The sequence below is a fragment of the Jaculus jaculus genome, chromosome 11 (genome assembly GCF_020740685.1).
Source record: "Jaculus jaculus isolate mJacJac1 chromosome 11, mJacJac1.mat.Y.cur, whole genome shotgun sequence".
Taxonomy (NCBI): Eukaryota; Metazoa; Chordata; class Mammalia; order Rodentia; family Dipodidae; genus Jaculus; species Jaculus jaculus.
In genome coordinates, this window is record NC_059112.1 from 76,442,293 (window position 1) to 76,586,471 (window position 144,179).

General features: G+C 37.4%; 1 pseudogene; it reads right to left on the bottom strand.

The window, feature by feature from the left end:
* Nucleotides 1–27,851: 27,851 nt before the first annotated feature.
* Nucleotides 27,852–89,830, bottom strand: LOC101595696 (annotated as a pseudogene).
* Nucleotides 89,831–144,179: the final 54,349 nt, after the last annotated feature.

A 144,179-nucleotide genomic window follows, 5' to 3' on the forward strand; every position in this document is an offset into this window, starting at 1 on the left:
AAAGGGCATGAGATAGCCCTCAAGGATGGGAAATGAGTAATAAAGTAAAGCACTTATTTTGTTTCTATAAATAGCCTGTACTATAAGCCTTAATAGCCCACACTGTAAGCCTTAGTAGCCTGCACCATAAGCTGTAGCAGCCTGCCTCAGACCACCAAGGTCATAGGAGACTGATACCACACTCTGCTACCCCCACCCAAGGACCTGCGCAAATGCTGACCTCCAAGGTCATAGGAGACTGATACCACACTCTGCTACTCCCACCCAAGGACCTGCGCAAATGCTGACCTCCAAGGTCATAAGAGACTGATTGGTCCACGAGGGGCTTGAACAAATTAAACTAATTGGCCTAGAAACTATGGAGTGGCACAAACTGACTGGCTCGCACCCCGCGGGCTCCTGATATTAAAAAAATGATTGGTCTAATACACAGGCTTTGTTAGAAACCCTATAAAAACTGTCCCATTCCTGCATTCGGGGCTCTGCAGTCCTCTACCCCTGAGTGGTGTACGACTGTGGGCCCCAGCGCGCTTGGAATAAAATCCTCTTGCAGTTTGCATCAAGATTGCTTCTCGTGAGTGATTTGGGGTGTTGCCATATCCGGGCAGAGCTGGGGTCCTCGTTTTGGGGGTCTTACATTTGGGGAATCGTCCATGATTTGTGACCACCCCTCACACCCGAGAACCGACTTGGAGGTGATGGGGACCCCCCCTGGAATGAATGTGTGCTGGCCAGTGTTTCTATTCTAAGTATCTGTTTTCTGGGACGTCTGAATATGTTTTCTGGGATGCGCACTTTCAGTTTTTGGTTTGAAGCCATCCTCTCGGGCTGTAAGGAACAGAGGACTGTGATCAGCAAAGTGCTAGGAGGATCACAGGCTGCCACCCTGGGGGATGCCCCAGGAGGTAAGGAGAGCCAGGGATGCCTGGTGGTCTCCTATTGTCGGTCAGAGGACCGAGTTCTGTTGTTGAGGTGGAGGGAGCCTCCGCGGCCGTCAGATCCTTTTGCCTGCTTGTGGAGGACGCGGACAGGCCGCTGATGTCTGAATCTGTTAGTCTCAGTTGTGTGCGTTGTTGTCTTTTGTGTCTTTGTTTACAGTTTTTGTCATGTGACAAACAATGATAAATGTCCTTAACTTGACTCTTGACCATTGCACTGAAGTTAAGTCTAGGGCCCATAATTTGTCAATTGAGTTTAAAAAGAGACCCTGACAAACGTTTTGTGCCTCTGAGTGGCCAAATTATAAGGTTGGATGGCCATCAGAAGGAACCTTTAATTCCAAGACTATTCTGGCTGTTAAAGATATTATTTTTCAGAATGGACCAGGCTCTCGTCCCAACCAGGAAGGATTTGATGGACAACCCCCCACCATGGGTCAGGCCGTGGTTGAATAAACCAAGCAACTCAAGCTCCAGAGTTCTGACTCTTGAAAATGCAAAAAAGCCCTCTCCTGAGGGAGCCAGACCTCCCCCTCACATCTATCCCGAGATTAAAGAGCCTCTGGCTTGGCCGGAGACTCAGCCTGCCCCTCCCCCTCCTTACCTAGTCCCGGGAGCTGAGAGAGGGCCTCTTGCCCTCCCCGAAACTCTGCCCTCTGCCCATCCCAAGCCTCCGCCCCTCGCCCTTCCCAAAACTCTGCCCTCCACCCTTCCCAAGCCTCCGCCCCCCACCCTCGCTGAGCCTCCGCTTCCTAGCTTGCCTAGGCTTCCTCCCTCCACCCCTCCCGAGCCCCTGGAAATGGGAGGGCCGGCCGCAAGGACGCGGAGCCGGAGAGATGCTACCCCGGAGGGAGCAAATGGAATTGTAACACTGCTGCTACGCGAGGTAGGTCCTCCCATGCTGGGGGGCCAACTACAACCCCTCCAATATTGGCTTTTATCCTCTGCAGATCTTTATAACTGAAAAGCTAACTACCCCCCACTTTTCAGAGGAACCCCAACGCCTCACGAGGCTGATGGAATCGCTTATGTTTTCTCATCAGCCTACTTGGGATGATTGCCAACAGCTGTTGCAGACACTCTTCACGACTGAAGAATGAGAGAAAATTTTAATAGAGGCCAAAAAAAAAAAAAAAAAACCACGTAGGATCCTAACCCTTAAAAAAAATAAATAAATAAAGACTAGGGAGGACGGGGCTCAGAGCCCTCCCTGAGCCCAAGGATTCAAGAACTCCCCAACCATCTTTGATGAAGCCCTACACAGGGACCTAACCAATTTTAGAGTTCAACACCCCCAGGTAACCCTCCTTCAATATGTTGATGACTTAGTCCTGGCAGGAGCTACCCAACAGGACTATCTAAAAAGTACAAAAGCATTACTACTGGAGCTGACTGACCTTGGTTACCGAGCCTCGACTAAGAAGGCCCAAATATGCAAAAGAGAGGTAACATATTTGGGGTACTCCTTGCAGGATAGACAAAGATGGCTGACAGAGGCACAAAAGAGGACTGTAATACAAATACTGGTTCCAACTACAGCCAGACAAGTTAAAGAGTTCCTGGGGACAGCTGGGTTCTGCAGACTATGGATCCCAGGGTTTGCAACCCTAGCAGCCCCCCTCTATCCATTAACTAAAGAGAAAGGAAAATTCACTTGGACCTCTGAACACTAGGGGGCATTTGATGCCGTCAAGAAGGCACTATTAAGTGCGCCTGCCCTAGCTCGCCCTGATGTGACTAAACCATTCACCCTTTACGTAGATGAGCATAAGGGGATAGCCCGGGGAGTCCTAACCCAATCCTTACGGCCATGGAGAAGACCCGTTGCCTACCTATCAAAGAAACTTGACCCTGTGGTTAATGGATGGCTTATATGTCTAAAAGCCATAACGGCAGTGTCCACGTTGATCAAAGATGCTGATAAACTAACTCTAGGGCAGAGCATAACTGTCTTTGCCCCCCATGCCCTGGAGAGCATTGTCTGGCAGCCCCCAGACCGATGGATGACTAACGCCCGTATGACTCACTACCAGAACCTGCTCCTCACCGACAGGATAATGTTTACCCCACCTGCCATCCTCAACCCCGCTACTCTTCTGCCTAAAGAAACTGATGAGCCAGTGACTCATGACTGTCATCAACTGCTGGTTGAAGAAACTGGGATCTGAAAGGATCTTACAGATGTCCCACTGACTGGCGGACCATTAACCTGGTTCACAGAGGGGAGCAGTTACATTGTAGAAGGTAAGAGGATGGCTGGGGCAGCGATAATAGACGGAACACAAACAGTCTGGGCCAACAGTCTGCCAGAAGGAACTTCAGCACAGAAGGCTGAGCTCATGGCCCTCACACAGGCCTTACAACTAGCTGAAGGAAAGTCTGTGACTATCTACATGGACAGCAGATACACTTTTGCTACTGCACACGTACATGGGGCCATCTACAAACAGAGAGGGCTACTTACTTCAGCAGGAAAAAAAAAATTAAAAACAAAAAATAATTCTAAGTTTGCTAGAAGCTCTACATCTACTCAAAAGACTGGCCATTGTGCATTGCCCTGGCCACCAAAAAGCCAAAGATTTTATCTCCAAAGGAAACCAGATGGCTGACCAAATGGCCAAGCAGGGTGCCCAGGGGGTCAACCTTCTGCCCATAATAGAAAAGCCAAAAAACCAAAAAAGTGAACAACAATATACCCCAGGTGACTGGCAAGAAGTTAGAAAGTAAGGCCATTTCTCTGAAACTCCAGAGGGGGCCTGTTTTACCTCAGAGGGAAAAGAGATTCTACCTCAAGCAAAGGGACTAGAATATGTTCAACAAATACACCACCTAACCCATCTGGGGGGCAAACATCTACAAAAACTGCTACAGACGTCTCCTTACCATATTCTGAGGTTGCCAGAGATAGCTGGCTCAGTAGTCAAGCATTGTGTACCTTGCCAGATGGTCAATGCTAATCCTTCAAGAATGCCTCCTGGGAAGAGGCTAAGGGGAGACAGCCCAGGTGCTCACTGGGAAATGGACTTCACTGAGGTAAAACCAGCTAAGTATGGTAATAAGTATTTACTAGTTCTTGTAGACACTTTTTCAGGATGGGTAGAGGCTTATCCTACCAAGAAAGAAACCTCAACCGTGGTGGCTAAGAAAATACTGGAAGAAATTTTCCCAAGATTTGGGATACCCAAGGTAATAGGATCAAACAATGATCCAGCCTTTGTTGCCCAGGTAAGTCAAGGTCTGACCAAAATATTGGGGATTGATTAAAAATTACATTGTACATACAGACCCCAAAGCTCAGGACAGATAGAAAGGATGAATAAAACCATTAAAGAGACCCTCACCAAATTGGCCGCAGAGACTGGCACTAATGATTGGATAGCTCTCCTACCCTTTGTGCTCTTTAGGGTCAGAAACACACCCGGACAATTTAGACTGACCCCCTATAAATTGCTATATGGGGGGGCTTCCTCCACTGGTAAAAATAACCTCTATACATAATACTGATGTGCCACTTTCCCAGCCTCTGTTATCTAGGCTCAAGGCGCTCAAGTGGGTGAGACAACGAGTGTGGAAGCGACTCCGGGAGGCTTACTCAGGAGAAGGAGACTTACAGGTACCACATCGCTTACAGGTGGGAGATTCGGTCTATGTCAGACGCCACCACGCAGGAAACCTTGAGACTCGATGAAAGGGCCCCTACCTTGTCCTACTGACCAAGGATGGTTTGAGGGATGGTTCAACAAGTCCCCCTGGATGACTACTCTGCTTTCCACCCTGATGGGACCCTTAATGGTTTTGCTCCTGATGCTTTCAGTTGGGCCTTGCATACTTCATAAGATTTTTACTTTTGTTAGAAAATGAGTAAGCATGGTCCAGATCATAATACTTAGACAACAATACAAAGGCCTTCAGGGCAAAGAAAAAAACTTACATTTAGTCCTTCCAAGTTCTAGGATTAGAACTATTAACAAGACAAAAAGTGGGAAATGAAAGGCCCAAGAATTCAGAAGCCCAGAAATACTATCACGCTCCAAAGGGAGCTTAAGCGGGCCCCTGCATACCTCAAAGTCCAGGCTTTACTCTCTGTTGAAAGCAAATAAAGAATCCCTCTCCTCATTATATCAGAGCCCGCTCCTAATATAAAACTAGGTAAAAAGGGCATGAGATAGCCCTCAAGGATGGGAAATGAGTAATAAAGTAAAGCACTTATTTGGTTTCTATAAATAGCCTGCACCATAAGCCTTAATAGCCCACACTGTAAGCCTTAGTAGCCTGCACCATAAGCTGTAGCAGCCTGCCTCAGACCACCAAGGTCATAGGAGACTGATACCACACTCTGCTACCCCCACCCAAGGACCTGTGCAAATGCTGACCTCCAAGGTCATAGGAGACTGATACCACACTCTGCTACTCCCACCCAAGGACCTGCGCAAATGCTGACCTCCAAGGTCATAGGAGACTGATACCACACTCTGCTACTCCCACCCAAGGACCTGCGCAAATGCTGACCACCAAGGTCATAAGAGACTGATTGGTCCACGAGGGGCTTGAACAAATTAAACTAATTGGCTTAGAAACTATGGAGTGGCACAAACTGACTGGCTCGCACCCCGCGGGCTCCTGATATTAAAAAAATGATTGGTCTAATACACAGGCTTTGTTAGAAACCCTATAAAAACTGTCCCATTCCTGCATTCGGGGCTCTGCAGTCCTCTACCCCTGTGTGGTGTACGACTGTGGGCCCCAGTGCGCTTGGAATAAAATCCTCTTGCAGTTTGCATCAAGATCGCTTCTCGTGAGTGATTTGGGGTGTCGCCATATCCGGGCAGAGCGTGGGGTCCTTGTTTTGGGGGTTTTACAGAACCAGCAGGCCTGGTCCTTCCCTAGGCACTACCTGAGCAGGAAGGAGCCCCGCAAAGCATGACTTCTCCCAGACTGTGAAGTCTTTGCTACTGTGAAACACATGTGGGAACAGTATACCATCCCAGATTGTAGAGGTCTCCCTGCTACTGTGAGACTCACGTGTGAATGAGACAACCTCCAAGACTGTGCAAGTCACTGCTACTGTCAGATTCCATGTGAAAAATACACCCCCAGCAAACGGTGCATGTCTTTGCTACTATGAGACTCAGCTGTGAACAGTATACTCTCCAAGACTATGCAGGTCTCTGGGAATCATGTGTTGTCTAGCTTAAAGCACCAAGCTTCATGACTAAAGGATTTCCCCTATCAATAAAACCACAATCACAGGCAGTTGAACTGGTTGTGTGTGTTGTCCCAGAAACAAGAAGGTGACTGCTACACTCTATTACCTCCATTTAACTCTCTCAAATAATTACATCAATTTATTTTCAGAACTTCAACTATCACTTCTTCCTAAAGGTCCTCTGACAAATCCTTTCATGCATTTGACTCTCTAGTATTTCACAGGCTTCTGAATAGTGTCCCTAGAGGAAAATTCACCAAGAAATGCTGATCAGATGACTATGGAGGTAAACTAATGACCCAAGACATTTAGTACAGCCAACAGATGCTGGCCAGAATAGATATCCAATTGCTTAGCGCCACAACTTAAATTTCTAAGTTGATTTGTAAGATTTTATGGTTGAGACTTATATATTTCTCCAGTACCATTATTCTATTTGAAATAGAGCCTTTTCATGGTCTAATGCACAGAAAGTGCTTGCTGAGTAATTGTTCAATGAACAAAGAATTGAAATGGATTATTTTGTTGTGAAAGCTTACATTTCATTGGTTTTACAAGTTTTTGTTTGTAGTTTGTACTCACAGATGGAGATTTTGTGGTTAGAAGGGTTTTATAGGACTATATATACTTAGAAAAAATACACTATTTTATATGTGAAATCTGCAAGACATCATATTTACATCTACATGAGACTATTATTTCTGTTTCATTCTTGGTATGTTAAGCCTGCAAATCCAGTTTCTTATATCTACCAGAAATACATTAAATGCTATCAAGGACATAAAAGGAATCCCACAAATAAATCATGAATAAGGTATACTTTATAGGGCCTTAAAACTTTAGTGTTATTTTACTTATTTTCCCTGACAAAAATAACATTTAACATTCACTAAATATCATTTTCAAGTGGCCTAGCAATCTAAACATTCTTGTATTCTTAATATTTGGGATTTTATAATCTATTCCATATTTTCAAAATATCTAATATTGTGAAGTCACTTTCAGATACCTTATCATTTCCATTTTTATAACATCTTTCTGAATAACTATGGCATGGTAAGACATATACATGCACTATATTTAAAATATAATAATGCAAATGCTTAACATGGTTGAATGAAAAGGTTATACAAGAGACAGGTTTAACTAAAATTCAAACTAATATTAAGATGTCAAGGATGTATTTTATATATCATCATAATATTCTCCTATAATAATACAATATGATGGATGCTAACAAACATTCAAATCCAAGCTTTCCTAGGAAATAGGATATTCTACTAGCACTATTCCACTTGTGTTATCAGAAATAATTTGTCACTGGTCTCCTAGGAAATTTTCTTAATATATAAATGATTAACCATTAGACATCTTAGAGATGGATATATATAATCTGAAATTCAACACAACCTTAGTTCAAATTATTTACTTTGTGCACAAAGATATTGAGGTCCAAGGAGAACAGGTGCAAACTGAGATTCACAGGCTTATTTGGCAGCTAAGGAGATTATATTATTGATTCTTCTAACATGCTTTGTATTAGCATATATAAATGTGTAAGCAATTGTACATCTCTAAGAATAGTTTAACCTAAAAGGTGGCAACACTCCTTGCATATTTCCTTCTGCTTAGGAAATGTCTAGTAGTGTGCTGTTTCCATGGCCAGCCTGATAACTTGTGCCAGGGTGATGGAGACAGACACTGACAATACTCAAAATGCACCAAAGAAGAAATCCAGAAGCTACTCACAGTTAAACACTGAAGTAGACTTCAAACACACCACAACAGGGCACTTTATGGAAAAGGACGGAGAAATATTATAAGAGCCACAGGGTGAAAGAGAATATTCAAAGGCATTGCCTCAGCCCCCCACCCCCAGCAATGTTCGCTCAGAACTCATAAGCCAGAACTCAATGGTAAGTAACAGCAATCCCAGTGAGGAAGGCCCTCAGTGGAATAGGGGCAGGGAGGAGGGAAATGAAAACTAACTCTAGAATTAGTGAAACCAAACAGCTGATGTGAAATGTTGGCATCACAAGTTAAAGTTAAAGCTAATGTGTACCTTAAATGGAGGAACAATAATTGTAAAAGTATCACGTTTCCACAGTGTCTTTTTTTAATGCAGTTGTATTCTCTGTTCCATTGTCATTTCCTTCAGAAACATTATATTCTATTGTTCTCCCATTGTGTGTGTATACAACCACATACATTTCACCCAAGATTATGTAACAGCACAACAGTTCACCTCTCTTCAATTCTGTATGATGAAGAACGAAGGTAAATTTCTATCACCTACATTAACAACTGACTAGGATCCTTCAGAAAATGAAACTGGGCATGATTAGAATTTAGGAATCTGGTCATTTTTTGCTTGTAAGCTTTTCATACTTTTACAATCAAATTTGAGTAGTTCACAAATTCTTAAAAAAAAGAAATGAAACATTGGACTAAAGTTGTTTTGTGGAAAAATTCTCAATATTGACTGCATTTGAACAGCAGCTTTATTCTTTTGAGTAGGAAAAAGGGAATTTTTTTTCCACAATAAATATTTAAATCATTCCTATATTTCATTAATTTATGAATGAAAAGTCAAGTAAGAATTCAGAGAAGTATCAAGTTCAAGTTATGATCACATATAATAATGTGACATTGACATAAGTAAAGCAACTTTCATAGTTGGCTTTGTCATTTCAATTTAAGTTTCTAAAGAGCAGAAAATATTTACCTTCTAATTATAAAACGTAAGTCCATAATTTCATGGAACATCCAGGATAAAGTTAATTTATAACCCCAGCTTCTTTCATCATTAGTGTATAAAAATCAAGGAGCAGGAACATCAAGCCAGTGGCTTGGAAATATTGACAAAATATCAAAATTGTCTTCATTTACCACAGGTTTATGTTTTTCTAACCTTTCTTTGACAAGATCTGTCATCTTGACAAACCAGTTAGCATGAATGACTTAGAACTCCCTGAACCCTACATTTACCACAGTCAGTACCCCACACTTGCAATTGTCATAGCCCATTATCATGCTTTGGATGTCATTCTCCTATCTGAAAGATATCACCTCCCTGAAGCAGAAATTCTTTGATATTTGTCTTTTGGTGTCAGCATCAAAATATGCAATCTTTGATCACTAATCTTATCCTTCATGGATCTGTAAACACATGAAAACACAGCTTTGATTGATAGATTGTTATCTGTGAGTCTGAGATTCTGACAATGACTTCTGTCATTGTTCATGTTGGATGTCATTTGGGACCGGAACCAAATGATTCTTACAGAATTTAAATGGAGACACTTGAATATTTTCAGCCACTTATGACATTTAGCAGCTTTCAAAGTTAGTTTTCACAGCAATTATTCTCTACAGACTGGCTAAATTAGTAAAATTTGAGTTCTTTATACCTCTTGCTTGTAATAAGAAGGTTCTCATAAGACACATGCATTTAAAGAACAGATAAATAGCAGTTTTGAAGATCAATTAAAATTCTAGAAACGGAGGGCCTCTATTTATCGAAGAGCTGATGTGAATTTAATAAAACTAGGTGCTTTTGATAGTTTGAATAAATGCCCCAATAGTCTCAGGAGTTTATTAAAACTTTGTGGATTTCCAGCCAATTGAGTGGTGAAGGTGTCAGTGAACAGATCGTAGAGTCTAGCACTAAGGTGTGGTGGTGGATTTGAAATTCCAATTTAAAGATATGCAAAGGGCCTAGTTCTGCCTGGAGTTCCTGAAGAATGTACTGTGTGGTATGGCTATTGGCTTGTGGTTCTCTCTCTCAATTTGTCTGGCCCTTTAAGACAGAGCCAACTTCTACCATTATGGAACTTCCCCTCGATCTGTAGGCTTCAATAAATATCCCTTCCTCCATAACTGCCTGGTCTGGAAATTCATCTCAGCAAACCTGAAGTTGTCTGCTACAGTGCTCTATGATGCCAACTTCTCCTTAAATATTGGCAAAATTGCCACTCTCTTAGAACTCTGTCATAGCAAATAAACAAATTTGAATATTTATGATAATATATGGTAATCACATAATGATTGGTAACGGTAAACTACTGAGAAATGAACTATGTATTTAGTAGGGCACAATATAACACATCAGGTTAGATCAAGATATTAGAATATTATCAATAGTTTATTTTTTACATACTAAGATTACTTACATATGTATTTTATTGTTATGCTGGAGAGTTTGAGTTAATATCTCATCAGTATGCAGGCAAAGCTAAGCCTCCTTGAGCAGAAATAAAATTAAATTAAATTAAGAAAACAAATGCAATCTAGTGGTCTTATGTAACAGAAATCCCTTCATCAATGTCAAGTGGCTTTAGCATAGTTAATTTTGTATTTATTTAATTTTATTTATTTGAAAGAGAGAAAGAGGCAGATGAAGAAAGAGAATGGGCACACCGGGGCCTTCAGCCACTGAAAAGGCACTCCCAATTCTTGCACTACCTTGTGAATCTGGCTTGCATGGGCCCTGGAAAATCATACCTGAATCCTTTGGTTTTGCAGGCAAGTGCCTTAAATGCTAAGCCGTCTCTCTAGCCTGTTAGTATATTTTTCAGTCACCTGTAAGAAATTACTGATAACAGACTATATACTTCTCCTCATCTTATCAATGTGTGGATTACTGGATACATGGAAGGAGGCATTAGAAATCAGGTGTACAAAAGTTAGGACTGTGCAGCTGCTAAGATGTTAAGTGCACTTTCTAAGGAAGCATGAGGGCCTGAGGGAGTCTGAGTTCAAATCTCTAGATCCCTCATAAGTAGGTGAGAATGACCACTCATAACCTCAGTCCCCTAGGCAAGTAAAGACCATAGAATTTTTGGAGCCTACAAGCCTCAGAAGCTGGAAAAAGAGACTCCAAATAAAAAACAAGAAGAAGCAGAATCATAAAGGAGAGGGGCACACTAAGGTCCCCCTGGCCTCTACAGGTGAGTGACCCACTGTAACCATATAAGGAAAGATCAAAAGGGTACGTACACATGCATACACCACACACACACACACACACACAGCCTATTACACACATAAGCACACACAAGCAAAATAAAAGTCAGGACTATGTCTTTTATGAAACACATCATCTGTGCAGAAGACAGGAATAGGCAAATATACTGGAGTAGAACATAGAGAACACTATGCACAGCAGTTCCCAGTGTTCACATGCCTAACAAGTGGATCTGAACCCAGGCATGCCTAAGGGATCAGTACAATTTTTATTGAAAAGGGCTTGAATGGACCAATCAAGAAATCATATTTTGCCTGAAAGCAAAAGGACATTATGAATTAAAAACTTGAATTTTAGGGCTGGAGAGATGGCTTAGCGGTTAAGCACTTGCCTGTGAAGCCTAAGGACCCCAGTTCGAGGCTCGGTTCTCCAGGTCCCACGTTAGCCAGATGCACAAGGGGGCACACGCGTCTGGAGTTCGTTTGCAGAGGCTGGAAGCCCTGGCGTGCCCATTCTCTCTCTCTCCCTCTATCTGTCTTTCTCTCTGTGTCTGTTGCTCTCAAATAAATAAATAAAAAATTTTAAAAAAAGCTTGAATTTTCAACAAGTTCCAGTGGAAATAAATTTTATTTGCAATGTAGTAAAGCAATACATGAAAGAAAAAAATGTTCTCTAGTTTAACATTCATAATCTAATTTGACTTTACTTCTAGAACCCTGGGTAATCTTTTCATTAATTAGAATATCTAGACCAAACCTTTTAGAAACCTATTTGAATTTTACACATCGTTACTGTTTGTGTATACACATATGTGTGTATATATGTTAATTTATTCTTCCTATGCTCACCTTTATGTCAAGAGATCTTGAAAGAACTACAAGATCAATAAAATTATGAATTTTTAATACAAATAAGTATTTCTCTGCAGCCACTAAAATTCACCTTCTATATTTTATTTAAAGGCTTTGTATAATATTTTCTTTCATCAATTGTGATGCATTTGGCAGAATATAACATTTATAAAATTAAATAGTAATAACAGCTACAAAAGTATATCCCCGTTATTTTGTTGATTTTAGTCTCATAAATACCATTGTAATACAAAGTCACCTTTTAATAATACACACACACACACACACACACACACACACACACATACACACAGATATATAATTTACGCAGATGTTTCACTGACTTTGTGTATAATAATTAACCCTAACTAAACAGCCAGATTCATATCCTCCAAGCATAAAAGCCAATAGAGTGAAACTATTATAACTGGCATTTAAAGAAATGCTTCATCTTCACCAGTGAAAAAGTTAAAATGGTATTAAATGAACAATAGCTTGTACATAACAAGAATATGTAACTTGAATTTCAATTATCAAGTTATTTAAATAGTTTTCATGTATACAAGGCTTGTCCTGAACTCTCCATATAGTCATTACTGTTCCTCCTGCCTTCACATCCCCAGCACTGGGACTACAGATATGTTCACCCATGCCCAGTCCATGTAATGTGGGTATCAACCCTAAGACTTATTGCATGCAAGACAAGCACTCTAATAGCTGAGCTACATGCCTATACTTGGACTATATCCCTAACATGTATGTATATTCATATATATATATATAAGATTATATATATATTATTGCATATGTGTATATATATATATAATTGCATATGTATATATTATTGTTATCATCTTCTTAGATAATCAACATTTTTTAATTGCCATATGATAGAGAAGATATGTTATCCCTAATATTTGCATACTGGGAAGAGGCTTTTACACAATCAGAGAATTCTTTCACAGGACTCATGTTGCTGCTATTTTCCAAGAAGGAGAAGTAAGTAACTGCATACTGTACTCTAAGAAAAAAGAAAACTGGCCATATTCCATGAACACTCTCTCTGGGACTGCCTACCTCTGCTGGGAGCAGCCAGCTGCTCAGTATGTCATGGAGGACTCTCCACTGGGATGTGCTCCATACCATACATGAAGCAGAATTTTTGAGTATAACTCCAAAAAAAAAATCATAAACTAGCCCCGAGGCAGAGTTCTAGCAACTTCTTGGCCTTTTCTAATCTATATGTCCATGAAGCCTGGACATGACACCATTTGTATCAGTAAACCTTTTCACTTTAAGTAATATTGGCAACATCTGCATCATATGTCACTGCACTTTACCTGATCTTATTGTTTATGAAACATGCAAATTTGTCTCCATTATTTGCTTTTATTTCGGTTTTATTAGTAGCATTCATTTTTTTTCTGTTTACACTGTCTTTCCTACCCTCCAAATACTATCAAAAAAATAACTTTCAAAATATTTGTCAAGTTTGTACCTTAAATTTTATTTCCTGAAAATAGCCTAGGAACTCCTCACCTTCCTGAACAAATTTGGTCTGATCAATTTCCAGAGCTGTTCTGTGAGTAACTAATTCTGGGCTTCATATCCTGTTGCTTCTATGTCCAACACTTAGTTGCTGGATACCATGCTACCATGATTTTAGGAGTTATCTTCCTTTTTATCCTCATTGACAATGTCTAAAGCACATATCAAGTGAAACTTTTGGATCTTTGTGGTTTTAAAATGTCTGTTTATAATGTGTGTCTGATAGTGTTATGAAAACATACTACCCTCCCTCATGATTTCAGAAAATCAAGTCACAGTTCTCTTAGAACTTCACCATTACCTGGGAGTTCTAACAGTTTACTAATACCTAATTAATTACATAAAATTTGACTTAGTGCTCTTTATCTATATATGAGCCTTTAAGCTCATATTTCATCATATTTTATTTCATTTTTCCTGCTCATTATCTATCATGTTTTATCTGAAATTCACACTTACTTGGACATCTTTTAAAATATTTACTAAATGTTGTAACTCCATATTGCACTCGCTAATCCAGCTCCTGGAATCAGCTTGTCTAGAGTGACAGACTGGCTGTTTGAATGTAAAATATTCTCCATAGTCTCAAGTGTTTATAATTAAGCTTCTTACCTAGTCCGTAGCTGGTGGAGCCTTTGAGAAGTGGAGCCTTGCTGAAGAAGGCATGTCACTTGGAGCAGACCTTAAACTTTATTGGTCCAGCCTACTGGATCTTCACAATTAGCTTGCTCTTACCATTGCTACTATATGAGGATTTAAGCCAGTTTCTATCATAGTATCTCTTCCCCTCCATTATAAAACTCCCTCAACCAATAAACTTGAAATAAATCCTCTTCTCCCATAAGCTATTTCAGTTAAGTGTTTTGCCCCGACAGTGAGGAATTAACTGCTGCAGAGGTTTATATTAGTCACTGATGTAATATTACAGGGCAGGCTCAGTGGGGGAATAACAGAATTTGGGGTATCAATGATAAGGAAGATCCTTGCTGCATTTCCTTTCTGCAAATATGGTGGACACAACATTCTTATAATAACCTGAATTTTTAGTCTTTGTTTACAACCATTTCTTAGGATAAATAATGGCCCCCAAACCTGAGAATTCAATGTTCAATACTGATAGTGTACTTTCAGAGTCTCCTCACATACATCCAGTAGGCAGTGGTGCTTCCCCTTGATGAAATCCCCATATTGTCTTAGTTACCTATTTCTGAGATGAAGTTTAGTTGAGCAAAACAAACAGGTGGAGACTTAATGTTACACTTATAAAGCAGTGGCTCTTCCCAAAAGAGTGCCAAAGGAAACATTAAGTATCATTCCTGTGGTTGCATCCTGGTCCATGCCAAAAGACACAGACTTAGGAGACCTGTGCTTTCTTCTTTCCCCATATAAGTAATGAATATCTAAGCAAAGGTATGAGTTGAAATGTATTTCAGTTACTTTTTGTTGCCAGGATAAACACCCCACAAGCATGGAAAGAAAGGATTTCTTTGCCACTTACAGATTCAAGGGCAAGCTCCATTACGGCAGAAGAAACTGACTTGCTTCCACAGATTTATAGCAGAGAGATACCACCAAACATGAACAGCCAGAGCTCAAACTTTCTTAATTCATCTAGTAGGGATATACTATCTGATTTATCTCCAGAGACACACCTCTTCCCCATCTGAGCTCCACTTTCCAAAGACTCAAGTTGCAAGCTATACCTTAATCAAAACTCTCTAATGCTACAGGGACATACTTTCACATTTAAACCACCACTCAAAGAAATGCTTCACTTTACTCTTTCCCTCCATCAGATCCAGGCTCAGAGAAATGTAATTAGCTCAGCAGTTTAGTGATAATTTGCAAGGAATTTAATATGAAAAACTAGAAAATGATTTTAATTTCAGAGGCAGATTGTTTGGTAAAATTGTTACGGTGGAGAACTCGTAATACAGTTCTTGCCCTAGACAAAGTCTTAGCTCCACAGACATGCTTGGAAAGAAATTGGACACTCATGCTTTTTAGCATTTATTTTCTGCTTTGTTAAAGCACTAACATGAGGTGTGAGTTTAGGTACAAGAAAAAAAATTGCAATTTTCAGTGAGAAATATAAAAAAAGAGAGAACATAAAGTTGTCATCTTTCTAGGTTAAAAAAATAAGCTGTCTCTAGTCCCCAAATGTTGTAAACAAGAGCAAAAAGATTTTAGTGAGAAATTCCTATAAGTTTCTCATTAAAAAGGTTACTTTGCTTATAAAAAAGCACAAGCAAAGGGTCTTTCTTCTCTAGCTAAACCTGTAATTTCTGGCAGTTGTATGGTGAATAATAACAAATAGGGCTAAAGAAATTATAAAAAGTAAAATAAAAGACAACTTAAAGCTAATGTTTAGTTGGTCATGTTGGTGCATGTCTTTAATCCCAGCACCCAAGAGGCAGAGGTATGAAGATTGCCATGAATTCAAGGCCACCCTGAGATTATGTAGTGAATTTCAGGTCAACCTGGGCTAAAGTAAGACCCTATGTAAAGCAAACAAACAAACAAAAAAATAACATGCTAATGTTTAGAGGAAGAAAACACTGAGGTTATTGGAAAGTAAAACCTTCTCAAAGCAATAAACCAGTAGATTATTTTTAAAGGACATTATTTTACCAGCAATATCAAGATGATTACTATGGTTTCTTAAATTTATTTTTTATTTTTTATTTTTATTTATTTATTTGACAGCAACAGACAGAGACAAAGAGGCAGAAAGAGTCAGAGAGAGAGAATGGGTGTGCCAGGGCCTCCAGCCACTGCAAACGAACTCCAGATGCATGTGCCCCCTTGTGCATCTGGATAATGTGGGTCCTGGGAATCGAGCCTCGAACTGAGGTCCTTAGGCTTCACAGGCAAGCACTTAACCACTAAGCCATCACTCCAGCCAGATGGTTTCTTAAGTTTTAAGTCATTATTTTGTAGCATAATTGTTAACAGCAGTTGACACATAAATGTCACCCATTGAGGGTGTAATCCCTCTCCCTACTTCCGTAATGAAGTGGGCCTTTATTACATAAGGCAATAAACATGTCATCAAACATGCAATCACCACACACACACTCACACACACACAGTGTTAAAGAGAATTGACAAGGCTATCCCTCTCAACATCAGAATCAGCTCACAGGGAAGGAAGTTTCTCAAAGTCTTCCAACATGAATTCATCCTCAGAACAAACCAGGGATGGTTGTGGATTATTTCCTCACTTTCTTCTGAAAAGGAGTACACAGCATGGCATTATATTCCTGTCAGGCATGATTTATTGGATGTGTGAGACAAATGAGTTTTTATTTGTTTGTGTGTAGCTTCAAATTTCAAAGCCCTGTGCCAAATTGTGTTGGACAAACGGTGCACTTGAGAAAAAAATTTATGTAGTTCTAAGCCACTGAGGCATTTCTGTTTTCAGAGATGATAATCTAGATTATTGTAGTCATTTTGAAACACTTATAAAATAAAATGATTCCAACCTGAATTGGGAATAGGCATGCATTCTTTTCTTTTCTCTTGCTGTGATCATTGGATTGAAGGCTATTTTCATATCCCCTTAGATGTGCTCACAAACTGCACTCTAACTGTTGGAATAAATTCATAGATGATGTGCCTCACTTTAATGATGGCTTAAAATCACCCAGGTTTTATCATCACATGATCTGTTTCACAGGCTAGGTCAGTAGAGAGGGAATGTGCAGAACAGTTAAGCTGTGAAAGACAGAAAACACACAGATGAGTTAACAAGGGCTATCTTACTTATAACAAACTTGATAATAGCTTCTCACCTATTAAGAAGATCTGTTTAAGCTCTTAGAGGTTTTAGATGGATTTACATTATCGCTTTAGTAACTATCGTTCTATTATCTCTTCGGTATCTCAGTATACTCTCTTTACATCCCAGCAACCTATATAAGAAAAAAAAAAAAGTGAAATTCCTACTTGGTATGATGTGTATCAAGATAAAATAAAAGAAGTTTTTAATTCATACCATATTAGTCTATTTGAAGTGCTCATATTTTGAAAGAGATGTATCTATTTCATGTCTTCACTCAACAGTGGAAAATATGGTAGGAATACCCACGAAGTTCTTGATTTCTCTTCTCAAAATCAAGTAATTAGGAAAAATAAAGTTACATATAATTTCTGGCCCGGATAATCTTTGAGTAGGAAACAAAAATATAATTTCTTTGATTAAGTAATGTATTTACATAGAAGTATGAGTTAGCCAATGATTACCATCACTTGATTATAGATTTTCTCAGTCACAAAAATTTTAACACCAACAATGTAAACTCAATTTTGATATTGAATAGAATTCTTGACTTCCTTTTATATAAAGATCAATAGGGAAATATAAAATAATTATCTACTTTTTTAAAACATATTTTTTGTTGTTAGCATAAATAGATTAAAGAGAAAATGGGTACACCAGGGCCTCCAGTCACTGCAGATGAACTACAGATCATTTGCCTCTTGATACATCTGGCTTTACATGGGTACTGGAGAATTGAACCTGAGTCATTATGCTTTCTAGAAAGGTGACTTGACTACTGAGAAATCTGTCCAGTCCTAGATACCTACATTTTTGAAAATTTAATATATTTATTCTAAGTGTATTACTATAAGTATCTATATGATAGAAGAGCAATTTCTTTATAGGATCAAAATATTTCATGTATAAGATTTGTGTGATCAGCAAAGGTTAAAGGGGATAAGTATTATTCATTTAGAAAGAGTTTATGACTATAGTCTTTCTTTTGGACAGACTAGTGGTAGCTTCTTGTCAGAGTCTATAGTATTGGTCTCCATGAATTCTGACTGGGTTCCCAGTTCCAACTATGGGTTCTTTTCCACTGAGCTGATCTCTTAGCAAATCAGAGAGCCATGGGTTACCCACCTAGGCTGGAAGGAAATCATTCTTCAAATGGTTAGCCAGTATAGTGCTATGTGAGCTGCTGGAGAGAAATGGCCAACAGCATTGTGAGCAAGGAGAGAAAACAGCTATATGTAGCAACCAGCCTGACAAGATGCATATGCCTCTGCAATAGTGGCACCCAGCCTAGGTGGGTAACCCATGGCTCTCTGATTTGCTAAGAGATCAGCTCAGTGGACTGTAAGGTTTGGCTTATGAGGGTGAGAAAGAGCTTTGCTTGTACTGCACTAGCAGTTTGTGTTAGAAATGAACTGGTGTGAGCAGAGGGATATGACACAGAAAAAAAAAAATCTTTGGGTGAACTGTTGCCCGTTCAGCTGCAACTGAAATATTACAACCTTTGAGACTGGGCTAGCTGACCTGTTCTGGGGCAACAGGAAGATTGTAAATTCTTTTGAAAGGGCCTGAGTGCTCAAGGAGTATCCTGTTCTTCAAAGTCTGCTTTATTACCCCCTGGATTAACAAATTGGCACCCTATTGGTATTGTGGAGTATCAGAAATTCAGGAAAGAGGGTTATCACATTTGCAACATGGTCTTGTGTTTTGGAAATGGCCATGGGCAGTGTGAAGCAGGTTTGCTGGTTGCCTGCATGGAGACCCCATGGGGTCATGGGGCCATGAGAATGAACCGTGGCTTTCAGTGGAGACCCAGTGGAAATGCCAGGACCATGAGATGGCTGCCAAGGAGAGCTGCCAGCCCTGATGAAATTTTCCAGGACTGTGAGTAGCCTAGCTGGAGGGGCAGAATTGGAATGGCAGAGACTTGTTGCTGGTTATAATTATCGGGCTTGGAGAGTTGTCACTGGCTAGAGTTGCTGGACTTGGAGCTACCAAGTTTGATGTTTGCCCTGGTTGTTTTATATCTTGTATTTTTTGACTGTTTCTTTGCTATGCCCAATTGTTGGGAGCCATGAACCAAAACTTGGCCATGTTAACAGAAACCGCCATATAGCAAGCTAAGTTTTTACTTCCTCACCTAGTACTCAACTACCAGAAACAAAGACTACAATATAGCAAGTTAACTTTCTACTTCCTCACCTGATATTCAACTATCAGAAACAATGGGATCGTACACCTGGCTAAGCACTCCCCCATCCTGCTGGTAGCTGATGGAGAAACAAAGGCATTGCAGTTTAACCAGTAACTCTGTGATCTTTGCCCTGACCATGGCCCCTTCCCCCTACAACTCCCTGCTCTGACCATGTCCTGTTCCCCCTATAACCCTATATAAACCTACGTGTAAGAATAAATACTCGAGTCCATGACAAACACCTAGCATGGTCTCCTTCTTGTATCTGTTTACCTTCTTTCACCCAGGTTAGTTTCTCCGCGAGTCCTTGTTCAACTCCCCACTGGCCGGGGCACCCAATGCCATCTTTTGCAGTGTGAATATTCATTCTATGCCATTATGGGTTTTTTGAGGTTATTTTTTGGTCTTATGGCTCAGTTAAAAGGTCTTGGACTATGGGGATGTATGAACATCATTGGAATTGATAAACACTATCAGGACTTTTAAAGTTGGATTGAATGAAGTGCATTTTACAACATGTTTGGTTATCAGTTTATAGGGGCCAGGGGCGGAATGTGGTGGTTTGATTCAGGTGTCCCCCATTAATTTAGGTGTGCTGAATGCTAGGTGCCTAGCTGATGGAGATTTGGGAATTAATGCGTCCTGGAGGGAGTGTATTGTTGGGGGTGGGTTTATGGGTGTTAAAGCCAGTTTCCCCATGCCAGTGTTTGTCACACTTTCCTGTTGCTATTGTCCACCTCATGTTGGCCAGGGGGTGATGTCCACCCTCTGCCCATGCCATTGTTTTGCCCTGTCATTGTGAAGCTTCCCCCTGAGCCTGTAAGCCAAATAAATCTCTTTCTCCCAGAAGATGCTCTTGTTTGGGTGATTTTTACTAGCAATGTGAACCGGACTGCATAGCTTCCCTCTACCCTCTTCAGGGCTCTTCTTACCAGTCAATCCCCTCCCCATACTCTTACTGAGGAATATATCTTTCAGTATGCTATACAGAAATAATTATAATATGGTACTGGTTCACTTGAGATTTAGTTTTATGTATATCTATACCTCATCCTATGCCCCTCCCCTACCATCCCATACCCTTCCCCACAAACCCTTCATCTCTATTATCTGTTCCTTGAGTTGAACCAAAATCTGTTAAAAAGGCAAGAAATGATAGTTGACTCCTTGTCAGGAGATGAACTACCCGTCACACATCAGCTAGGGTCCAGGTGAAACCACAGAGGAATTATCAAGATGAGTAAGACTGCTGCTTCCACTGCAGGCCTCACAACCTGTGCCAGGGTAGTGGAGACAGATGCCAAGGATATCCAAAATGTACCAAAGCAGAAATTCAGAAGTTTCTAAGAGCTCAGCACTAATGTAGACTTAGAGTATACCCACTAAGGCTCAGGGCATTTTTTCAGAAGAGGGGGAAGAAAGATTTTAAGAGCTACAGGGTGGGAAGGAGTATCCAGACATTGACAAACTGCTGCTCTCACACCTCATAAACACAACAATCCCACTGAGAAGGGCCCACTGTGGAATGGGGACAGGGAGTAGGGAAATGATGGTACCAACAGATTATATGTCCAAACAGTTTCTACTGAATAAAATTAATATTAATTTGTATATTGTGTCTTGGTACATATGTTAAATCTATTATTTAACAAAACACTTGAAGTTTATGCCAAATTGTTTTGGATTGCAAATATTATAAATATTAACTCTAAGGAGAAAAATGCTGTTTATATTATATTAAAGCATGCTATATAGTTTTTGCCATTATGACAACTTTTTGTTCAGTGGCATCAAACTAAAAATAAAATGACTTATTATTCTGATTAAATGTGTTGACATCTGGATATTTATGTCATGATCTGTGAAATGTGACAGAGAGTCAATACCAAGGAACATTTCCACCTTGTATGAGGACAAAAATAATATGAAATATATCAATTTAAATAAGTCAAGGTGATATCACACAGCATACAATAACAATTTTTATATCAATATGAAGAAATAAAAACAAAAAAGGCTTGCCAATGGTTGTTCATGCCTAAAATAATACACTTGTAAAAGGAATAAATGTCACATTGGTAACTGCTCAAGTCTCTGAATAAATTCCTTTTGGCCTATATTCTTTTGAGAGTAGGAAAAAAATAAAACATATGTGATTATTTTAACACATACTATTTTAATTTATTAAAACTGATGATTAAAGTATATGTCATTCCCTGATATTATATCATTAGTTTTTGCTTCTTAGTTAAATTCTTAAAGATATTTGATTTAAAATTACCTTTCCAGTTGAAAAATAAAATTTAAGAAACAATGTATATGGTTATGAATACACAGCATCATACTTCAAAATATAGAAAAATGATCTTAAATTTATTTGGAAGCAAATAAAATACTTCAGAGAGCCCAAATGTCATCAGCAAGAAACAAAATTAAAAGCCTGCTAGATATATGACAATACAGGATTTCAAGTTATAGTACAGTCTTAGCACTAAAAACATCATGATATTGACTTAAAACAGACATGTACATAAAAAGAACAGAAATAAGACATTCTAATTATTCATGTATTTTGCAGCTTCATATTAGAGACAATAACTCTACTATGCTTTCTTTTAAATTTGATATTATTGTGTTTTGAACTTCTTTCTCTATTTTTTTAACTTGGGTAAATGATATTTACGTAAACAAGATCACTCATTCTGTGTCTGCTCTTTACTAATGAGCCCATAAATTATCAGCATATTGCTATTTATTGTGTTTTTTTCTCATTAGCATTCAAGTGTGCCTTTCTAGGTTGTTGTAATCTGTCTGAAACCTCTGAAATTGACTTTACATATTATCTATGTTTCCCTTACAGCTTTTAGCATATCATTGAGAGATATTTTAACTTCTTCCTACCCATGGTATCTTTGACTATTGTACTGATGAGTAATCTTTCCCTTTATATTGTGCTTTTGCTTATCCACTCATTTGTTTTACATTTAATTACTCTCATTTCACAGACATCTTTTGTAGAATTTTTGTGACCCACACATCAAACCAGGGCTTCCAAATCAAGGTCATCATAATATAGTCTAGGACCTTGGAATGATTATTTACTCATAAATATTCAAATAAATGGAAAAATAATTGTGATGCTTAGGTTCTATTAATAGTCAACTTGATCAGATTAGGAACCCAAGACATTCTTCAAGGATGGGTCTCTGAAGTTGCTACCAGGAAGGATTGACTGAAGGAGGAAATACTTCCTCTAGGGTGAACCCTTCCCCCAGAGTAGGTGGCCCTCCTGGTATATATCAAGAAGCTCTAAGAAGATATCCCTTTCTTCTTCCTGACTCCATGTGCTACATGCTGGTGAATTCCATCTCACTGTGCTTGTTTCCTTCCTGTTCTGCTATTCCTTGTCAGCACTGGACCAAATTTCTTAAGTCTTCCAATGTGGAGTGATGTCTAGCTGCTCACCAGGAATCCTCCAGGTCTTCAGAGCTAGATTGGGGCAGCTAAGGGATCCAGCCACATGGAATGAGAAGCAACCAGGTTTCTTGACTCAGGAACCTACAGACAGCTGTGGTTGGGCTATGATAAACTTAATCCAGTAGTACTTCATTCTGTTGTTTCTGTTCCTATAGAGAATTCTGACTACTAAAAGATACCAAGAGTGGTTCTAGAGAAACAGAATGGTTAGGATGGATTTCTCTTTGGGTTTGATGTTACCTGGAGTTGGCTCTCCAACTTCAGTGCCAGTATAAATGTGCTGATAATAAGGAGAGTGTTGATAATCCCCGATGTGAGCTACTTAAAGAATTCTGTTAGATAGGTGAGTTTCATGATCTTGAGTTACTACTTGTGAGGAGCAAGGAACTTAGTGACTCTATATATAAAAGTTTTGAATGTTTGTGGAAAAGTAAGAGAAATGGGGATCCTGGTGGTTGCACCTAGAATTTCTGTATGAACTATTAATGGAAAAGCATAAGCTCAGAAAGTAAAATTCCCTGCTTAAGACCCACATTTTTTTTTATTTTTTCAATTTATTTATTTATTTTTTTATCATGGGACAATTTATTTTTTATTTATTTTTAATTAGTTTTCTATTCAGTAAATACAGGCAGTTTGGTACCATTATTAGGCTCATCTGTGACCTACCCCTTCCCCATTGGCCCCTCCTTGTTGAGGAATATGGGCTGTGCATTGTGGAGTTAACCCACAGTTACTGGTATGATAAATGTCTCTGCATATCATGACCCAACATGTGGCTCTGACATTCTTTCCAGCCCCTCTTCCGCAAAATTTCCCTGAGCCATGTTAGGTTCATTTTTGGTCTGCTTCAGTGATGAGGTATTGGAGGCCTCTGAGGCTCTGGCTATCTGATTCGGTAGGAGTTGATTTTTCTCTGTGTTGGTCTCCTTCCCCCTTGTGCTGGTATCTGGTTCATCAAGAAAACAGCACCCTTGCTCGCTTCTCCAATTTTTCTTAGTTTCAGCAGGGGCTCTTTTGAGGTATGAAGGGGTGGCTCTCTCCTTAGGATCTGCATCTATCTGAAATAGAGAAGCAGATTCTCCAACGGAAAGTAAGTTAGCACCAGGACAAATGAGATAACCTTTACTTTTTTATAGGGAGTTTAATAGGTGTAGGCCCTTTTGTAGCCCATGATTGATGGTAGCTTGATTTTGGAGAGTGGGCTTATGTTTGGATATGGTTCTGACTTGTTTCCCAATGACAGCCATGGGTCCCATACCACTGAGGGGATCAGTTAGCCAAATCAAGAGCAGTTGGTTCCCCACCATGGCTGTGTGCCACTATTGCACTTGTGTGGGCATCACAACAGGTTATTTGTTGCTAAGTAGGTTAGACCATGAGTTGCTGGGACAGATATTGGTCATTTCCCCCCTTTGCCCATGTAGCACCTTCTGGCACTAGACATGCTCACTGTCTGGGGACTGTCTCTCTCCTGGCTTTCAGCCTTGCCATTTCATTTTACGCATCAGCTACATATGGTGTCTTCAGCAATAGGGTCTTACCACTAACCTTTGGTGAAGACCCACAAATTTTTAATAAGGGTTTCTAAGTTTTCCCTGTGGAGAGTCTATTGTCTAGACAAACAGAGGGCTAGAAAACAAAACTTCAGCCCAACTGGACTACAGCCTAACCTGTTACACAAAGCCGACTTCCATGCTCAGGGTATATCAGCAGTTAATGTGAGGGCACTGAATGGGAAAAAAAAGGGGGGATCCTGAAACTTGGAATGAACATGTGTGGTAAGACCCTGATGAAGCTAGAGACATTGAACTCTCATATTTTTATGGATTTGTTTTACTTGATGAAGTAACCTCCCCACCCTTAGCAGGAGTTAGATCCTCCCCACCCCCATGCCCTAAAGTTTTGTCTGAGAATTAATCCTGCATTGAGGAAGCAGTGATTTTCCATGGTCAGCTGCTAAACAAAACCATGCAGAAGCCCCTCAGAGCCCACCCACCTTCTCATCTACACCTCTAGCAAACAAGCCCCTGAAGGTTAGAGAAAAAGTGCGGCCCATGAGGAGGTGTGATACACCTCTAGAGAACTTCAGGAGTTTTATAGGTCTATTTTAGGGACAGAAAAGCTGAGATACCATCTCTGACTCTTACACGTCTCTTCTGTAGTTCAGGTGAATTAATTCCAAGGCACTTAAGTGTTATGTTTAAAGAAAACTTGTTAATATTCAGCATGCCGAAGTGTGTGTTTTTTCCTCCTATCCATTTTGTGTGGCAAGAATAAATTAAATTTTTGCACATTATTATTTTATTTTATTTATGTATTTATTTGAGAGTGTGTGTGTGTGGGAGAGAGAGGGAAATAGGGAAAGACAACAAAAGAGAGAGAGAGAGAGAGAGAAATGGGAGAACCAGAGCCTCCAGCCACGGCAAATGAAGTCCAGACACATGCACCACCCTGTGCATCTGGCTTGCATGGGTCCTGAGGAATTAAACTGGGAACTTTTGGCTTGGTAGACAAATGCCCTAACTGCTGTGTCATTTCTCCAGCCCTTTTATACTGTGAACTAAAATTCCCAGCAAAGATCTGTATCTGCTGCACCTTCTTCCAGCAAGGCTGATAGGATTGAAAAAGTTCCTATGATCACAGAGAGATGGAATGCTGTAAGTCATAGCCAAACTACCTTGAACTACCTTTAGCCCCTTAATAGCCATTTATTGCCCACCTCTGTGTTTGAACTAACATCCTGATGATTATCAGTTGATCATGTGTGCCCTTTTTGGAATGCAAGAACACACCTCAGCTTCCGTCAACCCAAGGGCTAAGAATGTCATCAGAAAGCATCTGTGGCCCGTGGTGGAGACTTCACAACTTTGCTATAATCCAACTACCTGATGGTCAGCCAATGTATTTGAAAAGTAACTTGATTTATGACTTTCTTTTTTTCTGTAAGTATAAATGTTTCATGAAATTATTAACACGTTGGAACATGGAATTTGGGGTAACCTAAATCTGTGCTACCTGGCCGTGGAATAAGATTAAGTCTGTTACCACTTTTGAGCTGTGTCTTTTGTATTGGCAGTACATTTATTTTTTGTAGTGAAAATAATGTATTTGATTTTTGTTAATGAAATCTATTTATTTATATTTTATATAGTTTATTTATTTATTACTTAGAAGCAGAGAAGAGAGTAGGGGGAATGAGAATGAAGTGGCAGGCAGGAAAACATTTTAACCACTATGGCATCTCTCCAGCCCAGTATATCAAATTTATAACAAGCACTATCAACTTTATTTTTTAAAGCCAGTACCCTTTCATGTGGGCTTTTCGTTTATGGATGGTTGTTTTGTATTAGTGTGTCAAATTATAGCTTCAAGTTTTCTGCACTTTGATATATTATTGTGAACTTCTAATTTACTTATGTTTTTATATACATTGTTATATTTGTCATTTCTTTGCAGGCCTGAAGTCAAACAACCAATGAGCCACACTTTAACTTAAAAGCAAAACCAAAAATTTGCTAAACCATGATACTGAGAAAAATTATATGCACTTAATTATGAGCATGTGTGAGAAACAAACTTTTTAAGTTGTTCAAATGCCTTTAACAAATATTTCCCTGAAATGAACTTTCAACATTTGTATTCTTAATGTCATGTTATATATTTTTCTTCCATGAAATTAACTTTCTTTCTCAGTATACTAATTATGAAGGCTACAGCTTAAGTCTAAAATAGTTGTATGAATCATATCTAAAAATTCAATCACATAAAATTATTGGGATTTTCTAAGACTATATATGTGCCTTTTTTATAAATAAAGCACAGTTTACTTACAACAAATTATATTTAACTCAATTTTGAAATTTCTAAATATTTTCAAAGATATTTAAAATCCTACCTTGAATTTGTAGTAAATAATTCAAAAGATTTAAAGTACTTTGTATTCTTCCAACTTCATTTAAGAACTCTATCCTATTAAACTCCATTTTTTGCTGGGTGTGGTGGCATACGCCTTTAATCCCAGCATTTGGGAGGCAGAGGTGGGAGGATCGCTGTGAGTTCAGGACCCTGAGACTACATAGTGAATTCCAGGTTAGCCTGAGCTAGAGTGAGACCCTACCTCCCCAAACAAAACAAAACAAAAAAGAATATTTTTTCCCTAAAAAACCCCAAAGACTGCTCATTTTATGACTAAAATGAACAATGTGAAATAAGATAGGCATTCAGTTTTCACATCTTCAAATGTTTCATTCTCTCCATATATCCCAACATTCTTCGGCAATAAGAAAATAATATTTTAGATCTGCAAATTTAAATATTGAATGTCATTCCTTTCTGCAAACTGTATAAAGATTTCACTCACTAGCAAGCGCAAGTCCTGGCTAAGGAAAGGATTGTAGAGGACATAGTAAATTTTTAGTTGAAAACTTATTCGACTCAGCACAATAAAATCCGTGATATACACTATTAGTAAATATGGCTGGGCATTTCTATTGCGTAATACATTGAAGTCATACAAGATAAACAATAGCCTTTAAACCTTGATTTTTTGGGGGGACGGAACTTGTAACAGTTATTATACCAACCTAGATTTTATCTTGTTCATACACACACACACTATATATATATAATTAATATATTTAAAAGTAAATAATACATTTTTCCTTTGGTATCACAACAACTAGTTGACCAGTTACATTGTATTTACCAAGAAATGAATATGCAAGTATCTCTGTGGCAGATTATAGATTTTTCTTTAGGTTATGAGTCCATGGCAGTTAGCTGCTCTATGGTGAAGTGGCTTTCTTGGCAGTTTATTCAAATTCCTTCTGGTTTCTGTTGGTCCCCTTTGCCTGTCTGCCCTTGGTGCGTGGATGACACTTCTTCAGGGGACTAGGCAAGATCCCTGTCTTTATTCTCAGCGATAACTACAATTTTGTTCTTGTCTCTTTCTTGCTCCAAACTCAAAAATTCGCTGAGGGTTAACTCTTTAAACTGCTTTCTCACAATGAGAAATTCACAGCCAGCTGAAGGCTTCTTGTGTTCCTCTGTTGGCTTTTCATCTGGTTCCTAGCCTTCCAGCTCCTTGAAGCAAAAGAAACTGAGCCAAATGAGGCTCTTTCTCATGGGACAGTAGATAAGCCAGTCTTGGCCATCTGTTCTGGGGTACAGGTGCAGCTCTCTAGGAATGGCCAGTTCTTGAACAGAGATATGCAATGGTCCTTGCGATAGAGCTTTCAGGCTCAGGAAAGGCCGGAGCTCCAGTACTGGCCCAAAAGCCCAACAGGAACTTTTATAGCAGTGCATGTCCTTCTGTATCTGTTGTGATGACAATGTGATCCCTGTTCTTTAGTCCATTTATATGATGCATTACATTTATGAATTTACTTTTGTGTTAAGCCATCTCTGCTATTTGAATGAGGTCAATGATCTTTTTGATAATTCTTCAATTAATTTAGCTAGGGTTTTATTAGAATTTTTCTGCCTCTATTTTGTTCAATTGCTCTAAAATTTTGTTTTTGCCCCTGTACTATTCTAAATTTGTGACTATGATACTAGAGTATAGTATGAGGTCAGTTACTGGGATATGTCAGGCAATGTTGTTTCTGGTTAGCATGGTTTTGACTATTGGGAGCATTTGGTGTTCACATGAAGTTTAGAACATTTTTAATATGAATATTATCATTATACTTTTGATAGCGACTGAACTACATTAGTAGATTTTCATATTGAAGATATTTTCAAAATATTAATTCTGCAAATCTAGGAATGTACTAAGACTTCCCATTGTGTATTATTTCCGATGTATTTTTCCAATATTTCAAAGTTTTACTTATAGATACCTTTCATCTCCATGGCTAGGTTTATTCCTAGATATTTTGAAGCAATTATACACGGAACATTTTCCTACTTTTTTTTCAGGAAGTTCATAATTGGTACTAATTTTTGTCTGTTGATATTGTGTCACACAACTTTACTGAAAGTTTTATCAGAAATGAAAATTTCCTGGAGGAACGTGTTGGGAAACTGAAGTATAGAATCATGTCTGCAAGTAGAAATAACTTGAATTTCCCTTAATAACTTTCATCAATTTTGTTTTTCTCTTGTATCATTGACCTAGAAAGCCTGCAAACACTATATTGATTAATAATGAAATGCAAGGCCACCTTTGGTTCATTCACAAATCAACCCATGCAATATTCCTTCTTAATACACTTAAAGAAAGAACACATGCCATCATATTGATAGAGGCAGAAAACCATTCCACAAAGTTCAAAATGCCATTATGATAAAAGTCCTATGGAGGCTATGAATAGAAGGCACAAACTTTGTCATTATCAAAGCCAAATACAAACAAAACTTAAATACAACATTACACTGAAGGGAGACAAAGGAGCGCATCCTTCAATCTGTCTTATATCACCTTTTACTCATATATAAGAAATAGAATTTTTATCCTAAAACCATTACATTTATTCAGGAGATTTTTTTGTTCTCTAGTTATGCATGAAATTATTCAGTAAATCAATATTTGGAATGTTTCTGGAAATAAAACCTACAATTTAATATATTTAAAGTATGTCCTCAGGCTGGAGAGATGGTTTGGAAGTGAAAGGTGCTTGCTTGAAAACCCTAATGGCCCAGGTTGTATTATACTATACTCAGATAAAGCCAGGAACAAGAGGCACTGGTGTACACATGCTCTCTCTCTCTCTCTCTCTGTTTCAAATAAGCAAGTAAAACAAATAAATAGATAAAATATTTAAAAAGTGTCTTCATCTAAATATTTCAGTTATTTTAATACAGTAACAATGTGAATTTACTTGATATTTTCATTAATTTCAAAAATCATATAATAAAATCTTTTGCGTATTTTTACAATTATAATTTTAGATAGTAAATATATTTATATTAGCCATAAATGTGGAATTTTTTATGTCATCTAGATGAAATGGCCTGTACAATTTTGTTTTATACTAAACAGCATATAATTTTTTTATTCTTTTCAACAAAACATTTAGAGAATTTTGTTTTTAAAACTAAAGATATTTTTGCAGTGGATGAAACCAAACTCAGGTTAATATAAGAAAAAAGATAATAGATCAATTATATATTGCTTATGTTATATACTCTGCAAGATAATTGTCTAGGTAAAACTTTTATGCTGTCTACATAGTTATTTTCCATTAACCAGATTTCATTTTAGCTCTCTTACATGGCCCTTTTGAGATTTTATCTCAGCAAGAAGCTTGTAGCATCATAAGCTGAATAAACGCACATTCTTGGATCAAAACATAATTGTTCTTGATAACATAAATTAAAGAAAAGTCACTAAGTACAAATATAGAACTTGAACACAATCTCACAGAGACATTGATCTATATAAAATCTGACACTGAATCAATTGGCGGTACCTACTTTATGGATGGACAAGATTTCTTACTACTGCTTATCATATAGTATAAAATACACTTTGTTTCGTGTTAGGAAAGTGATAATGAGTTTAGATATTGTCAAGACATTGTTATGGATGGAGTTCAATACAGTTAAGTAGTCAAGCAAACTTTAATTAAGGCAGTTGCCATTGGGAAAAGATTGGATTGATGCTCTTGAGATAAATGTGAGATGGCTTTATGTCCTAGGATAAGCTAAACGATGAGTGGGAATAAAATCTTAATTGATAACTATGTTACACAAGGATCATTGTGTAACATACCTCTGTGCCTGGTCACTCTGACATTCTTTTTTTTAAAATTTTTTAATTTTTTATTTTATTTTATTTTTTTAAATTTTTATTAACATTTTCCATGAGTATAAAATATATCTCATGGTAATTCACGCCCTCCCCACCCCCACACTTTCCCATTTGAAATTCCATTCTCCAACATATTACTTCCCCATTACAATCATTGTAATTACATATATACAAAATCAAACTATTAAGTACCTCCTCCCTTCCTTTCTCTTCCCTTTATGTCCCCTTTTCAACTTACTGGCCTCTGCTACTAAGTATTTTCATTCTAACACAGAAGCCCAATCATCTGTAGCTAGGATCCACATATGAGGGAGAGCATGTGGCGCTTGGCTTTCTGTGCCTGGGTTACCTCACTTAATATATTCCATTCCAGGTCCATCCATTTTCTGCACATTTCATAACTTCATTTTTCTTTGCTGTTGAGTAGAACTCCATTGTATAAATGTGCAATGGCTAAGATTTCCAAACTATATTAAATAAAAGTGGGGACAGTGGACTCCCTTGTCTTGTTCCTGATTTTAGTGAAAAAGCTTCCAGTTTTTCCCCATTTAGTAATATGTTGGCTGTAGGCTTGTCATAAATAGCCTTTATTATATTGAGATATGTTGCTTCATCCCAGTCTCTGTAGGACTTTTATCATGAAGGGATGTTGGATTTTGTCAAATGTTTTCTCTGCATCTAATGAGATGATCATTTGATTTTTTCCTTCAACCCATTTATGTAATGTAGTACATTTATAGATTTGCGTATGTTGAACCATCCCTGCATCTCTGGGATAAAGCCTACTTGGGAAGGGTGAATGATCTTTTTGATATACTCTTGTATTCTGTTTGCCAATATTTTGTTGAGAATTTTTGCATCTATGTTCATGAGGGAGATTGGTCTGTAATTTTCTTTTTTGGTGTATCTTTGCCTGGTTTTGGTGTCAGGGTGATGCTGGCCTCATAGAAGGAGTTTGTTAGAATTCCTTCTTTTTCTATTTCCTGGAAAAGCTTAAGAAGCAATGGTGTTAGCTCTTCCTTAAAAGTCTGGTAAAACTCAGCAGTGAATCCATCTGGGCCTGGGTTTTTTTTAGTTGGGAGATTATTGATAACTGTTCAGATCTCCATGTTTGTTATAGGACTATTAAAGTGATTAATCTCATTTTGATTTAATTTAGGTAGGCCATATAGATCAAAGAAATCATCCATTTCTTTCAGATTTTCATACTTTGTGGAGTATATGCTTTTATAGTATGTCCCTATGATTTTTTGAATTACTCTGGAGTCTGTTGTGATGTTACCTTGTTCATCTCTGATTTTATTAATTTGTGTCTCTTCTCTCTTTCTTTTGGTCAGATTTGCAAAGGGTATATCAATCTTGTTTATCCTTTCAAAGAACCAACTCTTTGTTTCATTAATTCTTTGGATTGTTCTTTTTGTTTCTATTTCATTAATTTCTGCCCTAATCTTTATTATTTCTTCCCGTCTACTGATTTTTGGTTTGCCTTGTTCTTCTTTTTCCAAGGCTTTAAGGCAAAGCATTAGGTCATTTATTGTGACCTTTCTAATTTCTTAATATAGGCACTTAAGGCTATAAATTTACCTCTTAGAACTGACTTCATTATGTCCCAGAGATTTTGGTATGTTGTGTTCTCATTTTCATTTGACTCTATAAATTTTTTGATTTCCTTTTTGATTTCTTCCTTGACCCATTGATCATTTAGTAGTGTATTGTTTAGTTTCCATGATTTTGTGTATGCTCTATAGCCTTTCTTGCTACTGATTGGTAGTTTAATTCCATTGTGGTCAGATATAATGCAAGGAATTATTTCAAGTTTCCTGAATTTGTTAAGATTTGCTTTGTGTCCTAATATATGGTCTATTTTAGAGAATGTTCCATGTGCTGCTGAAAAGAATGTATATTCTGCAGCCTTTGGATGAAATGTCCTATATATACCTGTTAGGTCCATTCCTTCTATGACCTCATTTAGTCCAGATGCCTCTCTGTTTATTCTTTCCCTGGATGACCTGTCAATTGATGAGAGTGGGGTGTTAAAGTCACCCACCACTGTGTTTGGTGTTATTTGTGACCTTAGTTCTAATAGTGTTTGTTTGACGAATTTTGGAGCCCCCATGTTAGGTGCATATATGTTTAGGATTGTAATGTCCTCCTGTTGGAGTGTGCCCTTAAGCAATATAAAGTGACCTTGCTTATATTTCTTTACTAACATTGGACTAAAGTCTACCCTGTCCGATATTAGGATAGCAACCCCTGCTTGTTTTCTAGGCCCATTTGCTTGAAACACCGTCTTCCAACCTTTCACCCTAAGATAATGTCTATGCTTTGTAGAAAGGTGAGTTTCTTGGAGACAACAAATTGTAGGATCCAGCTTTTTAACCCAGTCTGCAAATATATGTCTTTTCATTGGTGCATTGAGGCCATTGATATTAAGAGATATTATTGAAAGGTGTGTATTTATGTTTGCCTTTTTTTGTGTGTGTGATTCTGGTTCTACCTGTGCTTTCTTCTGTTAACTAGTATTTGAGTATTGCTTGTTTTTTCTAGGTTCCTTATATGTGTGCTTTTCCTTTTCTTCAGCATGGAGGATTCTATCAAGTATTTTCTGTAGAGCTGGTTTTGTCTTCAAATATTCCTTTAACCAGCTTTTCTCATGGAATGTCCTTATTTCTCCTTCTATTTGAATGGATAACTTTGCAGGATAAAATAACCTTGGGTGACAGTTGTTATCTTTCAGAACTTGGAATTTATCACCCCAAGCCCTTCTGGCTTTAAAAGTTTGTGTTGAATAATCTGCTGTAATCCTGATGGGCTTTTGTAGGTAACTTGATTTTTCTCTCTAACTGCTTTCAACATTTTTTCTTTGGTGTGTGTGTTTGGAAGTTTGATTATAATATGGTGAGGAGAGGTTCTTTCCACATTTTGTCTGGCTGGGGTTCTAAAGGCTTTCTGTATGTGTATTGGCACCTCTTTCCCAATTTGGGGGAAATTTTCTTCTATGATTTTGTTGAAGACACCTACTATGTCTTTTGAGTGAAATTCTTCTCCTTCTACTATGTCCTGAAATCTAATATTTGAACTTTTCATAGTGTCCCGAATATCATGAATTTCCCACTCATACTTTTCTATAAGTTTGTCTTTCTCTTTGTTGGCCTGTATTAGATCTGCCACCTGGTCTTCTAGCTCAGATATTCTGTCCTCTCCTTCATCCATTCTACTGGTGAGATTTTCTATAGAGTTTTTGTTTTTTTTTTTTTTTTTTTTTTTTTTTTATTTCATTAACTGTGTACTTCATTGCTTGCAATTCTGACTGGTTTTTCTTTATTATTTCTATTTCCTTATTTATGTCTTGTATTGCCTTCTTTATTTCATTAAATTGGTGTTCTGCATCTTGTTTGATTCCTTTGATTTCCTCTTTAAGTTCCTCTTTGACTCCTTTGATTTGTTCTCTGACTTCTTTGAACATATTTACAATCATTCTTTTGAAATCTTTTTCAGGCCTTTCCTCTAACTCGTTCTCACTGGAGGTCATTTCTGATGCATTAATACTTTTAGGTTGATTTATATCGTCTTGCTTTTTAGTGTTTCTTGTGTTATAATGTATATATTTTTGCATCTTGGATTAAGTTAATGCTTGGATTTTCTAGCTAGCTGGGTATTCTTAGCTGTATCAATTGACTTGATGTTCTATATTTTCAGGGTAGGAGCTTAAGGTGTTAGATGTGGCTCCTAAGACTCTGAGAGTATCTACAAAGGTGCTCCTAGGGGTTGAGTTTCCCTGCTATGGGAGTATTCAAGTAGGCTGAGTGGAATAAAACACAGGTAGATTCTAAAAGTTAACTAAACACTGTACCCATTCAGTCAAAAACAGCCCCAAGTTTGTATGCCAGAGTAGTTACTATAGCAACCAGATCCTCTATCAACAAAGAGGTTAAGATTTCTGGTCTGTTGAGGGATCCCAGTCATCTTGTGACCAAGTGAGACCCTTCCCTGGTGCAAACCCAGTTACCTTGGATGATTTTGGTCTCAGGCAAGTTGCTGCCTGGGTTGTTGGGCTGCTGTTCTGATTTCTGGAGCTGGGCACTGGCCTTTCCTGTGGTGCAAACCAAGCCTGGCAACTGTGGTCCTGCAGATCAGCACCTCCACTGCTGGAACTGCTGCTGGGAAAGCTGCCTCTGCTGGGTCTGTCAATCTCAAGCTGCTGCTGGCCCCACTGCTGCTGTTGCCTTTGCTTCTGCTACTGCTGCTGTAGCCACCACTTCTGGAGCCACTGCTGTTGTGCAGCTGCTGCTGCTGGGTCTGCTATCGTTGCTGCTCCTGGGTCTGCTGCTACTGGGTCTGCCGCTGCTGCCACTCCTGGGCCTGTTGCTGCTGGGGCCGCTGGTACCGGTTCCGGAGCTGCTGATGTTGCTGCCGAAGTCTGCTCCAGTTTGGGTCCCGCTGTCGGCTCAAGTTGGTGTGGCCGGGTCCCGGGATGCTGCTCTGTTCCCCGGAGCTGGGCTCAGGCGGTGGGGGAGGGGAGGGAGCCAAGATGCTTGGTTCTCTCACTGTTCCAGCTGTTCTTCTGTCTCGCGGTCTGCTCCTCCGCTGCTCACTGCTGCTCTCCCTTCACATTTCCTGAGTTGCAGAGAGTGCCAGTGTGAGGGGAAGCTCCCACACCTGGCTTTTCCTGCGGCTGGAGCCGAGTCTGGTGGCTTTCTATTGCGCCCCGCTGCCGCCGCTGGCAGAGCTGCCGGGGCCGCTTTTGCCGGCCTGTGCGGGCTCTGGATGCTCTATAACTCTTCTACTTCTCCGCTGCTGCTTCAACTTCCTATACACCTCACTTTTTACTAAAAGTGTGTATTTTGCTGAGTTTTTTTGTTTTTTTTCCCCCCCAGGCTGCTTTGGCGTGGTACCTGCACCTCTATCTTAAGCGGAAGTTCCACTCTGACATTCTTGAGTCTTGCATCTGCTGAAAGAATGGGGAAGTTAGCTATATTTTAAGGAAAATAGTAGAGTTTATAAGTTTCATTTTCTATAGTACATGCTATTAAGAAAAGAAACATCAAAGCTTTGCAAACAGTAGGAATCTTGAATAAAGTTTTGTCTAGGTGAGAAGACTATTATCTTACATTGTTAAAAATATTTTATACTGCCTGAACAGAAGGAGATATGTCATGTACCAAGTTTTCAATGATAACTGCCTTTTATAAAAGGTAATATTACATCCAAAATTGCACAGAAAATTAAGATATCACATGAAAGATGCATGTAGTACTCTATTATTTTATCCTATATTATCACTAGATATTGGGCTTTTGTTACATTTACTTCTGTGATTAGCTCTGCCCTGGTATTGCAAGAAGAATATAGAGAAATCCTATTTCCAGTGGAATAAAAAAAGTTCTATACATCCAGTCACTTGCAATATGCAATTCTGAGTTCTTAACTTAAATGCTTCTGGTATGTTCCCTTTTGAATGTGTAGCAGCCTATGTGCTTATAAAATTCCATTGATAGTGTCTTAATCTACCTGGAGGTCATGACTGATCTGAGAGTAAAATGTTAAAAATGTAAGAGTTTTTGAATACTATTGTTTAAATCAATCTAGCCGTCCTTGGGGAGCATATAGTTGGCAAGTCTGTGTATGACAAAGGACATAAATTTGTGATGGTAACTGTGAAATTTATGAAAATTTTCTCTAGCTTGAAGATAGTATTGATTTCTTATCCTTTCATGGATCATGGCTCACTTAGGATAATTTAACTCACTTTTGAAGCAAATTCACAGCTGGAGTTCCCTCTATGAAACAGGTAACTTGGATCAACAGAATCTTCATTCCAGGGATAAAAGTGCATTTCCAGGGCAGGGCAAGATTGAGGCAGAATGATTAAAGTTTAAAGTGGAATGCCACAGTAGGTTTTAGGGAATTATTAAAAATCACTCATTTCTTAGAAAACATGGTTGTTAATTATAAAATTGTAGACATGGCTGTTAATTATAAAATGGTAGAAAGATGAGAACAAACTACTATCATTTTCAACTATCTTCTGAAAAGTCTAAATACTTGAGACATTTTTTTTTTTTCCCAGAAGGATGATTATTGGCTATGAATATCTAGGAAGAAGAGCATAATGAAATAATGGATTTGATGAGATACAAAGGCTCTGTTGTTTGACTTACTTGCAGTAGAATAACATCGTGAAGTTATTTTGTCTGGGTTTTGTCTATGACAGTAGAGTCAACCAATTCTACATATTTTAACCCAATATGTATAATTAGTTTTGATATAAGTAGCTACTTATATTGTGAGACAGAAGATTCAAGTAGTTAGGTAAGAGTATGCTTTTCTTTTTAATTGGTACCTTAATAATTTGAGCTGGTTTAGTCATGAGCACACCTACACCCCTATCAGCATTCCTGTCTTCATGCATCTGGGTGCCTTTGTCCTTCCAGTTACTGAGTGACTGTGTGTCTGATGAGAGGACTTCCTCATGAGACAGGTGGGACTTAAAAATGCCCATCAGCTTACAGCCAATTGAAGACAACTGTGTTTTATGTTCTTACAGCACATTATTTGTAAGATAAAATTATCAAAAACTACTGCCCAACTCTTCTTCTCAAATACTTCCCCTCTATCTGTAAGCAATGTAGGTGTTAAGTTCCCTTGGAAAACCTACTCATTCAGTCACAGCAGCAGCACTTCTGTTATCACAACTGCCTTCTGGACCATAAAGTTGCTTATCTCTTCATGAGATAGTTTTTCCTTCCTCTGAGAATATTATTTACTGGAAGTGGGTGAATAATTATAAAATATGAGGATTACCAAGTTTGAAACCATGAATCTTAGGTTATGTATATATGAATACCTATTATGCTGCATCTAGTTTGCCTTATAGCTCAGAAAGAATGCAGTCTGGGATCAAGAAGTTTTTGCTTCATGAAAATGTAACTTCTTAAAAACCACTGTGATGAAAAAAAAAAAATTCACAGTGATAAGAAGTTACTCTGGAAATCAAAGCCTTAAAACATTTAAAGGAAAGCCTCAGTATAATATCAATACCTGAAACTTACATAAGGAAACATTATGATGCAGTTTGAGATCAATAATTCAAACCAGACAGAGTAAAACCAGTACATGGATATGAAATTTGAGTCCATTGTGTTCACCGTTGTCTGTTTTATTAGTAAGGCAGAAGATTTGATGTCATTGGTAGACTCATCTTAATACCAGGGCTCTATTGTATGTAGTGGAATTCAATAATGACTGTGAACATTAGAACAGGTGTTGGCTTAACACTGTTACCACTTTTTTTTTTTTTTTTTTTTTTTTGTGGAGTCTCACTCTAGCCACAGGCTGACCGGGAATTCACTATGTAGTTAAAGGTTGGCCTCTCACTCATGGAGATCCTCCTACCTCTGCCTCCCAAGTGATGGGATTAAAGGCATGTACCACCAAGCCTAGCTTTCATACCACTTTTTAAAGGTATTTGCACTTGATGTCATAAGTTTATTAACTATTAGAATCAAGAGCCTAGACACAACAGATTACAGTCTTCTTGTCAAGATCTCATAAGCAAGGAATTCAATGTATTAGCCAAGATATGATTGTATGTTTAGATCTTTCTGGAAAATAATTTACTTCTTGACTTACTCAGACTTTTCAAAGATTATATCCTTGATGCTATAGGATTGAAGGATCCATGAGTGGTTAGTTTTGGGTGTTGTGTTGCAAAACAACTGGCCATTTCCCCTGGTTTCCATAGTCTGTGTTCTGTATCAATGCCTCCAGTTGAGTTAGGGATCAGGCAAAATGGATTTCCAGAGAAAGCTGGTGAGCAGGTCAGTTTTATCAAAAGCAATATAGTCACAGAACTGGTATCCCTTTACTTTTCTCATAAGCCATTTGTTTGAAGCAAGTTGTAAGTCCTGCCCAAATCAAAGGTATCAAGAAAATTAAACAAGGGAATGAATACAAGACAAAGTGGATCATTGACAACTGAGAGTTTTCATGAATAAGACTGATTGTTAAAACCAAGATTGACAAATTTCTAAATTAAAAGAAAAAATCATAAACGAGAAGGCTCTAGCTTGCTGTAAGGACAGAAAATCAAAGGAGAATTATGAATATAATTAGGGAAATTGTTAAATGAGGTAATGACTCTAAAATGAGTGTTAATTATATGAAGCAAAATGTATGCCAAGAACAGTGTATGAAAGCTAGCATTGTGACTATTATGCAAACTTGCAATATAACAGTGTTCCTGGAAAATACGCGTATTTTTAAAATAGTAAATTTCAGATATAGAGGGGTAAAAACTGAGGCTACAGACAAGGATTATAGTTTGAAGGCTCTGTTATAGAACTAATGATTTTTAATTTTAATTATAATAATTGAGGCACTGAAAATTCTCAAGCAGAATATTGTATAGGGGAAGGGGTTGCATGCATGGACAAATGTATATATATATATATATATATGTGTGTGTGTGTGTGTGTGTGTGTTTATGTATGTTTGTTCACATATATACACATTTGTGAAGGTCAGAAGAAAACCTTGAGCATTATAACTCAGTAATATGATCCACCTCTTAGAGAGACTCTCTTTGGCCTGGACTCCTTTTTTATTTTTTTTTTTTTTCTCTCTTGGTTTTTTGAGGTAGGATCTCACTCTAGCTCAGGCAGACCTGGATTTCAGTATGTAGTCCCAGGATGGTCTTGAACTCATGGTGATTCTCCTATGTCTGCCTCCCAAGTGCTGAGATTAAAGGCATGTGCCACTATGCCTGGCTTAGACTTCAACATTTAAAGTCACTAATCTTGCAGGCATCCACCTATCTCAGCGTCTTGAATGCTGGCATTATAAAAACCTCATGACCACACCCTGCTTTTTACAAGAGTTATGCAAATCATTTTAAGGTTATCACTCAAGTAAAAGGATCACTTTACTAATGTGCAATTAAAACAGACTTCATGCAGTTGTAAAAACCAAATCAAAGACAGGAAGGCAGAAACATCTTGAAAGAAAGGCATATCTTAGTTTATTCTGATGTTGCTTTTGGTAAATCACTACTGAAAAATATTATGTTCATTTATTTATCAAGAAGGTGCTGCATGGTGACTTCTATGTACATAATAACTATCTGACTTAGGTGAAGATGGGATGACACAGCACTTAAGTAATGGTAGCGAGAAGGAATGCACATTGCCACGATCTGTTTCCTAATCTGTTTTGGGCCGTTGTAAGAGTGTGTTCACACCTTGACTTGGAAAAGAAAGAGTAGACGAATAGCACTGAGCTGCTGGTGGTCTCTACTTCACTTTCAGTCACAGGCATTGCCTGAGTTAGACCAAATCCTTAGCATGAACCCTAGTGGATTTCAGTCTGCTATATCTCTTCTTTCCTTTTAAAAATTTTCTTTCTTTCCTTTTTTTTTTTTTTTTTTTGAGGCTAGATATTTCAGTTTCTTTCCCATTGCAGTGACAAAATATCTATCCAGAAGTAGCTAATGGAAGGAAAATGGTTTAATTCAGCTTACAGTTTCAAGAAGCCATTTTATCGTACTGAAGAAGGCATATCAGGCCCGACAGTAAGCCTGTTTCATCTCTCAGCAAAGTCAGGAAGCAGAGAGCAACTAAATGTGAAGCTGGGATATAATACCTCAAGGCTGGACAACAGTGATACACTTCCTCCAGCAAAACTCCAGCTACTAAAGGTTCAACAACTTTCCAGAACAGCACCACCAGCTGGGAATCAATTGTACAAATACCTATTGGGGCAGAATTGTCTATTCAAACCACCACTAAAGGCCTCATGTAGTCCAGGCTGGCTTCACTTGACATTGACAGTTTTATTTTCCTATCTCTACCTCCCAAGTGTTGAAGTTAAAGGCAAGCACCACCCTGCCTGGTTTTAGGCAGTGTTAGGTATTAAACCTAAGGTTTATGGCATGTTAAGTAGGCATGCTAGCAACTGGGTTGTATCACCAGCACAAGCCTTTCATTTTAAACTTATTTGCAAACTATAAATATGGTATCATAGTGATAATACTGCTCTCTTTTGTACATAAAGGAGACCTCTCAGGGTGACCTCAGTCAACCAAACAGTTTCCATGAGAAAGAATTATTTTTAAAATATTTTATTTATTTATTTATTTATAGGAGAGAGAGAGAGAGGAAGAGGCAGAGAGAGAGAGACAGAGAGAGAGAGAGAGACAGAGACAGAGAGACAGAGAGAGAGAGAGAGAGAGAGAGAGAGAATGGGCTCACCAGGGCCTCCAGTTAGTGCAAATGAACTCCAGACGTATGCACCCCCTTGTGTATCTGGCTTATGTGGATCCTGGGGAATCGAACCTGGGTCTTTAAACTTCACATACAAACACCTTAACCACTAAGCCATTTCTCCAGCCCAGGAAAAGTTATTTTTGATAATAGTAGAGAAGGAAGTCAAAGACATATGAATCACACAGACTTGATGCTGACTTCTAGATGTAGTGTATTACATGCAAAACAATGTGGCAGCCTTTACAGTTTTGATCCTGGCTGAAAGTAGTATAAGAAAAGAAAACAAAAAAGTATCACCATTAGGAATGATACTGTTATGAACTGCAATGAGAGTAACAATTTCTCCCCAGATCTACCTCATAAAAAACTTGCCTAGATACTTTGATTATGGATTTGGGAAATTCTGACCAGGCAAACTAGGAGAGAATGAGCTAGGGCTACTGACCTGTAGAACTGAAAATAAACGCCTAAAGGCACTACACTTCTGATAATTTGTAAAAGTTTAATGGAATTTTAATATAGTGCCTACAATCTTCCAGATATAGATGGGAAGCTGGCAGTAGTATTTTAGTACTATGCATGAGGTGATGAGATGTGGACAGAGATTAAGACGTCATTGCAATACAAGTCATCTAGGTTGAGCTCTAGATGAAGTTGCAGATGTTCAGCTTTATTGACCTATTAAAGTATAATTTTTATCATACAAAACTGAAAAAAAAAGTTTTGTACTATTTAAAGAATGCACTGTATTGGACAACTTTTAATATAAAAGTTTCTAGATGTGCATTGCCTATGCACAAATTTGGGAATTTAATTTGCACAAGTGCTGTGTCAATGTCAATGTGCTGATCAAATAAAACTATGTCTTCACTGGAAAGATAACATTTCTTATGTAATGAAGAGTCTGGCTACTTATTCAAATCCTCAGTTTTCTACAAAGGCTCTATCATTGTCTTTTTGGAAAATGTCAGGTCATGACCACAGCAAAATGAAAGAGGGCAGGAAGAAAACAGCACTCATGACTTTGAGGAAATGTGGGCAGATGTAATAATTTTTAAAATGGTCTCCAGACATGACCCTGTTTCAGTGTAATATTAAAAAATGGGTATGGAAATAGCTATCTATTGAAGCATTGGAACATTTTCAGCAAATTGGAATTGACAAAAGTTCAGCGAATGACAGAATGGAGAAAAAAAATTCTGAGTTACCAAATCAGAATTGACCCAGGAAGCTCCATCAGGAAGAAAATATTGTCAATTACACAGTTGAAACAAACAAATGGGAGAATGCGGCCTTTTTAAAGGTCAGAAAATAACAAGCAATTCCTGGCTAATTGATAGAGGAACATGAACTGGAAATGGCTTGTTGGGGAAGGAGGCAGGGAGACTCCAGATATGTGAAAATAGAGGATAAAGAAAAAATGATACCTAAAAGAAGTTTGAGGAAGCAAGAGAGTTTTAACTCAGTATGTAAGTGCCTGCAGGTGGCCGTCATATAGTACATGCAGTATGTTGTAGTCCTGTGGGTCAGCCTCATTAAGAAAAGCTGAAAAGCTACAAATCTCTATGAGCGCCTGTCGAAAATGCAAATGCAACAGTGTGGGGAGAATCTCACCTGAAAACAAACTTTGATCATAGCCACATCTAACTTTTGTTTTGAAATTTAGTACTGTGGTGGTTTGATTCAGGTGTCCCCCATAAACTTAGATGTTCTGAATGCTAGGTTCATAGCTGATAGAGATTTGGGAATTAACACCTCCTGGAGGCAGTGTATTTTTGGAGGTGGGCTTATGGCTATTATAGCCAGTGTCCCCTTGCCTATGACTGGCACAGTCTTCTGTTGCTGTTTTCCAGCAGCAAGAAACTGAATAAGTGCATGCACACACACAACTTTCAAATGTTGGCCAGGGGTGATGTCTGTCCTCTTCTCATGTCATCATTTGCCCTTTCCATTGTGGAGCTACCCCTTGAGTCTGTAAGCCAAAATAAACCTATTTTTCCCCCAAAAGCTGCTCTTGTTCCAGTAATTTCTGCCAGCAATGAGAACCTGACAGCAACAGTATACCTTAACATTTATTTTTCTAATTTTTCTTACAACACATGGTCCTCAGTGTTCAAATGAAGCATAACATATCTGATTTCATGAAAGAATATTTTCTCAGTAAGCATGTTTAAAATTTCAGAATGTTACAAGAATAAGAGTGGGGATTCCATTGAACCACAGCAGCATTTGTGGCTGTCCTCCTCAGATGTCGACTAATGTGACCTGTGGTCAGGAGTTGGGTGTGGACAGTTTAAGAAATAAATAGATCTGCATTATATGACCTTCAGTATCAAACTTCTTACAGCAAAGGAAATAGATACTTGCAAGGTAGATAGATTCTTCTTCTTCTTCTTCTTTTTTTTTTTTCCAATAAGGAGACGAGGTTGATAGATACTTATGAGAAATCCGAAGTAAAAGAGAAGATAGGGTTTCAGTTTTAAAAGAAAACTGCTGCACAAAACCATCACTGACTGTTGTTATTTAGATATTTGGCTGGCATGATTCCTGCTCTGTTAATTGAAGATTTAACAGATGGTCTTTGCTGACAATATTCTAATTCCTAAAGTTAACAAAAACACAGACAACAAGAGAAATGCCAGTTTAAGGAAAAATTAACAATGCACATAGAAATTTTCTAGTCACAAATGCCAAGAGAAGAGTATTTTTACAACAAAAAGTAACAGAAAAAATTTTTCAGTAAATTTAATTTGTTAACAGATTTTCTCAGAAAAATATGTTACATAATATAATAAACCACTGCATAATTTACCTTGACATATGATATAAAAAATTGTTATTTTTCAGTTGCGATTAAACTGTCACATTATAATGTAATAATAATTAAAACATTTAATACCCTCTGGAATGCATAGTCCTGCTTCTTTCAATTCCTTTTCAGAAGTAGCTAGTAATATAAGCTGAGAAAAACAATGCTGTAACTTGAATGTCTATGTCTACATAAACATCAACATATAGCAGAGATACTTGCACATATTTCATATATACATATGAATATATATGAATATATGGGGATGGGAGTTGGAAAGAGAGTATGAGGAAGTGATATTAAAGGGTAATAAAAGGTAATGGAATCCACATGACATGCGAGCAGAAAGGGAAAATATCTGGGGAAGAGGGTGTTGATTAGAAGACACAGAAGACATGTTGGGAGAGCTCAATGGGGGAGGGGCACATATAATAACATACATGTATGGGATGCCAAAATGAAGACTTTAACTCTGCAGCATATGTAAAAACACTTATAAAATGTTGGGAATTTTCTCTAAGATTTCACTGGAGGTTCCCATTTTAGGACTAAGTAATCTTGGTGAGGTTCCCTTTGCTTGGTGTCAGATGCATGTTAAGTGGTAGAGGTGGCATGTCTGTCAGAGCCCAGGAGTAATTGCACAGGAAGCAGTGACATGAACAGTGTTCTTACTGCTAGCCTGACAACTAGCTCCAGGACAATGGTGATAAGTACAGTGATCAATTAAAACTCATCAGCTGAAATCCAGGGGCTAAAGAGAAATCAACACTAAATCAGGCTGCCTACTGCCCTGGCTTAGCTCAGGGCACATTAGAGAAGGGGGACAAGAAAGATTTTAAGAGCTACAGAGTGAGTAGAAATAGCTTGAGGCATGGTCCCTGCGACCCCACAGGGACTGACTGAAGCTTTCATGCCCCCACAGTGAATACCAAAACCTCACTGAGGAGGGCCCCCAGGCAAGCAGGAACAGGGGTGAGGAGATAAGTGTATAACATATATATTAAAATGAAAATGTTGGTAAATGAAATGTTGACGACCAAGGGAGAAAAATTGGTGGTCAAAAGAGGCCCTTTTGCTTACTTGCTTAGCTTACTGTTATGGGTTCAGTTCCTCAGTTTCCACACATAAATCCAGAGGTAAGGCATTTCTTGCAGCAGCAGCAGCAGCAGGAGCAGCAGCAGCAGCAAGAAACTGCATAAGTGCATGCACACACACAACTTTCAAATGTTTTTTTAATTCCAGATTCTAAAAAGCAATTTATATCACAAAAATTGCATTAATTGTAGAAGTTCTGTATATTTTAAGCAAAAGGTATCACTGGCTTACAGTTAAAACAAAAATAAGAATCATAAGTGTGTTTGATATATTATAATTCTGAAATGTCAACTTATTTTAATTATCATTAAAGTAGAAAAAGTCTATGGTTGTGAATTTTTGGAATATTCATAATAAAAGCTATTAACATGTCTACCATATTGACCACTTGGAAGGAGAAAAGATATTTGTTTTATTACCATATATTTGTACGAGAATCTTATAAGACTTTTCTTTTATCTTAATTATTTTGCTAGAGGTTATGATTATATTTTGTTTAGGGTAAGGACAACTGTCCTGGTTTTTGTCTAGGTTTCCCAGATAATATTAATGCAAAGCACTTATATGAATTTGTATTAAAATTATATTTACAAATATATAATCACATATCATAATATTTATTCATAGTGTTAACAGCAAGACCTCTAGGTCAATTCTGCATGCATGCATGAACTTTTTCTAATTATCTTTTGCTACTCTGTAATTACACAGACTCTGGAAAATTCTACAACCATTTATTATTTTAATATTTTAAACATATTTGTCAGACTTTCTAGAAGTAAGCTGAATTATTTTTAAAACATTATAATACCTTATTCATCTAATGATGAAACTCCACAAACATTCTCTCCCCCAATAGTTTTATTTTTTCTAGTTATTTGAATAAAGTTATATGTATTGCATGTGAAGGGTTAATAGCCGTCCCTGAAAACTGAAGGGAATTAAAGAGTTAATAACTATTTCTAAAGCTTGTGGGCAATAAGTAAGTTTGGCACCCTTCCGTGATTGATGTACTCCCCATAGCCTAGATGGCCTTGAAGGACCAGAGACCATCTAAGTATACTCCCTTAGACATTCCAGGCTGAAGACATCGATTCTGAACAAACAGATACAATTTTCTTTTTTTTAATTGCAAATAATGGTTTATTGAAAAAGGTCATACGTAATAATTATGAATTTAATAAAATTAAAATTTCTAAGAATCAAAATCAGGAAAGATAGTATATCAGTAGAGACAAATTAGTCTTCATTTCCACAATTTCACTGATGAATTCTATATAAAATTTAAGAATTAACACTAACTTGTCGCAAATTCTTCAGTAAAAGAATTTAACAGAACGTGTCTCCATTCATTTTGAGGTCAGGGAAACACCATTGCTAAACCTAGACAAGGATATCACCAGAAAAATAAGCAAAGACACTTATTAATATAGACAAATTTGGCAATATATTAAAAATGATTAAGGAGGAAGGAAGTTTGCTCCAGAAAGCAAAGGTTTTTTTTTTTTTTTTCTTTATAAAGAATTTTTATTTATTTACTTACTAGAGAGAGAGAGAGAGAGAGAGAGAGAGAATGGACACACCAGGGTTGGTAGCCACTGCAAATGAATTCCAGATGCATGCACCATCATGAGCATCTGGCTTATGTGGGACCTGGAGAACTGAAGCAGTGTCCTTAGGCTTCACAGGAAAGTGCTGTATTTGCTGAGCCATCTCTCCAGCTCTGTGTTGTCTTTTTGATCTTTTTTATTATTATTAGTTATGTATACAGTGTGCACACAGCCATGAGTACCATCATTAGCCCTCTCCCTGTCACCCCACATGCAGATTGTGGGTGTCATATTGTGGGGGTGGCCATCAGTTTGGGGAGAGAGGCAATGATTCTCTGCATAATGACCCAACTTATAGCTCTAACAATCTTCCTGTCACCTCTTTTGTGAATTTCCCTCAGCAAAATTGGATTCATTTTAGGTCTATTTCAGTGACAAGGCCTTTGGAGTCTCTGTGTCTCTGGATATCTGATTTGATAGGAGTTTAGTATTTTCTGTGTGTATCTCCTTCACCCTTGTGGTGGTACCAGGTTCACCTTGAAAGCAGCTCTTGCTCATTATGCCATCAACTCTATGGTTTCAGCTAGTGCCCTGATGGGGTATTATAGGTGGATTCTCTCTTCAGGTTCTGTATCCATTGAAGAGGAGAAGCAAATTCTACAACAGAGAGTGAGGTCAGTGCAGGGTACATGGGTACCCATTATTATTTTAGAGAGAACTTAATAGGAGTAGGCCCTCTTTTAGCCCAATATTGGTAGGAACTTGATATTGGAGAGTGGGCTCATTTTTTGGATATGGTTCTGACTTGTTTCCCCATTCTACTTATGGGTTCCATTCCACCAAGCAGATCCATTATCCAAATCAATAGCAGTTTGTAACCCACCATGGCTATGTGCCACTATTGCACTTGTGAGAGCATCATGTCAGTTTGATTGCTGCTGAGTATCTTAGACCATGAGTTGCTTAGATAGACATTGGTCATTTTCCTCCAGTCGCTCATGTAACACCTTCTGGTAATAGACAAACTAACTATATGGTGATTGACACTTTTCCATTTTCCAGCCAGGTTGCACCATATTCCATCCCAACAGCATATGGTGTCTTTGGCAGTAAGTTCTTACCATTAATCTTTGGTGGGTCATTAAGTATTCCAACAGAATTCTGTCTTCTTTTAGAAAACATTGCAGGTCTCTCTGATCAACAGCTCATTATGGATAGTACCCACATGCTGGTACTGGGAATTATAGGTCAGTATCAAGGGAGAAGAGGGAAGAAAAATATAGGTAATATAAAAGAGAGAGAAAGAGAAACAGAAGATCGAAGATAGTCTTTATCATACAATCTCCAGACCCCTGTGAAACAGGTATTCTCTCTAATCACCTGATGAAAGTTCCGACTTTTCCACATGCCTTTCAAGATGTAGGATTTTACAGTACCATTTACATTTCCATTTCGGTCCAGTTTTTTGTCCCCACACTCCTACCCTGTCCCCCCGTCCTGCCACCCCACCATCCCTATTATCCAGTCCTTGAGATGTTTATTAGGTTTGTCAGCATCACAGGCAGATTCAGGTTAGGAGCCACAGAAGAATGAGAACTTGTGATGATTATGTTTCTGTGACTGGGTAAGTTTTCAGAGAATGATCTGTTCCAAGTTTGACCACTTTTCTTTAAATTTCATCAGGCCATTTATCCTTACTGCTGTATAGAATTCCATCATGTAGATATACCACATCTTACTTATCCAATCATCTAATGATGGACATCTGGATTGTTTCCAGCTTTTAGGTATTATGAATTGAGAAGCTATTAACATGGTTGTACAAATATCTCTGAGGTGAGGTTTGGAGCTCTAAGGGTAAATGCCCAATAAGAGAATAACTGGGTCTGTCGGTACCTCTCATTTCTTGTAGGAGTCTCCATATTTCTTTCCACAGAGGTTGTACCAGCTAACATTCCCACCAACAGTGAATGAGGGTTCCTATTTCTCCACAACCTTGCCAGCATTAGACTTTTTAATGATTGCTATCCTTACTCTGGAAAGGTGGAATTTCATTGTTGTTTTAATTTGCATTTCCCTGATGATTAGGGATGTTTAACATTTTATTAAGTGTTCGTTTGTCATTTGTATTTAATCCTCTGAGAACTTCCTGTGAAGTTCTCTGCCCAATTTTGTGAGTGGGTTGTTTGACTTTATTGTTTAGGTTTTTGAGTTCTTTGTAGATTCTAGATATTAGGCCTCTGTCTGATGTGTATCCAGCAAAAAGTTTCTCCCATTCTGTGGGAAATCTATTGCCTCTGTTTATTGTATTCTTTTCTTTGAAAAATAGTTTCACCTTCTTGAGATCCCAATGATTCAGTGATTGTTTAATTTATTGAGTTATGGGGGTTTTGTTCAGAATGTCTTCTCCCATTGCTATATCATGGAAAGTTCCTCCTATATTTTCTTCCAGTGGTAGCAGAGTTTCTGGTCTTATATTGAAGTCTTTGATCCATTTGGACTTGATTTTTGTGCATGGTAAAATGTGTGGATCAATTTCATTTTTATGAATATGGTTACCCAGTTTGTCCAGTACCATTTGTTGAAGATGCTGTCCTTTTTTCCAGTCTACATTGTTAGGGCCTTTGTCAAATATCAAGTAGCTGTAGTTAATTGACCCAAAGTCTGTGTCATTGATTCTGTTCACTTGGTCTATGCTCCTGCTTTTATGACAGGGTTTTGTGTTTTTTTTTTTTAATTAATTTATTTTTTTTAACTATAGCTTTTTAGTATAGCTTTAGATCAGGTATGGTGATGCCTTCTACAATGTTTCTTTTGCTGAGGACATACTTGGATATCTAAGGTCTTCTGCCATTCCATAGGAATTTTGAGATCATTTTTTCTGTCTTTGTGAAGAGAGATGTTGGGACTTTAATTGGTATTGCATTAAATCTATATGTATTGCTTTTAGTAACATTGTCATTCTCACAATGTTAATTCTGCCTATTCTGGAGCATGGGAGGTTTTTCCATTTTCTCAGTCCTCCTGAGGTAACTATTACCAATCCAGAGACAATAATATTTTGGGCTGTCTTGCCTTCTTTTTTTTTTAATTTAATTTATTAGTTTTATTTTCAGCAAATACAGGCAGTTTGTTGATGTAAATGGGTCATGCATTGTGGAGTTAGCCTCAGTTATTCGCATGATAAATGTCTCTGCAAATCAGGACCCAACATTCTTTCCACCCCCTATTCTGCAAAATTTCCCTGAGCCATGTTGGGTTCATTTTTGGTCTGCTTCAGTGCTGAGGTGTTGGGGGCCTCTGAGGCTCTGGCTCTCTGATTTGGAAGGAGTTGATTTTTCTCTGCATTGGTCTCCTTCCCCTTTGTGCTGATATCTGGTTCACAGGAAAACATCAGCTTGTTTTGCCAATTGTCCTTAGTTTCAGTTGGGCCCCTTTTGAGGTATGTTGGGGCAGCTCTCTCCTTAGGATCTGCATCTATCTGAAAAAGAGAAGCAGATTCTCCAATGGAGAGTAAGTTAGCATCTGGAAAATTGAGATAACACTTACTTTTTTGATAGAGAGTTTGATAGGTGTAGGCCCTCTTGTACCCCATGATTGATGGTAGCTTGATATTGTAGAGTGGGCTTGTGTTTGGGTATGGTTCTGACTTGTTTCCCGGCTCCAGCTATGGGTCTAGTACCACTGAGGGGATCAGCTAGCCAAATCAAGAGCAGTTGGTTCCTCACCATGGCTGTGTGCCACTATTGCACTTGTGTGGGCATCACATCAGGTTATTTGTTGCTAATTAGGTTAGATAATGAGTTGCTTGGACAGATCTTAGTCATTTCCCCCAGTCGCCCATGTAGCACCTTCTGGCACTAGACACACTGACTGTCTGGGGACTGACTCTCTCCTGGCTTCCAGCCATGTCATTCCATTTTAAGTGTCAGCTGCATATGGAGTCTTCAGCAATAGGGTCTTACCACTGGCCTTGGTGGGTCATCAAGTACTCTGACAGAAGTCTGTCATTGTTTTGAGAAACCTAGTAGATTTCTCTGATCAAAAGCTTATTGTGGATGGTAGGCCCAAGCTAGAAGTGGGGGTTACAGGTCAATGCCCACTAAGAAACTGAGGAAAAACATAACTAATATACAAGAGTTAGAGAGGAGAGAGATAGAGGGGAGAGGGGGGATAGGGAGGGAGGGAAGATGTAGAAGATTGAGGTTAGTCTTGATCCTACCCTCTCCAGTGTCTTGTGGTTCAGGTGTTTCCTGTAAGGGTCTAGTGAAGGTTTAGCCATTGGTCTGTCTTTTAGGAAGTAGAATTTTATGCTACCATTGCTGTTTGGGTCCAGATTACTGTTTTCCACCCTTCAATGTCCTCCCTGCCCTCCCCATCCATCATATTGTCTAGTCCATGAGGTGCTTGCTGGGTATGTAAGGTATCTTGGGTAGATTCAGGTTAGGTGTTGAGGTTGAGTGAGACTATGGGTCGATTTTTTTTCTGTGATTGGGTAAGTTCACTGAGAATGATCTGTTCCAGGTTCAACCATTTTTCTCAAATTTCATATGGAAAGGCAGAAGGCCTCGCATATCCAAACATATCCTCAGCAAAAGGAATACCTCTGGTGACATCACCATACCTGATCTAAAGCTATATTACAAAGCCATAGTAATAAAAACAGCATGGTACTGGCATAAAAACAGGAGTATAGACCAATGGAATAGACTTGAGTACCCGGATTTTGGGTCAAGCAACTATTGCTACTTGATATTCGACAAAGGCCCAAACAATATAGACTGGAAAAAAGATAGCATCTTCAACAAATGGAAAAAGACTTCCTGAACAAAACCCCAGTGGCTCAAGTTCTTAAACAGTCACTTAACCAATGGGATCATATGAAGCTGAAGAGTTTCTTTACAGACAAGCATATAATAAGTAAATCCAATAGAATACCCACAGAATGGGAGAAAATATTTGCAGGTTATCCAACTGATAGAGGCATTATCTCTAGAATTTACAAAGAACTCAAAAGTCTAAAAATAAGAGGACAAATACCCCACTCACAAAATGGGGCACAGAGTTGAACAGGCAATTCACAGAGGAAGATATACAAATGGCAAACACACACTTAAAAAAAAATGTTCATCATCCCTAATCATCAGAGAAATGCAAATTAAAACAACACCTTACCCCAATAAGGATAGCCAACATCAAAAACTCAAATGAAAATAAATGCTGGCGAGGATGTAGAGAATCAGGGACACTCATTCACTGTTGGTGGGAATGCAGGATGGTACAACCACTTTGGAAAGCAATATGGAGACTGCCTCCTGAAAAAGCTGACTATAGAAACACCAACAGACCCAGTTATACCCTTACTGGGTATCTGTCTTAGCCTTCTTAATGGCCAATGATATTATTTCTCTACATGTGACCTGACATCTATCTGTGACCAACTAAGATATCTGTTGCTATAAGTTAAAAAAAACCTTCCAGTGAGTTGTTAGCCATGGAAGTCCCTGATGCCCCCAAAATATTATAGGCTATTGCTGAGGCCCTTGGTTTCCCAGCAGGAATAGATGGTAAGACCCTATTACTGAAGATTCCACATACATGGGCTGCAAGGTCACTGAGAAATCCTGTTGGAACTTAGCTAATAACCTCCTCCATGTAGACCAGCTGACAGAAAGCTGGAAGAAACCATTCTGCATGCAGTTCAATGGAAGGAAGAGAAATCACCAGTGAAGACACTCAACAGTCGACACTGCGAGCCTTATAATTGGCCAGCCAGGCCAAATGAGCCAACAGGTGCAATAATGGCACAGCTCTTATGAAGGAAACTAACTGTCCTCTAATTGGGCTGGAGGCACACTCCAAGGGAGGCAATACGTCCCTGATACTGAAAACTTTAAACAGGGGTAGTCATGAACCCTAGGAGGTGTAATGTCTGCTGTTGTCTGGCTAAATGTATATACTATGGTTATCAAACTGCCCAGTAAGCACTTCTGTTAATGTTCATATCCTTATATTAATGCTACTCTCACTTTTGGTAGAGAATCTTCTCTTTTCAGATGGCAGTGACCTTGGGATGACTCAGAAGGTATCATGGTGATAGAAAGAAATGACTGCAGTGCTCAGTACTACAATATCTCTACCACACCTTCCAAGGCTCAGAGTCTAATGTGGAAGATGTGGCGGAAAGAATGTCAGAGCTAAAGGAAGGATAGGACTCCATACAATATGCTCCCTCCAGACACAAAATGGCCTGAATATACATGGCCTCATGGTGCCTGACACTACCTGCACGTGGCCATCATAAGAGGAAGAAAAGATCATGACATCAAAATTAAAAGAGATACTGATTGAGATGGGGAGCGGGTATGATGGAGAATGGAGTTTCAAAGGGGAAAGTGGGGGGAGGGAGGGCATTACCATGGGGTATTTTTTTATAATCATGGAAGTTGTTAATAAAAGTTTGGGGGCTGGAGAGATGGCTTACTGGTGAAGCGTTTGCCTGTGAAGCCTAAGGACCCTGGTTCGAGGCTCAATTCTCCAGGACCCACGTTAGCCAGATGCACAACGTGGCTCTTGCGTCTCAAGTTCATTTGCAGTGGCTGGAGGCCCTGGCGTGCCCATTCTCTCTCTCTCTCTCTGCCTCCTTCTCTCTGTCTCTGTGACTCTCAAATAAATTAAAAAAAATAAAATATTTTGGAAGAAAAAAAAATCTCACAACTCTACTTATTTCAAGTTAAACTCCTTTCAAGTTATCTCTGACATGTATTTTATTCCCCTGATTATAATAATCTCATCCTCTCTTTTGGTCCTTGTATACTCAGATGCCTCACTGAATTCCTCCTGGATAGAATACATGACTTCACTTCACAGAAAGTCTTTAAATTCTTCATGACCACTAAATATCAATCCCTGAACATCCAACCTCCACAGGACTGCATCTCTTGGGACACCCCCTCTCAGCTTGAAGTAGTTGGAGACAAGTCTTTTTTCCCCAGTGCTGACTCATGCAGTCCTTGCCAAAATGCCTCACTCACCCCCAGTTCTCCCCAATTATGTTATCCTTCCAGTGTCTGGAGTGAAGGGTTAATAGCCTTCCCTAGAAACTAAAGGGAACTAAAGAGTTAATAACTATCCCTAAAGCTTGTATGCAATAAAGAAGTCTGGCACCCTTTCCTGATTGATGTACTCCCCTTAGCCTAGGTGGTCTTAAAGGACCAGAGACCATCTGAGTATTCTCTCTTAGACATTCCTCGCTGAAGAAGCCTATTCTGAACAAGGACACAAACAGCTACAATTTTCTTGTCAACTGCACCTTGCCCAATCTGTTTATCTTAGAATCCTCCTTATAAGCTTACACACCAGCCTGGCTCAGTGCTTCATGATCTTTTTGTTTTCCCTGAACTGGTAAAAGTGGGGGAAAGGGTGTCTTAGTTAGCTGCATTACTCAAGTAACTGGAAAACTTGTATGAAAAACAATACTGAATTCAAAAGTCACATCCTAAGTATGTTATGTCTTTCTTTCCTTTTTAATTTTTTTTTATTAATTAGTTTTGTATTCAGCAGATACAGTCAGTTTGATACCATGATTAGGCTCATCTTTCTTTATTACTATTATTCTTAGCTATGTTCATAGTGTGCATACAGCCATGTTGGTGCCATCGTAAGCCTCCTCCCTGTCCTCCCCCTCTTCAGGGACCCGCCTTGTAATATTGTTTTTAAAACTTCATAAAAATTCATCTTTAACTACTATATATCAAACAAAATAATTTAACTTCATGTTGCAAAATAAAGTGTAATTTAAAAAAAGATTAAGTGTGCATTTATGCCTAAAACATTACTTGAATAGAGTCATTTTATTGTTAGTTCAGGTTTTTTTTTTTCCCCCATTGGGTATTACACACATCTAACCTAGTATCTATAATTAAGTTAGAAAATGAAGATGTGTTATTTATGTTTTTAAAACAAATTCAGTTTTATTCTTAATATACCAGCATCAGCCATCAAGTCACTATACCCATTAAGAAAAACTGCCTTCCTGAAAGTATACTTACTATACTGCATTTATTTTTCTTTACCTTTCTTTTCAAGATAAATGCTGTTGCTGACACTAGTTAATTACCACCCATTAACTGATTCTTTCAAATCAAATACTGTAGAAACTTTACACAGTAGAAACTCTATACAGTAATAATTGTAAAGTGATCCATGATTGGTATTTCTAAGTACTGTTATTTTGCAAGTATTCAGATCCTTTCATAGATGCTTAGGTATAAACACACAATCTCTCCCCCCCCCCTTCTCTCTCACTTAAAAATAAATCTCCATAGCATGTTTAGTGATACGGAAAGTACAAAAGTAGCAATTTAAAAGGAATACATTAAAACTTTCATTGGACTTCTTACAGTTTTCATTTAGAGAATAAGTCTCATAGAACTAATCTTAATTTTTCAGATCTCTTTTCTTCTTTCCTTTCCCCCTCCACATCCTTTCATTGTCAAGAATGTTTCATCTCTATTCCTCTACCTCTCTCAGTCAGTAAAAGATAACCTGATTAACCTTTAATCCTTTAATTACATATACTAACTTGTTTTTATATCTTTACTTATTTTAAAATATGATAAAGTAAGTATAATATGGTTAATTTGAGGCTATTAAAAAAACTAAATAATTACCTTAGGGTCTTTGCTCAGTGGTTAAAGACACTTGCTTACAAGTTTGCCTACTGGAGTTCAAATCCTCAACAGACACATAAAAACTGGCAGCAAAATGATGCATGTATCTGTTGCCCCAAGTTAAATATACCAATGGGAGGCAGAGTCAAGAAAATATGGAAGCTTGAGGGCAGCTAGAAGACGTGCTTGCAGCTGCCAAACTACAGAAGCCTGTATCTCAAGAAGGAAGGAATAGACAAAACACCTTGAGGTTGTCCTTTGACAAACTTTCTGGAAATTATCCTGCTTTTTCCTCTCATCTTGAAGTATGCTTTATGGATGGCAGATGCCTGCCACAGTTTCCAGGTTTTACCTTGGGTCTGTGGTTCCAAACTCCAGATATTAGGCTTGTGGAGCAAACACTGTATCCACTGACCTCTTCAGCCATCAAACCTATTTAATTTTTTCAAAGAAACTCTCCTAGATGCCATTCTTTGCATCATTGGGAAATATAACATTTGAGTTACTTGTTTTACTATGTTAAATGGCCTTATGACATGCTGGCTATAAGACTAACAAAAGTAAAACAAAATTTCTGTGTTCTCTGTACTTCTGATTCCCAATTCAGCAGAAGCCCACACTTCTATCCTGACAGTCAATCTAAGAGGTGTTGTTAAAAGTAGTTTATGTGGGGCTGGAGAGATGGCTTAGCGGTTAAGTGCTTGCCTGTGAAGCCTAAGGACCCTGGTTCGAGGCTCAGTTCCCCAGGTCCCATGTTAGCCAGATGCACAAGGGGGCGCACGCATCTGGAGTTCGTTTGCAGAGGCTGGAAGCCCTGGAGCGCCCATTCTCTCTCTCCCTCTATCTGTCTTTCTCTCTGTGTCTGTCACTCTCAAATAAATAAATAAATAAAATTTAAAAAAAAAAAGTAGTTTATGTGGAAAGGAAGTATCAACCCTGAAATTATTACTGGCTTAGCTCCTTAGTGACTGGAGAGCACCATTGAAAATGGAACTGCTTGCAGATGAGGAGATGGTTCATTCTATAAAATGCTTGCCTTGCCAACATGAGGACTTGAGTTCTATTACAAGCATCCACTTAAAAAATAGCATCTGTATCTAATCCTTGTGCTGAAGCAACAGAGACAGAATGCACGTAGGGGCTTTTCTGGTACACTAATCTTACCTGTTTCGTGAGCTTCAGGCCAATGACAGAATATGTTCCTGGAAGCTATAATCAAGAATGGATTATCTGTGCCCATACTTGAATAAGTACCACATGCACACAAATACATACAAACATATGCATAAAATGGAATCACATTTATTAGGATATTAGTCTTAACCAAACATAATTCATTAATCATTAAATATTTCAAACAAGCCCTGAATTATACAAGAGGGAACATGGAATAGTCTCTATGGTGATGAGCTGGTAATGCTGGAATGTCACTGAACTCCATTAGATTTTTCACCCTAAATATCACTGCCAAGAACAGAAAATAATGATGCATGCCACAGTAAATTACAGTTAAGGTTATAGAATAATACATATTTTGAAATGTCCACTATTATATCTGGCACATCATGGGAACTCAGAAAGTTTTACCTAAACTTATATGTGAGAGGCTGGAGAGATGGCTCCATGGTTAAAGGTACCTATTTGCAAAGCCTGAAGACCTGGATTTTATTCACCAGTGCTCACCTAAATCCACATGCACAAAGTGGCACATACATCTGGAGTTATTTACAGGGGAAGTGGCCCTGATGTAGCTGTCCTCTCTGTCTCTCTACTTCCCTCCTTCCCTTTCAAATAAATAAATATTTACTAAAATGAAAGACCACTTATTTTGAAACAAAAGTACATTTTTCTTGTAGAACAGGCCAGTTTGAAAGAATACTTCTCAGTTAAAAATAGAATTAGCATATGATGTAACTATACCATTTTGCTCATAACTGAAAAAGCCTATACCTATTACAGAGATCCTTGCATATCATGTTAGTTGCTGCTCTACCACTATAGCTAGGAAGTACATCCATCATACATGTTCATCAACTAATGAAAGAATAATCGTGTGGTTCATATTTACAATAAGCTAATTAAGCTGCAAAGAAAAATAAGTTAAGGAAATTGGAAGAAACTGGGTGAAATTGGAAAATACATTAACTGTGATTAGTCACGCTCAGAGATGCAAATGCTACATACTTTCTCTAATATATGGACCCTTGTTTCAAATCTCCAACCTGTGGGCACAACCGGAATGCCTGCAGAGGTTAGGAAGTTGATAGATGACTAAAAATGGAATTAGGGAATAAATGCCATATAAAAGTGGTTAGTAGGGTTATGGTTGGATTGGAAAGATTAAATAGAGATAAGGTTTCGAGATTGGTAAGACAAATGATGTGTGAAGAGAATTAACAAAAATTCAGGAGACACATAATGCCATAAGAAAGCCTATTATTTAGTAAACTTAGTAAAAAAAAATTAGAAAAAAAGTAAGATAAAGGAGATATGCTACACTGATGACTCATGCTGATCCTAATAGCCTTAGGTTAGCTAATAGTAATATTAGTCCCAGGCAGTTGTTACCTCCCATAGCTAATAGTAGTATCCATCCCAGGCAGAGTATACTTCTCAATGACTTGGTCAGAGAAGCCTTTGAGATCACCAAAACAATGAAGGCTATGACCATGGCTCCCCACCAAGCCTGAAAGAAAGTTGTCTATAGGTGGAGACATCATGCCTATTAGTACAGGTCATACAAAACAATCAAACCAGAACTGAGAAGAAGCTTTCTTTATGCTGGCTAGTTTGCATAGTGCTAGAAGATGCTGTGTAGATGCTGAAAGAAATAACTCATCAAAAATATCACCAGAGGCTGTGTGTGGTAGTGCACGCCTTTAATCCCAGCACTCGGGAGGCAGAGGTAGGAGAATCACTGTGAGTTTGAGACCACCCTGAGACTCCATAGTGAATTCCAGGAGAGCCTGAGCTAGAGTGAAACTGTACCTTGAAAAACAAAACAAAACAAAACAAAATATCACCAGAGGACTTCCAGCCAAGATGGTGACTGCCTTACTGCAACGCACATGCTCAGGAAAGAAAGGCAAGGCATTAAGGGTTCACTGGGTCTTTTAGGGGAGAGTAATCTCTAAAAGATTGCCACTGGGAGGGAATAGAGGGGGTAAAAAAGGGAACCGCTGATTCCACCAGGCCCACAATCCCCCTAAGCAGCCACAGTACCCACAGTCCCAGCTTCAGGATAGCACTACACTAACAGTAGGAAAGAGGACCCAGGCCTACATAGTCCCACTTGCCTCACTGCACAGGGGTGATTGCCTTGCTACCCCTGCCCATGCATGAACTTGGGCAAGTTCCGCCCGCTGGCCCTCTGGAGCTCAGGCCAGTGTCCTGTTGCAGACAAGCTCAGAGTGCTCCTGTATCCCATTGTTCCACCATTCAGGAGTTTAGGCTGCTTCAGTGCTTGCTGCTTCAGCATCCCTCCAAGCATGAGTTCAGGCAGCTTTGGCGCACCACTGCGTGAGAGCTCCTGTGTGCCCATGCCACACAGGAACTCAGGCTGCTTTAATATTGTGCCAAGTGAGAGCTCAGACTGCTTTGGATCCAGCCTCAGGCTGCTTCAGCTTCCAGCTGTGCTTGAGTTCAGGCTGATCCACCAAGCCACGTGTTAGCTCAAGGCCACTCAGCCCACCTGCTTGCCTACCAGTGAGCCCAGGCCAGCTCCCCCAAGAGGCTCCACTTCTCCTGACTATTGAGACCACAGTCCTGCTCTCCCTGCCCATACACTGTGATGGGCAGACCACAGTGCAAAAGAAATAACATGAAAAACAAAATGCAAGAAAATTCAGTTAGATCACACACTCATAAAATGAACCTTTCTAATCAAAACATATAAGAGACATTAGGATCAGAACATCAAAATGAAGCTATGAGAAATGCAACTCTGACCAAGCTACTAGTAGAACTTGAAGAAAAGCAACAAAGGACCAATAATTGTGTGGATGCTGCCATCACTATACTAGACTTAATAGGCAATAAAATGGAAGGAGTTCAAAGACAGTTAAGAGATATTAAGGAGAGTGAAAAAAAGGACATCAAAAATCAGCTGGTGATGCTAAATGAAGGCGTAAAGAAATGCAGGGATGAAGTACAAGAAGCATCAAGAAAATCAGAAAATGATGTGAAAATGGAGGTTGACAGAGGGATGTAAACTACCTATAGAAAAGTAGTAGAAAATGCAAACCTAATTGAACAAGTCCAAAATTCTCTAGAAGCTCTCAAGAATAGAGTCAGCCATGTGGAGGATAGAAACTCAGAAATGGAAGACAAGATGGAAGAAACAGTTTGAGAGTTCAAAAGTTTCAGTTAAGTTCAAAAATTTCTGTGAACAGAACATGAGGGAATCGTGGGATACACTTAAACATCCTAATAATCAGATCATGTGAATACCAGAAGAAGAAAAGTATTAGATCAAAGGCATGGAGAACATATTTAACAAAATAATTGAAGAAAACTTCCCCAGTCTCCCATAAATAAATAAATAAATAAATAAATAAATAAATAAATAAATGAGCCAATCAAGATACTAGAAGCTAACAGAACTCCAAACAGATTGGACCAAAGGAGAAACTCTCTAAGACATATTGTCATTAATACTCTAAACATCAACACCAAACAGAAAATCCTAAAAGCTAGGGAAAAATAGCACATCACTTTTAAAGATAACCCCATCAGAATTACTTCAGATTTCTCAGTGGAAACCCTGAAAGCCAGAAAGGCCTGGAATGAAACACAAAAAGGTCTAAGAACTATGGTTTCCAACCCAAACTACTCTACCCAGCAAAAGTTTCCCTCATAATAGGTAGCAAAAGAAAAACTTTCCATGACAAAACTGAGCTTTACCAGTATATGAACACAAAACCAAACCTACACAAAGTATTTCAGGAAATTCTCCACACAGAAGAATCAAATAATCAAACTCAAATGCCTGCAAGAAGCAGATCACAATACCCAAACTCAGAGTAGGCACAAAAAAACTACTTAAAATCCATGAAAATACCAAACCACATAAACCAACACAATGTGGCAGGGATCTAATCAAACCTCACAGTCATTACCATAAATATTAATGGCCTTAATTCAACCAAAAAGAGACACCAACTAACAGGATGTATCAGAAAATAAGACCCCTCAATCTGTTGTCTTCAAGTATCCGATCTCACCACTAAAGACAGACACCTCCTCAGGGTGAATGGGTAGAAAACAATATTCCAAGCAAATGGGAATAAGAAACCAGCAGGTGTAGCTATATTAATATCAGATAAAATAGACTTCAAACCAAAAATAATCAAAAAGACAAAGAAGGCCACTTCCTATTTATCATTCTAAGTGAATTTAAACTATCACAGAAAGAAAATTGCCACATACTCTCACTCATCTACAGCACATAACCTGAATCCACCCAAGATGCCAACATACCCAGCAAGCACCTCGAGGTCCGGACAACAGGGTGGGTGGAGTGGGAGGGGAGGTTAAGGGAGGGGATGGAAGACACAAATCTATACCCAAACATCAATGGTACCATACAATTCTACATTCTAAAAGACAGACCAAATGGTTGAACCTTCACCAGGCCCTTAGAGGGAACACCTGAGCCGCAAGACACTAGAGAGGCAATGATGAAGACTGACCTTAATCTTGTACAGCTTCTCTCTCTCTTTATATCTCTCTTCTCTCTAAATCTTTTATATTAGTTATCTTTTTCTTACTTGTATTAGTGGGTACTGACCTGTAACTCCCAGTACCAGAATGTGGCTTTTATCCACAATGAGCTTTTGATCAGAGAGATCTACAAGGTTTCCTAAAAGAAAGACAGATTTCTGTCACAGTACTTGATGACCTACCAAAGGTTAGTGGTAAGACTCTACTGCTGAAGACACTATATGAGGTTGACATGTAAAATGGAATGGCATGGCTGGAAGCTGGAAGAGAGTCAGTCCCCAGACAGTCAACACATCTAGTGCCAGAAGGCGCTACATGGGTGACTGGGGGAAAATGAGCAATATCTGTCCAAGCAACTCATGGTCTAACCTACTTAGCAGCAAATAACCTATTGTGATGCTCACACAAGTGCAATAGTGGCACACAGCCATGGTGGGAAACCAACTGCTCTTGATTTGGTTGACTGATCCCTCAGTGGAATGTGACCCATAGGTGGACCTGGAAAATAAGTCAGAACCATATTTAGACATGAGCCCACTCTCCATTATCAAGCTACCACCAATTGTGGGCTACAAGATGGCCTACACTAATTAAATTCTTTATAAAATAATAAGGGTTATCCCATTTGTCTGGTGCTAATTTACTCTCTTTTGGAGATTCTGCTTCTCTTTTTCAGATAGACACAGATTCTAAGAAGAGAAGCATCCCATCATACCTCAAAAGGGCACCAGCTGAAACTGAGAATAATGGGCAAAACAGCAAGGGCGCTACTTTCTTGGTGAACTGGGTACCAGCACAAGGGTGAAGATATACACAGAGAATAATCAACTCCTACCAAATCAGATATCCAGAGACACCGAGGCCCCCAACAACTCATCAATGAAACAGACCAAAAATGAACTCAACATGGCTCAGGGAAATTTTGTGGAAGAGGGGGTGGAAACAATGTCAGAGCCACACATTGGGTCATGATATGCAGACACATTTCTCCTACATATAATTGTGGGCTAACTCCAGAATGCATGGCCCATATACCTCGACAAGGAGGCACCAGGGGGAGCGGGTAGGACATGGACAAGCTTAACAATGGTACCATCTTGACTGTATTCACTGAGTGCAATCTAATTAATACAAAAAGAGAAGTGCATATGTTACCATAGCTGAACAGAAAATATTATTCATTATGATTTGATTCTAGAGGAATACTAAAAAACTGTCAAAATTTGTCAGAACTAAGGGATATATAGATAGACAGACAGATAGATACATACATACATAAATACATACATACATAGATAGACAGACAGGGATGTGTGTGTGTGTGTACACACACATAGAGAGAGAGATTGCATGTCAAAATGCACTTCAATGCCATTTTGATTGTTGCATTAAATATTTCACAGATTTAAATACCACAAGTACAAAGAATGATAGGCACAATATACAATGACATACTTGGATTGCATACTATATGTACAGGATGGGAAAAGAATAGAATACCTCTCTGATTATAATGAAGCCTGCTAAACATGTTTCATATTTCTAAATAAGGTTCCTCCTCAGAAGCAAGGGATGAGGTGAAACAAGATGAATGTGAAATATTTTAATCCTATAGTTATTCTAATTGATTATTTCATTCAAAAGAATGTATTTAAGGGCAATTTAATATGAAGTTGGCTATCAGGTAACCTTTTTAATGCATAAAGAAAATACTATATTATCTAATTATCTTTTAGTAAAATTTTGTAAGGATTGTTATTGCCTCCAACAATTTCTAAAACAGGATTTAACTTTATGTAAAGAGTTCACTTAAATTGACAATATAATAAATGGAATAACCTAAAACATACTACAGAAAGTCTTCTATAGACACTTGAATGAATCAATTTTGAAAAAAATAGAGGATGGCATTATGAAATTAAATAGACATTTTCTTTTTTTTTTTTTTTTTTTTTTTTTTTTTTGGTTTTTCGAGGTAGGGTCTCACTCTGGCTCAGGCTGACCTGGAATTTACTATGTAATCTCAGGGTGGCCTCGAACTCTTGGCGATCCTCCTACCTCTGCCTCCCGAGTGCTGGGATTAAAGGCGTGCGCCACCACGCCCGGCTAAATAGACATTTTCAATAGTGACTTTATATGCTGGTAATAGTATCACAGAATGTAGAAAAAATGAGCATGAAAACATAAGAATAATGTAATAAAAATCATAGGTATATTAAAAAGGATATTAAAGATATACATGAGAAAGCATTTAGAGTATTTCCAAATATGCAAAGATATGTCAATAAACAAATAGCTCCTAATTATACCAATAAATATTATACTCTGTTATTACCAGGTATTTCTTTCCTAAGCAAATGTAAATTATTTTATAATTTATTTATTTCTTATGAGTAAGAGAGAGAGAAAAAGAGAGAGGACCAAAGTGAGAAAGAGAATTGGTGCACAAGGGCCTCTATTCATTGCCATCAAATTCCAAACACATATGCCACCTTGTGTGCATGTTCGACCTTTTGCACATGTGTGACCTTGTGCTTCTGGCTTATGTGGGCTCTGGGGAGTTGAACCGGGGTCCTTAAGCTTTGTAGGCAAGTGCCTTAACTACTAAGCCATTTCTTCAGCCCAAAGGTAAGATATATAAGGTATATTCAGTAAATGCAACCATGAAAATATTTAGATCACATGTCAGTAGCTATAGATGTAAATACAAAGCATACATATGTATATATGTATTTACTTTTGTCTCAATTTCTACTGAATATTGTGGAGATAGATGTTGCAGTTTGCCTGTTAGTGTAGTCAGCGTCAAACCTGTGACAACCTTCTCTAATGCTAGTTTAACACTCTCTGATACAGATGGAAGCTTTCAATATAAATCAAGATGATATTGTCATTTAACCACCTAGATTATTATTAAGGAAAATTGTTTTGTTGTAATTATACTGAGAGTATTTATCAGAAATCTGAATGCTAATGTTGAGTGCACTGTTGTGGAAACTATGTTATAAACATAAACATGCAGTCCATATTTGAAAGAAGTGATTGGTAAGCTCCTGGTTTGGCATATATCCTGAGCAATGTTTAGTGGTAATGTGGTACCTGATGACTCTTAAACACACCTCTGAAAATAATGTGAATTGTAATATGAAGGGCTTTGCATGTGCTCTCTGAGAAAAATTACTCAGTCAGATCATGGAATAAGGCACAACTGAGCACTAATATTGGCATTCCTACTTTGACCTCTTTCAATTCATGTGTGTGTGTGTATATGTGTGTGTGTGTGTGTGTGTGTGTGTGTGACTAAAAAATAGTTCAGTAAGTCATGCATGATGCTGAGTACAAGGACTTGTACTCAACAGCACTTGAGAAGTAAAATCAGAGCAATCAGGAGTTGAAGACCATCCTAAGTGACAGCATTTTCATAGCTCACTTCTGCTATATGAAACCCTGTGCCACACAAACCATCAAGAACTTTTTGTAAAATATATTTTTGAAGAGGTCACACATGTAAACTGGAATGATTTGTCCTTGTATAAGGATTGAGAGATCTGTACTGAGGTACTTTAAAGTATCTTCCAGAAACCATCCCTACATGACCTCCATATGCTATGAGATACTTCATGGGTCACAGTTTGCACATGATAAAAATACACTCCTCTAAGAAATGGTAAAGGGAAATAACTATGATAAGTATTATTCATTTTGTCTTTTTTAAAATTCATAAACAACTGATCAAAATTGTGTCAAGGCCAGGCATGCTGGCACACGCCTTGAATCCCAGACCTTGGGAGGAAGAGGTGCAAGGATTGCTATGAGTTTGAGGCCCACGTGAGACTATATAGTGAATTCCAGGTCAGCCTGGGCTAGAGTGAGACCCTGCCTCAAAAAACAAAACAAAAAAACCCCACAAAAACAAAACACAAACAAGAACAACAAAAACTTTGTCAAAAGAGCACACCTTCATTCATTATTCAAATATTCAAATTTCACAATAATTTATGATGTATTTTTTTTTTCTTTTGGTTGAGATGTCAGAATGTGCAAGACCACTGAACCTGTAACATTTCACAAATGGTAAATATGCTTATAGAGAACTTATCCACCAAGCCCTGGTTTGCATGAATCTTACCATATTATATCCAATCCTATTACTATAATGTCATCAAAATAGTCAATCTATAGATATTCTTTTGTCAGTTGTCAGAACAAGTAAAATTTATCTGTTCTATATACCAACAGAGAACAGAAGAACCAATTCTTTCTTGTAAAAAGATTAAATATGAGTACTGAAGTCTGATATTCTTTCTTGTTGGAACTGAAAATAACACTTCTGCCAGGTGAGATCATTTTGTGGTGGAGACTTTTATCAAGACAGCATACCAAGTGAGGCAGAGCAAATACGGGATACAAGTATTTATGGAGTGTATAGTAACTCATCACCTATTGTTCTGATTCCCTTTTCTAAATGTATAATTATAATCAAATACCAGGGCATATTATGGGTTATAACAGCTGTGTATTCATTATTTCTGTACACATTTCTTTAAGCTCTACTTTTGTATCTTGAATGAAATAATCATTTGGTTGTATAGTCTCATCAGGGGCAAGAAGGGATGTTGAACAACATGCATCTTGTCTATTCCCCTAAGCATGCATAGTTATTGAAGATCTTGCAAGGTTTATTGTTCTGTTAATCCTAACTATACCTGTCCAGTTTACACTTAGGGATAATAAACAGCCATTGTCTTCCTGTGAGTTATTCTCTTTCACACACATACACACACACACACACACACACACACACACATAGTTTATGTATATGTGTATATATATATACACATATAGTTTATATATTTCTTTGTGATCATACATTGAGTGTTAATTAAGTTAAAACATTTTGAAATAAAACAATAAATTAATTTTTTAGACTGCTGAACTACAAGATTTGTTCAGAAAATAATTACAAGAATATTTAATATATCAAAAATTACACTTATATGAGATTATAGAGTCTTTTCCTGGTTAATGATATGGCAAATTAGTTGGAGGGACTTACATCCCTAGAGTTCAATTAAGCCAGATGTTTTTGTTGTGTTTAAATTACAAAGTAATTTTTCTTGAGCAACATTTAATCACATTTTTTCAAATAAACTATACTGCACTTTTCAACTTTATATATTATAAAATATTTTTTCTTTGTTATTATATTTAAGCTGAATTATTTAAAGAATAAAATGTGGTTATTGTTCTTCAAATGAAGAACAGAACAGAAAATGTGCCTCTAACTCTATTAGATACCCTAAAGCTATATTATATTTGTATAGACAAAGAAAATTTAAACTATATGTATATATGGATTTTTACATATGGAGAGAGAGAAGTAGATGCATACAGACAGGTACATAGTTGTGGAAATAGAGGTAATATAACCAGTTTTTAAAAAATATAATTGCACTGTATAGCCCTGACTGATTTCAAAGTCATGGGATCAGGCAAGGAAAGATTCTGCTACAGCCTCAGACTTTCTAACACTAGAAGGATAAACTAGGCCCAGTTCATGGATGTATTGTTAGTGCCCCTATATCACAACATGTTATTGTTTGATAATCAACCTCAGAGACACAGATCATTTAAGCTCTACTTTTGTATCTTGAATGAAATAATCATTCGGTTGTATAGTCTCATCAGGGGCAAGAAGGGATGTTGAACAACATGCATCTTGTCTATTCCCCTAAGCATGCATAGTTATTGAAGATCTTGCAAGGTTTATTGTTCTGTTAATCCTAACTATACCTGTCCTAAAATTCATATAGATACTGAGGCTTAAATGATTTAAACTGCCTTAAAGACAGCACTAGTACAGTCAAATACACACAAAAAAATCAAGAATCAGGTCTCTTCAATCTATATACACTATGCTTTTCTGAAGTTCCCTATTTTAGTTACTTACTTTCTATTATAGCTTTCCATAACGTCTGATTAAGGAATACATACATATATATATATATATATATATATATATATATATATATATATATATATATACACACACACACACACACACACATATATATGTACATATATACATAGATATATATTCATATATATCCATGGATATACATTAAAAAATATACATATATGAATATACATATATTAAGGAATATATATATATATATAAGTATGTTCTTTCAATAAAGCATAAAGCATGTGCATTTTAATGTCCAAGAATCCAATCCTTTAATGTTATTTGCTTTTATCAGCCCTGTGGGATTCTTTTGCCACTTTATTCTTTGATGTAATAAGTGCCTCAATTGCTTGTGAAATGTTACACCACATTAAAATGAGGTGTAATCAATAAATTGCCAGTTTATTCCGTATTTTTAAGACTACAAAATGAAAGGTCATGCCTTATGAGATTATAATAGCAAAAGTGTCACTGAGTGATTGCAGTGATTTGGCCATAATTAGAGTATTACTTTTACTTAAATGCAGTCTTTAACTTGGTTACTACCTGAAGTGAAATTTAGTATTGAACTCTTCTTGCTTTAAATATATAATTGGTAATACAGTTTCTTAATGAAATGTTAACTCAATGGCTTACTTTATAAATCTTCTAAATATAGCCTATTATTATACTAGACCTGAAAACATACACTTTTTAATATATGATAATGTAAAACATAGCTAATGAAATGTCCAGTCAAATTATTAACATGTTTCAACAAATATGTACCAGAGAGGGCAAATGCATGAGCACAGTGAGGGCAAGCAAAGACCTATACATCTCAATTCAATTGATCTAATAAGCTTTCTTCCCTGCATTACAACCACAATTTTACACACATATAGGTGCAAATAAAGAAAAGTTAAATTACTAGATCCATATCATGTAATGTATGAACTCATACTTATTGGAAATATTTTGTATTTATATTGAAATTGAGGGCTACTTGTTTTTTTTTTTTCTCCCAAAAGTTTAATTATTTGGTGATAAATGTACACAGCACCAAAACACAACATACTTGAATGAATTATAAAGGTTTAAACAACATAATAAAAGAGCCATATAAAGGGCACATTTAAATTTTGAAGTTTTAAAATATTTTATTTATTTGAGAGACAGTGGGGATAGAATGGGCATATCAGAGCCTCCAGCTACAGCAAATGAACTCCAGACACATACACCACCTAGTGAATCTCACATGAGAACTGGAGAGTTGAACCTGAGTCCTTATGCTTGGAAGGTTAGTACCTTAACCACTAAGCCATCTCTTCAGCCTCCAAAATTCACATTTAAATCTGACTGTCAAATAAAGCACGACATCTAAGGAGATAACTTAGCAAATACACATAATTGCTGTGCAAGCATGAGGGCCTAAGAGGGCCTAAATCCACTTTAGTTCAATTCCCCAGCATTCATGTAAATAGGTAGACATGGATATGCATGCTTATAATTGTAGTTCTAGGGGAAATAGTGAACTATAATTGTTGGGGTTCATGTAAAGGGTTGAGAGAGATGTGCCACATCAAGGAAACAAGGAAATGTGTGAACGAGTGAGAAGAAGGCACCTGGCATTCTTCTCAAGCCTCTGCACCTGGACACACTGAGCACACAATCTACATGCATTCATATACTGTAACACACAATTCATACTAAATACACTACACAAAATATAGAATAATTCCCAGTTGACCTTTTATTTAAATGTTAAACTTTAATGGAAAAATGTTAAATGTTTCAGCAATATTGAATACAGTGAACAAAAATGATGCAAATGGTAGAGCCTGGTACCTCCAACTTAACATATCCAGCTTAATACAAACAATGAACAAACTATACAGCGGCCAAAAAGGGGGAAAGTACTTAGAGGTGAGATTATATGAACTTTATGAAGTAATATTATGCAGCGCTTTATAATAAGACATTCCATATGTTTCCCATAGTCAATATGAAATCAAAGATAGTCAGAAAAAGCAACGTGAGAATCCTTTATGGCAAAATGACACAACGAAAATAAAATCAATGGTGTTATTTGAGAAATACATACTTTAGGGTGGTTGAACACATTCCTGCCTTCATCCATATATCTAGGGAGCAAGTTTACTTTCAGAAGCATTATCAAAGTTGGTAGGCACTTCTAACGTTAAAGACAATGATCATAATGTGTGTGCATAGAACTTACAGAACAAATGTGTTTCACATATTAGTATATGTATTTTAGCCCTGGTCACAGGAGGCATGTTCAAGGCAACACAGATATTCTTCAGCTGTTTAAGGGTACAGAAGTTGTGTCAGAGAAATCTAGATGTGTGGTGAGAATCACACAAGTAGTATGGGAAGAAATTGATTAGATTGTGGACCTCCTCACATTTTGCATCATACAGAAAGTTTCACAAATTCTAAGTAACCAAGGCAGAAGTATTACACTTTAAACTTCATTACCAAATGACAGTACTAATATTGAACTTTTTAAATTTTAATTTTTTAAAACTTGTTACTGACAATATTTATGCATATACAAAAAGTATCCCAAAAATAAAAGACTTGTCATTGTAAAACATTGGATAGATTGGTATTTTGTGTTTGCTGATTTAGTTTTGGATCCATACAAAGAAAATTATTCCAAGAAATATTTATGGAATATCTCCTCATGTGAATGGGCTACTAATGAGAAAAGGAACATCATCGAGTCTGGAAAACAAGAACCTTTTGGAGAAGACAGCAATTAATCTAATGATTAATAAAAACAGCAATCCCACTTTTCTCTATTGCTTACTTTGAATGTATATATGAAGGAAAAGCCTTCACCATTTTATATTTTATAAACTACTGTTTATATTTTATAAATCTTTTTTTTTTTTTTTTTTTTTTTTTTGGTTTTTTGAGATAGGGTCCCACTCTAGCTAGGCTGACCTGAAATTCACAATGTAGTCTCAGGGTGACCTTCAACTCATGGCAATCCTCCTACCTCTGCCTACGAAGTCTGGGATTAAAGGCATGCGCCACCACATCTGGCAAGTCTTTCTTTTTGATGTAGTCTGTTATTAAGGCTGATGGCAATATAATGCAAAAACTATGAAATCAAAGTTTTGCTAGGAAATAGACATGATTTATAAAAAGGAAGACTAGGATAAAGGAATTAGAGTTTAGTTTTCTTATAAAGCCCATAAACGAAATTTATTTTTCCTGCAAAAGAAAATAGATGTGGTATAATCATGCAAAAGTCATTTCATATAGTATAAAATCTATAGTACTATAAGTACCAGCAATTCATGAAGAGTAATTAAAATACCAATACCAAGAGCATAAATTCTTAGATCAATCAGAAAAGAAAATAATACAAGTAATTTATGACATCATATTTGTTAAATAGATAATGAAATAGTATTATGAATTTATGCATTTTTTTAATTTTAATTTTTATTTAAATATATGGAATTCTTTGAAACACATACTACCAAATCAATTATGAAAAATTATGGTAGCTGATTAGCACTACTTCTGTTAATACTCTTCAGATATTTTCACTAATGAATTCTACTGAATATTTAAAGATGAAATAATGCTGAATGAACTTTAACACTTCCATAAATTAAAAGATCTTCCCAAATGATTTCATGAGATCAGGTTACCTAAGAACCAGAATCAAGCAGAGGTATGGGGGGTTAAAATGCCAGAATCATGAATGCATAAAACTCCTTCTTGAGTAGAAGCACCCAAAACATTATTTCATGAACATCTGTACAAGAATATTATAACATATCTGTAACAAATGGTGTTAGTTCTCAGAAAGCAAGTAAATGCAGCCACAGTCAAAATTAATCAAATGATATTACTTTTATTAACATAACATTTTTTCATATTATGTCAAGAGATATCAACATACTCATAAATTAGTAAAGCTTAAGATAGGGAGTGTTGAAAAACAAGGCAGGCGTGGTGGCACACATCTTTAATCCCAGCACTTGGAAGACAGAGGTAGGTTGGATTGTTGTGAGTTCAAGGCCACCCTGAGACCACATAGTGAATTTCAGGTCAGCATTGGCTAGAATGAAACCCTACCTCAACCAAAAAAAGGGAAAGGAAAATAAAAGTAAAAATATGTAAATGTGGCATATCAATATAATCCTGAAAATTTTCCTGCTAGTATCAGGAGAGGGAAAATGACATTTATCTATTTGTACTTGTTATACAACATGATGGACTTTTAGCTGATACCAAAAAGAAAAACAAAACAAGAAAGACAAAATCATGAAACACATTAATGACATAAGAAGGACTAAAGCTGAGAAGAAACATAAATATTTACATATGATAGAATATAAACCTAGCTCTTAGAGTGAACCAGTCACTTTAGCAGAAGCATGTGATATGATGTACAACTAAAAATCACCAGTATTCTTATATAAAAAAAATAAAAATTGGGGCCGGAGAGATGGCTTAGTGGTTAAGTGCTTGCCTGTGAAGCCTAAGGACCCATGTTTGAGGCTTGGTTCCCCAGGTCCCATGTTAGCCAGATGCACAAGGGGTTGCACGCGTCTGGAGTTCGTTTGCAGAGGCTGGAAGCCCTGGCGCGCCCATTCTCTCTCTCTCCCTCTGTCTTTCTTTCTGTATCTGTCACTCTCAAATAAGTAAATTTAAAAAAATTAAAAATAAAATAAAATAAAAATTTGGAATTCCAAATTAAAATAAATCTATTTATAATGTTTCCCAAACTGGCATAATTTGAAAATATACATACATGTATATGCACATATGACATGGCACTTAAAGATCACTAAGAAATCACATAGTTCCTAGATAAAAGAAATATGTCATATCCTCTGATAGAATATCCAAAAATATGAAAATGTTATTTTTTTCAAATTTGATCTCTAGATTCAATTTTTTTTTTGTATGTGTGCATATGAGTTGTGTATATGTCTGCACGTCACATGCTTGGAAGTATGGGTGTGTAGATGTGGGTTTACATGAAGTTTCAATTAATGGCAAATCTTGTATAATTTTAAAAGCAACACAAAACATTTTATAGGAAAGGTGCCATTCAACTCAAATATTTATTTTTTTTAATTTAATTTATTAGTTTTCTTTTCAGCAAATGCAGGCAGTTTGCTACCATTGTTTAGGCTCATCTATGATCTACCCCCTCCCATTGAACCCTCCTTGTTGATGTAAATGGGTCGTGCATTGTGGAGTTAGCTCACAGTTATTGGTATGATAAATTTCTCTGCAAATCATGACCCAACATGTGACTCTGACATTCTTTCCGCCCCTCTCCTGCAAAATTTCCCTGAGCCATGTTGGGTTCATTTTTGGTCTGCTTCAGTGGTGAGGTGTTGGGGGCCTCTAAGGCTCTGGCTCTCTGATTTGGTAGGAGTTGATTTTTCTCTATGTTGGTCTCCTTCCCCTTTGTGCTGGTATCTGGTTCACAGGAAAACATCAGCCTTGCTTGTTTTGCCAATTGTCCTTAGTTTCCGTTGGGCCCCTCTTGAGGTATGTTGGGGCAGCTCTCTCCTTAGGATCTGCATCTATCTGAAAAAGAGAAGCAGATTCTCCAACAGAGAGTAAGTTAGCACCCAGAAAATTGACATAACACTTACTTTTTAGATAGAGAGTTTGATAGGTGTAGGTCCTCTTGTACCCCATGATTGATGGTAGCTTGATGTTGGAGAGTGGGCTTGTGTTTGGGTATTGTTCTGACTTGTTTCCCAGCTCCAGTTATGGGTCTCCTACCACTGAGGGGATCCGTTAGCCAAATCAAGAGCAGTTGATTTCCCCCAGTCGCCCATGTAGCACCTTCTGGCACTAGACACACTGACTGTCTGGGGACTGACTCTCTCCTGGCTTCCAGCCATGTCATTCCATTTTACGTCAGCTGCGTATGGAGTCTTCAGCAATAGGGTCTTACCACTGGCCTTTGGTGGGTCATCAAGTACTCTGACAGAAGTCTGTCATTGTTTTGGGAAACCTTGTAGATTTCTCTGATCAAAAGCTCATTGTGGATGGTAGCCCCAAGCTGGTAGTGGGGGTTACAGGTCAGTGCCCACTAAGAAATTGAGGAATAACATAACTAATATACAAGAGTTAGAGAGGAGAGAGATAGAGGGGAGAGCAGGGAGAGGGAGGGAGGGAAGATGTAGAAGATTGAGGTTAGTCTTGATCCTACCCTCTCCAGTGTCTTGTGATTCACGTGTTTCCTGTAAGGGTCTAGTGAAGGTTCAGCCATTTGGTCTGTCTTGTAGGAAGTAGAATTTTATTTTATTAACTGTCATTGACTGCAATATTCAACTTTTAAAGGGAGTTCTCTGATAAATCTATCTCAAATAATCCCATCCTTAAGCCATATCAGTATAAAGGAATTATGAGGAAATAAGGCTTATTAGTTTGTACTTATTTTTGTTAGCTGTATTTTAATCAATTATGCTAATTTAGAGACTTGTCCTCACTGTATTCAAGAATACCTTAACAAATGATGTTAGAATATTTGATGTTTACTTCTCTCACTTATGAATTTGAGTAAAATCTCACTTAATTAATTATCTTGTCATGACTCCTAATTTTGAGTAGCAGCTATGTTCACTTTCATTTATTGTTCAAAGAGTTGTACCATTTTTTTTCCATAGACATGTGTATTATGAGCTTTTTATACCTTGGATACTATACCGTGAATACTGGCTGTGGTTTATAAAAGTTTATCCATGAATTTGTGCTTGGAGCTCTTAGTTATTTAATTTCATCCTTTTTTTGGTGGGGGTGGGGGCTTTGAGTTAGGGTCTCACTCTGGCCCAGGCTGACCTGGAATTCACTATGTAGTCTCAGGGTGGCCTCAAAGTTAGGGCCATCCTCCTACCTCTGCCTCCTGAGTGTTAGAATTAAAGGCATGCACCACCATGGCCCAGCTAATTTCATCTTTTAATAAGACAACTATTTCACTTACTCCTTTTGTAGGTAGCCTGAGTGTCTGAAACCTGATCCAGTAGGGTGGCTTCTGAGGTAGCGATGGAAGTTTCCATCACCACAAAGCTGACATGTTGGGCAACCCTAAAAGATGCCCTCAAGGCATATTCGAAAGATTTACAAACTGGGGTGTGGTAGTGTGTGGATGGCCCCAAGGAATATGGAGATCACCTCCTATGAGGCCACCTCTCCCTGTCATAAACATTTAATGCGAGTTTCCCTACTGGACTCTTGAATGAGAATTTGCAATGGTAAAAACAATCATTTCCAAATCAGAGTCTTTGGTACCCATCTTGGAGCAATAACTATTTGAATATGCTCAGCATAGCAGGTATGTAGATACAACCACGTCCTGTTCCCTAGAACACTAGTCCTGATAATTACTCCTCAAACTCTGAGAACCAAGCAGTAAGACATTGAGATGTGTTTACTACATTTATTTGATGATACAGGATTTATTCTTCCTTTGGATAGACTCCCGCTGTGCACTTTCTTCAGTTTTAAGACTTTGGACAAGGGTAACAGTTGCTCAGAGTTGCTATGTTCAACTCATGTTCACAAATCTCTATTCTTGTTTTTGGAAATAAAGAGGCAGGTGACAATAAAAATAAAAATAAAAACCCCCTTGAAGATGCTATGGCCAAATAGCCTTTGCTTAAATGCTTCTTTATATTCTGTCTGGCATGAGTTTTGTTCATTTATTTATTTATTATTAGTTATGTACACAGTGTATACAGCCATGTTGGTACCATCGTTAGTCTCCTCCCTGTCCTCCCCTTCTGAAGGGAACCCCCTCTTTGGGGATTGTGTAGTGTATTTTGGGGTTAGCAATCATCTACCGGGAGGAGGCAATGCCTCTGTGCATAATATCCCAAATTGTGGCTCTAACCATAACCCTCTCTCCTTTGATCAAACTCCAAGATGCCAGTTCTGAAGTATCCTCAAATATGTAGAAGATTGTAGCAAGTCATTTGAAGTTGTTGATGTCTTACCTGACTTTAGATTCCTCACTGTGAAAGTGTTGCCTCCACTCTTTTACAACCATGTTTAGACTGATAGTTTACAAAGTCACTTCTCACCACATTTTAGACATGTTGCCATGTAAAATTACCCCCCCACGTGGCATTAGAGGAATCAGTATTTTCAACCAAATAAATAACAGATGTGATCTTATACATATATTTTTACATAAAAGTTTTGAGTGAGATTGACTAAACTTAGTAAAACTTTATCAAAACATTTAGTTAAATCAAAATATTTAAACTGAATTAAAACTTATTAAAGATACAACTTTCTGAAAAGCATAATTTAGCATAGTATTCTACCTCATATATTCAATTGATGGTATTAAGTCCTGAGATATTATTATGTTTAGAAATAATAATTATCCCTTGATTGTTTCCAAGTATCTTGAATAATAAATTGAAATTTTCCACTTGAAAGTATATTAAGAGGGAGACTCCATATTCTAACATTATTCATTCTATCGACAACATGCATAGACCAGTCATGTTGTCACTCACATTTTTATAATAATATTCATCCCTTTTATTATTCTCTTTGTTTAGTTGTTTTGTTATACATCAATACATATGAAGTCTATCTGATATTTAACTTAGTTTCACCAGTACCCACACATATCATACACATCCAAATCCCAATGATGCCTATGGGGTTGATTTACTCAGGGTAGAACATAGTTATAAAAAATTACATTCAAGGGGCCGGAGAAATGGCTTAGTGGTTAAGCGCTTGCCTGAAAAGCCTAAGGACCCCAGTTTGAGGCTCAATTCCCCAGGACCCACGTTAGCACAAGAGGGTGCACACGTCCGGAGTTCGTTCCTGGCACGTCCATTCTCTATCACTATCTGCGTCTTTCTCTCTGTGTCTGTCGCTCTCAAATAAATAAATAAAAAAACAAAAATTAAAAAAAATTACATTCAAGACTTCTGGTTAAGATGGCGGCACAGGTACCACGCCAAGGCAGCCTAGGGGGAAAAAAAGACCAAAAAAACTCAGCAAAATATACACTTTTACTAAAAAGTGAGGTGTATAGGAAATTGAAACGACAGTGGAGAAGTAGAAGAGATCCAGAGCATCCAGAGCCCGCACAGGCCAGCAAAAGCGGCTCCATCAGCTCAGCCAACCGCAGCGGCACTACAGAAAGCCGCCAGGCTCGGCTTCAGCTGCAGGAAAAGCCAGGTGCGGGAGCTTCCCCTCACACTGTGCTCTCTGCAACTCAGGAAATGTGAAGGGAGAGCGGCAGTGAGCAACGGAGGAGCAGACCGCGAGGTAGAAGAACACGTGGAGCAGCGAGAGAACCAGAGCAGCTGTGACTCCCTCCCCTCCCCCACTGCTTGAGCCAAGCTCCTGCTAACCGAGCAGCAGTCCCAGGACCCAGCCACGCCAACTTGAGCTGACAGTGGGACCCAAGCAGGAGCAGAGTTCAGCAACAACATCAGTGGCTCCGGAACCGGTACCAGCGGCCCCAGCAGCAGCAGACCCAGGAGCGGCAGCAGCAGTAGACACAGCAGCAGCAGCTTCTGTGGGAGCAGCGGCAGTGGACACAGCAGCAGCAGCTTCAGCAGCAGTGGTGGCTCCAGCAGTGACAGCTACAGCAGCAGCAGAGGCAGTAGCAGCGGTGGGTCCACCAGCAGCAGCTTCAGACCCAGCAGCGGCAGCTTGAGCAGCAGTTCCAGCAGCAGGGGTGCTGATCTGCAGGGCCACACTTGCCAGCCTCGGTTTGCCCAGCAGGAAAAGCCAGTGCCCAGCTCCAGAAATCAGAACAGCAGCCCGACGACCCAGGCAGCAACCTGACTGAGACCAAAATCATCCAAGGTAACTGGGATTGCACCAGGGAAGGGTCTCACTTGGTCGCAAGCTGACTTGGATCCCTCAACAGACCAGAAATCTTAACCTCCTTGTTGATAGAGGATCTGGTCGTTTTAATAACCACTCTTGTATACATACATGGGGCTGTTTTTGATTGAATGTGTACAGTGTTTAGTTAAACTTTACAATCTACCTTTGTTTTATCCCACTCAACCTGCTTGAATACTCCTATAGCAGGGAAACTCAACCCCTAAGAACATCTTTGTACATACTCTGAGAGTCTTAAGAGCCACACCTAACACCTTAAGGTCCTACCCTGAAAATATATTACATCAAATCAATCGATACAGCTAAGAATACCCAGCTAGCTAGATAATCCAAGCATTAACTTAATCCAAGATGCAAAAAAATATACATTATAACACAAGACACAATAAAGCAAGATGATATTAATCCACCTAAAAGTATTAATGCATCAGAAATGTCCTCCAGCGAGAACAAGTTAGAGGAAATGCCTGAGAAAGAGTTCAAAAGAATTATTATAAATATGTTCAAAGAGATCAAAGAACAAATCAAAAGAAACAAAGAAGAAATCAAAGAGGAAATCAAAGGAATCAAAGAGACACAGGACACCAATTTAATGAAATAAAGGAGGCAATACAAGACATAAATAAGGAAATAGAAATAATAAAGAAAAACCAGTCAGAATTACTAGCAATGAAGAACACAGTTAATGAAATTAAAAAACTCTATAGAAAATCTCACCAGTAGGATGGATAAGGGAGAGGACAGAATATCTAAGCTAGAAGACCAGGGGGCAGATCTAATATAGTCCTACAAAGAGAAAGGCAAACTTATAGAAAAGTATGAGTGGGAATTTCAAGATATTCGGGACACTAAGAAAAGATCCAATATAAGAATTCAGGGCACAGTAGAAGGAGAAGAAATCCACTCCAAAGGCATAGTACGCGTCTTCAACAAAATCATAGAAGAAAATTTCCCTCAAATTGGGAAAGAGATGCCAATGCAGATACAGGAAGCCTTTAGTACCCCAGCCAGACAAAACCCAGACAGAACCCCTCCTCGCCATATTATAATCAAACTTCCAAACACACACACCAAAAAAAAAAAAAAAAAAAAAAAAAAAAAAAAAAAAAAATACTGAAAGCAGTTAGAGAGAAAAATCAAGTTACCTACAAAAGCCCATCAGGATTACAGCAGATTATTCAACACAAACTTTTAAAGCCAGAAGGGCTTGGAGCAATATCTTCCAAGTTCTGAAAGATAACAACTGTCAACGAAGGTTACTTTACCCTGCAAATTTATCCATTCAAATAGACGGAGAAATAAGGACATTCCATGACAAAAGCAGATTAAAAGAGAATTTGAAGACAAAACCAGCTCTACAGAAAATACTTGATAGAATCCTCCATGATGAAGAAAAGGAAAAGCATACATATAAGGAACCTAGAAAAAACAAGCAATACTCAAATACTAGTTAACAGAAGAGAGCACAGGTAGAACTAGAACCACAAAAAAAAAAAAAAAACGGCAAACATAAATACACATCTTTCAATAATATCTCTTAATATCAATAGCCTCAATGCCCCAACGAAAAGACATAGATTTGCAGACTGGGTTAAAAAGCAGGATCCTACAATTTGTTGTCTCCAAGAAACTAACCTTTCTACAAAGGATAGACATTATCTTTGATAATTTTATCTTACAAATAATGTGCTGTAAGAACATAAAACACAGTTGTCTTCAATTGGCTGTAAGCTGATGGGCATTTTTAAGTCCCACCTGTTTCATGAGGAAGTCCTCTCATCAGACACACAGTCACTCAGTAACTGGAAGGACAAAGGCACCCAGATGCATGAAGACAGGAATGCTGATAGGGGTGTAGGTGTGCTCATGACCAAACCAGCTCATATTATCAAGGTACCAATTAAAAAGAAAAGCATACTCTTACCTAACTACTTGAATCTTCTGTCTCACAATATAAGTAGCTACTTATATCAAAACTAATTATACATATTGGGTTAAAATATGTAGAATTGGTTTACTCTACTGTCATAGACAAAACCCAGACAAAATAACTTCACAATATTATTCTACTGCAAGTAAGGCAAACAACAGAGCCTTTGTGTCTCATCAAATCCATTATTTCATTATGCTCTTCTTCCTAGATATTCATAGCCAATAATCATCCGTCTGGGAAAAAAAAAATGTCTCAAGTATTTAGACTTTTCAGAAGATAGTTGAAAATGATAGTAGTTTGTTCTCATCTTTCTACCATTTTATAATTAACAGCCATGTTTACAATTTTATAATAAACAACCATGTTTTCTAGGAAATGAATGATTTTTAATAATTCCCTAAACCCTACTGTGGCATTCCACTTTAAACTTTAATCATTCTGCCTCAATCTTGCCCTGCCCTGGAAATGCACTTTTATCCCTGGAATGAAGATTCTGTTGATCCAAGTTACCTGTTTCATAGAGGGAACTCCAGCTGTGAATTTGCTTCAAAAGTGAGTTAAATTATCCTAAGTGAGCCATGATCCATGAAAGGATAAGAAATCAATACTATCTTCAAGCTAGAGAAAATTTTCATAAATTTCACAGTTACCATCACAAATTTATGTCCTTTGTCATACACAGACTTGCCAACTATTTGCTCCCCAAGGACGGCTAGATTGATTTAAACAATAGTATTCAAAATCTCTTACAGTTTTACCATTTTACTCTCAGATCAGTCATGACCTCCAGGTAGATTAAGACACTATCAATGGAATTTTATAAGCACATAGGCTGCTACACATTCAAAAGGGAACATACCAGCAGCATTTAAGTTAAGAACTCAGAATTGCATATTGCAAGTGACTGGATATATAGAACTTTTTTTATTCCACTGGAAATAGGATTTCTCTATATTCTTCTTGCAATACCAGGGCAGAGCTAATCACAGAAGTAAATGTAACAAAAGCCCAATATCTAGTGATAATATAGGATAAAATAATACAGAACTACATGCATCTTCCATGTGATATCTTAATTTTCTGTGCAATTTTGGATATAACATTACCTTTTATAAAAGGCAGTTATCATTGAAAACTTGGTACATGGCATATCTCCTTCTGTTCAGGCAGTATAAAATATTTTTAACAATGTAAGATAATAGTCTTCTCACCTAGACAAAACTTTATTCAAGATTCCTACTGTTTGCAAAGCTTTGATATTTATTTTCTTAATAGCATGTACTATAGAAAATGATACTTATAAACTCTACTATTTTCCTTAAAATATTGCTAACTTCCCCATTCTTTCAGCAATGCAAGACTCAAGAATGTCAGAGTGGAACTTCTGGTTAAGATAGAGGTGTAGGTACCACGCCAAAGCAGCCTGGGGCGAAAAAAAAAAAAAGAAAAAACTCAGCAAAATACACACTTTTACTAAAACGTGAGGTGTATAGGAAATTGAAGCAGCAGCAGAGAAATAGGAGAGATCCAGAGCATCCAGAGCCAGCACAGGCCAGCAAAAGCAGCCCCGGCAGCTCCGCCAACCGCGGCGGCAGTGGGGTGCACCAGAAAGCCGCCAGAATCGGCTCCAGCCACAGGAAAAGCCAGGTGCAGGAGCTTCCTCTCCCACTGGTGCTCTCTGCAACTCAGGAAATGTGAAGGGAGAGTGGCAGTTAGCAGTGGAGGAGCAGACTGCGAGGTAGAAGAACACATGGAACAGCGAGAGAACCAAGCAGCTGTGGCTCCCTCCCCTAGCCCACCACCTGAGCCCAGCTCCAGGGAACAGAGCAGCATCCCGGACTCCAAGAAACTCACTTTTCTACAAAGGATAGACATTATCTTAGGGTGAAAGGATGGAAGACGGTGTTTCAAGCAAATGGGCCTAGAAAACAAGCAGGGGTTGCTATCCTAATATCAGACAGGGTAGACTTTAGTCCAACGTTAGTCAAGAAAGATAAGCAAGGTCACTTTATATTGCTTAAGGGCACACCCCAACAGGAGGACATTACAATCCTAAACATATATGCACCTAACATGGGGGCTCCCAAATTCGTTAAACAAACACTATTAGAACTAAGGTCACAAATAACACCAAACACAGTGGTGGTGGGTGACTTTAAAACCCCACTCTCATGAATTGACAGGTCATCCCGGAAAAAATAAACAGAGAGGCATATGGACTAAATGAGGTCATAGAAGGAATGGACCTAACAGGTATATATAGGACATTTCATCCAAAGGCTGCAGAATATACATTCTTTTCAGCAGCACATGGAACATTCTCTAAAATAAACCATATATTAGGACACAAAGCAAATCTTAACAAATTCAGGAAAATTGAAATAATTCCTTGCATTCTATCTGACCACAATGGAATTAAACTACATACAAATCAGTAGCAAGAAAGGCTATCGAGCACACACAAAATCATGGAAACTAAACAAAACACTACTAAATGATGAATGGGTCAATGAAGAAATTAAGAAGGAAATGAAAAAAAATATAGAGTCAAATGAAAATGAGAACACAACATACCAAAATCTCTGGGACAGAATGAAGGCAGTTCTAAGAGGTAAATTTATAGCCTTAAGTGCCGATATTAAGAAATTAGAAAGGTCACAAGTAAATTACCTAATGCTTCACATTAAATCCTTGGAAAAAGAAGAACAAGGCAAACCATAAATCAGTAGACGGGAAGAAATAATAAAGATTAGGGCAGAAATTAGTGAAATAGAAACAAAAAGAACAATCCAAAAAATTAATGAAACAAAGAGTTGGTTCTTTGAAAGGATAAACAAGATTGATAAACCCTTAGCAAATCTGACCAAAAGAGAGAGAAGAGACACACATTAATAAAATCAGAGATGAATAAGGTAACATCACAACAGATTCCAGAGAAATTCAAAAAATCATAGGGACATACTAGAAAAGCATATACTCCACAAAGTATGAAAATCTGAAAGAAATGGATGATTTCCTTGATCTATATGACCTACCTAAATTAAACCAAAATGAGATTAACCACTTAAATAGACCTATAACAAACATGGAGATCTGAACAGTTATCAATAATCTCCCAATTAAAAAAAGCCCAGGCCCAGATGGAGTCACTGTGGAATTTAAGGAAGAGCTAACACCATTGCTTCTTAAGCTTTTCCAGGAAATAGAAAAAGAAGGAATTCTACCAAATTCCTCCTCTGAGGCCAGGATCACCCAGATAACAAAACAAGGCAAAGACAGAACAAAAAAAGAAAATTACAGACCAATCTCCCTCATGAACATAGATGTAAAAATTCTCAACAAATATTGGCAAACAGAATACAAGAGTATATCAAAAAGATCATTCACTCTGACCAAGTAGGCTTTATCCCAGAGATGCAGGGATGGTTCAACATATGCAAATCTATAAATGTAATACATTACATAAACGGGTTGATGGACAAAAATCACATGATCATCTCATTAGATGCAGAGAAAGCATTTGACAAAATCCATCATCCCTTCATGATAAAAGTCCTACAGAGACTGGGAATAGAAGGAACATATCTCAATATAATAAAGGCTATTTATGACAAGCCTACAGCCAACATATTACTAAATGGGGAAAAACTGTAAGCTTTTCCACTAAAATCAGGAACAAGACAAGGGTGTCCACTGTCCCCACTTTTATTTAATATAGTTTTGGAATTCTTAGCCATGGTAATAAGGCAAGAGACACACATAAAAGGGATACAAATTGGAAAGGAAGAGATCAAGTTATCATTATTTGCAGATGGCATGATTCTATGAATAAAGGACACTAAAGACTCTACTAGCAAACTGTTAGAGCTGATCAAAACCTACAGCAATGTAGCAGGATACAAAATAAATATGCAGAAATCAGTAGCCTTCATATATTCTAACAACAAACAGAGGATGAAATCAGAAAATCACTCCCATTCACAGTTGCATCAAAAAAAAATAAAGTACCTTGGAATAAATCTAACCAAGGTAGTAAAGAATCTCTACAATGAGAACTTTAAAACACTCATGCAAGAAATTGCAGAAGACACTAGAAAGTGGAGAAACATCCCTTGTTCCTGGATTGGAAGAACCAATATTGTGAAAATGGCTATGTTACCTAAAGCAATCTACACATTTAATGCAATCCCTATCAAAATTCCAAAGGCTTTCTTCATGGAAATAGAAAAAACAATCCAAAAATTCATTTGGAATCACAAAAAACCTCGAATATCTAAAATAATACTAAGCAACAAAGATGAGGCAGGTGGTATCACCATACCTGATTTTAACCTATACTACAGAGCCATAGTAACAAAAACAGCATGGTACTGGCACAAAAACAGACATGTAGATCAGTGGAACAGAATAGAGGACCCAGATGTAAGCCCAAGTAGCTATAGCCACCTGATATTCAATAAAAATACCAAAAATACTCATTGGAGAAGAGACAGCCACTTCAGCACATGGTGTTTTGAAAACTGGATATATATCTGCAAAAGGATGAAAATAGATTCTTCTCTCTCGTCATGCATTAGAATTAAGTCCAAATGGATTAAAGACCTTAACATCAGACATGAAACTCTGAAACTGCTAGAGGAAAAAGTAGGGAAAACCCTTCAACATATTGGTCTTCACAAAGACTTTCTGAATACAACCCCAATTGCTCAGGGAATAAAACCACAGATTAATCACTGGGACCTCATGAAATTACAAAGATTTTGCACTGCAAAGGACACTGTGAAAAAAGCAAAGAGGCAACCTACAGAATGGGAAAAAATTTTCGCCACCTATATATCTGATAGAGGATTAATATCTAGAATATACAAAGAACTCAAAAAGTTAAATAATAAGGAATCAAACAAGCCAATCAAAAAATGGGCTATGGAGTTAAATAGAGCATTCTGAAAGGAAGAAATACGAATGGCATATAAGCATCTAAAAAATGTTCTACGTCACTAGTCATCAGGGAAATGCAGATTAAAACTACATTGAGATTCCATCTCACTCCTGTCAGATTGGCCACCATCATGAAAACAAATGATCATAAATATTGGTGGGGATGTGGAAAAAGAGGCACCCTTCTACACTGCTGGTGTGAATGCAATCTGGTCTAGCCATTGCGAAATCAGTGTGGAGGTTCCTAAAACAGCTAAAGATTGATCTACCATATGACCCAGCTATAGCACTCCCAGGCATATATCCAAAGGACTCATCTCATTTCCTTAGAAGTACGTGCTCAACCATGTTTATTGCTGCTCAATTTATAATAGCTGGGAAATCGAACCAGCTTCGATGTCCCTCAACTGATGAGTGGATAATGAAGATGTGGCACATTTATACAATGGAGTTCTACTCAGCAGTAAAGAAAAATGAAGTTATGAAATTTGCAGAAAAATGGATGGACCTGGAATTGATTATACTAAGTGAGGTGACCCAGGTCCAGAAAGCCAAGCACCACATATTCTCCCTCATATGTGGATCCTAGCTACAGATGATTGGGCTTCTGTGTGAGAATGAAAATACTTAGTAGCAGAGGCCAGTAAGTTGAAAAGGAGACATAAAGCGAAGAGAAAGGAAGGGAGGAGGATACTTAATAGGTTGATATTGTATATATGTAATTTCAATGATTGTAATGGGGAGGTAATATGAAGGAGAATGGAATTTCAAATGGGAAAGTGTGGAGGTGGGGAGGGAGGGAATTACCATGGGATATATTTTGTAATCATGGAAAATGTTAATAAAAATTCAAAAAAATAAACAAAATAAAAATTTTAAAAAAATTACTTTCAAAATAAAATTAAAATATACAGTTTGGAGAATATCAAGGGAATATTCCAGAAAAGCAAAAACTTTATAATAACTATTTTTAGTCTCCTGGCTTACTTTATCTATTTATACTGACTTCTCAACAAGTTCTGCCTTATATTAAAAGTCAGAATAACCCTGACAACCTAATATCTCAGTGAGAGGGTCTGTGAAATCAGCCCATCTTTTTATAGATGTTATACACTGTCAAGGTTTGTATAATATGGGTGAAAACTGCCAGAAATTAATTACTCACAAGGTAATATGTAAAAGTTGGAGGACAGAAAATCACATTCACCAAACATATTGAGAATACATTTGCTAATTATAAATTTCTGTTAATTAGTTTTATGCCTACATTGCTTGAAATATAAAAGTTTTTACTTCAGTGAGTTATATTGTGTGCTTAGTCCTTTTTTGTTACATTTATAAATATATGGAAGAGGCTAATTTGTTTTGTCTTGCTTTTCTTTGTTTATTTGATCAGAAATCACCACAAATTATGCCTGGAAGATGGTTCAATGGTTGAAGGTGCTTTCAAAGGCTACCAGCCCAGGATTAGCTCCACAATGCCCACATAAAGCCAGACCCACCAAGTGGCATATCCATGTGGAATTTTTGTGCCGTGGCAAGAAGCCTTCACACAACCGTGCTTGCTCTCTGTCTCTACCCATGACCCCCCACATACAAATAAATAAAAATATTTAAGATGAAGACATAACAAATGAACAGGAATGCAGAATTTAATTGATTGTAAAAGACATATGTTAATATTTGTTTAGTATGGAGTCATTAGCCAATAAAATTTATGTATGATTTACTGGTTACATTAGTGCCCTAAAATTTGCTTCTGCAGGTTAAAATACTTTGAAGTATTTTATTCCAGCCTATCCTGAAATATGTGAAATAAGATTCCTAACACTTTGATCTAAGTGCAACTATTAACAGCTATAATAAAAGCAGAGACTGAAAAGGAGATAAATTTTCAGTTTTATGGGAATAATGAAATCCTGTTGACCTACTGGATGAATGTGAGAGAAAATGATCACTGTGAGTTCCAAGCCACTCTGACAATGCACAGTTAATTCCAGGTCAGCCTGGGCTAGACTGAGACCCTCCCTAAAAAAACAAAAAACAAACAAACAAAAATATTGATGTACACAACATATCTATTTCACTAAACACCAGTAATAGTTCTCCCCACTTAAGATTCTGACCTTCCCAGAAATAAGCTTTTAATATTTTTTAAATTAAAAAAATATTGTACACTTTCACCTGCCTCCATTCCACTGAGTATTCTCCTCTTTCAAAGTAGTTCTTTCCCTGTTTACATGTACCATTCCTTTTATCCTTCTCTATCCTCTGTCAAATGTTTATGATCTCAGAACAATGTAATTGTGTGGGGGTATATCAGTAACCACTTTATGGTCATGAATGTACAAGTCAGTTAGTTGTGGAAAAACATTGTCCTTACAATATGCCTTCCCCTCCTGTGACTCTTACATTCTTCTAATCCCTATTCTTAAATGTTTTCTGTATCTTAGAGAAGTCATCTTTAGTGTTGAGCTCTTGGTAGCTTCTTATTTTCTGCTTTAAATTTTAAATTTTTCTGTTTTAAATCTCCTCATTGCACAATGCTATATTCATAAAGAAGGTTCTTTGACACCAAATGTGAACACCCTCCCATGTGTGGTCCTAAAATGCATTCCTATGAGTTGTAGTTATTCTCATGACATTCATGCCACTATTACACCAGTGGGCACATGTTGTCTGGCTGGCCAGTTGTGCATCTTGTTTAAGACTGTTGATGACTTTTGACCCAATCAGTATGCCCAGTACTTTTAATGGTTTGAAGATTAAACTAACAAGTGAGTAAATAAACTTTTCAAAATTAAATAAGGTCTTAGTAGATGGCTCTGATATTTTATCCTGAATATTAAATTTTATAGCTTCACTATTTGATTTGTAATTGTAAATTAATTCATATGTGTGGTGGGAGTGAGGTGGCAGGTTATGTGGATTATAGACACGTGTGCTCCTTGAGTCTGAATTTAATGTGGGTTTTAGTATCCAAATTCCAGTTGGTACACTACAGAGCCAAAACACTGAACCATCTCCTCAGCTCAAGAAATTACTACTATTAACTTCATTTTCTATCATCTCAAGGTAAAATATTTGTTGAAATTATTTGATAATTCCATATAACTCTCCTTAGAAATCAAGCTTCAATACATTATAGCCTCAACACGATCTACAATGTTACTGTTACATACCTGAGAAGCTTTATTATGAAAACCTGTTATTTATGCTAGGTGATATCTGATCTTTTGTGAACTGGGGATAATTGGCTGATGATTATGTTCTACTAGTCAGCAACTATCACCTCTGCCTAAAAATCATTGCTCTTGCTACCATCACATGACTCCCTCTTTTCAACCTAACTTTGCCCCTGTTTAGCATGTTAATTTAAGGTCAGTTATTCTCATGGGTCTTCTGTATACATCATGCACCAATTGTTTGTCACTCCCTAGTCATTTAGAAAGTCCAAATGACAAATATATACTTATTCTATCTATACACATTTGAAGTTGATTACAGAAAAATAAAATATGTTAATGTATCTCCTTTTAAATGATGAATACCTAACTCATTCTCATATATATGTGTGTGTGTGTGTGTGTGTGTGTGTATATATATATATCTATATATCTATATCTATATCTATATCTATATCTATCTATCTATATATATATATATATATAGTTATACCTTGCATTCATTTTCTTTAATATTGTTTTTCCACTCTTACTCTACATGATATTTTGTTTTCTATTTCCATAAAACTCACAGAAGCAATCAAAAAGTATGCCATATGAATTTTCACTGCCTCTTCAAACACTTCAGCTAAGAAAGAGTATTTAACATTTTATTTTTGATGTTCTTAACCAGAACCAGTCCTTCCTAATGTCTTTCTAGTTTTTTAAACTAATATTCATTAAGCTTACCAGAACTCATTTTAATCATTGATACTAAATTTATCCTAACTCTCGTTCATTACCTTGCATCCTAATGAAGTACTTCAAACCAATAATTTGTTATCTGTTTCTCCTTAGTAACATTCATGCTTTCTAAAATTTATATAAATACTCATAAGTCCTCATAATTTATGTAACTGTCTCTTAGACCTCTTAGATATATCCAAATCTAGCTACCTTCTCATGTTTCTTCTTTTATATGAAATGGCACTTTAAAAAATCAATGTACCTCCTTGCCAAGGTCACTCATATACTCTGCCTTGAACTGTGTCCAAACATGTGACTTGCAAATATTCCGCCAAGGTGGACCTGGCCCCATCATTGCTTCATCAAGTAGTTCATGCTCATCTCTCTAGCTGAAAGTTTTAAAGTGACAGAGCAATCATGTCTTCCACTTGTAATATCTGTTTCTCTCTCTTACCAGCCTTCTTTTAAATCCACTGTTTTCTCCAATTCATATTGATTCTTAAGTGTTGATGTGACCTGGATTTTGCAGGCAGATTTCTAGTTAACTTGCTACTAATCCTTGTCATTCATATACCTCTCATATATCTCATTCTGTGTCCATCCTCCTTTTTCTACTTCACACATTTAGTTGTAATTTTAATTACTTTATTTGAAAAAAAAATCTATGTTCTAACAGAATCCATGTGAATTTACTAATTAGGATCTTGAACCACAGGCTTCTAAAAATTGCATTCTTTCAATATATACTTTGGCCTAATAGATTAAAGGCAACCCATTTAAAAGCCTTTATTCTTCTGCACAAAATATCTCTCTCTCATATTTTTCATTTTACTCAGCTCCATTTGCACCATTACAGCTACTTCAGCTAAAATATTAAAGTCATTTTTTGCATTAATACTTTTTTTCACTCAGCCCATCCAATCTATGCTGAAGCACTGAAGCCTTGGAAATTCCATTGTACTGGCATTCTCTCATCTCTTCTGACGCACTCTGGATCAAGGCATTTCTTCCCTCATCTGCATTGTTGTTGTAGCCTCCCAGTTGGTTACCTTGCTCACTAATGCTCCAACACAGTGGCTGTAATGCTCTTGTAAAACTGGAAACTGGTCATGCTGCCCCATGGCCCCATACTCTTCACTAGCACTTTGTTCTCTCAAAGTTAAAGCCCATATCCTCTGATTCTAATGCCTCTCTGATATAGCCCCCTGCTGCTTATTACTCTGATCTCAACTTCTATGAACCATCCCTTCCTCTCTCTGCCTCAGCATCTTTTCTATTTGAGAGATGTGCCACTCACTCATTCTTTTTGATAGTCTATCTTTATCTGCAACATTCTTCTATAAGTATAACTTATTTCTTCACATTTATTTTCTTAGTGAAGTTTCAGCACCCACTTTTGGAAGAATCATTTGCTGTCTGCTTTCTTCTGATGAGAAGCAGTTTTTTTCAATTGAATATAATTGTTGTTTTAGTTACTTTCTTCTTGCTGGGACAAAATTCCTGACCAGAAGCAGCTTATTGGAAGAAAGGTCTTATTGTTTTTTAAGGTTACTATTTCAAGAGCAGGGGAACAGCATGACAATATGTAGTCTGAGTGAGATGACTTACATATCTGAGCCTATGAACCGGGCTTATAAATCTCAAGGCTCACCCCCAGTGGCAAACCTCCTCCAGCAAGGCTCCAGCTCCCAAACTGTTGAGTATCAGACTTAATCATAAGCACATGACACTATGTAGGACACTTAACATTCAAATTACCACAGTAATGTATTTTCTATTTCTTTCCCATGAGAATATTCAGCTAGAGTATAATTTGCCTGTTAATATAATCCTACTATATAGATTAATTTAGACAGAGAAGGGATTTGTAAATACTTATTGAATCAGCAAATGAAAGATTAAATTATTATTATTCACTTAGAACATTCATTTTTAAAAGAGATAATACATTTTGGGCATAAATTAGTCCATAAATCTATTTCTATTTTAATACAAATTTATTTTTTGTCACATCATGTGGAAAGCTTAAAAAGTTTGACTCAGAAATATTATTGTCAAGTTCATGGTTTTTCCATCTTTCACACAGTGTGTGTGTGTGTAGTGTGATGTGGTATGCTCTCATAATATACATGCATGTTTCGATATGTGTGGGTTCGATATGTGCATAACTATATGTGCACATGTATATGAAGACCAGAGGTCAAGATCAGAGGTATTCCTCATCACCTTTCCACCAGATCTCTTGCTGGTCCTGTAACTTGCTGATTTGGTTACACTTACCTTCCAGCAAGTCCCAGTGATTCTCTTAGGTCCACCTCCCCAGTGCAGAGATTACAGACAAATGGCTGTTCCAAGCTGTGATGCAGATACTGAAGGTCTGAACTCATGTCCTTGGGCTTCTGTGATTATAACTTGCCAGTTAAGCCAACATCCCAGCCCTTCTTTTGCTAAAAAAAAAACTTTTAAAAGTAGGGAAAATGGAGGAAAAAAAGTTAAATGAGAAATTCAGTCAAATTTATTTGTATCTGAAATATAGAATTTTTGTATAATTTTGTTTAATTGTAGGAAATCAATAGAGGTGAGAACATTTAAGAATTTATTTTTATTTTTATTTTTTATTTTTTAATTTAATTTAATTTATTTATTTATTTATTTTATTTTTTTTTTAGCAAATACAGGCAGTTTGGTACCATTATTTAGGCACATCCATGATCTACCCCCTCCCATTGGACCTTCCTTGTTGATGTAAATGGGTCGTGCATTGTGGAGTTAGCCCACAGTTATTGGTATAATAAATGTCTCTGCATATCATGAATTTTTTATTAAGAAAATACTTTGCATGAATACATCATGTGTTGGTACTTCCCTGCCCCATTCTGTACCAGCTCCTCCTCAGTGGGGTAGTTGGTATTCCCCATATGATTGTACCTGCATATCTTATTTTTCTACTTTGTTTGCCATACATTTATGTATCTCTTTACAATTATTTGGTATTTTCATATTTGCCAGCCCATTGTTGACCATTGCTAAAATGTTCTTTTCCATCTCAAACAGTGTGATCGGGATACTTCAATATAGCTACCAATAAAATATCAGGCACATGCTAGAGTCAATGTTATTAAAATAGAGGCCAGTGGTCTCTCTTTGAGAAAGTAGTAATGCATATGATAAAGAAAGAACACAAAATTAAGTCTTTAATATTTTTAAACTGGGTGGGGTGGCACATCCCTTTAATCTGAGCACTCAGAAGGCCGTCTGATGCAGTATGTACTTAGGTTTGAAATTATCTTCACTATGGCTGCAATACAATAATCTTCATTTTATAATAGGTAAATCTGAGTTAACAAAGCTTAAAATTCTACAAATTTTATCCAAGTTTTATCATCTTGATTAAGATTGAAATGCTCCTCCAAATGTATTATTAACCATTTGCTATCTGGACATTTATTTCTACTTTATTAATAAGATTAATAAGAATAAAATAAATAAAAGTATAATATTTGGACTTCCGGCCAAGATCACGACCACCTAGCTGCACTACAAATCTTGTAGAAAGAAAGACAAGACATTAAAGGTTCACTGGGGCTCTTAGGGGAGAGAAATCTCCAATAGATTATCAGTGGGAAGGCACAGAGGAGGGGAAACAGGGATTCGCTGATTCCTTCATGGGCAGGTAGCCCACTCCCCCCAATAGCCACCATATCCATGGGGCCACCAAACACTGATCAATCCCTGCGTGAGGAAGCTTAGATTGCTCCACCAACTCACCCCCTTACTCTTTCAGCCACTGCGCTTTCAGCAAGTACTGGCAATAACAGGGAATCCCTGATACCCTCAGGAGTGGGTAGGCCACATATCCCCCCAGGTAGTCACCTTATCCACAGTGCAGCTGCATGCAGATTGATCCCTGTGTGTGGAAGCTTAGACTACTCCGCCCACTTACTCACTTACTGCTCCTGCCACTGCATGTTCAGCGAGTCCAGTCCCACAGCAACTACCACACAAGCTTAGACTGTGTCCATCGCTTGCAACAGCTTAGGTGCCATCCCCTACCTGTATGCCACACCACTGTCTGCCATTGTCCTGTGGTAGGGGAGCGCAGACTGCTTGCAAATCCCAGTGTTCCCAGCCAGAGTTGGGCTGCTTCAGTGCTTTGTGCTTCAGTGTTCCTCCTAGCTCCAATGCAGGCAGCTTTGGGGAATTACCACATGAGAATTCAGGCAACTTTGGCGCCCCTGCCAGGCAGTAGATCAGGCGGCTTGGCAAGTGAAAGCCAAAGCACAGACAGCTTGGCAACTACCCCAGGCTGCCTCAGACTCCCATTGTGCTTGAGCACAAGCTGATCCACCTACCTACATACCAATACACTGTCATGGGCAGATCACAGCACAAAAGAAATAACATGAAAAATCAAATGCAAGAAAATCCAGGTAGATCGCCTAGTCCTACAATGAATACATCTAACCAAAACATAGAAGAGTTATTAGGACCAGAGCATCAAATTGAAGTTATGAGCAATTCAACACTGACCAACCTACTGGTAAAACTTGCAGGAAAGCAACACAGGACCGATAATTGTGTGTATGCTGCCATCCCTAAACTAGAACTAATAGATAAGAAATTGGGAGGAGTTCAAAGAGAGAGTGAAAAAAAAAAAAAAAGAAGAAGAAGATCTCAAAAATCAGCTGGCCATGCTAAATGAAGACAGAAAGAAATGCAAGGATGAATTCCAAGAATCATCAAGAAAATCAGAAAATGGTGTGAAAAGGGAGCTTGACAGAGGGATGGAAATTATACATAGCAAAGTAGTAGAAAATGCAAACTTAATTGAACAAGTCCAAAACTCTCTAGAGGCTCTCAAGAATAGAGTCAGCAAAGTAGAGGATAGAAACTCTGATCCGGAAGACAAGATGGAAGAAACAGTTGGAGAGTTCAAAGACTTCAGTAAGTTCAAAAGTTACCATGAACAGAACATGAGGGAATTGTGGGATACACTTAAATGTCCTGATATCAGGATCACTTGAATACCAGAAGGACAAGAAATTCAGACCAAAGGCATGGAGAACTTAGTTAACAAAATAATTGAAGAAAACTTCCCCAGTCTCTTAAAAGAAAGGCCCATCAAGATACAAGAAGCCAACAGAACTCCAAACACACTGGACCAAAGGAGAAACTCTCCAAGACATATTGTCATTAAGACTCTAAACATTGACACCAAAGAGAAAATACTAAAAGCAGCTAGTGAAAAACAGCACACCACTTTCAAAGGTAACCCCATCAGAATTACTTCAGACTTTTCAATGGAAACCCTGAAAGCTAGAAGGGCCTGGAATAAAACACTGCAAAGTCTAAGAACATATGGCTTCCAACACAAACTACTCTACCCAGCAAAAGTATCCTTCATAATAGATGGTGAAAGAAAAACTTTGCATGACAAATCTCACCTTTACAATTATATGAAAACAAAAACAAACCTACAGAGAGTATTTCAGGAAATTCTCCACAGAGAAGAAACAAATAATCAAACTCAAATGCCTACAAGAAGCAGATCACAATAACCAAACTCAGAGTAGGCACAAAAAACTTCAAAGTCCCTGAAAATACCAACCCACATTTACCATCACAATATGGCAGAGATCAAATCAAATCCCACAGTCATTACCCTAAATATTAATGGCCTTAATTCATCCATCAAGAGATACAAGCTAACAGGATGGATCAAAAAATTAGACCCCTCAATCTGTTGCCTTCAAGAAACCTACCTCACCACTAAAGACAGACACATCCTCAGAGTGAATGGGTGGAAAACAATATTCCAAGTAAATAGGACTAAGAAAGAAGCAGGCATAGCTATACTAATATACCAAAAATAATCCAAAAATACAAAGAAGGCCACTTCCTACTTATCAAGGGAATGATCCATCAAGAGGATATTACAATCATAAATCAGTATGCACCAAACATAGGGTCACCTCAGTTCATAAAACATTACCTACTTGACAATAGAACAGAATTAAGCAACAACACAATCATAGTTGGGGACTTTGATACACAATTATCAGTAATAGACAGATCATCCAAATGGAAGCTCAATAGGGAAGTAAGAGAGCTCAACAAAACCATAGATTGCTTAGACCTAACAGACATCTACAGAACTTTCCATCCCAAATCCACAGACTACACATTCTTCTCAGCAGCCCTGGGAACATTCTCTAAAATAGACCATATTCTGGGTCACAAAGACTGTCACCACATATTTAGGAAAATTGACATAATTCCATGTATGATATCAGATCACAATGCTATATTTCTAGAAATTAACAAGAAAAGATCCACCAAGAATCCCAATGGCACCTGGAAACTGAACAGCACACTTTTAAACAATAAATGGATAGTGTATGAAATAAAAATGAAATTTCAAAATTTCTGTAATTGAATGACAATGAGAACACATCCTATCAAAACTTGTGGGACACAAAGAAGGTGGTCCTTTGGGGAAAAATTTATAGCATTCAATGCCTTCATAAAAAAGACAGGAAGATCCCAAATCAACAACCTAACCATCCATGTAAAGGCACTGGAAAAAAACAAGAAAAATCACACCCAAAGAGCTCCAGAAGGAAAGAAATAATTAAAATCAGAGCAGAAATATATGAATTGGAAACCAAAGAAACAATTAAGACAATTGGCAAAACAAAGAGCTGGTTCTTTGAAAAAATAAAGAAGATTGACAAACCCCTGGCCAATTTGATCAAGCCACAAAAGGAAAAGCTACAAATTAACAAAATTGAAAATGAAAAAGGAAAGATTGCAACAGACATAAGTGAAATTAGGAGAACCATCAGGACGTATTTCAAAAACCTCTACTCCACAAAACTGGATAATGTGGAGGAGATGGATAAATTCCTGGAACGATACCATCTATCAAAGCTAAACTGAGAGCAGATAAATCACCTCAATGAAAATATCACACTCAGGGAGATTGAAAACGTAACAATAAAAAAAAAAAAAAACCTCCCCCAAAAGTAGAGTCCAGGACCTGATGGCTTCTCAGCTGAATTCTATCAAACATTCATGGAAGAACTCAAACCCATCTTCCTCAAACTGTGCCACACAATTGGAGAAAAAGGAAAGCTACTCAGCTCCTTCTATGAAGTGAGTATCAGCCTAATTCCAAAACCAGGCACAGATGCCACAAAAAAAGAAAACTAATGGGCTATTTCCCTGATGAACTTACATGCAAAAAAATCCTCACAAACCAAATCCAACAACACCGGAAAAGTATTATCCACCTTGACCAAGTTGGATTCATCCCAGGAACACAGGGGTGGTTCAACATCCGGAAATCTTTCAATGTAATGCACCACATAAACAAAGTTAAACATAAAGACCACATGATCATTTTGATAGATACAGAAAATTCTTTTGACAAGATACAATGTCACTTTATGATCAAAAATTTGGAGGGAATCGGCATGATTCGTTCATATCTTAACATAATAAAGGCAATACACAAAGTTCCAAAGGCCTAAATAATATTTTTTAAAAATATTTTTTTCATTTTTATTTCTTTCTTTGAGAATGACAGAGAGAGAGGGAAAGAAAGAGACAGATAGAAAGGGAATGGGCACGCCAGGGCTTCCAGCCACTGTAAACGAACTCCAGATGTGTGCGCCCCCTTGTGCATCTGGCTAACGTGGGTCCTGGGGAATCGAGCATCGAACTGGGGTCCTTAGGCTTCACAGGCAAGTGCTTAACCACTAAGCCATCTCTCCAGCCCCCGAATAATATTTAATGGAGAGAGACTAGAGGAATTCCCATTAAGGTCAGGAACAAGCCAGGGTTGTCCACTCTCACTTCTGCACTTCAATATAGAACTGGAAATATTAGCTCAAGCAATAAGACAGGAGAAGGAAATAAAAGGGATACAATTTTGAAAGGAAGAAGTTAAGTTAGCTCTATTCGCTAATGACATGACTGTACATGTAAGAGACCCTAGAGACTCCATCCCAAAACTTCTGAAGGTGATTACTATAACAACACAGCAGGATACAAAATCTATGCACAAAAATCAGTAGCCTTTCTATATGCAAATGACAAAGATACAGAGAAAGAAATAAGGGGCATAGTCCCACTTTCAATAACAACAACAACAAAAAAAAATAACTTGGAATAATGTTAACCAAAGAAATGAAAGATCTATATAAGAAAAACATAAAAACACTCAAAAAAGAAATTGAGGAGGACTTGAGAAAATGGAAAGACCTCCCGTGCTCCTGGTTAGGCATAATTAACATAGTGAAGATGACAATCCTACCAAAGGCAATATACAGATTTAATGAAATTACAATAAAAATCCCTGCAGTGTTCTTCACAGAGATAGAAAAAAAAATGATCTCAAATTTCATATGGAAAGGCAGAAGGCCTCGCATATCCAAACGTATCCTCAGCAAAAGAAATACCTCTGGAAGCATCACTATACATGATCTAAAGCTATATTACAAAGACATAGTAATAAAAACAGCATGGTACTGGCATAAAAACAGGAGTATATACTAATGGAATAGACTTTAGGACCCAGACTTTGGGCCAAGCAACTATAACTACTTGATATTCGACAAAGGCTCAAAAAATGTAGGCTGGTAAAATGACAGCATCTTCAACAGATGGTGCTGTTCAAACTGGATGATCATATGTAGGAAACTGAAACTTAATCCACACATATCACCATGCACTACACTCAAATCAGAATGGATAAAAGACTTCAAAATAGGACCAAAAACTAGAATACTACTGGAACAAAATTTAGGAAGTATTTTCCATGATATAGGAAAGGAAAAAGACTTCCTGAATAAAACCCCAGTAGCTCCCTATCTTAAACAATCACTCAACCAATGGGATCACATGAAGCCAAAGAGTGTCTTTACAGACAAGCACACAATAAGCAAAGCCAATAGATTACCCACAGAATGGGAGAAAATATTTGTGGGATATCCAAGTGGAAGAGGTCTAACCCTATAGAGATACCAACAGACCCAGTTATTCCCTACTGGGCATCTACCCTAAAACCTTCAAACCACAGACCAGAGAGATTTGCTCTACTATGTTTATAGCAGCACAATTCATAATAGCTAAGAGTTGGAATCAACCCAGATGTCCTTCACTACAAGAATGGATAACTAAGATGTAGTATATCTACAAAATGGAATTCTATACAGCGGTAAGAAAAAATGACACAATGAAATTTGAGGAAAAATGGTTGACCCTGGAACAGATCATTCTCAGTGAACTTACCCAATCACAGAAAGAAAAAAAAAAAAAAAATTGCAATCGCCACATAGTTTCACTCATCTATAGCACCTAACCTGAATCTACCAAAGATGCCTTAAATACCCAGCAAGCCTCTCATGGACTAGACAATAGGATGGGAGGGGAGGGCAGTGGAGGGGTGAGAAACATAACTCTAGACCCAAACGGCAATGGTACCATAAAATTCTGCTTCCTAAAAGGCAGAACATTGGTGGAACCTTCACCAAGCCCTTAGAGGGAACACCTGAACCACAAGACACTGGTGAGCGTGTGAAGAAGACTAACCTTAATCATCTACATCTTCCCTCCCTGCCTCTCCCTCTCTCTCTCTCCTTCTCTCTCTCTGTCTTCTCTCTAACTCTTGTATATTAGTTATCTTTTTCCTCCTTTGCTTAGCGGGCACTGACCTGTAACTCCCAGTATCAGCATGTGGCTATCATACACCATGAGCTTTTGATCAGAGAGACCTACAAGGTTTCCTAAAAGAAAGATTTCTGTCAGAGTACTTGTGGCCCACCAAAGGTTAGTGGTAAGACCTTACTGCTGAAGACATCTTATGTGGTTGACATGTAAAATGCAATGGCATGTCTGGAAGTTGTAGGAGGGTCAGTACCCAGACAGTCAGTATGTCTAGTGCCACAGGGTGCTACATGGGTGGCTGTGAGAAAATGACCAATATCTGTCCAAGCAATTCATGGTCTAACCTACTTAGCAACAAATAACCTGGTGTGATGCCCACACAAGTGCAATAGTGGCACAAAGCCATGGTGGGGATCCAACTGTCCTTGATTTGGCTAACTGATCCCCTCAGTGGTATGGGTCCCATAGCTGGAGCTGGGAAACAAGTCAGAACCATATCCAAACACAGGCCCACTCTCCATTATCAAGCTACCATCAATCATGGGCTACAAAAGGGCCTACACCTATTAAATTCTCTACAAAAAAAAAAAAAAGAAAAGTAAGGATTACCTCATTTGTCCTGGTGCTGACTTACTCACCATTGGAGGACCTGCTTCTCTTTTTCAGATAGATGCAGATCCTAAGGAGAGAGCCACCCCATCATACCTCAAAAAGGCCCTGGCTGAAACTAAGGAAAATTGGCGAAGCAAGCAAGGGTGCTGTCTTCCTGATGAATCAGATACGAGCACAAGGCGGAAGGAGACCAACACAGAGAAAAATCAACTCCTACCAAATCAGAGAGCCAGAACCCCAACACCTCATCACTGAAGCACACTAAAAATAAACCCAACAGGGCTCAGGGGAATTTTACAGTAGAGGGGCAGAAAGAATGTCAGAACCACATGTTGGTCATGATATGCAGAGACATTTATATTACCCATATCTGTGGTCTAACTCCACAATGCATGACCCATATACCTCAACAAGGAGGGACCAAGGGATGGGGGTAGCTCATGGATGAGCCTAATAATGGTACCAAACTTACTGTATTTGCTGAATACAAAACTAATTAATAAAAAACAGAGAGGGATGGAGGGAGGAAGAGAGAATGAGGATATTGGTGTGTCAGGGTCTCTAGCCACTGCAAAGGAACCCTAAATGCATTTTCCACCTGGTATTTACATGGCATTGGAAATTCAAACCTGGGTCCTTATACTTCATGGGCAAGTACCTTGACCACTAAGCCATCTCTGAAGCCTGATTAATTTTCAAATTTATAAAATTTAAACTGTGATATCTTGTAAAATATCAATATTATAAATTGAAACATTTTAATTTGTCTTTTTTTTTCTCTACACAAGAAATGCTTAGTTACTCATCCTCCAGCTGGGGTCAGAGAATACATGACTTCAAACAAGCATTTCTGTCTGCTAACAACATAAAGTTGCACAGTATTTATCCACAAGAAGTTGACAGACATCTGAATAGGCAATCTTTTGTCTAATTTGATGATTATTTATGATTATTTAAAAAATATCAGTGCCTATATCTGATAGAGGATTAATATCTAGGATATACAAAGAACTCAAAAAGTTAAATAATAAGGAATCAAACAAGCCAATTCAAAAATGGGCTATGGAGCTAAATAGAACATTCTCAATGCATATAAGAAATACGAATGGCATATAAGCATCTAAAAAATTGTTCTACATCACTAGTCATCAGGGAAATGCAGATTAAAACTACATTGAGATTCCATCTCACTCCTGTCAGATTGGCCACCGTCATGAAAACAAATGATCATAAATGTTGGTGGGGATGTGGAAAAAGAGGAACCCTTCTACACTGCTGGTGTGAATGCAATCTGGTCTAGCCATTGCGAAATCAGTGTGGAGGTTCCTAAAACAGCTAAAGATTGATCTACCATATGACCCAGCTATAGCACTCCTAGGCATATATCCAAAGGACTCATCTCATTTCCTTAGAAGTACGTGCTCAACCATGTTTATTGCTGCTCAATTTATAATAGCCGGGAAATGGAACCAGCCTAGATGTCCCTCAACTGATGAGTGGATAATGAAGATGTGGCACATTTATACAACGGAGTTCTACTCAGCAGTAAAGAAAAATGAAGTTATGAAATTTGCAGAAAAATGGACGGACCTGGATAGGATTATACTAAGTGAGGTAACCCAGGCCCAGAAAACCAAGTGCCACATGTTGTCCCTCATATATGGATCCTAGCTACAGATGATTGGGCTTCTGTGTGAAAATGAAAATACTTAGTAGCAGGGGCAGTAAGTTAAAAGGAGACATAAAGCGAAGAGAAAGGAAGGGAGGAGGGTACTTAATAGGTTGATATTGTATATATGTAAGGACAGTGATAGGGAGGTAATTTGATGGAGAATGGAATTTCAAAGGGGAAAGTGTGGGGGGAGGGAGGGAATTACCATGGGATTTTTTTTATAATCATGGAAAATGCTAATAAAAATTTAAAAAATATATATCAATCAGGTGGGCAAGGGGATAAGGGAAATGTTTTTATTTTGTTAGTAACATAATTTAACATATCCTTCTTGTTATTTACTTTTATATACTTTTTTCCCAATTTTTTAATATTTTAATGTTTATTTAATTATTAGGGAGAGAGAGAATGAATTAATGAATGAATGGGTATGCCAGGGCCTTTAGCCATTACAGATGAATTCCAGAAACATGTGTCACTATGTGACACTGGCTTACATTGGTTCTGTTGAATTGAATCTGGGACCGAAGACTTCATAGGCAAGCACCTTAACTGTTAATCCATCTATTCAGCCCCATTTTTCCTATTTGAAACGGAAATGATACATAATTTATTCTTTAATGTATCCAAAGGGCTTCATTTGCATCTATCTGAGACATGCTGTGAAACTATTCTCACTGCCACTTAGAAGCACAAAGGTGTGATCTGAATGAAGTTGCTTCCTCACTGGAGTCTCTTTTCTGATCTAATAGCCACTCCTTGTGAAATAGTGTTAGTGAAGAAGGAATCCCATGGAAAGCCCTGGTTGGTACCTAGAACATTGTATGGAAACATGAGCTTTAATGATTACTATTGCAGGTGCTTTATTGCTGAGAGCACTTTTAATAGTATTTATTTTTAATATTTTCATCGAGATGCTTCAAAGAGGAAGCAGAGAGTGGGAAGTGTGATGTAGAGTTTAGTGTGTCTGCTGTTTCACCTTCTGTGTGTTTGTCGTTTGCCCTTTGCCTGTGGCTGGTGAGGAAACCTGCCTACCTCAATAAAAATCATGAATACAGAAGCAAAACAAAAAAAAAAAGTATAATATTTGGATGGAGAGATGGCTCAACCATTAAGGCACTTTCCTGCAAATCCTAACAATTCCCTAGTACCATATAATGCCAGATGCACAAAGTGGCACATGCATCTAGAGTTTGCAGTGCTTGGAGTCCCTGGTGCACCTATTCTATCCTTTTTTTCCCATGTGTTTTCTATCTCTCTTTGCTTGATTATACATTATATATATATTTATATGATATATAATATATATATATATATATATATATATATGTATATATATTATATATATTATATATATGTGTGTATATATATATGTATATATATAATATATATGTGTGTGTGTATAATTGTTAATCTATCTCAAAAATATTCTGATTTTTCAAAATATTTCCCAGAATACACCCCTTGCTTGACTTGTCCATTTTATACCATGCAGGAAGGACACACCAATGGGTAAAACTGTTCATGACTTTTCTCTACCAACAGACTGCATAACACTTTCCAGGTCTATGATGGCTAGCCAGCTTGGAAGAGGCTTTCAGCTCAGCTCCAGATGGATTTCTGTGTCTTTTAGAAACATATTTCTTATTAACGACTTCCATAATTATACACAATAAACCATGATAATTCTCTCCACTCTTCTATTTTCCCCTTCACAAATCCACTCTCCATCACATCGTCTCAACCTTAATCTCTTTTATTTTGATGTCATCATCTTTTCCTCCTATTTTGAGGGTCCTGTGTAGGTAGAACCAGGCACTGCAAGGTCATGAATACCCAGGCCATTTTGTGTCTGGAAGACTGCCTTGTAAGCAGTCCTACATTTCCTTTGGCTCTTACATTCTTTCTATCACCTCTTCCACAATGGACCCTGAGGCTTTGATGGTGTGATAGAGATGTTTCTGTGCTGAACACTCCTCTGTCACTTCTTCTCAGCAGTATGGTGCCTTTTAAGTTGTCTCAGTGGCAACTGCCATCTGAAAAGACAAGCTTCTCTAACCAAAAATGAGAGTAGTATTAATGTATGGGTTAAGGATGTGCTGTCATCTGCAATAGGGTGTTACCATGTACTTCTGGTAGGAAGCCATGGGACTTCTTCACTGTTTAGGGAGCCTCAAGTTACTCCCCAAATAACAACCCACTGACTGGGATACAACCCAGCTCTGGCCCTGCAAGCAACATTATTCACCTCCACAGAACACTTCTGCTCAAGCTCTCTATTTTCAATTGTATTTTTTATTAACTATGAGGTAGGTTTCCATATGGCTTTTTTATAATGTCTTTAGATTTTTTTAAACACTCTTTCCACCCTCTCAACTCTTTCATCCCAAGGCTCTGACCACAGTTAAACCTTTCCAACCCAAATATTTTGACTCTAATCTTACATATCTACTATCCTTTCCTCCTAAGCCCAATTTCCTCATATCACTGTGACCTCTTTCTAGTTTGCTGACTCTACTGACTCTTACTACAACTTACCCAACTGCTCTCTTGTTGGATTTGAGGCCTCCTTGGGAGGGAATTCATGCCTAGTACTGAAAACATAATTACACAATTCCTATGGTTAACCTATACAAGAATTCCAAAACATTTGGCCCATGGACATTTTGATATGAAAAATGAATAAGGGCCAAAGAATCCAGCCATCAATAGAAGAAAAGAGTTCTGTGGAGTGCTGGGCACATGAAGGAGAGCACAATGGTCAGTGGGAGAATATTATCATCAAGTTTCACTATGTACATGTTTGAAAATTGTCAGTAAAGTGTTAAAAGTAGCAGAATAAATACTTAAGTTTTTATCTTGTAATTTATCACAGTTAAACTTTATATTAGTTGTAATTATCTTCCAGTTCATCACATATCAATCAAACATTTGCCAAATGTTCTGTTTATATGTTGTTTAGGTACATGTTTTATGCACTGAATCCTCCCAAATCTCATTAACAAATTTTTTGTTGTGTTTAGTTTTTTTGCCTACTTATTTTCTATAACCTCATTTAAAGAATTTCATTTTTCCAGGCAATGATCCCTTTATAAATAAAAGGAGGTGAGGTAATGTGTGGTAGTTTGAATAGATGACCTCCACTATATTCAGTGTTTTATTAGTTTGTAGTTTGCATCTGCAGCCACCTGATTGGAGGCAGTGTCATTGGGAAGATGTTAAGGTGTGGTAGTGGGAATGAGATTTCAATCTAAAGATATGCAAAGTGTGCCTAGCTTGAGATCCTGAAGTGTGCTGTCCTGTGTGGCTTTTGGCATTTAGGCTTATACTTCACTCTATGTGTTTGGTTCTGTGAAATCAGGCCAGCTTCTTCTGCCATTATGGAACTTCCCCGAGATCCATAAGCTTCAGCAAACATCCCTTCCTCTGTAACTGTGCCTGGTCTGGAAAGTCATCTCATGAAACCTGAAGCTGGCTGCTACAAAACTTGGTAACAAGGAGTGGGTTGATTTGAACCTGACCATGGGGATGTTGGTCTTTTGGAACTTTTGGTTTGGAGGAATGGACATGGACTTGGTGCTTGCAACTGAAGATGCCTTCTGGAGTGGTAAGGCAAATTTTATGGGCAATTCTGATGATAGTTTGAAAATGCTGAGTGCAGACAGTATTGAACTTTGGTGCTTGGGTTATTCACTTTCTAAGGGGAAGGAAAGACTACCAAAGACTTTGTTGGAACTTGGATACTGGCATAAGGGCTGGCTGTGTTCTGCTGCCCAGGCCTGGAGAGTTTGACCAAGTTTAAATTTTTAATAGACTGTTCTTGGTCTGCTTCAGTGATGAGATGTTGGGGGCCTCTGAGGCTCTGGCTCTCTGATTTGGGAGTTGATTTTTCTCTGTGTTGGTCTCCTTTCCCCTTGTGCTGGTATCTGGTTCATCAGGAAAACAGCACCCCTGCTTGTTTTGCCAATTTTTCTTAGTTTCAGCCAGGGTTCTTTTGAGGTATGGTGGGGTGGCTATCTCCTTAGGACCTGCATCTATCTGAAAAAGAGACGCTGGTAAGTTAGCACCAGGACAAATGGGAGTTTAATAGGTATAGGCCCTCTTGTACCCCATGATTGATGGTAGCTTGATATTGGAGAGTTTGTGGAAGAGGGGTTGGAAAGAATGCCAGAGCCACATGTTGGGTCATGATATGCAGAGACATTTATCGTACCAATAATTGTGGGCTAATTCCACAATGCACGACCCATATACCTCAACAAGGAGGGGCAAATGGGGAGGAGGTAGGACATGGATGAGCCTAATAATGGTACCAAACTGCCTGTATTTCCTGAATACAAAACTAATATATATATATGAAATGATCTGTTCTATGTTTAACCAATTTTCCACAAATTTCAATGTGACAGTTTTTTCCTTACTGTTGAGTAGAATTCCATCGTGTAGATATGCCACATCTTGGCTACACATTCATCTAATGATGGGCACCTGGGTTGATTCTAGTTTTTAGGTATTGAATATGAATTGAGCAGCTACAAATGCAGTTGAGCAAATATATCTGTACTGAGATGTGGAGTTTGTAGGGTAAATGCCTAGTAAGGGAATAACAGGGTCTGCTGGTAATTCTATATTCATCCTTTTTAGGAGTCTCCAAATTGATTTCCACAGAGGCTGTAGCAACTTACATTCCCACTAACAGTGAATGAGGGTTCCTATTTCCCCAGACCCTCTCCAACATTTGTTTTCATTTGATTTTTAAATGTTTGTTATCCTTACTGGGGTAAGGTGGAACCTCACAGTTGTTTTAATTTGCATTTCCTTAATGGTTAGGGATGGTGAATATTTTCTTAAGTGTGTGTTAGCCATTTATAATTCTTCCTCTGAGAACTCCTTATTTAGTTCTCTGCCCCACTTATGGAGTGAGTTGTTTGTTTGTTTGTTTGTTTTTTGTATTTAGATTTCTGAGTTCTTTATAGATTCTAGATATTAGGCTTTTGTCAGTGGTATAACTGGCGAAGATTTTCTCCCATTCAATGGGGAATCTATTGGTTCTGCTTATGGTATGTTTGTCTGTGGAAAAGCTTTTTAGCTTCATGACATCCCATTAGTTGAGTGCTTGTTTAATTTCCTTGGCTACTGGCCTTTTGTTCAGTAAGCCCTTTCCCAGTCCTATATCATGGAGTGAGCTTCCTATTTTTCCTTCCATTAGTTGAAGTATTTCAGGTATTATATTGAGGTCTTCAATCCATTTGGACTTGATTTTTGTGTATGGTGAAGTGAGTGGGACTAATTTCATTTTTGCACATATGGTTATCGAATTTGTCCAGCACCATTTGTTGAAGATGCTGTCTTTTCTCCAGTCTACATTATTGGCACCTTTGTCAAAGATCAAGCAGCTGCAGTTGCTGGCATTAAAATCTGGGTCTTCAGTTCTGTTCCATTGCTCTACGTTTCTGCTTTTATTCAAGTACCATGCTGTTTTTGTTACTAAGCCTTTGTAATATAGCTTAAGATCAGGTATGGAGATAACACTAGAGGTATTTCTTTTGCTGAGGATATGTTTGGATATCCGAAGCCTTCTACCTTTCCATATAAACTATGAGATCATTTTGTTTCATTTTCGGTGAAGAATGATACTGGCATTTTTATTGATATTGCATTAAATCTGTATATTGCTTTTGTAGAATTGCCATTTTCACAATATTAATCTACCTATACAGGAACATGGGAGGTCTTTCCATCGTCTTAAGTCCTCCTCTATTTCTTTCTTGAGTGTTTTTATGTTTATATTATATAGTTACTAAGCATCCTTTGCTATTTTTTTTAAACTTTTTATTTATTTATTTGAGAGCAACAGACACAGAGAGAAAGACAGATAGAGGGAGAGAGAGAGAGAGAATGGGCGCCCCAGGGCCTCCAGCCTCTGCAAACGAACTCCAGACGCGTGCGCCCCCTTGTGCATCTGGCTAACGTGGGACCTGGGGAACCGAGCCTCGAACCGGGGTCCTTAGGCTTCACAGGCAAGTGCTTAACCACTAAGCCATCTCTCCAGCCCCCTTTGCTATTTTTTTTACAAGGTATTTAATTTTTTGTTGTTATTGAAAATAGGACAGTCTCATTGATTCCTTTCTCTGTATATTTGTCCATTGCATATAGAAAAACCACTGATTTTTTTTTGCATTGATTTTTATATCTTGCCACTTTGCTACAGGAATTTATCACCTTTAGATGTTTTGGGATGGAGTCTTTTGGGTCACTTATATATAGGATCATGTTATCTGCAAATAGGGCTAACATAACTTCTTCCTTTCCAATTTGAATTTGTTTTGTTTCTTTCTCCTGTATTTTTGCTTGGGTTAGTACTTCTAGTAGTATGTTGAAGAGCAGTCATGAAAGTGGGCAACGTTCTCTTGCCCCTGATTTCAATGGGAGTTCATTTAGTCTTTTCCCATTAAGTATTATTTGGGCTTTAGGTGCTTTATGTATAGCCTTTTCTATGCTGAGATATAAACTGTTCATGCCTATTCTCTCCAATGTTTTGATCATGCAGTGATGCTATTTTTTGCTGAGGGCCTTTTCTGCACCTATTAAAATAATCATTTTTTTGAGCTTAAGATTATGTATATAGTGTGTTACATTGACAGTTTTCCATATGTCAAATCATCCCTGCATTCTTGAGATGAAGCTTATTTGATCAAGGAGGATAATTCTTTTGCTCTGTTATTGAATTCAGTTTGCAAGGATTTCGTTCTGTATCTTTGCATCTAATTTCATTGGGGATATAGGCCTATAATTTTCTTTCCTTGCATCTCTTGTTTTGGTATTAGGGTGATGCTAGCTTCATAAGAAAGAGTCAAGGAGTATGCAGACAAGTTTGAGAAAAAAATGTTTCAGTTCATGTATGGAAGTTTGATAGAATTCAGCTGAGAAGGCATCTATCTGGTCCTGGACTTTTCTTTTGGAGAGATTTTTGATTATTTTTTCAATCACCATGGATGTGATAGGTTTTTTAGGATATTAAGATGCTCTGAGTTTAGTTTTGGAAGGTGATATGTGTCTAGGAATACATCCTTTTCTTCCAGATTATTTAACTTTGTGGAGTAAAGGTTTTGGAAATATACCCTGCTGATTCTTTCAATTTCATTGTTGTCTGTACTGATCTCTCATTTTTAATTTCTGATTTTGTTAGTTTGAGACTTCTTTTTTGTGGTTGATCACTTTGGCTAGGGATTTGCAAATTTTGTTTATTTTTTTGAAGAACCAACTCATCATTTCATTTATTTTTTAAATTGTTTTCCTAGTTTCCAATTCATTAATATCTGCTCTAATCTTGATTATTTCTTTCCATCTGAAGGTCTTTAGGTTGAATTCTTCTTGTTTTGCCAGTGCCTTTAGGTGGACAGTCAGGTTCTTGATTTGTGATTTCTGTGTCTTTGTAATGAAGGCATTTAGGGATATGAATTCTCCCCTTGTGACTGCTTTCTTTGTGTCACATAAGTATTGGTAAGTTGTGATTTCATTATCAAGGAAGAAAATATATTAGAGTTATGAGGTCACCCTGTTAGAACTTTTGTTAAAAATACTTGATGCTTGAAGCAGGCTGAAAACTAAAAGTCATTTGTAACCACTGACTGTCTAACACTAATTTTGGTGAGACATTAACTATTAAATATGTTATTGTAATCTTTACTCATGTATTTGTGCCTTGATTCCTGGAACAGGCTATTCAAAGAAATTGTAGCAAACAAAGGCTAAACTTATGCAGCCAAAATTGTATATAACCTGCTGCTCTACTTCAGTAAAATACACTCAGATACATTGACCCTGTGTGTGTGTGTGTTTGTCACTTTGCTGACTCCTTGCCCTCTTCCCAAGGCCCTGTTTTCCCTCGGACTGGTGGTCCTGGCTTTGCCAGTCCACGGCAATGATTATTGGTTTTTTGATAGTTTGCTTCAAGTTCAGCAATTGTATTTTTAATCAGGATCTCCGTGGTTGTTGTGTTTTCATTTTGGAATGAATTTATGTTGATTTCTTTATGACTTCAATGGAGGCTTCCATAGTAGGACTAGGCTTGTTGGAGATCTCTCAGTTTTCTGACTTTCATTGGCTTTTTTGCATTGTTATCTACCCATTTTAGGAAGTGTCTTTATGTTATTGAGGAGGAAACAAGTTCGTGTCCTTTTGCCCATTACCCTCTGACTCAGGTGAGCAGAGATGTTGGTACTTAGTGTCCAGTCAAGATACCAGAGCAAAAGGCCCGATTCCACAGTTCACACAGAGGACAGGCCTTCCTGTGCAAAGCACAATGGAAACTGCCAGGGCCAGCCGACTAGGAGGAGTAAAGAAACAGGAATCTGGACTACTTCATGCTGAACCCCCTAGACTGGGGAGGTGGGAGGAGCTCAAACACTGTGCAGGGAACTCAGACCCAGAATGTGGGAGGGGATCAGAAATGGGTCACCTTACTCCTCCATACTTCAGCACCCACCCTCACACTGACTGTGCACTGAACTCAGATCTGGGTGGTGTGGGGGGCCAGAAATGGGTCAGGACTACTCACTCCATACCATGCAGCCCATACACACACTGACTGTGCAGGAAACTCCCAGGGCTCCATTCTTAATGATCCAAAACTTTTGTGGCTATTTCAGAAAGAAATCTTATATGAGTATCCCACCCTGCCAATTACATTTATAATTGCACTCATTGAAAACTGATTGTGAAAGACCAAAGAGCAAGGATGTTCATTCAATATGTAGTATCTCCAAAAATATGGAAGAATCAAGTATCACAGAAAAAGCATGAGGCTAGATTGAACACCTTTTTTTCCTCAAGCAAGGTCCAGTAATTTAGATAGCATCATATAGAAAAAAAGCACGTTATGCTGTGTTATCAATATCATAGCTGACTGAATAATCACATGGGAATGTCTATGAATACTGCTTAAATGTGCTATGTCAGTTTCTAGTGTGAATAGATGGAGAGCTTCCAAGTGACACATATGTATTCCAGCTGGCATCCTTGATTTTTATTCAGCGTTCATAAAGGTTTGTAGTGCTAAGATCTTTGAATCACTTATTTTTAAGTTGAGCTGTTCTTACAAATTTGTCAAACTGTCTGCACAATATGTTGTGTAGGATTCCAGATTCATTAAAAGTTCCTGAAGAAGTACTCTTACATCACATCAATACATGCTGTGTTCAAAATGTGATTTTAATCAAAATAGTTAATAAAGCATAATCACATGACTAAAGACCAAACATTGACAAAATCACTTATTTTTTATTATAAGGAGAATTCATGTAAACTAAAATTTCAGGATAGTGGCAATCTGCATTTCAGCCTGGATATGGATTCATATTAAATGTGTACTTACTGTGTTAAAGTGTTTTACATTGTCAATGTTAGAAAGATAGCTTGACAGATGGCAGACTTTATACTAATCACATTTTAACATTATGATAAAGAGTTGGAAAAACTCAAGTCATTCTGATCCTATAAAAAATTATCTGCCATGGTATCACTTGCCTTTAGGCCCAGAACTCAGGAGGGAGAGGAATCAAGATCGCCATGAGTTCCAGGGCACCCTAAGACAACATAGTGAATTCCAGGTCAGCCTGGAGTAGAGCCAAATTCTACCTTGAACAACAAAACAAAACAAAATTTAAAAAAAAAAAAAATCTGCTTTACCATCCCTTCCTTTGGAATCTGCATAGAAGTCTCTGAAGTTTTCTCTTTCTTTCTGAATACTTGCAAAACTGGCATCATGCAGATGATAACAAAACCTGATATGAACTCAAGCTATCACCAGCTTTCTATGACCATAGCTGTTGCAGTTCTTTTTTAAGATAACAAATTGTGTGTATATCAGGAACATTTGTACCAAACCATTACTTGATATCCCATTAGTACATAAAATTAGTATGCATTATATATGGTAAATTTTACTTAAATTTAAATATTAAAATCATGTCTTTAGGCAAATCAAGTGCCTTCTACAGATTAAATGAAATAATCTAATAAACAGATTTAAATTGTAAGCATGAGGAAATATCAGTAACCATATATCTTATATGGGGTAATATAAAATGTATGTCAGAAATCCAAATAAATAACAGCAAGACAAAATGCAAAATTAAAAGGGAAAATAATATATTTAGACATTTTCAAAAGATGACATATAATTAATCAACATGACTGAAAAAATGCTTAATGTCAACAATCATTAGAGAACTGCATAAACAACCTAACTTCTTTAATTTTTTTTTTGTTGTTGTTGTTATTTTATTTATTTTAGAGCGACAGACAGAGAGAGAGAAGCAGAGATAGAGAGAGAGAATGGGTGCGCCAGGGCCTCCAGCCACTGCAAACGAACTCCAGACGCATGCGCCCCCTTGTGCATCTGGCTTCTTCTAGAGTATTATCACAAAAGGCAACTGATAACACATACAGGTGAGAAGGAAGCTACAAGAAAGCCCATATACACTATTGATAGAAATGTAAATTAAAACTATCATTTTGAAAAAAAAAGAATGGGACCTTAAAACAAGTTTATAATGACAAAATGATGAAGATGTGATTTATATGCATGAAAAAATGATATCTAGACTTAAAAAATCTGCCTAATTATTTTCATCAAGGATGGAACTGAATGACATTAGGTTATGGGAAATTAAACCAGACAACGAAGATAAAGAAACAAAAACCAGTCACTTCTCTAACAAATGCGTTATTTCAGCATAATATCAACAGGATTCTTTCAGGGTATGTCATGGATTTAGTAAATGTTTCTAAAATTTTTCTGAATGTTTAAAGGCTTTAGGCTAGGCAGGCCAATATGAAAACTAAAGGAGAATTTATACTACCTCACTTCAAGACAGTAACCAAAGTGAGGATGTTAGCTAGAAAATGTTGGAAAAGAGATTAATAAACATCAGAATGCAGTATTGAGAGTATACATAAAGTAGAACAAAGCTTACATTGTAGCTCAGTAGCAAAGTACTCAGCTCACATATCTGAGCCTCTGGGTCCTAACCTTATCAATAGGAAAAAGGGAAGAAAAAAATGAGAGGAACGGAGGGAGGGAGGGAGGAAAAATGAAGGGAAGGATGGAAGAGAGAAAGATTGAAGGATAAAAATGAAAGAGACAAGTCAAAGTAAGGACTGAAAATAAAGATAAAGCTGATAGAGAAAGAGAGAAAGGGGTAGGGAGAAAGGGAGAAAAGAGGGACAGCCAGAAATAGGAAAATGTTAATAAGGAAGATTTTTTTTTCAATATTTATGATGGAATAAATTAGTATCCATATTGAAAATGTAAGTGGCAATCCCCCAAAACCAAAAATAAAAAAATGAGGCGTATTACAAACTTTGATATTAAACACTATTAAGTTCAAGATGAAAATGTAATGTTTTCCAAGTTTGTAACTGATAAAAACTTTGATGTAATATATAAAATCTTATAATAAATTGATACCAAATAAAATTTAAAAATCTGCCATCTGTAAAATAAAACAACCAAGTATAAGAGCAGTTTGGGTTAAAGGAGTACATAAAGTCATTTTGGAATTTTTTTGGTGAGTCAGCCCACCTTTTCTTGAACATGGATTCTGACTTGGTTTCCAGTGTCAAATTTGAGTTTACTCCAACTGTTCAGGCCTCATGTCCAATCAGAGCACAGTCAGCTTATGATTAGACATTACATAACTCTATTGCCCAAGTATGAACTCCTTGTCTGGTTGGTTGATTTTGTAGTCTGCAGGGCCCCTTGCTTATTCATGCTTTAAGTTACTGTTATCCTCAGGTTCCTCCACTGGGGCTCTTCAGTCCATATGAGGGCTAGCCTAGAGGGAGCTAGTTTCTTTTTAGGTTTCAGCATGGTATTCTGATGGCCTAGAACCACAACCTGTAATGTCTTAAAGATTAATCAAAAACTATGAAAGCAGAAATCCAGAGGCTACAGACAACTCAATACTAAATCAGGCTGCTTATAAGAGCCACAGAGTATGCAGAAATACCTTGAGACTTGTCTCAGATACTCCACAGAGTCTGACTGAGGTCTTCATGGCTCCACAGTGATTATTATTATTCTACAGAGAGGGCCACCAGGGTAATAGGAGTTGGGCAAGGTAAATATATAAACACACATATATATCTATATGTGTATATATATATATGTATATATATATGTATTTATATGCATATATATATATATATATATATATATATATATATGGGCATATAAAAAAGAGAAAGTATTCATTATATAGGTATGTTTCTCAGAATTTGCCTACAGACAATGTAACTAAATATAAATTCCAAAAACCATTTGTAAATATGCATGTAAAGATTTATTCATTTGAATCTCCAAATTATAAACATATTGATTCTCAAAAAAGTCATTAGAAACATGAAAGTATAATTTTAAAATATGATAATTAGAACCCAGCATAAATTTTACAAAATTCTTGGGTAATACACTTTCAAACTAGAAACAATAAAATCCATCTATACATTATGCCATTTCCAATAATAACAATGTATAAACTCCTTAATACACACACAAAAATGCATGAACGTCAAAATCAAATCAGTCAGACATGAACTTTACTATGGCTCTGTACACCACATGAGATACCGAAAGATGTAAAAAGTGTGACTCACTTTTTCATGACTCTGCAAACATTTGGAAGCAAGGGTAAGCTGGAAAGAGCAATCTCGTAGGAAGGCAGGAAAGAATGGGGCGTCCATGCTCTATGCCAGCACCGGCTGCTGACCACATTGTCCTAGGTTTACTCCTCACTGGTGGTTTAACTAGTCAGTCTTCACTGTAAGGTTAATTCAGGCTAAATTTTCTCACTCCAGAGAATTTCTTTACAATTATAATTCTGTAGCCATCGTTCTAAAACCCTCAAAAGGCTCTTATTTTGCTTATCTTATGATAATTATTGTAAATGCAAACAAACACTGCTAGTTTTTTTCAATTCTGTCCTCAGTTTGCCTCTGATATTACTAGAAGCATTTTCAAATTGGCAAATTTTCTTGTGGCATATATTTGTAAATAATAAATTGTAGATTCTATCTATCTCTCTATCTATCATCTATGAATATCTATCTACCTGTCTCTTTTGGATATACTTCCACTTTATCTAGTCACAGAAGGCTGCCAAAAAATAAAGCTGAAAGAAAATCATAACAAATTCCTTCATTCAGGCTGGAGAGATGTCTTAGTGATTAAGGTGTTTGCCCCTAGAAGCCAAAGGACACAGATTCAATTCCACAGGACCTACATAAGTCAGATGTGCAAGGTGGAACATGTATCTGGAGTTTATTTGCTGTGGCTAGCGGCCCTGGAGTGCCCATTCTATCTCGCCATCTCTATCTCTCCCTCTATCTGCTTCTTTCCCTCTCTCTCATAAATAAATTTAAAAATAAAATATAGGGACTGGAAAGATGGCTTAGAGGTTAAGCACTTGCCTGTGAAGCCTAAGGACTCTGGTTTGAGGCTTGACTCCCCAGGACCCACATAAGCTGGATGCACAAGGTGGCTCATGCATCTGGAGTTTGTTTACAGCAGTTGGAGGCCCTAGCAGGCCCATTCTCCCTCTCTTTTTCTCTCTCCCTCTGCCTCTTTCTCTGTCTGTCTGTGGCTCTCAAATAAATAAATAAAAATGAACAAAAAAGTAAAAAAGTAAATAAAATATAAAAAAGAAATTAATACTGGAAATGGGCATAAATTCATAATTTCAAGACAAGTAACCAAAGTAGACAAAGCATGCTAGTCATAAAAAGATGGAATAATTTCAATCATTTGTATAGTTACATATATTATTAAATACATTTGTGAATAATACTTGATAAACTAATAATGGATGATTTATTGTAACTAAATAGAAGTAAAGGATTTTGAGGCATTTACATATATAAAATTTCCTTTTTTTAAAAAAATACAAAGCCCCCATGCTTCAGCATCCAATGCTGTTAAGCACTGAGCATTCTCTTCATCCCAGAATATAGCATTGCTTTGTTAAAAACAACAACAAAAAAAGTTTCTTTAGAGGAAAGTTTTAAACACAAGTTCATAGAAAAATTCATGGGGGGAAATCCCAAAAGAAATCATGTGCATGATGACATTAATCCAAACATTTATTTAATTACATTTACATGCTATTTTACCTATATGCATCTTCTTTTATTTCCTAGCCTGGCCAGCCTACAGTACAGTTTTGCCTACTGTAGTAAAAGATCTTGCCGGACGTGGTGGCGCACGCCTTTAATCCCAGCACTCGGGAGGCAGAGGTAGGAGGATTGCCGACAGTTCGAGGCCACCCTGAGACTCCATAGTGAATTCCAGGTCAGCCTGAGCCAGAGTGAGACCCTACCTCAAAAAAAAAAAAAAACAAAAAAACAACAAAAAAAAGATCTTATGAGATGTTATTGATGTTATTTAATCTAGTAGATACAGTTTTTGCAATCGCTGGTGTTAGTAAATTGTAATATGTCCTCTTGCTTCAGGCTGTGGCATCACTAACTTCACTGTGAAGATTTTCTCCCTCCAAATACCAACTTCATGATACACATCACTAAAGATCCAGATAGGTTGACCTGAGTACCAAAGTTTCAGCCTTCAGTAGCCAAATTGGAATGAGAGGTCCAAATATGAAGTACCTAAGTAGGAAAAGAAGATGGTTTGGACATAGTTTAAACAAGTGTTTCTACTAACCTAGGGAGCTTCATTTCCCTTTTTCAATCAGGAACCCAAGTGCTTATGACACAATATGTGATAAAAATGTCTTTTAATTTTAAGATCTTGTTTCAAATATTGAACTACATGCTTTATATATTTTAAGTGTGTGTATGCAATATGCTATATGTGTGGTATATATTGTGTGTACATTTGTGTGCTCTTTAGCCTTCTATGCTCTGGTCTGAATCAGGGAAAGCTCTCTTGTGGTGGCCAGAGCAGAATGTCAGGTATCCTTCTCCATTACTCTTCCTCCACTTCAATTTTTTAAATATTTATTTACTTATGAAACAGAGAAAGAATCAAGTAGAAAGAGACAGAACGGACACACCAGGGTCTCCAGCAGCTACAAACATACTCCAAAGACATGTGCCATTTTGTAAACCTGGATTTTGTGAGTCCTGGGGAACTGAACCTGTGTCTTTTGACTTTTTTGGCAAGTGCCTTTAATCCCTAAGCCATCTCTCCAGCCTAGTCTTTTCTGGAGTTTCTTACTGATAAGACAACTGGCTGCTTTTCATGAGTCTGCGAGATTCCCTGGTGGTTACTGCTTTCTGTGGGACTTGGGGCTGCATATGAAGGTGGCCACATTCAGTTGTTTTTAGAAAATTCTAACTGGTGATTTTAAGGCTTTCTCATGCCCTTATGCTTTTGCAGGAGGTGCGCTTAACCACTGAGCAGTCTCTCCATCTCATATTTTATGTTTTAACCATGACGAGTTCACTGACTGGACAAAGGATAAGTACCCTACTGTCTGGCTTTCTCTTTATCACTTCCTTCCATTAAGAGGAGGGTTGACATTATTTTGAGGATGCAGCCTAGTGTTTTGATTGGCAGAGAAGTGCGGAAAGTGGTATATGGACTCCTTCATGTCAGTTAAGGAAGTCAGTCTAGTAACGTCAGATTGAAAGGTCTGAGCCAAATATACAACAGCCAAATTGGACAAGGCTGAGAACCTGTTTCACAAAGAAAAAGAAGGTGTTATTACAGGATGGATTTGACCAGCAAGACTCTTTTAGAACCAGTAGGAGAATATTATAAGAATATTATATTTCTCAGAGCACAGAATTATTGGCATTAAAGAAAGTGAGGTTCTAGCACACAGATTGTATATATATAATTTTTAAAATATATACCTCAAGGAAGTATTTGAAAGCATTTTTCATTCATCTGTCAAATATATTTAACTTTTATGTTCTGTTATCCTATAGCTTTCTTGGCAACTGACTAGTTTATGCTATGAAATGGTATGTTTCCATAAGTCTTCAACATTAATCTAGATTAATCTAGTAATTTTTTGAAGACGAAGTCTCTTTCTCTCTCTCGATTTTGTGATGCAGGGTCTCATTCTTGCACAGGCTCATCTTGAATTCACTATGTAGTCTCAAGGTGGCCTCAGACTCACAATTATGATCCTACCTTTGCCTCCTGAGTACTGTGATTAAAGGTTTGTACCACCATGCCTGGCAAGACTGAACATTTTTGTATGTTGTGTATTTTAAACTCAGTTAGTACATATATTATCTTAATATGGAAAATTATAGGAGGATCTAATGTTTCCTATTGTAGCAAATTATTTGAATTAAATGAAAAAAGGCAAACAAAAAGGCAAAACAACACACACACACACACACACACACACACACACACACACACACACACAGTAGCGTTGAAGTATTCATTGCTGGAACAAAATACCCAAACAAAAGCTTACAGTCTCTAGTGGAAACTTAATTTTGGCAGAGGAAAGCATTATATAAGCAGAAGTTGGACTCCTCTCGTCATAATGGGTGGAAAAAAGACCATGTGTGAGCCAAGTTTGACAAGGGAGAGCTGTCTATAACTTGCCGAAGCCTGCCTGTAATACACCACCCAAATTGCCAACAGCTGGGAACCAAGCCTTCAGATTATATGTGTTTGTGGGAGGCATCATTTTTAAATAAGCATACAAAAACCCCACATCCCCGATCATATTTGCAACAAATGAAAGTAGACAAAGACACACAATACTTAGAACTACTTCATTTAAATCAAGCAGATTATCAACCATTCTTTACTTTTGCTTTTCCATAGACTAGTTCAGTGTCTTCAGATTTATTTTAAATTATTTAATGGGTTCTGAGTAAGGCAAACTTGCATTCACTTTATGTTGTAAAAGAAAACTTCGTTGTCCAACTTTATTCTTAAAGTCTATTAAATACAACATCTTTTAGCATTGTAATATTTTGTCTTGTCTGAAGCTTACTATGTCATTTTCCATTTCAAATGTAACTTTCAAATACAGATTGGTAATACTGTTGTCCTATTTTTGTATTTCCATGTCATATGGTAAATTCTGTGAGATATAGTGATCTTTGTAATCTGAAGATTTACATGTAAATATAGAACAAGCAATTTTTTTTTTCTTTTTTTTTGGTTTTTCGAGGTAGGGTCCCACTCAAGCTCAGGCTGACCTGGAATTCACTATGTAGTCTCAGGGTGGCCTTGAACTCACAGCAATTCTCCTACCTCTGCCTCCCGAGGGCTGGGACTAAAGACGTGCACCACCACACCCAGCAGAACAAGCAATTTCTTGCTGCCTAATGGAAAGCCCATTTATCATTATGAAGTGCAACTTATACTTATGTAGATACGTGAAAAGAACGCGGCATGTGGAAGTTCTGTTAAACTCTGCATTATTGCTTGAAATACAGAATATTAGGATATCTTTGAAATTTCTCAGATTATTTTCATAGTGGAATGGGAAAGGATATTTTATCCTCTTTAACTAGAATGTATTTTAGTTACAGCTTGATTCTACCTCTTAAGAGAAAAGCTATATGCATATACAATCAAAAGGAAATATATACTCAGACTATTATCACTAACCAAATAACTAATGACACATGTGTCAGGATTTACACTTTAGTTTCCATTTGGGAAATAGAAAGGACAAGGAATAAGAGAATAAAATGGCACTTAAATTATCATATAAAGTTCTAAAATTTCCATGTGCAACAGGATTTGCCTCAGGGCATGTGACTGCTGTTTCTTGTACGCTTTCTTGGTTGGTTGGCTTTCCTTGAGTGCCAACCCCCCATCAGGACTCAGCTCTCCCAGGAGTGCTTTCATGTGTGTGTCCCCAGAGAGCAAGCAAAGCAAGCAATCATGCTGCAGCTATTGAGAGAACAGCAAGTCTGAACTCTCTTATGAATAATAGAAAAAATGAAAATATACTGAGGTTACAAAAAAACATCAATGCTCTACAAGGCTTCAGCAGCAAAGTCACATTTATCACTAAGAAACATTCTCTGTATAAAAAAAGAACAACGTGCTTAAATTTTAAGGAAAGGCATTTACTGCCCAGAATTAAATCAGTTTTATAACAGGCAAGCTGCTTTATTGTGACACAGGAAAGAAGAATGATGATTGTATAGTATAGGTACTTAAAGATAGGGATTTTAAAAACAATTATTTGAGTTAGTGTGAACCTGAGAACATGAAAAAAGTCTCATGACCCAACCCATCCATTATGTTTGCAGTAATAGTCCAAGACAGGTATATGGGTAATAACAAATAGTTTCTTATGCTAATAAAGTTAAAAGTGGATTTTTCATCATTAAGATTACTAATGAGCAGTTACTGGGCATTTACTGGAAGCTTGGCTCTAATGGATAATAACCTTGTAAAGAATTCAATTTAAATACAGGCTGCTTTCTCATAAGATAGACTAGTCATGGGCCATAAAATGATTTTTTTCTCCACACACTAGAACTTGTATTAACTCAAAATAAACAGACAAATAAATGAATCATGACCTGTAATTTCCATCCATTACATTATAATAGATTAATAGAATATAATACAAGACATACCTTAGAAAAACATGGTAATACCAGCTGGAATATATCTGAGTCATGATAAAGGAGAGAGATATATGTTAAGCAAAAGATATAGTCATAGGAAATAGTATGTCATATAGTATTAATAATTTGGAAAATATTAAAGTCAATGTGTCACCTACCTGACTCAAGCCACACATCCATATACTTTTAATGTTTACTGGACACTTTTTTTTTTTTTTTTTTGAGAGCGACAGACGCAGAGAGAAAGACAGATAGAGGAAGAGAGAGAGAATGGGCGAGCCAGGGCTTCCAGCCTCTGCAAACGAACTCCAGACACATGCGCCCCCTTGTGCATCTGGCTAACGTGGGACCTGGGGAACCGAGCCTCAAACTAGGGTCCTTAGGCTTCACAGGCAAGCACTTAACCACTAAGCCATCTCTCCAGCCCTTTACTGGACACTTTGACCCTGGACCCTACAAACAAGATTTCTCTATCTTCACCTTGAAACATCAGCCACAGGACTGTTAAATTCAGGTTTCTTTGGCCATATTTTAAGCAGAAACCACCATGCTTCCTAAATAAACTTCCCTTAAAGAGCATACTTTATATTTGTATTAGCTCTTCTAAAAACTCTGTGATGTCTCAACCAGCTTAGTGACTCATGCCAAGGCCTCACACTCAGTTTAAGTATCAAGGTCATACTAAAGACAAGAAGAGTGAAGTACACACACCTAACATCTGTGAATGGCAGGTGCCAATGATTATGTGAATATTTTAAATTGACATTAGATGCTTCAATTATTAAAGGGGACTGTATACTCTATATGTGTCATGTTCCCATTTTCCATATGATTGCATAACAGAGGGTTTAAGATTCAATGAAAAAAATAGGAGAAATTATAGTTCAGGATTCAGATCCAACTAGTTGAATTCATTATTCAGCAATATTTAGACCTTATTAAGTTCTAGCCTATTTTAGAGTAAGATGAAATTGCTGTCTCTAAATCTTATCCTCAGTCTACAAAAACTCCAGATATAATATGCTATTTCTAGGTTGACATTGTGAGTATCACATTGTATTTCATTACCAAACTGAGTTACTTTCATATATACAATTAAATTCTTAAGTGTCAGAAATAAAAAAAAAAAACATTCTTAACCAATGTGTCCACAAATGCAGCTTTTTAGATTTTTGTTCTTTTGTTTGTTTTACTTGCTCATTTGTCTATAGCAATGCATTTGTTATATGTTGACCAAATTAAAATCGTCTCCATTTTCTTTCAGAATTCAATTCATACACTTAGGTGAATTTATATAAGTCAAAATCAGAGAATATTTCTGAATATTTTGCAAGTTCAACAGGAGAGTGACATATGAATCATGCTTATTTTCTTCTCTGTAGCATGCCACTTTTGTTACTGCTTATGTTGTGCACACAATAGGTAAAAGTGTAAAAATAAAAATAAAACATTTATACCTCCAAAAGAAGAGAACAGATGAGAAAAGCCTGACATTATAATCCATTCCAGGACATCATCATTACACCTGATAAGAGAAAAGTCCACCCTCTTTTGCATCATTATGGTTATAAAGATTTATCAACCAAGCTGGGCGTGGTGGTGTATACCTTTAATCTCAGCACTGGGGAGGCAGAGTTAGGAGGATTGCTGTGAGTTCAAGGCCAGCCTGAAACTACATAATGAATTCCAGATCATCCTGTGCCAGAGTGAGACCCTACCTTGAAAAACAAAAGAAACCCCCCCCAAAAAAAAAACAAAAAAAAAAGATTCATCAACCATGTCCAGAGAAACAACAGTGTAAGTGCAGCTATAGAGTGTGGATAGCAGTTGAATACCCTGTGCTTCACTTGAAGTCTAGGAATATACTGGAAGCATTAGTTCAGGATGCTAAAGAAGGAATTATTGATTTAGATATAGGCCATTAAAGCAGCCAAGTAAGAGACTACAGCCATATGTTTTGGCCTTCATTTGAATTGTTACTGCGAACAAAATATGAGAAACCTTTTATGGCCCTCAATATTTTTGTAATCACCATCCATCTTTTGTATCTGCAATGATGTTCTTACAAGTCAGTAAAAGCTTCCACCTTTAATATTTCTGGTCGTGTTACTATTTGTTCACTTATCCTTGCAAAATTTTAATATTATTTGTGTATGTGTATGTGAATTTGTGTGCACGTGTGCAGGTGCATGTGTGTGTGCATGCACACCATGACACATGTTTGGAGGTCTGCAGATACCTTCAAGGTGCTTTTTTTTTTTTTTTTTCCTCTTTCATCATTTAAATTGACTCTTCCTATTGTTTTGACTTTGGGAGGGCAAGACTAGTGGGCCCCTCAGATTTGGGCTTCCCCTGATATGGCCTCCCATTACCAACACTGGGAAGTAGGTTTCTGGAGCAAGAACCTTCAAACATTAATTAATTTTCCTGGCCCAAATCATATAAATTTGCCTAGTGAGTCACAGAGATTAACACATTCTCCCTTCCTTACACTACTGACTATAGATTAACTGGTAGTAGTTGGAAACATTAGGTGTCAATCCCAGTGTTAGAGATTCAGTAGGTAGAAGGGAATAAAAATATTTGTCTCTATCATGAGCAAAGAATTTAATGTTAAATATGAGAGCAAACAATGGATAATTGCAATGATAATAAGAGAGCTATGATGTATAAGAAACAGCTTATTAAGTACTAAATATGGATATTTATCTAATTGGACATTCATAGGAATAGATAGCAAGACTGTTTTTGAGAAAATGAAAAACACTATTTTAAACCAAGAACGCAGAAAAACCATGGAACAGAAATGCATGATGTATTCAAAAAGCTGAAGGACATCGCGGGGGGGGGGGGTACGTAGGATGGGGGAAGGGGGCGGGGGGGTACAGGGGCGGGGGGGCTTGGTTTTCGCAGGGCCACTTAGGCGCCGGGCCACGCCTGATCGGCGGGTCACTGAGGGCGAGGTAGTGGGGCGTGGGTCGCGGAGGGGGGGGTGCTTCCCTCTTTTACCCCAATCTGTGCCCTCCCTCTAGCAAAATGTTCTTAATTTCCCTAGAATACTTGCCTTTTTTTTTCCTTGTTGTCTGTAGTGCAGCTAGGCGGTGGCCACTAGACCCATAGCTGGAGCTGGGAAACAAGTCAGAACCATACCCAAACACAAGCCCACTCTACAATATCAAGCTACCATCAATCACAGGGTATAAGAGGGCCTACACCTATCAAACTCTCTATCAAAAAAGTAAGTGTTATCTCAATTTTTCAGGTGCTAACTTACTCTCCGTTGGAGAATCTGCTTCTCTTTTCCAGATAGATGCAGATCCTAAGAAGAGACCAGCCCCAACATACCTCAAAAGGGGCCCAACTGAAACTAAGGACAACTGGTGAAATAAGCAAGGGTGACGTTTACCTGTGAACCAGATACCAGCACAAAGGGGAAGGAGACCAATGCAGAGAAAAATCTACTCCTACAAAATCAGAGAGCCAGAGCCTCAGAGGCCCCCAACACCTCAGCACTGAAGCAGACCAAAAATGAACCCAACATGGCTCAGGGAAATTTTGCGGAAGAGGGGGTGGAAAGAATGTCAGAGTCACATGTTGGGTCATGATCTGCAGAGACATTTATCATACCAATAACTGGGGGCTAACTCCACAATGCAAGACCCATTTTCATTAACAAGGAGGGTCTAATGGGAGGGGGTAGATCACAGATGAGCCTAAATAATGGTACCAAACTACCTGTATTTACTGAAAAGAAAACTAATAAATTAAAAAAAAAAGCTGAAGGACAGATAGGAAACACTGTTTCATCATTTTCATCAACCAGTTATTGATGATCTTCATTTCCACTGGCCCTTATTAAGTACACAGCACAGATGGTTATACCCTACATCTTATCCATCTGAAAGGAGTAAACATCGCCTTTAGGAATTATGGTTGTCAATATTTTGAAAAGAGAGGGTCCTCAATCTTTCTCAATCCTTGTTGGCCTATCTACTATTTATTGAGAAGTGACCAGTCTAAACAACTGATCTGGCTTCATTTCTCTGCTAGTTTCAAAGTATACATATAACCTACATGCAGGTATATATGTATATTGTGTTTGTGTCTGTGTTTGTGATACGTATGTATTTTATAATATAGTTCTATTCTCTGGAGAATTATTAATAGTAAATATTTGGGAAATGAGAGTGGTTCTAAACTTACTGAATATTAAGAATGAAATTTCTTGGGCTGGAGAGATGGCTTAGTGATTAAGGCATTTGCCTGTGTAGCCAAAGGACCCAGGTTTGATTCCCCAGGACCCATGTAAACTAGATGCACAAAGGGCACATGTGTCTGGACTTGTTTGTATAGGCCCTGGCATGTTCAGTCTCCCTCTATCTGTCTCTCTTCTCTCTATCTCTATCTGCTTGCAAATATATATTTTAAATCCAGAAGCTGCCTGGACCTGGTGTGGTGACCTTACCTTAAAAAAACAAAACAGGGCTGGAGAGATGGCTTAGTGGTTAAGCGCTTGCCTGTGAAGCCTAAGGACCCCGGTTCGAGGCTCGCTTCCCCAGGTCCCACGTTAGCCAGATGCACAAGGGGGCACATGCGTCTGGAGTTCGTTTGCAGTGGCTGGAAGCCCTGGCGCGCCCATTCTCTCGTTCTCTCCCTCTACCTGTCTTTCTCTCTGTGTCTGTAGCTCTCAAATAAATAAATAAATAAATAAATTAAAAACAAAACAAAAAAGAAACAAAAAAAATGAAGTTTCTGAATTTTCCTGAGGTTCTGAAATTGGATAACTAATCTAACTAGGTTATAGATACTCTTTTCAGTTTTAGGAAGATAACTAATAGTATATGATGCAAATTCTTCATAGAAATATTTAAAGTATCTACATTGGATATCCCTTATCAACTACTTCTGGTTATCTGTATATGTAACACAATTAAATATTTTGAGGAAAACTAATGAGTACAAAGGGAATGGATTTTTGTTCCATTGTCATTGTACGAATCACCACTGGTAATGGATAAGCTTGCACATTCAAATTTTAATCTCAACTACGGAATAAATATCTTAGAAGCCTGTAGTATACCCTGAAAGAAAACCTTATGTCATGTAGTCACAGGACTGTATTTGTTGCACATTGAAGGCAATATCTCATTCTGTAACTTGCTGGATTATAATGAAATTGAAGTTCCAGGCTTATAAGATGTCTATTACTAAAATAATAACATTGATCTGAAACAAACAGGATCCATGAAATTGTGCAGTTGATATGTGTGAAGGCCTTAGTTAAGCTGAGAAATAGAGATATTAATTGTGATGTGTTCCTTTCAACAATGGAAATAGTGTTCCCACTGCCCTCTGAGGACACATCTGACCTCTCAGTGGTACTAGACTTCCTATTAACAATGATCTTAACTTCTTCATGGATGATATTAACTCTGCATTTCCTAAAGAAAATGTGCTGATTTCACTAAGGCAGCTGCAATGAAATGCAATACTGGGGACCAAATTCATCAGCTTTATTTATTTCTCTTTATAAATAGTTTCAAGACCAAACAGACCCTTAAAACTGACACAGAATGTGTGAATAATGAAGAGATGCTTTACCATTCAAAGAAGTTACTTGAGTCTTCACAGAACACAGAGAGAGGGGCTGGGAAGATGGCTCAGCCATTAAAGACTCTCGCTAGCAAAGCCTACCAACAAGGCTTCAATTCCCCTACCAGATGCAAAACGTTTCACAAGTATCTGGCATTCCATAAGTAATAGCAACAGACCTGGGACACATTCATACACACACAAATAAATACATGAAATGAAAAAACACAAAATTCTTTTAAAATGCACTTTTTTTTTTTTGAAATAGAATGGAGATAAGGTTGGGAAATAGTAGAGAGAACATAGCATTGAATCAAAGTTAACTTATTGTCATAGGCTTATTCACAGAGACTTTGCATCAAATGTATCAATTTTACAAACAAAATCTACTGCTTTGCTTGATTGGCTAAAACATTGGTAGTGGGGTATTATTTAAGCAGAGCAAAAATGCTTCACATCTGTTCACTTCATATAGAAGAATGCATTCAAAGGCTTAGGAACATTGGGATACTGTAGTGAGTTTTCACTTAAGACCTACTCACCCATTAAGATTGGGTGAGAAAGCTAAGCACTATTATGAAAACTAAGTCTTGAGGGGAAACCCAAACTTATATATCTCTTTATAATTACTCATTTTTTTTAAATTAATTAGTTTTGTACTCAGTGAATACAGTCAATTTGGTACCATTATTAGGCTCATCCATTACTTACCCCCTCTCCTTGGCCCCTCCTTGTTGAGGTATATGGGTCATGCATTCTGGAGTTAGCCCACAGTGATGGATAAGATAAATGTCTGCATATCATGACCCAACATGACATTCTTTTCACCCCCTCTTCCCCAAAATTTTCCTGAGCCACGTTGGGTTCATTTTTGGTCTGTTTCAGTGATGAGGCATTGGGGGACTCTGGGTCTCTGGATGTCTGATTTCATAGGAGTGGATTTTTCTCTGTGTTGATCTCCTTCACCCTTGTGCTGGTACCCAGTTCACCAAGAAAACAGCACCCTTGCTTGTTTTGCCAGTTGTCCTTAGGTTCATCTGGGGCCCTTTTGAGGTATGATGGGGTGGTTCTCTCCTTAGGATCTGCATCTATCTGAAGAAGAGAAGCAGATTCTCCAACAGAGAGTAAGTGAGCACCAGACAAATGAGATAGCCCTTACTTTTTTTTAAAAAAAGAGAATTTAATAGGTGTAGGCCCTCTTGTAGACCACAATTGGTGGTAGCATGATCATGGAGAGTGGATTTATGTTTGGATATGGTTCTGACTTGTTTCCCAGCTCCAGCTATGGGTGGGTCCCTTACCACTAAGGGGATAAGTTAGCTGAATCAAAAGCAGTTGGTTTCTCACCATGTCTGTGTGCCACTACTGCACTTGTGTGAGCATCCCAACAGGTTATTTGCTGCTAAGTAGCTTACACCATGAATTGCTTGGACAGATATTAGTAATTTTCCCCCAGTTACCCATGTAGCACCTTCTGGCACTAGAAACCACTGACTGTCTGGGGACTGACTCCCTTCCAGCTTCCAGCCATGCCATTCCATTTTATGTGTCAACCACTTAAGGTGTCTTCAGTAGTAGGGTCTTACCACTAACCTTTGGTGGGTCATCAAGTACTCTGACAGAAATTTGTCTTTCTTTTAGGAAAACTTGTAGGTCTCTCTGATCAAAAGCTCATTGTGGATGATAGCCCTATGCTGGTACTGGGAGTTACAAGTCAGTGCCACTAAGAAAAGGAAGAAAATGATAACGAATATAAAAGAAAGAGAGAAAGAGAGAGGGAGGGAGATGCCGCGGACTGACTCTCGGGGAGATCAGGACCGAGGGAGAACAAGGGTGAAGGCTCAAGGAGAACTCGGGATTCGGCGAGGAAATGACAGACAGACACACTCTAAGTTGAATATGCTGCTGCAATTTACTGAAGGTTTCATGAAGGTTTTATACAGATTGAACAGGGAAACTTAGTAAGCCAACAAGTGATCTCAGAAATCATCAAAACAATCTTAAGTATTGTTCTATTGTAAGCATACATGTAATATTTATCAGGCAGGAATGTACCCATTTTTTAAGAAGAATGTCTTGCATCATTGACCACAGCTTTACATGAATAAAAGCTTGGGGTAAGGGATGTAAGGTGAACAATAGGTTATTTATTTTTTATAAACCGAGCAGAGAGCCATCTCTTTCCATTTATTAGATTATTTATATAATCCTCATATTCATTATAAAAGTGTTTCTATCCAAAAGACAACCAATATTTTAAGGCTGGTTTAATGCTTTTCAGGAATTCTTTTCTTTCTTGTCTAGAATATAAGCACCAAGGTTTACGTGTCCTTGCTAAGCATTTTATAAATGGAAGAGAATGCCATAGCCTCCTTTTTCCTTCATAATTCATTCATCTATTACCGAATTCATCATATCCTCCCTCATAGGGGAGTGGAACTAAGTAGATTCCAGCTCTGGGAGTCTACTAACAGCCCTTGATCAAGTACTGAACATACCCCCCAGGAAGCATTCTGGTGGGAATGCCCAACTTTTGTAACTCCTTTTCTGTAGAACTGTCATGCTTCTTATGAACATTACAGATCAACATTTTTACTTTCACTTTCTCAGGATCAGTATTGTTCTAAAACATCATAAGCTGTTTCTACTTTACACCATCTAAAAACTGTTCTAGAGTTAATTTTTTATTCCTAGTATAGTTATACATTTCCTCCATTGTCCTAATCATAGGAGGGGCACATTCAATACTCAAATTGTTCCTTGTACTTTGATTGTGTGCATGAATACCAGTAAGCGTAGCATAGAACTAGCTGTTCCTTGACAAACAACCAGAAGAAAACAGGAAAGAAACAGAACGCAGAAAACAGCTCATTGGCGTCAGCAATTAGGTCGTCGTGACTTCATGGGCAGCAGGAACCATTACAGTAACTGACTGCCAAGGGGTCACCGGGGCATCCCTCCGAAGAGTGCTGGCCCTCTGTCCTCAGCTCTCTTCCAGTGCAGAAGCATCTCTGCTTGCTACACAGGCGAGGTCGCCGTGGACGTAGCAGGGAGAGAGAGGCTATAGAAGATTAAGGCCAGTCTTTATCGTACCCTCTCCAGTGTCTTGTGGGTCAGGTGTTCCCTCTAAGGGCCTCATTTTTATAGACCAGAACTGAAAGTAGAAATTGGAATCATTAAATTGGGAAGGATAAATGAATGGGAACAATTGTATTTTAACATGTGTTGCAGTCAGGTTTGCATTACTGGAAAAAAAAAAGTAAAAGATAAAAACACCCTATAAAGAGCAGCTTGTGGGGGGTTGGCTTACAGATTCTAGGGGAAGCTCCATAATGGTAGGGGAAAACAATGACATGAGAGAGGGTGGACATCACCTCTTAGCCAACATCAGATGAACAGCAGCAACGAGTGTGTGCCATACAGTGGCACGAGGAAGCTGGCTATAACACCAGTAGCCTACCCCCAAATAATACACTGTCTCCAGGAGGCATTAATTCCTAAATTTCCATCAGCTGGAAACCTAGCATTCAGAACAACTAAGTTTATGGGGGGCACCAGAATCAAACCACCACACCATGGCAGGGACCAAGCGTAGGTATCCAACCAACAACAGCATGATGAATGTGATTACGTTTACGACCACTAGAATCAAAGCTCTCTGAATGACAAAAAGTTTATACAATTATTAATTGATCATGATCTTCCTAGAAGTTAACTGGAGATAAAGGCTATGAAAATTTCACATCAGATGAACAAAAGTCTATATTGATTCATAAAATAGACAATTATGACTCCTTAATTATTTTCATGTTCCAGTCAATTCATAGGACCAGAATCCTATAAATGACAGTGCTACTGTAACAAAATGTCTTTGGCTGAAAAATTTATAAATTATATGAAATTATATGCTGTGGTCCTAGAAGTCCAAGATATAGAAATCAACAGGATTTCTCTAAAGTGGTAACTTCCAAGATAACGTATTACTTTGTCTTCTAAGGGAGAGAATACTGTGTACTTATATAAAGGAAAAGACAAAGGAAAAGTATTCACACTTTCAACATCGAACACTCTTATAAATGTATCGTTATCATTCTCAACTGCTTTGCCCTCATCACATAAGTTACATTGAAAATTTGCTTTCAAAATGCCTTTGTAGGAAAGAAGTTTTATTCTAACTAAAGAAACAATCCTGTCAAATTAAGAATATGGTGCAGTGTTAATTTTTCACTTAGCCTTCTGAAAATGCCATATAGCTACTTACCATTGTTGAAAATACAGTAAACAGAATCTTGAGACTACTTGATAAGAGGATTAACGGATTCTGATACTTCAAGAACATGAAACATCACTGTGGAGGAAGCATCAGACTATTGACTCACTGTATCTCTAAGTCACTAAATTGTGTCTATACCCTACTCCATTAATCCATAAGGTCTTCCAATCTGTTAATAATCATCACATGGATATTTATGACATTATTGTCCAAGTATTATAATGCATAAATGTACTTGACATGTATAGGATCGGGTAGAGCCTATAACTGGTTCTCTGATCTGGGAATGAGAGCTTTGGAGTTGGAAAAGGACAAGTTGAAGCCAGAAAGTATCTTCTAACCTAGAAAGATAGTAAATCAAATACAACATGTAATTCTCTGAGGGTTCAGAGATAAGTACTATTTTCAAGGACTTAAAACAAAATGAAGGGATGGTGATTGTTACCACATCTCTAATCAGTTCATATATTTGGACTGAAAAGAAGACAAATTGTTCTTGGGGAATGACAGTGGGTTATCATCAGGTTAACCAGGTGTTGATTTCAATACCATCTGCTGTACCAGATGCACTCACATTTGTTTGCTAAATTGATACAAACCCTAGTACCTGATATGCAGCTATTGATTTATTGTGCTTTTTGTTTGTACCTATCTAAAGGCTCATCACAAGCTGTTTGTTTTCCATAAGCAATGCCAATAATTCATGTATTTTTGTACTGCCTCAGAGATTGAACAATTGTCCAGCTCTATAGCACAATTACAACACAGAAAACTTCTGTGATATTTTTCCAACACTGAATTGTCACTGTAAGGACATTGTATTGATTGTATCTATTGAGCAATAAATACAAACTCCTTTGGACAATTTTTATGAAAGACATGTGTGTGTTAAAGAATGGGAAATTATCTGGTTAAAATGTAGTGATAGTGTACCTCAGTGGCATTTCTGGGGGTACAATGAGGTTTTCTTTATGTTATTTTGAATAAGGTGAATAAGTTTTGAAATACAACATCAATAATTATAATAATTATTATAATGTGATTCAAATAGGCAGATGATCTTATCTATATTCACCAATAATAATCATTTTAAAATGCTCATCATTAATAATTCCTAATTAGTATTCAAATTTCTATGTCTATAATTAAATGGCAATGGCAGCTGATGCCAAGAAGAGGAAACCATTAAATCAAAGACATTTTCATCCTCATCTTTTCTATGACACTAGTCACAAAAGCTAGGGTTTGGAATTAACTGAAGTGTCTATCATAATGGATAAATTGGTAACTAAAATGAATCATCATATAATGGAATTTAAAACAAAAGAGAATGAAAAATTAAAAATGAATGAAGTCTTGTAATCTACAGCTACAACATAGAACTGGAAGATATTATGTGACATTAAATAAGCAAGTCACAAAGATAGAAATGCTTCATGTTTCTGCTCATATGCAGAAACTATGAAAGATGATTTTGTCAAACTAGTCAGTGGAATACATATCACTAGACGATACAAAAGGTACACATGTTCTCTGCTTTATTGGTAGTTACCTTAGGAATTGGATCATATCTAGCACATCCACTTATAAGATTAAGCATACATAATACTACCCTACCATAAAATATTAGTGATATATATGTGATTTGAATAAGTAGACACTGAAGTCATAGGTAAGATGCATAAATAAGTACTCTAAATATTCATGGTGCTCACTCCTATTGTAATTAAAGTAGATTAATACATTTTCCTTCTTGTGAGAATATTATTGCATAAGGTCAAAAGTAAAAGAAGCATAGTCATGACAGGAAATTAATCTTTTTGGCAGACTGTTGTATGTTCTTGTTTATTTCAATTGAAAAGAAACATAGCCAGAATTATGACTATATTGTTATTAGATGGTGCCTAAAGATTTGTCTTTTTACGTATTTTAAGGAAACACTCTTAGAAAATTATTTACAAATATTTTGTAGGACAGGTGTGTAAATAGGCCCCTAAAATTGGACCAATTATTAAACATATTTCAATATCAAATATGTAGTGCTATTATCCCATTACCATGGGGCACAGGTCGATGAATAAGGGGATGGAAATGCCAATGATGCCACTTGAATTAATAGCAAATTTGATGTTGTGACTTCTGATATGTGAGTTTCAATGAGAGGAATGCTTCCATTAAGAGCCTGCAATGCTTTTATATAGCATTATATACTCAAATACCTAAATACTGGAAAAGTATAATATTTATTATTCTCCAATTATTTTTATCTTAAGAAAAGAATAAAAAACAAAACATTGATTCCATTTGTAGGGGTAGGGGTCAGTAAACAAACAAAAATTTAATGCCTAACAAAATAAACTCTTCATGCTAGGGCACATGCCATAGTCATCTTTTTACACATAGGGGTAGGAATAGTGGTAGACCCATGTAAGTGTAGAAGTACAACAGGGAATAGTGTATGAATTCCGTGGAAGGGTAGAAGAATGAGAAGTCTATTCCCAACAAAATAAACCCTTAATGACAAGGAGTATGCCATATTCAACTTTGTATAGCTTGTGTAGGCACAGTGACAGACACATAAAAATGTTAAAGTTTAATAGGGGAGGAGGTAAGAATTCAGATTATATGTATACTATTTGTAATTTCACTATGTATTTAGTTTGCTTAATAATGATATGCACTGTTTATTCTAACTTGAAAATGAAATTAAAGAGATAATTCATTTCTACTAATTGACAAGATATTTTTAACTTCTGGTTAATTATATCCCTATACATTTATTTTCCATGGCAACAACATATGAAAACTCATAGGTGTTACCAAAAGCAAAAATGAATAATCCTCCCAGCATACTCTGAACCTAGCTGAGATCCTACAACATCCAGCACTACCACTCTGGCTAGTGATGATAAGTTCCTTCAAAGATAGTTGATATTCACTGTGGTAATCAATTTATGTTGAAAGTAAGATCAATGCTAATCTAAAGACTTTCATGTAGAACAAAATTTTCAGTGAACACATTTCTCCAGTTGTCTTGTGATTTTCACAGCAGGCAACAAGTAACTATTCAAAGGAATATAATACAGTTCCTTCATGAAGTTTCTGCTTCAAACTATAGGGTATTGGGCAGTTTAATTTCCTACAGTCCTCATATTCTGATTATAAATTCCTCTTGTGCTAGCATTGTGTATTTTCTTGTCTCTTTGGATTGAAGACTGGCTATGAGATGGGCTGTGGTCAGTGTATCTTGAGTGTTTATGGTGTATTCAAAACTGATAGTGGCTGCATGATCTTAGTTGGCCTTTGTACTCATTCATGCTGTTATAAAATAAAATATTTCTTATGAAAACTCTAATCAAGGAAAATAAAGTGATATTACATAGATTTGGGAACATTTTCAAAACTCAAATACGTTTTAAAAGACTTATGCTTTAAGCACAGCTACTCTTCCTCATCTGTCTGAGATCATCCAGGTTATTCCAAACCATATTATCTTTGAACATGCTAATCAATGTTTCTTTCAACAAATGAATTTTATGTGTTTTCTACAAAAAGCTGTCTCTTCAAAAAAAGAATCAGTTTCTAGATGGTACACACACAGAATCAGCAGGCCATAGCTCCCAGCTAATTCCCCACCTCCCAGTTCCCTGGTCCTGGTACCCCTGCTGATGGCTAGGGGTTGCTTGGACCCTGAAGGTGGGGTGCAGAAGCTGGCCTTTTGTTCTGTCTTCTCAATTGACCTAGCCCTGGGCCCCAAGTTATAGATCACCTGCTCTGGAGAGAGTATACAAAGAGTAGGCCAGAGCTCCTGATTCTTTCCTACCTTCAAATTCCATGCCCCAATACCCGTGCTGCTGGTTTAGGACAGCCTGGAACCTGCATATGTGCTGTAGAAGCAGGTCTTTTGCTCCTTCCTATTTGACTAGTCCCTGGGTCCTAAGTCCTTGTTCCTATAAGCCAGAGAATGCATGGACTAATGGGAACTGGTCTCTTGATTCTGGCTTCCCAGCTTTCCTGGTCCTAGGTTCCCAACCCAAGTTCTCCTGTGCTGAAGAGTGAGGAAGAGAACTGAGGTACCTGTGATGTATTTGCAACCTCCACAATCTGAGTATATACAGTTATAACCACATCCTACTCCCATGAGATTCACATCTAAAACAGAACACTCAATGAAGATCCCACAAGGATAAATACTTGCTTCCACACACAATAAAATAAAACTTTTACTCTGAGATGGGTAGACCACATTCCAAAAAACAGTTAGAGAACTGAGAGATTTCCACCACAAGGATGCCTAGTTCCAATGAAAACAGAGAAAACAACAGAAATAGAACCCCAAAATGAAAACACAAATTATGTGATTAAGCAACTTGCTGAACTAGAAGGAAGGCATCAAAAACCCAACAATTACACACATGAAGTTGAGCAGAATTGTCTCTTAGAGCACTCAGCCTTTGTCACTAGGCTTAGCTTAACTGAAGAAAACCAAAGATGACTCAAAATAGAGATAAATGAATTGAATGTGAGACAACAAATAGAGGATCTCAATAACCAGCTAGCTGATAAAGCTTAATGAAATCATGATCAAAAATAAAAGAATGAATTCTAGGAAGTATCAAGAAAGTCAGACCCTGGGGCTGGAGAGATGGCTTAGGTAGAAGATAAGGCCTGCAAAGCCAAAGGCCCAAGAGTGACTCCCCAGGACCTACATAAGCCATATGCACAGGTGGCAAATGTGTCTGGAGTTTTCAGTGGCTGGATGCCCTGGTGTGCCACCACCCTCAAATAAATAAATAAAAACAAATGTTAAAAGTGTCAGGCTTTGGTCTGTAGAGATGGCTTAGTGGTTAAGCACTTGCCTGTGAAGCCTAAGGACCCTGATTTGAGGTTGGATTCCCCAGGACCCACGTTAGCCAGATGCACAAGGGGGTGTATGCATCTGGAGTTCATTTGCAGTAGCTGGATGCCCTGGAGTGCCTATACTCTCTCTCTTCTCTCTCTCTTCTCTCTCTCTCCCTTCTTCCCTCCTTTTCCCTCTCTGTCACTCTCAAATGCATAAATAAAAACAGACAAACAAACAAAAAATCAGACCTCAACCTAAAATCTACCTCAAAAAAGAGATGGACAGGAAGCAAAGAAGAAAAAAATAAATAAATAAAACAGACAGCAAAAATCAAATAAAACTTTAAAACCCTCTCTATAACCCATCACTAACAGAATCTCTCATGTGAGAGGAAAGAACCTCTGAGCTTGAAGACAAGACAAAAGAACCTTATTGGGAATCCAAAAATATTGCTAAGTTCCAAAAAAAAAACCATCATGTAAACAGAATATGAGGGAACTTTGGGATACCCTAAAATGACCAAACATCTGGATCATAGATTTACCAAAAGGGAAGAAATCTAGGCCCGAGGCATAGAGAACATATTCAACAAAATTATTGAAGAAAATTTTCCAGTATCTCAAAAGATAGGACCATCCATATACAAGAAACCCACAGGACACCAAAGAGAAAGGACCAAAGAAGAAACTCTCCAATACACATCACAGTTAAAACTCTTGACAATGAAAATATAGAGATAGGACTAAAAATAGCAAGACAAAAATAACATACTACATATGCAGGCATTTCCATCAGAATTACCTCAGATTTATTAATGGAACTCCAGAAAGCCAGAAAGGCCTGGAATGGAACACTTTAAAGTCTAAAATAATTATGGCTTCCAACCAAAACTTTTGTACCTACTGAAAGTATCTCTCATAAAAAATGTTGAAAGTAAAAATGTCCATGATAAAAGTCAGCTTTATGATTATATGAACACAAAGTCAATTCTACAAAGAATACTTCAGGGAATACTCCACACAGTGATTCAAATAACCAATCTCAAGAGCCTACAAGAAGAATATCACAATTACAAAAAATGAGAGATAGCTCATAAAAGTACTAAGCCTGAGAAAACACCGAACCTCATAAAACATTGCAATATGGCAAGGATTAAATCAAACCTTATATTGATGAACTTAAATATTACAGTCTTAAGTCAACCATCAAAAGACATAAGTTAACAGGGTAGATCAAAAAAAAGGACACTTCTACTGTCTACTGTCTTCAAGACACCCACCTCACCACTAAAGAAAGTTCCTCAGAATGAAAGGATGGAAAATGATATTTCAGGCAAATGGAAGTCAGAAAAAGGCAGGCATTTCTGTATTACTATCTGATACAAATAGATTTCAAACCAAGAAAATAGATGAAACAAGTAGCTGACCCTTTAAAGAAATTAAATAAACAAAATTGATAAACCTTTGGCCAATTTGATCAAACAAAATAGTCTCAAATTTTAAAAAAATCAGAAATTAAAAGAGAAAGGTCACAACAGATATCAATGAAATTTGAAGAATCATTAGGACATATTCCAAAACCTCTACATCACAAAAGTAGATAATCTGAAAGAAATGGATGAATTCTTAGACATAAGCCACCTACCAAATCTAAACTCACAGCAGATTAATCTCTTAAACAAACTTAACATAGCCATTGAAATTGAAAAGGTAATCAAAAATTTCCCCAAAAAGAAAAGTCTAGGTCCATATGGTTTCTTGGCAGTATTTTATCAAACATTCATTGAAAAACTGAAACCACATTTCCTCAAAGTGTTTCACATAATTGAGAACAGGGAATGCTCCCCAACTCCTTTTATGAAGCCAGGATCACCCTAATACCAAAACCAAACAGAGATAAAACAAGAAAAGAAAAACTACAGTACTATAATCCTGATCAATTTAGATGCAAAGATCCTGAACAAAATCCTCTCAAACTGAATTTAGCAACATATCAGAACTATTATCCACTTTGACCAAGTAGCCTTCATTGCAGGCATGCAGGGATGGTCTAACATATAGAAATCTCTCAATGAAATACATCACACAAATAAATTTAATCACAAGAAATACATGTTCATTTCAATAGATGCAGACAAGGTGTAGTGGTTTGATTCGGGTGCCCCCCATAAACTTAGGTGATCTGAATGTTAGGATCCCAGCTGATGCAGATTTGAGAATTAATGCCTCCTGGAGGCAGTGTATTGTTGGGAGTGGGCTTATGGATGTTATAGCCAGTTTCCCCTTGCTAGTGTTTGGCACACTTTTCTATTGCTATGGTCCACCTTATGTTGGCCAGAGGGTGATGTCCACCCTCTGTCATTGTTTTTCTCTGCCATCATGGATCTTCTCCTCAAGTTTATAAGCCAAATAAACTCTTCTGTTATTTTCCCAAAAGCTACTCTTGGTTGGATGATTTCTGCCAGCAATGCGAACCTAATTTCTGCAACAGAAGGCCTTTGAAAAAATACACCACTTCATGATAAAAATGCTTGAGAGAGTAAGCATGGATGGTTGATATCTCAACAGAATAAAGCTATATATAAAGCACCTAAAGCCCAAATAATACTTAGTGCAGAAAGCCTCAAGGACTTCCTATTGAAATCAGAACAAGAAAAAATTGTTTACATTCACCACTGCTCTTCAACAGTGTATTAGATGTTATGGTTGAAACAATAACACAGGAGAAAGAAATAAAAGTGGTACAAATTAGAAAGGAAGAAATCAAAGTAACCCTATTTGCAGCTGAGATGATCCTATACATAAATAACTTGAAAGTCTATGTCTCCAAATTTCTAAAGGTGATTAATAACCTCAGCAATCTGGCAGGATACAAAATCAATGCACGATGATCATTAGCCTGTCTATATGCTAAGGACAATTATACAGAAATAGAAATCAGCAAGGCTGTCCCACTTTCAATAGCCACACACAGAAAAATCAAATACCTTGGAATAACTAACCAAGGATGTATAAGACCTATACAATGAAAACATTAAAACAAGAAAGAAATGGAGGAGGGCTTGAAAAGATGAAAAGACCTCCCATGCTCCTGGATAGGTAGAATTAATATTGTAAAAATGAAAATTCTATCAAAAGGAATATACAAACTTAAAGCATTACCTAGAAAAATTCCAGCATCATTCTTTACAGAGATAGAAAAATGATCTTAAAATTCATGTGGAGGGCTGGAGAGATGGCTTAGTGGTTAAGTGCTTGCCTGTGAAGCCTAAGGACCCCAGTTCGAGGCTCGGTTCCCCAGGTCCCACGTTAGCCAGATGCACAAGGGGGTGCACACGTCTGGAGTTTGTTTGCAGAGGCTAGAAGCCCTGGTGCACCCATTCTCTCTCTCTCCCTCTATCTGTCTTTCTCTCTGTGTCTGTTGCTCTCAAATAAATAAATAAATAAAATTTAAAAAAATATTAAAAAAAATTCATGTGGAATGGCAGCAGGCCTCAGATATCCAAACCTGTCCTCAGCCAAAGAAATACCTCTAGTGGTATCACCATACTCATTCTACAAGCTAACATTTACTGGTAATTTATATGACAACAATACTCATAGAATTATATGAAACTTATGTTTCATAAAAGCATGCAATACTTTTCAAGCATGACTGTATGCTACAAGGTACCATGAAAAACATGTTACATTTCTGCTATTCATTGCAAGGTAAATAGTACATTTTTAACTAACTTACTTTTCATAATGTCAAAATTTTACTTTCCTACTCTAAGAAGAAAACAAGTGACAAATAAAAATACTGATGAAATATGAATATTCTACAGTTTTCCTTCACTATGTCCTCATGCTTGGTCACATAGAAGAGAATTAACTTAAGTTACCTGAACCAATAAGAAATAGATAATTTTGGGCTGGAGAGATGGCTTAGCGGTTAAGCGCTTGCCTGTGAAGCCTGAGGACCCCGGTTCGAGGCTCGGTTCCCCAGGTCCCACGTTAGCCAGATGCACAAGGGGGCGCACGCGTCTGGAGTTCGTTTGCAGAGGCTGGAAGCCCTGCCGTGCCCATTCTCTCTCTCTTACTCTATCTGTCTTTCTCTCTGTCTGTCGCTCTCAAATAAATAATAGTAATAATAAATACATAATTTTATTATAGTGATTACTACTTGTTAATGATTACTATAAAATTTCTACTAATTTGATGTAACCTTTAGTTTTGTAAGTCCTCTGATTATAACTGTTGAGTATGAGTCTGAAAATCATTCACTGATAGTGAGGACAAACAAAATTATTTTTTGAGGGGAAGTTATATATATATATAATATATTTAATATATTTATATAATATATTTATATAATATTATATAAATATATTATATATTTAATATATTTGTATAATATATATATATAATGTATATATATGATAGCAAAGTAACAGTCAAACCATATGTTTCCCTGACCAAATTTGTATATAATATATTTTTATATAATATAATTATAAATATAAATATATAATATATAATATAATTTTATATAATATATTTATATTATAATATATATATATATATATATATATATATATATATATATATATTAGCAAAGTAACAGTCAAACCATATGTTTCCCTGACCAAATTTGTATTTTGTCATTATGAAACAATTTTAATAATGCTCCAATATTATATCTATTTCTACCTCTATGTTTTGAAGCAGTCATGTCTAATTTTTATCCAGTGATAGTTGTGGCATTATTAATCCTGAACTGTTTAATCCAGTGGCAATAATTTTTTAAAAGATTGTTAAATCACCATAGTATAACATTTGGTAGATCTACTTGCTTTCAGAAGATCCCAGGTAATGTTCAGGTCTTACATTTATTTACTGCTCATGTCCAGATTTCTAACACAGTGAAATGTAAAGTGGTTGGAATATCTCACATTCAAATGCCTCTCACTAATAAAACATGAGAAAGTAGAAATATGAACCACACAGATGGGCAGTTAATTTCTTTTACACTAAGCAAGCATTGTGTTCCATGATGTTGCAGCAGCTGTGATGAGAATCATGGATGGCCCTCCCCCGTTGATGTTTTACTTAAAGGTAGGATAATTCTAAAAGATGGCATTGTAAGAAGATTCAAAACAAGGATTTTAGCTCAGTGTAGCACAGTGTGCTGAAACAAAATTTCATTTTCAACATCTGCAATTGTAGTATAAGTGTTGGTACATATTTCTCCCTTCTGACAACCTTACCATCAAAGTTAGTTTGTATTTCTTCACTAAATACATGTTGGTGACTTAGTGCTGCAAAACTCATAAAACTCAATGTGATCTTGATGAAGGAAATGGAAGAATTGTATGGTAAATATTATCTTTCAATTGTTTACCACTTGAGTTTATTTTTATTGATACAGTTATCTTCACATTATATTTGTATAGTACTTGTCATATTCAAAGAATTTTCTTGTCAAATGGGAATGAAAATTCTTGTCTACCTCCTTTTCAGAGTTGATGTGTTTACTTGACACAAAGAAATGAAAATGTATTCTACAGTGAACAGAACTATATAGGATATGAGATTATCATTCATGTAATATTTGAGGAGAGTTTTAGTCAGAAAAAAAATACAAAGTTTGAAGTGAGGCCTGGAGTTTGTCCATTATATACTATATATAAAACTTGAGAACTTCTTTACTTTTCAACTGAGGATCAGGTTTCTGTACAAAAAAATCTGAATTTTTATAAACTGCATATTATGTGCTTGTCTGAAAACTATGTTTTAAATATTAATAATTAATTATTAATTTGTTTTAATCATGTTTAAATTTATAATTAAAATTTATTTTAAGAAATTCAACTGTCCATAAACAGTTTTGGACACATTTTGCTGACAAATTCTAAGAAACTGAACACAACAATCAAAAAAGAAGAAATATGGGATAGAGAGATGGCTTAGCGGTTAAGCGCTTGCCTGTGAAGCCTAAGGACCCCGGTTTGAGGCTCGGTTCCCCAGGTCCCACGTTAGCCAGATGCACAAGGGGGCGAACGCGTCTGGAGTTCGTTTGCAGAGGCTGGAAGCCCTGGTGCGCCCATTCTCTCTCTCTTCCTCTGTCTGTCTTTCTCTCTGTGTCTGTCGCTCTCAAATAAATAAATAAAAAAAAAATTTAAAAAGAAGAAGAAGAAATATCATTGTAAATGTTGAAGAAGACACAAAGGGAACTACTCAGCAATTAGGTATGCTTTTGTGCAAGCACTGGAACCTGAAAGGCCTGAATTAATCCTTAGCACCCACATAAAATTGCTGGCATGGTCATGCATGCCTTTAAAGCCAGTCCTGTGGCAGGTGGAGCTCACTGATCAGCAAACAGCAGCTCTGAGTTCAGTGAGGCATATGTTGCAGAGAAACATTGCAGAAGAGGAACAGAGAGGAACAGCAAATGTTCCCCACTATCCTCCATAGGCATGGGCACTGGACATATGCACAGAAACATATACATATGCTATATATACAACAAGCATTAAAGAAAGGAAGAAAATTACTTTCTGTGTCCTCTTTTCAGTATGCCTAAATGGTATGATATTTCTGCTTACAGCCTTTTTTTATTGGGTTCCTGGTGGGACTATAACTTCCTGATCATGTATTATAAATAATAACTCCTTTTAAAATAAATCCCTGCTGAATTTCTAGACTCTCCTCTATCATTATCTCTAACCACTCAAAAATTGGCCAAATTACTCCATCTCTAGAGATAGGCATTTAAGACTAAAATGTATGAGTTTTCGTGACAAAAGGTTAGGTTGGTTTAGAGAGTTAAAATTAGTAATATGCATTGTGGAGTTAGCCCACAGTTATGGGTAGGAGAAATGTCTCTGCATATCAACAAGTATGGTCCAGGAGGAGGGGTAGTGCATGGATGAACCTAACAATGGTATCAACTTGACTGTATTCACTGAGGACAAAACTAATTAGTAAAAAAAAATGATAAATTAAAAGTTTGAAGCTAAAAAAAAAAAAATAAATTAGTAATACCCACTGTTGTGAGTCCCTTTGAAACATTCTCCAACATGGAGACAGTGGTAAGGAGCCATGCCACTGCCTTTGACATGCTTTCTTCACTCTCTTTGAGACCTCATCTATTGCTTTTTCTGTGATGGAATTATATTAATAGTAAGATTTTGTGAGTTACGACTGATGATCTTTCTTATTTTCCCATGTCCATGTCTCAGAGGGGAACATAGTTTTAGAAGAAAACTTAGAGTTTCTTCCTTTGCTCTTGCTGTCATTCTCTTGCCTGATTGGCCTGTGAGTTAAGATATCCTCTTTACCAGGGGTTTCTGCAAAAAGACTTTTAGATTTAATAACACATGCAGAGGTGTGGAAGATGCTTTTCTATGTTATATCATATCTTCTCCTTGTCTTTTTTTTGCCTAAAGAACTCCAGTTTTCTTGATGCAGGGGGTCAAGACTAGCCTGAGCTATATACTGAATCATTGTATCAGAGAAAATTGACTTTAGACTTTATTACTTTGCTCTGTATCTGACATATATTTTATTTCTTTATGTATTTAATGTTTGGCTCTGAATAAGCAATGTAAGGACATGATTTTCTGTTCTTTTCATTTTTTTCTTATTCCTAGAAGAATAGTGGAAAATGACAATGCATAATAAATCAGTGATATAAAATAAGTCAGTAGAATATAAAGCCTTTATTTGAATTACTTGAAGAAGAAATATTGCCAGACTTTGTCCAACATATTCTTTTTTTTTTAATTTTTATTAACATTTTCCATGATTATAAAATATAACCCATGGTAATTCCCTCCCTCCCTACCCCACACTTTCCCATTTGAAATTCCATTCTCCATCATATTACCTCCCCATTACAATCATTGTAATTACATATATACAATTTCAACCTATTAAGCATCCTCCTCCCTTCCTTTCTCCACCCTTTATGTCTCCTTTTCAACTTACTGGCCTCTGCTACTAAGTATTTTCATTCTCACACAGAAGCCCAGTCATCTGTAGCTAGGATCCACATATGAGAGAGAACATGTGGCGCTTGGCTTTCTGGGCCTGGGTTACCTCACTTAGTATAATACTTTCCAGGTCTATCCATTTTTCTGCAAATTTCATAACTTCATTTTTCTTTACCGCTGAGTAGAACTCCGTTGTATAAATGTACCACATCTTCATTATCCACTCATCTGTTGAGGGACATCTAGGCTGGTTCCATTTCCCAGCTATTATAAATTGAGCAGCAATAAACATGGTTGAACATGTACTTCTAAGGAAATGAGATGAGTCCTTTGGATATATGCCTAGGAGCGCTATAGCTGGGTCATATGGTAGATCAATCTCTAGCTGCTTTAGGAACCTCCACACTGTTTTCCACAATGGCTGGACCAGATTGCATTCCCACCAGCAGTGAAGAAGGGTTCCTTTTTTTCCACATCCCCACCAACATTTATGATCATTTGTTTTCATGATGGTGGCCAATCTGACAGGAGTGAGATGGAATCTCAATGTAGTTTTAATCTGCATTTCCATGATGACTAGTGACGTAGAACATTTTTTTAGATGCTTATATGCCATTCGTATTTCTTCCTTTGAGAACTCTCTATTTAGCTCCATAGCCCATTTTTTGATTGGCTTGTTTGATTCCTTATTATTTAACTTTTTGAGTTCTCTGTATATACTAGATATTAATCCTCTATGAGATATATAGCTGGCGAAGATTTTTTCCCATTCTGTAGGTTGCCTCTTTGCTTTTTTCACTGTGTCCTTTGCGGTGCAAAATCTTTGTAATTTCATTAGGTCCCAGTGGTTAATCTGTGGTTTTATTGCCTGAGCAATTGGGGCTGTATTCAGAAAGTCTTTGCCAAGACCAATATGTTGAAGGGTTTCCCCTACTTTTTCCTCTAGCAGTTTCAAAGTTTCCGGTCTGATGTTAAGGTCTTTAATCCATTTGGACTTACTTCTTGTGCATGGCGAGAGAGAAGAATCTATTTTCATCCTTCTGCAGATATTTATCCAGTTTTCAAAACACCATTTGATGAAGAGGCTGTCTCTTCTCCAATGAGTATTTTTGGCATTTTTATCGAATATCAGGTGGCTATAGCTACTTGGGCTTACATCTGGGTCCTCTATTCTGTTCCACTGATCTACATGTCTGTTTTTGTGCCAGTACCATGCTGTTTTTGTTACTATGGCTCTGTAGTATAGGTTAAAATCAGGTATGGTGATACCACCAGCCTCTTTTTTGTTGCTCAGTATTATTTTAGATATTCGAGGTTTTTTGTGATTCCAAATGAATTTTTGGATTGTTTTTTCTACTTCCATGAAGAAAGCCTTTGGAATTTTGATAGGGATTGCATTAAATGTGTAGATTGCTTTAGGTAACATTGCCATTTTCACAATATTGATTCTTCCAATCCAGGAACAAGGGATGTTATTCCACTTTCTAGTGTCTTCTGCAATTTCTCGCTTGAGTGTTTTAAAGTTCTCATTGTATAGATTCTTTACTTCCTTGGTTAGGTTTATTCCAAGGTATTTTATTTTTTTTGATGCAATTGTGAATGTGAGTGATTCTCTGATTTCATCCTCTGTGTTTGTTGTTAGCATATATGAAGGCTACTGATTTCTGTGTATTTATTTTGTATCCTACTACATTGCTGTAGGTTTTGAGCAGCTCTTACAGCTTGCTAGTAGAGACTTTAGGGTCCTTTATGTATAGAATCATGTCATCTGCAAATAATGATAACTTGATTTCTTCCTTTCCAAATTGTATCCCTTTTATGTGTGTCTCTTGCCTTATTGCTATGGCTAAGACTTCCAAAACTATATTAAATAGAAGTGGGGATAGTGGACACCCTTGTCTTGTTCCTGATTTTAGTGGAAAAGCTTCCAGTTTTTCCCCATTTAGTAATATGTTGGCTGTAGGCTTGTCATAAATAGCCTTTATTATATTGAGATATGATCCTTCTATTCCCAGTTTCTGTAGGACTTTTATCATGAAGGGATGTTGGATTTTGTCAAATGCTTTCTCTGCATCTAATGAGATGATCATGTGATTTTTGTCCTTCAACCCATTTATGTAATGTATTACATTTATAGATTTGCATATGTTGAACCATCCCTGAATCTCTGGGATAAAGCCTACTTGGTCAGGGTGAATGATCTTTTTGATATACTCTTGTATTCTGTTTGCCAATATTTTGTTGAGAATTTTTGCATCTATGTTCATGAGGGAGATTGGTCTGTAATTTTCTTTTTTTGTTCTATCTTTGCCTGGTTTTGGTATCAGGGTGATGCTGGCCTCATAGAAGGAGTTTGGTAGAATTCCTTCTTTTTCTATTTCCTGGAAAAGCTTAAGAAGCAATGGTGTTAGCTCTTCCTTAAAAGTCTGGTAAAATTCAGCAGTGAATCCATCCGGGCCTGGGCTTTTTTTAGTTGGGAGATTATTGATAACTGTTCGGATCTCCATGTTTGGTATAGGTCTATTTAAGTGATTAATCTCATGTTGATTTAATTTAGGTAGGTCATATAGATCAAGGAAATCATCCATTTCTTTCAGATTTTCATACTTTGTGGAGTATATGCTTTTATAGTATGTCCCTATGATTTTTTTAATTTTTCTGGAATCTGTGTGATGTTACCTTGTTCATCTCTGATTTTATTAATTTGTGTCTCTTCTCTCTTTCTTTTGGTCAGATTTGCTAAGGGTTTATCAATCTTGTTTATCCTTTCAAAGAACCAACTCTTTGTTTCATTAATTCTTTGGATTGTTCTTTTTGTTTCTATTTCATTAATTTCTGCCCTAATCTTTATTATTTCTTCCCGTCTACTAATTTTTGGTTTGCCTTGTTCTTCTTTTTCCAAGGCTTTGAGGCAAAGCATTAGCTCGTTTACTTGTGACCTTTCTAATTTCTTAATATAGGCACTTAAGGCTATACATTTACCTCTTAGAACTGCCTTCATTGTGTCCCAGAGATTTTGGTATGTTGTGTTCTCATTATCATTTGACTCTTTAATTTTTTTTGATATCCTTTTTGATATCTTCATTGACCCATTCATCATTTAGTAGTGCATTGTTTAGTTTCCATGATTTTGTGTATGCTCTATAGCCTTTCTTGCTACTGATTTGTAGTTTAATTCCATTGTGGTCAGATAGAAAGCAAGGAATTATTTCAATTTTCCTGAATTTGTTAAGATTTGCTTTGTGTCCTAATATATGGTCTATTTTAGAGAATGTTCCATGTGCTGCTGAAAAGAATGTATATTCTGCAGCCTTTGGATGAAATGTCCTGTATATATCTGTTAGGTCCATTCCTTCTATGACCTCATTTAGTCCAGATGCCTCTCTGTTTATTCTTTCCCTGGATGACCTGTCAATTGATGAGAGTGGGGTGTTAAAGTCACCCACCACCACTGTGTTTGGTGATATCTGTGACCTTAGTTCTAATAGTGTTTGTTTGACGAATTTGGGAGCCTC